The 144,179-nt window shown below is 38.8% G+C and overlaps 1 protein-coding gene across 2 annotated transcripts; it reads right to left on the minus strand.

Moving 5' to 3' along the window:
• Positions 1-3,793: 3,793 nt before the first annotated feature.
• grhl3 (grainyhead-like transcription factor 3) lies at positions 3,794-103,857 on the minus strand. 2 transcript variants are annotated; one of them, XM_039739953.1, is made up of 17 exons: positions 103,754-103,857; positions 86,940-87,027; positions 45,205-45,385; positions 44,815-44,879; positions 41,265-41,559; positions 40,840-40,919; positions 38,675-38,831; positions 31,953-32,064; positions 31,373-31,467; positions 24,955-25,113; positions 16,683-16,761; positions 15,901-16,040; positions 13,187-13,218; positions 12,787-12,878; positions 12,417-12,502; positions 11,592-11,656; positions 3,794-4,333 (listed from the first exon to the last, which is right to left on the minus strand). In XM_039739953.1, the coding sequence occupies exons 2-17, from the start codon at positions 86,945-86,947 to the stop codon at positions 4,219-4,221; spliced, it is 1,761 nt and encodes a 586-aa protein (XP_039595887.1). In that variant the 5' UTR covers positions 86,948-87,027; positions 103,754-103,857; the 3' UTR covers positions 3,794-4,218. The 2 variants fall into 2 exon arrangements, with proteins under 2 accessions (XP_039595887.1, XP_039595886.1); XM_039739952.1 differs by lacking the exons at positions 86,940-87,027; positions 103,754-103,857 and adding an exon at positions 50,590-50,722.
• Between the last annotated feature and the right edge of the window lie 40,322 nt (positions 103,858-144,179).

Raw genomic sequence — 144,179 nt, forward strand, 5'->3', positions numbered from 1 at the left:
CACTTCCGGGTCAAGGACTTTAATAAGGACAGTGGAAGATCCCAGATGGGGGAGCTGAGTTGGGAGGAAGGGAACAATGCGTCTGGGAGCGGAGGATTATTATTGTATTGATTATTAGTATTGTTTATTGTGTATGAGTATAGTGGAGCGGAGGGTGCTTTGTGCACATTTTTGTCCGAATAAAAAATATTATTGGACTTTTATCTGGTGTCTGGCGTCTGATCCGAGGGTTCAAGGAGACGACAGCTCCTCCTATCTGTCACTATATTTATATATATATATATATATATATATATATATATATATATATATATATATATATATATATATATATATATATATATATATATATATATATATATATATATATATATATATATATACTGCTCACAAAAATTAAAGGAACACTTTAAAGAAACACATTAGATACATCAGATCTCAATATGAAGTTGGATATCTATACAAATAACGACAGGGCAATGTCTTAGGAACAAAAGGATGCCAAGTCTTTTAATGGAAATAAAAGTTTTCTGCCTACAGAGGGCTCAATTGTGTAGACACCCTAAAATCAGAGTGAAATGAAGATGTGGCAGGCTAGTCCATTTTTCAAAAACTTAATTTCTGCTACTCAAAATGCTTTTCAGTATCTTGTGTGGCCCCACGAGCTTGTATGCATGCTTGACAACGTCGGGGCATGCTCCTAATGAGACGACGGATGGTGTCTTGTGGCATTTCCTCCCAGATCTGTATGAGGGCATCCCTGAGCTGTTGTACAGTCTGAGGAGCAACCTGGCGCCTAATGGACCGAAACATAATGTCCCACAGATGTTCTATTGGGTTTAAGTCAGGGGATCGTGAAGGCCATTCAATTGTTTCAATTCCTTCATCCTCCAGGTACTGCCTGCATACTCTTGCCACATGAGGCCGGGCATTGTCGTGCATTAGGAGGAAACCAGGACCTACTGCACCAGCGTAGGGTCTGACAATGGGTCCAAGGATTTCATCCTGATACCTAATGGCAGTCAAGATGCCGTTGTCTAGCCTGTAGAGGTCTGTGAGTCGCTCCATGGATATGCCTCCAAGATCATCACTGACCCACCACCAAACCAGTCATGCTAAACGATGTTACAGGCAGCATAATATTCTCCACGGCTTCTCCTGACCCTTTCACGTCTTTCACATATACTCAGGGTGAACCTGCTCTCATCTGTGAAAAGCACAGGACGCCAGTGGTGGACCTGCCAATTCTGGTATTCTATGGCAAATGCCAATTGAGCTCCCGGTGCTGTGCAGTGAGCACAGGGCGCAGTAGACATTTGGGCCCTCAGGCAACCCTCATGAAGTCTGTTTCTGATTGTTTGGTCAGAGACATTCACACCAGTGGCCTGCTGGAGGTCATTTTGTAGGGCTCTGGCAGTGCTCATCCTGTTCCTCCTTGCCCAAAGGAGCAGATACTGGTCCTGCTGATGGGTTATGGACCTTCTATGGCCCTCTCCAGCTCTCCTAGAGTAACTGCTTGTCTCCTAGAATCTCCTCCATGCCCTTGAGACTGTGCAGGGAGACACAGCAAACCTTCTGGCAATGACACGTATTGATGTGCCATCCTGGAGAAGTTGGACTACCTGTGCAACCTCTGTAGGGTCCAGGTATCGCCTCATGCTACCAGTAGTGACACTGACTGTAGCCAAATGCAAAACTAGTGAAGAAACAGTCAGAAAAGATGAGGAGGGAAAAATGTCAGTGGCCTCCACCTGTTAAACCATTCCTGTTTTGGGGGTCATCTCATTGTTGCCCCTCTAGTGCATCTGTTGTTTATTTCATTAACAGCACAGCAGCTGAAACTGATTAACAACCCCCTCTGCTACTTAACTGACCAGATTAATATCCCATAAGTTTCATTGACTTTATGCTATACTCTGATTAAAAAGTGTTCCTTTAATTCTTTTGAGCAGTATATATATATATATATATATATATATATATATACGCACTGTATATACAGTATTATATAGTCAATAATTTTTACAATAAGGAAAAAAAGATTAAATGACATGATATACTTTTCACTTGCTTAGATTTCATTTTTTGCACTGTACCCAATAGTGTTATAATTGATGCCTATTGTCTTATGAAATTTCATGGATTAAGGCAGGCAACACTGGGGTACCTGGTGCTGCCTGAGTGGGAGCAAAACCTCAGTTTCAGAATGAATCATAGCCTATGGTCTTGGCCGATATAAATGGGAAGAAATGTAGATAGACTTGCTTGAGAGCTAGGTTTAACAGTGTGGATTTGCATACTGGACAAACAAAGCCACTTTCAGCTTTATATACAGCATATACTGCAGCTACCATTCTGTGGAAATATCCTAGGGACATGTAAAAAGACATCTGTAAAGTGAGGATGCTTTCAAAAAGAACAAAATGTTTCTAAGTATCAAAAAATATATAGAAAATCTGCAAACAGTAAATAACTAAATCAAATCGGTATTTGGTGTTGTCCTGTTTAGATGAAGGTGTACAGAGAGTGTTAGTGTGGAATAATTGTGGGCAAGTGGACGAGCCAACCCACGTGGTAGTTAGGGGCACCTTGTGTATAGGTGTAGACTATTTTAGGTCTTTCATTTTTTTTACCTGTGGGTGTTCTTTGTGTTCTCCATGTTCTGTTGTCCTTCTGTCCTTCCACTTCATCCAAAGAAGTGTGTTGTCTGGCGATTCTGAATTTCTAAATACAATGTGCAGTATACTTCTATTGTGTAGATGACATATAAACATCCCAGAGATGCCTGTGTTAAGTGTATTGGTGAGTTTTTATTATCCCACTCTTCATGTGTGCCCTGTGATGGACTGGTGCCCTCATGCAGCACTTATTCCTTTCTTGGGCCTGAATCTGTTGGGATGAACTCTGGGCCAGTGTCCTATAACTGGACAAGGACAGTGGATGCATTAATGGACAGATATTATTGTTAAATGTTCATAAACTCTCAGAACCTACCTTCTCGGGGCAGCACTTCATAAAACTGAATTGAATTGCTAGGGTTTTCATTCAGCAGGGTATAAAATGTATGAACCAAGCATTCTTGCTCCAAAGTTCCCTAAAGACACCATCTCTCGTTTTGCTGACATTGAAACACTATGATTTTGGGAAATCATCAAAACTTCTTTTACTTGTAGGAATCATTTGCAGTGGTTTAGAGGCAGGGTGGTAAGCGCGGGCACCTCACCAATCCCTGCGTCACTGTAAAAGAGGCTACAGAAGATGGGTGGAAGGAATAAGGTGCCTTATAGTTCTGATTTTACTATCAAATATACTTGTAAAACATGAGTGATAATACTAAACAGTCTGTCTCAAATCAAAAATCATGAATCATTTCTTCTCATTTTTTTTTATTTTATCACAAAACATATAGTAAAAAGAAATTAATAATATTAAAGTACACTGAACACAAGGGTACACACTTGAAATGATGCCAAATACTATTAAAAATTACATCTGAATGTAAAGAATACAGCTTATAAAGGAAATGTGTGACAATTGTTTTGAAAGTTTTGGCTTTCCTGGTTTGTCCTGACAAAGCAGCAAATGGCTGCTGTTCAAAAGGCAGTGTTTGAAGTTGAAACAATGAAAAATATTTATGTGACAGAACAATTTAGTTTGAAATAGTACAAAGATATCAATAAAATGTTTAGTTTTAATACATGCACAGATAAATCAGCTTATTTTTATACCAGAAACTGTTATTTCTAAGGCACTTTTGTAGGCAGGAGTACACAGAAATGTTTTTGCAGGAAGCTCTTTCTGTACAAACAGTCTTAGAAAATGTAGGACTGTATTTAAGTGGCACGTGCCCCCCTCAATAAAAGGGCCAGATGCAGCAATCTATACAAATACACAAAAACATATACAGTACATATATTTATAAATATTTACAGGAAGTATAAATGCTATCAAAATAAATGAAACTTGAAACGCAATACAAAACACTTGAAAATGTTTTTAAAATGAAAAAATGCAGTTTCCCCTGTTCTTTAGTTCAGGCTGAGAAATGCTTCCATATTCTTGGCAACACCTTGGCAGTGTTTAGGTCCAAAATCAAAATTGCATTGCCTTGGCAAAATTTACAGTGGTGCATTTACATCTCACAAGAGTATTTGAAAATAAAAAGCCTCATCCAACACAGTGCCTTGCTGTTCTTTGCTCGTGGTTTCAACATATGGGTTAGAGCTCTCGGAGGGTGATCTGGTATCTGCCCATCATTTCTGTGATGTCCAAAAGAAAGGCTGCATGGTTGCAATAATGTTGTATGATGTTGTCATCCATGTTAACAAAAATTCTGGAGAAAGAAAAAAGGAGAAGTTGCTTTGTTAATGAACATGGCCAAAAACTGTCCTTTCAATGGCAGATGCTTTCACAAGTTAAAATCTTTTCGGCATTTACCATGTCTTCAATGTGTTTCTTAAAACATGTCGGGTTTAAAAGGATTTATCACATGAGACTTCTGAGTCAACTGTTAGTCAGGACTGCTGCCATAGTGGTGAAATGACTTTCAGATGTAGCTTCACAAGTGCAGACAATACAGCTTAAACATACTGTATAACCCACTTGAGTTGAACTCTGCACAGTACTCTGCAGGACCCTCTTATTCTTTATAATCGATTCTGTCTGCGCTCTGGCAGTCGATTAGCTCTTCGAGGACAAACTTTGGAGTTCCAAAACCTCGCTGTATAATTACAGATCTGGTGCATATTGGAGTTAATAAATCTTATCCAGAAGAATTCCTAATATTTTTATAAATGTAAACAATTATGATTATGGTTATTATTATTATTATTATTATTAAATGCTGTTACCTTTCATAATACACAATATATAAATTGACTGTTTTTTGCCATGGATTGTATGTTTTTCTTTAATGTTGTGACTTAATATTAAAATAATATCTGGTACTAGCTGTTCCCGCGGCTCCACCTACACAGTAGTGAAACAGGACAATAAAAAAAATGTAATTCTGGCCAAGCTGCAGGTAAGTACACTCCAATGTCAAACATTGGCACTGTATCTGACCGTGTTCAGCTCTGACGGGAGCGGGTCCCCCGCGCAGGGAGAAAAGTACGTGGCCGTGATATCTCTGGCAATCAGCAGGTACCCTCTAAAACACTCGTATCTCTGATCTCTCTCTCAAAAACGTCAAACGTTACTTCTTAACAATCTCTAGATGATAATGTCTGTTGAGCAAACAGGTATAGTTAGCTACGTGGAGGCAAGGTACACTCCAACACGTGGTGAGAGGTAGACTGACTCGAACGGAGGCAGGCGTGTGAGTGAGGAGCACACCACCCTCCTCCCCTCGGCCTGCAGCGTCTCTCTCGGATTTGTGCAAATAAATCAGTACCAAAAATGAACTATGATACTTAGCGTGATGAGAGAAGTCGTCAAATCAACCGGAATGTTCAATAAATTTATAGAAGAAAACAGATCTAAATCCGTTAAGTAGTTCTCTCATGAAAAGCAGACAGACAGATGTTGGATTTTATATATAGATATAAATATACCACAGGAGAGAGTAAATCACTGCTTTGGAACATGAAGGTAATTCCTTTATTTTTAAAAGTTACCTTCTTTTTACCCTGCACTAAACAAATGAAGACTTTTGTAAACGATTTTTGTAAATCTATATGCATTTAGGCTTAGGGTTAGGGTTATTTAGATGTCAATATACAAGACAAGTGCTTAGCAGAAATGCTTGGCTAGAAATGGACAAGGTTGTGAGTATACTGACTCGGTGTAAACCAGTATGTTTTATGGATGATCAGGACCAGGAGATGAATGTTATCAACAAGCCGAGGTCAATACCAAAAGCCAAACTGATCTGTCGTCAAAATCAAATTGATAACAAAAAGTCAAAGACATACAACGGAAACTAAGTCAATGATCAAGAATTCCATTTGTGTGCTACACAGGGGTTATCAGATAGTGACAGAATGTCACAAGCAACCTTTCATGCCATCGCTTTGATGACATAACACGTGTTACACATTCTGGAGAATTCTGGAAACAATCGCCTGTGAAACACTTAATACCTTTGCTCTAAAATGATGGTTCTCATAACAAAACAAAGATGACGTTGCAGCATAATGGTAAATATTTAAAACGTCTTCAATTTATTATGAAACCAAAAACTAATTTAACTAATTTTTAAAATTCTGAATCCTTGGGGCCCAAAGCCCAAAATAGACACATGTGATAAAAATGAATTCAGGAAATGTCAAAAACAAATAAGGAAAAACACCAATCATAGCAATGAGGCATTTCATAAGCTTGGCGATTATGAATTTGACAAAGAATGCTGTCTGTATGAGCAGATGAGAAGAGGGTTTCCTCTCTAAACATTGTCTCCCTTATGCTGAAGGAACATTTATCTTTTTAAACTTTTATGGAGAGGTTCAAGAGCAAAGACAGTCTAATCACAGAGTTACTGCTTAAACCAGCCAGCTGTCGGTCAGTGTGTGGTTTCTGAGTATCCTCCTCTTAACTCGATCCATCGCCACCACAGCCTCTTGGAATGAGAAGGAGGTGGTCTGATATGCCACGCAGGTTACCTACACTGGGGACCCTAAGTTTATAACAGTGCATTTCCAACTTCAATGTTTAGAAAATGGTATTGAACTTTCCACGAATCTTTAAATACTTTCTGCTACCATATACATTATACAATTAGAATCAATTTCACACATTCATTCATTCATTCATTAAATGATCCATACATCTTTAGAATTTAGATTTTATCCATTTTATTTACTCTACCAATCCTTTAATATCTTAGAAAAGAAGCACCAACATTTATTTAGCAGTAAATAGCTTTGAAGGTGAGGAAGTGGCATTTTTATCATGTTATTGCATGTATTGCTAAAATAAAGAATTTTACTAACAACATGATAACACTCAAGTCACAACAAAAAGGTGCTGAAGCACAGTTTAAGAAGTAATGTAGTAAATTACTGCACACAACTTCAGAAAACAGGAGCAAGTCATTTCAATCCCAAGCCTTCGGTTGTGCTTACGGGCAAGTGACTAATGTGAAAAAAAAGGCGTGGGCCATTTCTGTACAGAGCGACACTTCTAGCACTGTGCCTCTTTTACACACATATTCAAACTAATATAACACACATTTCTTAGCCTGCTTATGGAAAACAAGAAATGCCCCAAAACATAAGTAAATCCTCTGACGGTGAAAGAGTGATGTCTGAAAGGGTAATGAGATATATTTAATATTTCTGGACAGAGCTGCCAAAGCAACCTGATACTGAAATTAACAGTTTCTGAAATGCAATACCTGTCGCACCGGCTACTGTAACCAAAAAAAAGGAACCCGATGCCTTCAGCCTTATATAAGACACAATTCCATTGGCATTTATGACAATCCAATTGTTCCCTTCATAACAATAAATGTAAACTTTTAATCCCAATAACATCATTTATAATAGTTACTCTAATGAGCTTTGCTGAAAGAGACAATTGTCGTGGAAGATGCTTAGCTCTTAAAATAAAGTACCCTGATACTTCAGTTCTTTGATAATTGGCATTTAGGAGTCTATTGATTTGCTGCATGTAACTAAATTCAGGTCAATTCATCGTATTTTTGTGTAGAATACTTCACTGAGTGCAGGTGCAGAGCACTGAGACATGTTCTCAAGCAAAACTCAAGTGTAAATTTTGAAATGTATTAATTAAATAATGAGTACACATATTGGCTCCAGCAGACCCCCGTGACCCTGTAGTTAGGATATAGCGGGTTGGATAATGGATGGATGGATAGAGTACACGTAAAGAGAGAAAGGACAGGTTGGGAGTATAAACTGATAGCATGGGTTACTGCACCCACCACATAACGAATCACCTCAGAATCCCAATGTAGGACCCAAGACGTACACTTGACACCTCAGCACCACACTACAGTACTTCAAAAGATAGATTTATTTAAATAGACAGGAAAACAAAGTAGTTCAAAGCTGATGTAGATAAATGGAACATAACAGTATCTGTTAATTAATTAATTGCTTTAGAAACTCCATCAATCCTTTCATCTCCAGTGTAAACCTGTTTTTTCTACAACAAGGTAGCGTGGAGCCGGAGTCCTTCTTAAAATCATGGGGTGCAAGCAGGAGCCAGTCTATCACAGGGCTTACTCACCACTTACACTAACAGCCATGTCTTTTGAATATGGAGAAAGCTACAGCGTATGTCTAATAGCGAACTGTGCCAGCAGCACAGTAAACAACTATGTGAACCATTTTAGATTATTCCTCCACCAAACAAATAAACTCAAGAATCGGAGGAACAAAGAATGAAAAACTACCTAAATGTTCACAGGAGAGGAGATGCGAAATGACAGGATGGACTTGGCTGACTTTCTACAAAACTGCCGTGAACAACCTTTGGCCATTTCTGTGGTTCATTTTTACTCAAGAAAATAAACAGAACTAGCTGCATTTAGCATAAGACATGTACTAATCTCTTTTTCAATCTTAGCTGTTTCATGTAGGCTGATCATATCTGTCAAATGAAACTTAGTATATCTGTTTAACCAATAAAATAAACCCATCAACTTCCTGGAGTTCCAGTTCATCTGAATCAAAAAGGAAGAAAAATGAAGTGAGTCATCCACACAGGTCTAATTAGTGCATTCCTCAGGCGCACCCTTAGTTTAAAGCAGTGTCCTTTAGTTTCCTTAGATATTGCTGAGGAAAACCTAAGCTCTGATTCAATATAGGGTCATATTTTTTATGCATTTAAATACAAAGGGAGTGTGCTAGATACAGTTTCAATAATTAAAAAAAAAAAAATACTTTGTGTATCAATTTGATTTAGGGATCAAAGACGTAAGGAGAACACACCTGTTTCAGTGAAAGTCAGACTTACACTATGTTATTTAATAAGCATCTTAAGATCACTATGAATTTATTTAAAATAATGAGCTTAATGCTTTTCTTACTTTCTTGTATTCATCTGTACTGTAACTAGTACCTTAACATGTTCACATATTTCCTTAATTTCCCATTTTGCTCTTTTATCAGTGTAAAGAGCAGGATCATCTTTAGCAGAAAGCAGTGCTGGCCTATATCATCACTGAGAGAGACTAGCCCCTGATCCTCATAGGCCTTGGTGGTCACAGGCTGCTTTCATTTCAATCAGTTTATTAACATGGTGCCAGTCCTAATTGTTAAATGAACTTCTCTTTCAGTTAGTTGATAAGCTTTATCCCCGTGTCTTCTGAAACTAACATTATGGCTTTGACTTCTCTTTTGATATTTATTTCTACAATAGCCTTTGATGTATATTAATCAATCTAGATTCCAGTTTTTCTGTGCTTCTGTTTTTTTTCAGTACAGTAATTGAATTTTGTAAGTTTTTAACTGATTCTTTTTTATTAACATTCATGTCAGTGTGGGGCTTTCTCTCTTCACATCCCAAAGTTGAGTGTCAATTCCAAAATGGTCACGTATCAGTAAATAAATATGCCCTGCACTGGCACTGGTGCCTAGCTCCTGTTCTTGTCGTCCCAAATTAAATTAATTGTCTTTAATAAAGGATAGAATTTGCCACACTGATGAAATCTGCTCTAAGTCAGATTCTGCATAGGAAATATGTTTGTTGTCCTAAATGTCGGCATGGATTCTCTTACTGAAATTTTGTCAGGTGAGACAGTCAGTCTCTCCAAAACACATTCCTGTGATTTGAGGACACTGCACCTGCAATAGAATGGCATCCATCTTGGACACTTTAGCACTCTGTATTCTATACTGCCTATCATGGCCCTGGGTTCTTGTGGTCCAAATTTTAAAACTGATTGATAGACATAGTATCTATTTATTCCTTCATTTTCTAAACCTGCTTATCCGGAGTAGGGACATAGGAATGCTGGAGTCTTATCTAGCAAATAATGGGAACAAGGCAGGAACAATCCCTGGACAGAGCACCAACCCATCACAAGGTGAACACACACACACAGACATATCAGGGACAATTTGGCTTCACCAGTCCACCTAACCTACATGTCTTTGGACTGTGGGAAGAAACTGGACCACCTGGAAGAAACCCATGCGGACTAGTATTATATTATATTATATTATATTATATTATATTATATTATATTATATTATATTATATTATATTATATTATCCATCCATCCATTATCCAACCCGCTATATCCTACCTACAGGGTCACGTGGGTCTGCTGCAGCTAATCCCAGCCAAAACAGGGCGCAAGGCAGGAAACAAACCCCGGGCAGGGCGCCAGCCCACCACAGACATTATGTTATAATTATACTAGCTGATTACCCAGTGGCTTCGCTCACTGAGTGAAAGGGAAAAAAATAAAATGTAGTATATAAATTATTAAACAGTAAAACATTAACATTTAAGAAGTAAAGATACATTGAGCACTACTGGATTGCTTTAGGATAAAGTACATTTTAAAGGCGCTATAACACAACAGGTAACTAGTACAAACAGCAGCTTAAATGTATTTGGATCATCTCTCGGTAGGAGCTCCCTTGTGAAAGGTGCTACACAACCGCTTTGGATCCTCCAAATTTCTGCCTGACAACCTTGCACGGTGTGCCTGTGATTTAAGAGAAAAATTATTCTGAGAAATGTGGACGCTGTCGTTCCGTGCTTAACGGCCAGAAGGTCCAAACTATTCCCAAGTCCAATACTTTACATGAAGAGGTCGGTACATCTTCTTAGATGTAAACCCTACATGTTGTTAAAAGAATTCATCACAAAAGCAACCTTGAATGTTGGGTTTTAGTGACCCGAATTCAACTTAAGGGACAGTAAGTAGTCGTGCAGCGCAATTTACAAAAATAGTCTTGCTTTGATGGTGCCGATTACACTTATTCGCAAAGATTGCCAATCTCCCAGGAGCCGATGGGGCACTCGAAGTGTCACAAACAGTGCGAGAAGAGAGGACGCTGCCCGAAACTGCGAAGCTCCCGATCCAGTGGAGGAGCCTGACATTCCATGCCTTTCAGCGTCCACTTTGTTCTCACGACCCGTCGCCGCTAAAGATGGTCTTGTCTTCACATTGTTTATAGCTCAGCGCAGTTAAAAAGTAGAAAGATGCAAAGCTGTTTTCCTCATCTCTTCTACTATCAAGTACTGGCAATTAAAAAAAAAAGTTACAATGTAGCAGTTTCTGTGACAGGGATGTGGACAAATAAATAAAACTTCTCTGTCAGAACACGCCTGGAGGCAGACGGCTTAGCGCCAGAGTCCGGATCGCAGGGCTGGGAGAAGGCGATGTGGGGCACACTTCTATGGGTTTGTATTTATTTCTTTTCAATATCAGCAACATAACTCTCACACAAATAATAAAAATTCGTAAAGACAATATAAAAATGGCATCCACAAACAAAGTGTTTAGTTCCTGTATTAAAATATGTTCTGTGGTCATACGTAATTTCCGTTTCGCGCGGTCATACGTAATTTCCATTTTAAACGCAAAAAGAATTTTATATATTATATTATATTATATTATATTATATTATATTATATTATATTATATTATATTATATATTGTAACACTTACCCTCTTTTGCACTTCTTATATATTTTGCTAATAGTTTCTTCAGGAAGTCCATACTTTTCTGAAATCTACAATTAAAAAATGTTATGCTGTTAGTTAAATACATTTTTTATCAAATCTACATATTTGTATTATTTGTTACAATGTGAAAGATATTTGCAAAAACTGCATTGCAGAAGAGTTAAATTTGTTACAAAAAATGGTTCTGTAAAATCATCATGCCTCACTGAGGAAGAACAGTAGCAATTTCTCAGGCTAAACAAATGCTTCTTTAGCTCAGCAGATCAAGTCACTCATTTGTTCAATATGAACTAAATAGCACAAAGTCGCAGGTCTGAGTCCAAGACTGGGATGACTGGCATATTACAAGATGTTTAGTATAAAAAGAGTGCTGCACCAGTTATTAGAATGCACTATTATTAATCTCATCTCATCTTTCCAGCCGCTTTTCTAGGGGCAGTGAAGAATTATTAATAAACACAGAAATGGAATTTAAAAACAGTAAAATATTTTAAAAGGTCATGAGAAAATGCTGAAGAAAATCAGGGCATTCAGTGTCTATATAGTACAAAAAAGAAAAACGGCAATCCTGCTCTTAGAAATACAACTGCAGGATAAAACACATAGAAATAACAAAACCTTCACAAAGACTTTGTTTGTGTTACACACCAATATGTGACTAACCAACATGCTATAGCAAGCCCTTAAAGCTCATATTCCAAAGTAATACCATGAGGTGAAAGATTTTACAGCCACTAGGAAAACACTTGGGTAAGTTATGCAACATCTTTTTATTTTATTTGAAGATTTGTAAAAGGCATTACTTACAGCATCTCTTAGTCCTTTCATATCAGGCGTGTTCAGCATCAAGGCATCAAATACCTCTTCTGATTCAGTCCGAACATACAAGAGAACTAAAGTAATGCAATACATGATTGTCAATAAAACAAAGAAGTGGCAAGAACACAAAGTGTTAAGTATAGAAAATAACTGAAGTAACACCAAGCAGTGTGCTATAAATCAAGATTTACCTAAGAGGATTATCTGCTAACGTGTTCCTGGCTGAACAATAATTACTGTGTTGATAAAGTATCATTTATGTGCAGCTGACAGAAGGTGCATGACAATTAAGTATAGCACATACATATTTCTTATCTCTATTTATTTCAAGTTAAACTGGTCTGGACTGACTCCATACCTCTTTGCTGCCGCTCTTCGATCCTCGACTGTTTCAGTGGTGGAGAGTTACTGTTGTCTGTGTAGGACGCAGAGTTTCTTTTTAAGAGTGGCCTACAAGAAAGTTATAACTTTTACTTCAGCTCTTGAAAATTATATTTATTTATATAAAAGATGATGACAAAGATTTTAATAAAAAATGTTTTTAGCTTTAATACCTTGAATGAAATCAAAAAATCTTAAGTTACATTGGGAGTTTAGTAAGATTTAGCTTTAATAAAACTAAAAATAAATAAAAGATATATTTTAAACATAACCCTTAATGAAACTCTGTAAACATCTCATACTGAGTTGTGTAAGCCTCATATTTATAGCATTTCATTCTTCACAGCAACAAAAAAAAAAATTAATTAAATAGCTACCTGTCAATGTCCTCTGGAACAGCTGGTGGCACCTGTATAGCACAAAGGAGATTTATTTACAAATTAAACAAATTTACAAATTAATTTACCATCTGAACAGTTCCTTATTTTACTATAGTGTATATGTAGGACTCGCACCAGATGCTGCTATGATAAACTCTGGCACCTTAAAGCCCTGAATATAGGATTTTATTTTCAGAATGTAAGTTACTTTTTATTCAGAGCAGACATTTTAGGTTTTTTTCTCAAGCACCTTTAAGAATTGGGCAATTCTATTAAATAAATCAAATAAAACTTATTTCTATCTGTAAACAAAATCTGCATGGATAATATTTTGATCATGAAAAACATTATAAAGTTTTTACTTTTTTAATAAAAATGTTCTAAACATTTTTTAAATATTCTGCCAATTTTTAAACAGTGCCATTCCAATTGACAAGTCCATATTACAAATAAAATACATTTAACATAAAACACCATTTCTGAATTGTATTTATGTTTTTTATGTATACTGTACTGTGTAAATGATGTGTCACACTAGAAGTTACTCCATTTAAAATACTACTCTTAAAGCATATTGCAACTTTTCCCAAGTACAGATTACAGTATACACAGTATATTAAGCTTTCAGTTCATTTCCTTTCTGTATGGAGGTTGCATAAAAGGTTCCAGGACTTAATAATACTGCATACCTTAATTAATTATTACAAACATTAATAGAAAGGGATTTCACTTTGTACTGTATATGGTGTGGCATTATGAAGCTGTTTACCAATGAGACGTGTCCAAACCATCCACTTTCAAACACATTTAATCCAATTCTGTGGAAGCTGAAGTCTCTCTGTCTGTATGCCTATCTACTGTATGTATCTACTGCCATTTTAAAAATAAGAAGAAATATGGTGAGAAATGGACTAAATGTTTAAGGTGCTCATTCATAGCAGATTAGAGGTACAGTATCATAAACCAGATAATCAAACAAAAATACTTGAGAAATCTGGAGTGCAAATGATATTTAATGTTCTACAGGAAATGAATGTCTAGTGGTAAAATCTATTTTATTTTACTTTTAGGATTATAAAATATAACAAGCCAATGAAGAATGGATATATGGGGAGAATTGGCTACAATTGCAATTTGGCACTGTATTTTATTTATAAATTTAGTCTAAAATATTTGAACTGTACATGTGTGAACAATATGTTTGAGAAATGTTGTATGTAGATAGGCCAGAATGTACCAGTCAGGTATGGTAAAATTACAGGTTTTTTGTCATTTCAAAAGTTAAATCTAAATTTTAAACTTGTTACTGTAAAAGACTTTCACTTTACCGCACTGCCTCTAACATGGCATAAAGTCAATCGCTGTGTTTTTGTAAATTAGCTTACTGTATGTATTCATCTTCTTAACTTACACTAAAGTTCTGAGTAAAAGTTGTAAATTCTTTACTGGAGCCAATAAAATCAGATTGAGACCCTGCAGTCAGGCCACTCCCTTTGCATCACAGCCTCAGGGCCTGCCATTTAAATCCTCTGTAAGGAATTTGTAAGTACTGACCTGCTAATCTGGCCCAGCCGTTAGGAATGCAGACATTATCTGCAAGTTAATAAGATGCCACTAACAACTGCAAAGCACAAATATTGGATACTGTATTACTATTCTTGTCAAAACCCACAAACCCAAACGACTGTAGACATTTTCAGACAATACCGTTTTCTAGTGTATTTTTTTTTCTGTAGTCTTTGTTCATATCAGTCAATCTAAGCAGAATGCGTATAGGTTTTTTTTTTAATTTAAATGTTTCCTTTCCACAACCTAAAACCATTAACAGCAGTTTAACTTTCAATGCTATGTGTTCTAAAATGGACTGATATCTTATCCAGGTTTGATTTTGCCTTGTACCCTAATGCCACTGAGATGTGTTCAATTTTCAAATAATGGTATAATAGATGCATACTGTGATGGACAGCTGGGGATCTTGCCCGGACGGGACACCCTGTTTAGGAGAAGACCGGGGGAATGGGCATACTGCCAGGAATACCTAACCCGGGACACGAGAGGGCAGCCCCCTTGGGTTACATCGGGGCCACGGAACTGAAGCTTAGAAGCTCAACCCAGTGCGGGTCCGTGACCACCGCCAGGGAACACCTGGACAGCTCCAGAGTCTGGACATGCAGCACGTCCACCTCACCCGGAAGTGCTGCCAGAAGAGGAGTAGGGTTTTGGTGCAGCACTTCTGCTACGGGATGTTAATCAAGGGGCACCTGGAGCACTTCCGGGTACACTATAAAGGAGGCCGTCTCACTCCACTCGTGAGCCAGAGTCGGGAGGAGGAAGACAAAGCTTTGGGAAGGAAGCAGTAGAGGAGAGATGGGAAGAGGAGGACTGAGCACTGTTTGGAGCACTGTGTTGTATGCAGGGTGCTGGAGTGAATCAACGTGTGTGTTTTGGACTTACAGTGTCTGTCTGTCTGTGCCCGGGGCCTGATCTTCTACAATATATACTGTAGAACTATGATGTTATCTTTATTTGAACAGGAAAACAGATCTTCTCTTTATTTACCTCTCTCCACTTTTACATTGCCACCTTTGAATAAAATGAACAAGTGCTTGTGCTTGTGGACTGCTGGTTTAATAAGGCTGCTCTGATATATTTACAGATAACTTAGGAATTCTTTGAATTATTTGTTTTTCGCAAACATGCACAGTACATACCAGGCCACATCTCTGCATATTTGAGTAATGGATCTCAGGAATGAAGAGGACTGGCTGTGTAACAAGGTCATCTAGCGACTGGAAGCAGGTAAACTCCGTATGACTTGGAGAGGATGTTGCACTCTGTTTTACACTTGAACCTGTAAGAAAACAAAAATATACATATTTGTATATGTATATGCAATTATGTCTAATGCACGAGGATGGATTAAGTTTTTCATCACAATCATTTTTATACATACTCTTGTATTGTTTATTAGTGTGTCATCATCGGTGCCATATATAAGATTTACAATCATTCTCCAAGGAGCCTAATAAATCACTAGAAAATTACTTTAATCTAAATAAATTCTCAAACAACCAGATAACTTTCTGCTTTTTAATTTTTGTGATGAGGTCAAATGTTTAACAAATGTACTTTAACGGGAACATAAAGGATGTCAAGACAGAATTAGCTTCTCATGCTGCTGTGAGGTTGTATACCAAATAAAACAGAGAGAAATACAGGATAAAGGAGGGTTAGGGTTATACCAGTTCCTCGGATAAAGAAGTCTTTAGGAAGAAATCAGCGTGTGTCCGCAAAAGAAAGAGAGTGCCAAGTTTGTTATTTTTTTTTCTGAAACTGAAGGGTGGTTCTTGAACTGTAGACAGCCATAATCTGCTATTGTGTTTAGCACGCAAAACTATAATTAGTTCAATCAATTCTGTGATTAGCTGTCACTTGTGCACATAGTTTTCACTAAAGCTTTTTTTGCATTAACACCCTTGGTTTTTTTTTTTACCGTTATTACTGGAGTCTGCTCCCTTTCCTTTCCTTCTTGCTTGTTTTCTCTCCTCATCTCGCATCTTCCTCTCTGCTCCCTGCAAAATAATTAGAAAAGTTTTCTTAGTTTTTTGAGAAAAAAATTGAAAGTTATTCACTTCTTGCATGGAAAAGAAGGGAATGACAGCCTAAGAGCTCAGTACACCTCATTATTTATTTTAAAAAATAATCAAATTTCAAAAATACAAAACAAATGTAAGGCCATTGTAAATCTAAGACACTGTTATGGCAGCCTAAAACATTTTTACATCTGACGCTGTATATTGATTTCTTTTTAGGATGGAATGTCAGTATTAAATCTCTATGGTGTGCAAAATGCATTTCATGAATATGTGAAAATGTGGCCATACTGTAATTTGATTTTAAAGGACAGCATCTCTAAAACATTTTAGATGGAAAAGGGAACCCAACAGGCCAAATGCAGAGAGTCAGCAGGTGAACGTAAAGCTGTAAGATAAAAGAAGAAGCACTGCCCAGTATATAGAGTAAAGGTGCCAACTCTAAAAGACTTCATGAGCAGGCTTTAACTTAACTGAAAGTGCAGTGAACAGGGTAGCCTAGTGGTTAGAGATGCTGCCTCACGGCTGTAGAAACCTGGATTCAATTTCCAGCTTAGCCAGTGTTTTCTTTATACACACCCTGGAAGGAACCACTGTTATATCTGGGCTTGGTCACCACCTTCAGCTCTGTGGTGCAGTACTGAGTGACCGCTTCAAGTCCAGTGCCCCAGTCACCAGGCTGTAATGCCTGTCAATTGACTGATTATTTCTGCCACTTGATTGCTTATCATCTATGTGATTTATTCAATGGACAAATGGACATTTAGCCAATATTCACAACAGATAAATATTTAAATGAAATCCATGTCAGTATTTATTTTAATGTACATCCTGAATGCAATGACATATATGTGTTCATGTATATGTATTTCTAGAAATAATATTTGTTTATTTATTGAGCTTCTGGGGACAAATAAAGTGCTATCTGTCTGTCGATGCTATTATATTATCATTACACATAGAATTATATACTGTACCCCTATATATAATCACACACTTTTTTATATAAAATAAACGATGAATGATTTACTCGTAAATTTTCATTTAAATAAAATGCTAAAGGAAGTATAACAAAAATTAAAACAATTTGAATAATTAATAAAAATTCAAAAATAGAACTGCATTTGTTTTTTTTTATGATTAGACTTTGATTTTTTTAATCTTGACAAATAAATGCCATGATTCAGTGCTCTAAGAACACCCATATATTAAAATGAGCTTTTGGCTGCTTATGGCCAATGGCTGTAATTTTCATATTATTATCTTTTTTCACTCCTTTCCTAAAGGGGGTTAATTCATTTTCTTCTACAGGTAACTTCTCCCCTTAAGGCACATTCCAGAAGTATTGACGTTGCTACACCATCCCTGACTTAAAAAAAAAAAAAACACGCCTTCATGCTCCATGTAAATCTTAAGACACCTCTGACATTTGTGGTTACCCATCACAGACCTATTTTGGTTTCTTTGTTTTAAGATATATATCTTATTTTGAAGGTAATTCTTTCGATTGTTCTTTCAAACTTCTCAGAACATTCAATTAATTTCTTTTATCGTTTGCAGTTTTAAGTCTCTAAAAGACATTTTTATAAATCCTTTCACAATATTTCAATGTGTTTGACAAATAGCCGCTGATACTTCCTTAAGAATTGTTTAAATGGCGTACAGTTAAACTGTTTTTGGAAAATTCAATGAATACTGATGGGCACCTCATTTTTAAGTTCAGAATATTTACAAAATGAAGAATAAATGAAATAATTAAATATAAGAGAAGGTAATTAAAATAAGGTTGACGCCATTTTTAGGATGGCAGGACTATGAAAGTAGCATTTTTTCCTGTTGATTAGTTTGGCTGAACAGCCCTTATATACAGTCTTGTATCTAAACATACATAGTTCCGTGTCATTTCCAATATACTTTTTTATAGATGTTCTATAATGCCATTATTAATTAGATACCAAAGAAATTATGTATTCTAAACTGCAATGAGTTTCTTTAAGTGTTTGTAGCATTATGTTAAACATATGTATTCAATCAACTTGGAAAAAAAAATTCCAGACCCTTTTGCTTCATACGATTTGTTCCAAGTTAACTCTGTTCTTTAAAATACACTGTGCTGGATATAAATGGACTAACCCCTCCAGGCAAACGGACAGTGTCTGAAGGTCATCCCAGGATGCTTTCTTAAACTGATATTCTATATGTAAAACTCCACCTGCAGGTTCAATTTCCATTTTAGATTAACTGTGCTGCTATAAAACACAGACCATCTGAGCTGTTAACAATGAAGGCCCATGAAACGTTGTGCCTCTTTACCCAGTGATTGTGTGTCACATTAGTAACATCTGCCAGAGTGTGGAATAGGATTTGCATGTATTTTTCAGTCATATAACTTCCAGCTTTTATGGTTAAAAGAGTAAGAATTACTTCTATGTATTTTTATTAGACGTGAATGAACAGTTAATTGCAAACTGTGTAAAATTCATACATTTTTTATTATATTATGTTATGGTATAGTATATTACATTATCCATCCATTTACTGTACTTGCTTGATCCAACTTAAGGGTTGTGGGGAGCCACTGACTATCATGGCAGCATCAAGAAGTAACTGACCATCATTTTGGGAGTTAGTCCATTATGAAGCAAACTGGCACACATCCACATTCACTCATCTACATTGGGCTATTTTAGAGACACCAGTAAACTAAACCTTCATTTAGAATATGAAACAACTGTGTTTGGGATGTAGGAGGAAAACTGGAGCACCTGGAGAAAAACCCATGTAGACAAGGGGAGAGCATGCACATCCATCATCGTCAATGGTTTTACTCTGATTTGAACACAGTCTTCTGGAGGTAACAGCTGTACAGAGGACACTACAATATCCTTCTGCATATTATCTTATAACATACATCCTGTAACATTCTGACAGCCAATTAAGCCAACTTGGAATTGCTTTTGGCCAGGCCTGAACAGGGCAAATGTCCAAGCACAGGGCTCACTCACGTATACACCCACAATCACAATGGATCAATTTAGAATCACCTGTCAACATATTTTGAGTGTCTTGAGTGATGTGGAAGGAAAATTCACGAATGCAAGACAAGAACATACAAACTCCATACTGTCTAGGTGTGGGATCTAAATCTGGGATGATGGATTTTTGACAACGCTACATATTGTACTAACATGCCACTCTATATATTATATTATATTATATTATATTATATTATATTATATTATATTATATTATATTATATTCCTTCACTATTTTTAGGATACTGCAGAATTTAAAACTTGTTTGCCTAGCTCTGCCTCTTCAGTGTTCCAGTATCAACATATATAATTATATCACCAGATTCACTATTCCCTTTAGTCAGTACAGTTATAAAGGAAAGCAATTATTAACCTATTAAATCTTCATAAATTACAATACAATTCATGAAAGCATTACTTTATTTGATTTCCACAACATGTACCATAGCTGCTTTACAATTTTTTATTTATATATATATATATATATTTATATGTGCATGTGTGTTTATGTGATTTTTGTCTGTGTGTGTGTTTTATATATATATATATATATATATATATATATATATATATATATATATAGAGAGAGAGAGAGAGAGAGAGAGAGAGAGAGAGAGTGAGAGTGAACACATACAAATACATTCAAATACTTTTATAAGTAAAGGTATGATTTCCAGTCCCACACTTTGGCCCTTATGCCACACTGCCTATAAACATGAAGAGTCAATGACACAGCATGTTATTTTATTGCATTCATATAACTTTTAGTAGATGTTTTTTGGTAACTAGAGGACTGATTGACTACAATTCATTTCTTTATCATTTTACTTCTCAAAGTTAATCTCTATGTGGAAACAGAGGAGCAGGTAACAAAGTTTTCCTATTTATTAAATCCATTTTAGCCATTCCTAAATAATGAAAGGGTGTGTAATATATGCCTTCTTTTAAGACACAAATGTGCAGTCGTAGCCATTGAAAAAGTAAAGTTTTGGGTGGGTCAGTTGTTGTCCCTTCCTGTGTTCTTAAGGAGCACACTAAAAGAGTACTACTTATGCCTTTTCATCAACTCACATTCCTCCTTGAAATATTTTGGAAAAACCTGTTTGTCATGGTCTTCACAAGGATTTTTCTCTCCCCATGTATTGTTCTGCATCAAAAACAGATCATCAGGCTGATGAAGAAGACAGATAGGCTTGTTGATTTAAAATGCACAAGACAGGTGTACAAGGCTGTTTAAACAAACCTCAGAAACTGGGGCATCCTGCGGGCCACTGCAAATCCTTTCTTGTAAAGAAAATTAGCGGAGGTGTATAAAATGTCAATAGCACTTAAATGTGAAAATTAAACATATAATACATCTTTGCTTCTGCTGAGTTTCTCCAAAAAAATCTTTTAGTTTTTTTCTAACACTTACTGTACTGTATATATAGAAAGCTGCCTGCAATTTAAACTTACTCCTCAGCTTTTTAATGTTTGCATGTTTTAAATGCGTAATCTGTGACCTGCATCAAGCACATTTAATTAAGGATAATTCAATTTGTATTCTTGAAATGGGTTGTCATTTTTGTCTTACTTAAATGAGAACATCATTTGAAGTGTTTATCATACTGAATTATATGCAAAAGCCAAGAAGACACCTGTTCAAAGCTACTGAGGGCCTATAATTATAGGCTAAAACATAATTCCTGTGTGCTTGTATCTCCATAATTACTGAGTTAAAGATAATTACAACATGTGAATTTAAAGAGACAGCTATACTATCAGGTGGTACGGTAACGCAGTGGTTAACATTTCTGCATCACAGTTCCAGGTGACTAGGTTCAAATTCTGGTCCACTCGCTGTCTATGTGGGGTTTGCATATTATATGATATGATACTGTAATATATGCATCAGCTAAAATGTCCAGTACAGCAGCCTAGGCTTTGGGCAATTTTAATGTAATAACCATCTTACATTAAATTAAAAAAATAAACTGTTTCTATGTGCTTTTCTATTAGAAAACAGACTTCATTTGATATATTTAAAGTGTAAATAAAAAATGAGAAAATAGAGATTAGTGATGTCAAATATTTGGGAATAATATTAGATTTGCAACTCAAATTAAGGTTAGATACAGAAAAGATTAACTATGAGCCTACTAACACAGTGCAATTATCTGTGCATATTATGTTTATTTTTTGCTCACCTTTTTTATAATGGTTTCTAGTTTGGACTCAAGTTTCTTAATTTCCAATTAAGGATATTATATCTGTTTAGAATCAGACATTAAAAATAATGGATAAAAAACAATAAGATGCCATCATGGCCACATACTGTTTAGGTTTGAGACTTTCATAGATTTTTTAATATCTCAAATTGGTTTTAAAGTGTTTGAATTGTCTAATTCCAGACATTTTATGAAGATCTGTGAGTAGACACAGCACAGCAAAGGCCAGCTGCAAAGTATCACGTTGTAAGGATACACTGGAACAATCAGTTTTTCATAAAGGGGAACTCAACTTTGGATATGTTACTAATTGAAATGAAATGAATTCAAGATATTAAATATTTAACACAAAGGTTAAGTGCTTCCTAAAAGCAAATCACAAATGTACTCATTAATATTTTTGTAGCAATATAGTATTTAAAAAGCCTAACTAGGGATGCGATTTGGAAATTAGCAGTTCCTAAAGCTCTAAGTGCAGCACATCAGTTCCATGTTCTGCCTCATGGACTGTAACTATGTTAAATGACATTGTGCCTGCTAATAAAAACAAAGCAAAATAAAGTAAAATAAAATAAACGTGGTTGTGTGCAGCAGTGTGCTCCATGAGGAAATGTTGTCCCATCCAGGGATGGTTCCTGCCTCACACCCAATTATTCCAGTATAGCCAAAGGGCTCTCATAATTTAGCCAGATTTTCAGTTTGAAATTGTTTTGAATGTTCCTAATTATGGCTGGTAGTTAAAATTAAACTGTTTAAATGTATTTCAAGTTAAGTGTAAAAGAAATAAAGATGTCTTGTCTTTTTGCATCTCTTTACGGTATGTAAATAGCATGGAGATGTCTTTATCTTGAATACACCTAGTTGTGTTATTGATTAACATAACAGGTGCTATATAAGAAAACAGTAGCACCACAATGTTCAGATAATATTAATAATAATAATTCATAATATATTAACATGTTCTTAATTTGATAAATGTAATTTTACTAAATTTCAGAAATATTTAGGACTGTTTCACTGCTTAAAGGCCAAATAAACATGCAAGCATGTAAAATAAGTGTCTCATCTATACAATGGAGATATTCTTTATTTACAATTACCAGAGTCAATATACGAACTACCAGATAGTGGTTAACTAAATCCTCAAGAAGTAGAGGGAATATTATATCCATTAATTTTCTGAACACATTTTTTATATTACTGGGCTAGCAGTTTTGGAAAGGTTTATTCCATCTTTGTTCTATAGATCTTTCTTTAAAACGTTACCAGGGCAGCACAAATGATAAAAATAACAGAAACCCATTGGCCTTTACATCTGCTAACTGGCTCAATTAGTGACATGGAAAGAAAGAAAGAAAGAAAGAAAGAAAGAAAGAAAGAAAGAAAGAAAGAAAGAAAGAAAGAATGTATATATGTATATCCTTGCTACATAAGAGCTTATGGCCTCTGTATGATACCTCAATGGAAAATGAAAGGGTTTCAAGTGGGAACATTAAGTGAAATAGTACAACAACACAAAGAGGCCTACACAAGCAGTTTAGTATTGGGGCAAGTTTGGTTTCCTGGAGTTTGTGGGTCAACTTTAATTTTCACTTTAAAGCTACATATTCTTTATTATTTCATACTTCAGATGGAAAACCTCAGATTCTTTTGTTTGCCCATTTGGTGTTACTCAGCCTGGTTTCCAGATTTCTATAAACATAAATTGCAGCAACACATTTTTGCAGAACCTGTGGCACTGAGTGTATCTGACTGTATCCTTACTACATAGTGCAATAAATAACATTAAATAATCTAGAAGCCACTTCATTCAATTCAGAGATTCATTGGTTCACAGATTATTCCAGCAGCACTAGACACGAGACAAGAAGCAGTTTTGGACTGCATGCCAGTCTGGGATTACCAATAAAAATAATTCTTTACATGTATATAGATATGAAAGAATCAACTTTCACACACAATTAATGTTTATTTTATTATTAGTTCTGTAATAGGTTGCCTAACTAAAATAAGATTTAGTAAGGTATGGCACAGAAAAAGAGTAATGAAAAAGGAGCCCACACACACAGGGAATACTCCAGGGGATGGTAAGAGAATGCACCAGATAGAGACACCCCAAGGAACCAGTTTAAGTGAGAGGGGACTGTCAAAAAATTACTGGAACTCCTCCAATCCAGCAGGTGGCAGCAAAGTGGCTTTACAAGCAGTAGGCCAACAATTTATTTCATGCTATTCTTCAATAAAGAGAAATTGTGGCCCCAGGTACCACCACTGATCATGATTACCATGAAGCATTATTATTTTTAAAGGTCATTCATGAACTCAGATGGAAGTCATGTAAATCCTAAATCACAATTTAAAGTTTAAAAGTTGTTTTTTTTTTATGAAAAGCACTTTACTTAGCTATTAAAGAGTCAAACTGATGCAAAGGTTTACAGATGGGGATTAGAAAAAAGTAGGAGGAAGACCTCGGTTTATTGTGACTATGACATGATGGCATTTGGACAGACGAACTGAATTAAAATTTGGGAACCTATGCCCATTGGCACAAATGGGAATTTGCATTTTATTTTTATTGATTTTGTTCTGGGTTAAGATGGCACACTGATGGCCTTGTTGGCCCACCCATCACTCCCATTCTATACAGCATTCTGGAATTCCCTGACCACTACTCATGTGGATTGAACTGTCCACACTACACAATCATTTTTGGTAAACCACTTATCTAAGAAACACTGGAAACCATTCAAATTCATTAATTTATCCATCCATTTTAAATCAGCTTAATCTAACTTGGTGATGTTCTGGACAAACCTATGAAGCCAAAATATATTATTTATAAATAAAAAGAGAACAACCAGGCATACATAAAACAGAAAAGCCTACATTTATCCTTTGGACTGTATCAGAATAATTAAAAATATAATTACTTTATCACAGAAAACTTTGATCTGGCAGGCTGCTCTGTGAATTAATCTGTTTGTTCCGGTCCCATAGTCATAAGTGTCAATCTGCAGATTCAAGGGGAGCCCCTTCACTCCCTTTTGGGAAGAAAAGTCTGTGCTCAGGCAGTTTATTCCAATGTATACCTGCAAATAAACACATTGGCAATGTCATTTTTCTGGTTATCTAAGGTAAAAGAAGAACACAACCCAAGTCTTAATACTGTGATATGTCATGGTCCCTCCATCATCCTGGACTAGATCAAAATAGACTGTAATAAATGGATACATATATATATATATATATATATATATATATATATATATATATATATATATATACAGTATATATGATATTAAATACATAATTATATCACTTAATGTAATATCGCTTTCCAGAAACATTAATACATCTGTTTTCTAAACTCATTTAGTTCAAAATAGTGTCATAGAATAAAAACAGGAGCAAACCTTCACTCTTTAAAATAATAGTAATGGCACTTTACTGGTTTGTGTGGCTCTTTGTTGAACAATTGTGTGACAAAGAACCCTTTCATTCTGGGTAGGTTCTTCGCATATAAAATTTGTACTTTGGGGTTTAACAAGGTTGACAATATTTGGACAAAACCAAACTCTTTACTGTACAGTAGACTACCTAGACATCAAGAGAACCCCAATGTTGTCTGTTATTGTATGCAGAAAGAGTCATTTTAAAATCAGAAACCAATTAGTATTTCACAAATCTGTTATCATCTGTTCCTGGATATTTATGGAAACTGACACGGATCCAACCTTGAACCTTCATGTGGATGTGTGATTTTTTTTGGGAACCAAAATACTTAGTCAAATTTGTTTCAATTGAAGCTTAATAATTTGGAGTAATAGTTAAACAGTACCATGTAATGAAAAGAAACACTGTAAGATATGGTGATGTCCTTCTGTGCTCTGCTTCTTCAGATAATATCTTGGTTTGTTTTTACATTGTAGTTCAGGTTTGCCATTTTTCAATTAAAATGTATGTCAGTTGCGATTGTAAGATAATTATTTACACATGTTTATGTTATCACTCAGAGAGCAATAGGCATTTACCGTGGACCTCGTCTTTCAGTGACTTTACTGGATCCTTGCTTCAAAACATGACGTCTGTCGAAACTTTAGTTCCTGACGGGCACTGCTGCTTAGAACCGCTTACACTTTATTTTACTGTATAGGCTACTAACAGCAATAAAAATAGTTAACGATATCGTAATTAAACTACCATAGAGCAAATTCTACCTCCAGTAGATAAGTTTTTTTTTTTGTTTGTTTTGTTTGTTTCCCCAAACAGTAACCTTTACAGGTATATAATTCAACGAATCGAAAATAAAACTGTCAAACCTGAGTTTTCATCATTTGTTTCATAAATTTATATTTATATATTGTTTCATATATTTGAAAAGAAGAGAAGAACTTGCCTTTAAAGCAGTAAATCCACATGTTATAAATAACAGGGGAGACAATTTCAACCCGTTTGCTTAATTTTGGGTCCTATGAAGCTACAATATTTTATTTCAACACCGAGTCCAGCCAGTCTGTTGCAGGGCGCATGCGCATATCCTGCATCTTGCGCAACATTAGGACTGTCAGTCAGAAGAACGAACACAGCTTTCGAGAACTGACAGACAGGGCTCAGCCGAGACGCTTAGTAAAGATGGTGAACGCATTTAAGCTGCGATGCAGCCGCGATAAAGGCTGCGCCACCTAAATAGTTAATCCGTCCATACATTGATCTGTTTATAAATCAACCAACAATATCTAGTGTAGAGTCCCGACCAACTGATGAAAGACACGAGTTAAACCTGAATAGATAGATAGATAGATAGATAGATAGATAGATAGATAGATAGATAGATAGATAGATAGATAGATTTTTCAAAACTATATGATTACAGGGCAACATGTATAATGTGATTCCATGCACTCCTTTAACGTTTATGTATGGACTTGTTTAAGGCATGTCAGCATAATCAGTTACATATTCATGCTAGATCTGTAGTGTGATTTCAGATAAGAGCGATTTATTTAAAATAAACAGAATCTCAATGTTAAGCCTGTATTTACTTATCTGTGAGTATTTGTGTAGTCTGCCAGAACTGGGTTTTAATGGTTACAATAATCTGTACAAAAATGAGTTTTCCACAGTAAATATTTGAAATACGTGGCTAGTTTTTTTCACTCTACTTTCTTTACACACCTGTTGTAACTAAAAGGTAAATTTAAGGAAAAAAGAAGCGTTCTCTTGTATCCTATGATTAATCACTTCTGATGTGCGTAGGCTGTGCAAGGTATGAACAACTGATTGTCTCTTTAAATGTCAGATACCAATTAAAATAATTACAATAATAATAATTTAACTTAGCACATTCAAAACAGACACGAAAGGTGTGTCTAAGGAAATGAAAACGGATGAGGTCATGATCCTATGGAGACTGAAATGTAGACTATTTTCTCAACTATTAGCCTGAAATCCAACCAGGCAGCATATAACAGATACAGAGTACATGTATATAATTTCTGAGGGATAATACACATGATTTTGATTGGCACAATGGTGCAGTGGTAGTGCTGCAGCCACACACACACTCAGGAGACCTTGGTTTGCTTCCTGAGTCTTCACTATCTGGAGTTACCATGTTCTCCCTGTGTGTGTGTGGATTTCCACCAGGTCCTCTGGTTTCCTCCCACCATCCAAAGGCATGCACATTAGGTGAGTTGGCAATGCTATATTTCCCTAGTGTGTGGTGGGTGTGTGTTTGCCCTGTGATGGACTGGCACCCTGTCCAGGGTCTGTCCCTGCCTTGTGCCCTATGCTAGCTGGGATAGGCTCCAGTGTCCTCTGCAACCCTGTTCAGGACTAAGTGGGATAGAAAATGAGAATGACTTGACACTTGCTTTCAATCACATGTCATTTGAAGACAATGAGAAAATGAAATGTTACAAATTAATTAATTTGGGCAGGGGGGTTGAATCATGTAGTTCTTTTTTTCTTTATAGTTCTATTTTTCCTTTGTTTTCTCTGTATTGATTTTGACCTAAGTTGTAGTATCTTATTATTTGTTTGATCGAGTAGCATGCCACTGTAATGTTCTATTTTTGAAAGTAAAATACATTAAAAAAGGAGTAAAAATGAAGTTTAAAAATAAAGTAAAAACCCTCTCCAGCATTTGCTTTAGATGTAGCTGCATACATTCCTAATGTGACAATTAGCTATGGCGTCCAGTGCACACCGTTCTTTAGAGTCAGAGCTCAGTCAGCAGGGCTCTAGGAGGCCATCGGTCCACACCCGTTGTTGAAGGCGTCTTAAAACACCGTGAGGGGTGAGGTGTGTCCTACTGGAACATTATTAGGCTTTTAGCTTGACCTGTGCTGGCTGTTTCTGAACAATGGGCCACTTTTCTCTTGCTTCTTAATGAGTCTTCAAGCATCATTGACTGAGTAAATTGTTTAAGATGTTTTTACTACACTTGTTTTCCATAGAAACATTCAGGAAGGCAATGTAACTTGATTCCCGCAAGTGCAGTTAACTGAGAAGTCACAATGATAAACAGGCAGTGAGACAAGCTCCTAAACTGTTCAGCCTATTTGTTAATATTTTGCATTTATTTGATCTAGTGCATAATCACAGGGAGTAGCAGCATCTGGAACAACGTAGATACCCACACCAGATGGGTTGCAAGTACATTACAATGTCACTCATATACACACTAATCCATCCATCAATTTTTGGAACTCTTTTACAGGGTCATGGGAAGTTACAACACATCCTATTAGCCTTGCAAGCAGTGTAGGAGCCAATTCTGGATGGAGATTCTATGCTCTTTTTGTTCATATATGTTTTCCCACCTGGATTCTCCAGCATTTGTCCCGTTAACGGAGTCACATTTGTCCCATATCAATAAAGGCAAGTTTGTGTTTGAGCATGTCCTTTAATGAACTAGCATTTTTTCCAGGTTTGATTGCTTCTTTAGTGCCTAATATTATCTAGATAGACTCTGTTGCCTGTCCATTAAAGGGCACCACATGAACTAACCCTCATACGGTCAAACCCAGTTAGCGCTGAGTGGCCAGTTAGCCTAACTCATGTTTTTTGGAAGTCCATCCATCCATCCATTTTCCAACCCGCTGAATCCGAATACAGGGTCACGGGGGTCTGCTGGAGCCAATCCCAGCCAACACAGGGCACAAGGCAGGAACCAATCCTGGGCAGGGTGCCAACCCACCGCAGTATATATTATATTATATTATATTATATTATATTATATTATATTGCTCTGGCAGATAACTGATTGCTCACTCTCACACACAATCACAGCAGGATGACTAATGCACATCCCTCTAACAGACAGATGCCTTGGCTAATTATTTTTGTAATTAAAGTCACAGAGCTATCATGTGAGTCTTTCAAGGAAATTATCCCAGATTTACAGTATATTATTTTGTCTATAATACTGATTCACATTAATTGCCGTCATTAAAATCACATTACAAGTTAAATGTCTCTACCATACTGGTTGTCTATTAAACTCTGCTATGACCCTACACAACTGTCACATTAACACCCGAATGCCTGGCAATGTTGCATATTCAAATTAACACCTAAGAACTTTCATCTTTAGCCTTCTAATGATAATAATAATTCTTTACATTTATATAGCACTTTTGTTAGTACTGAAAGCACTCTCTATGCAGAAAGAACCTGGGACACAAACCCATGAGCTCCTTACTGCAAGGCAGCAGCACTACCACAGGTCCCAGAGACTGCCACAGCAGTCTGTTTCTTAGCCTCCTTCATAATCTGTATGTGGGGCTCCATAAAACACACCTTGTCACTTCTTTTTCCTGGAATGGGTTTATCTGCTATAAGACGAACTGTGCTGTGCTTTCATACCACCTGCACTTCAAATCAGCCCTCAGCCCTTCACCGATTAATTACTAAAGTGCAGTGAGTGAATTGTCACAGGAATGTCTGCTATTGCGTCATCCATGCATATGATGCACAATGGTGATGCTGAAATAATTCATCACTGCCTATGTAAAGTACTCGGAATAGCTAGAAACATTCTATACTGTATGTGTGTAATTAATTATTTTGTATTATTATTATTAGTGTGCTATGTCCTCAGTAGTGTTGTTCAGTTTCCCCATTTCCAAAGTGTACTGTTTGTTTTTTGTTCCTCTGAATGTCTGTCTGCACCTTGCATATCTGTGTACCTCTCCTACTGTCTTTCATTTCATTGTACTAATCCATTTGTCATATTTAAGCCTTATTTACTTGGTAAAGTTATTTGTGATGGTACATGCAATTGATGACACTATTTAACAAGATTTTAAGCAGAAGTAAGTGACCAGTGTCTGCAAGGGAATGAAAAGTGTGCTAGCCGCTTCCAAACAGCCTGGATATCAAAACCGTACATCTTTTAAAAAAGAAGTTGGTGACTGATCTTCCTTGCTTAGGCTAAAGACACTTTGGTAACATGAAGCTCTAGAAAGTGTTAGGACTTAAATGTCAGAAAGGGCTACACATTTGCACATACCCTGTATAGTATATGGCATGCACTGGTGATATATAAACTGAACATCTTCATACATACAAAACACAGTATGACAGGTGGATGGTATGGTAAACTAGGTGTCAGCCAGAGCGCTCAGTCATGTCATACATGGATCTTCTGCAGATCACCCCACTCTACAGCTCTACATTTTGCCGTCTGTTCTTTTTTTGTTGGCCCTGAGGCCAGAAGATCGGCTGGTTCACCACTTAAAGTCTATACTCCAGTAAGTTACATGAGTGGAATTTTTCAATCTACATTTCTGACCTAATGTGTTGATTAACGCCCTCCTGTTGTTGTTTTAAAGGAGGTGGGCCAAAAGACAGCAAGCTCATGCTCTACTTTTTAAAGCTACAGTAAACACTGCATTTATTATATAGTCAATCACCCTGGATTTATTGGCCATTCACAAGGCTATGAGTGAGCGTGTTGACTGAGGCAAACCCATTCATCATCAGGCAAAGGCCACTATTTAATAAAGCACATGCATTTTATTTCTTAGAAATGCAGACTGGATCTCGTGAAAGGCAGCCTGAGTGAATGCGACTTGCACAAGCCGGCCTTTTGTTTACCTTATTCACCTTCAATTCTAAAAGGAAGGCTTAGCCCTGGAATGACAAAGTGCCTCGGGAAGGGAGCGTTGGCGACCAAAGTCTATATTCAATTGACCCCCATTCTATTTTTTTCAGCTTGTGTCTCTATAGGTGAGAGGCTTGTGCTAACATAAAACCACTTTGCCACTAGGCCTTGACAGGCAAAACAAGCTTCTCTACACACAGGGATTTTCTTTCCCTTTTTTATTGGGCCCTTTCCCATACCTTGGCTTCGTCGTTGGTGTTCCAGGTGAATGACAAGGCATTGAATGCGACCTCTTCTATGTTGCTGACTGTGCTATAGACCTCTTTGTAATCAGCTGGAAGAGAAAGCAAGACACAGTGAGGTGCAAAATCTACTCTGCCGTTCGTCAAGACTGCCATCATGTTTTTGAACAACTAAATCTCAACACATATTAAGACAGGTTTTACAGGAATGTTGCTTGAGCAGCTGTGCCAGCTTCGGGGGAAAGAGAAATGTGGTAGCCAGCCAAACTTTGTCAAAACTTCACGGTGGCGGGCGCATAAAGGGAAGGGTGGCACACTGTGGGACACAATGATAGCACACACTTATTTTAAAGGCCCTTTGTATGTCTTTTAAATGTAAGCAAACCTTATTTTTTAAGTTAACCAGAGTGACCAATTGGTGTGGCCAAACATGAAGTGGCAGTGTGACTGCACTCGATTAAAGAGCCTCATGTGTATAGTTCTTAACCTCTGGACGTCTCCTCACAGAAGAGTATCATATAAAGAAAACTTAAAATGAATGTTTTATCTCCTTTGTTAAAGGCCTGCTGACACTTACCAATGTCAATGACTCTTTGCTTTGCAGTAGGTTGTCGGGAATGCCAGTGATTCCAACATTTCAATTGGGTTTCTGCATTTTTCTCATTTTCAAACACTGCCATAACCACTGTCTATTGGTAGAAAAAACAAACATAGTCATGGTTACTTAACAGTCATAACAAAAAAAAAAAGAACTTTTAATATTCTACAGAACATCGTCTATTTCCTCATAACAAAAGTTCTAGGCATTGTAGCTCCAACCATTTGCTTTGTAATGACCGCAGTGGCAGCACTGCAGCATTCTGATGTAACTCAGTTGATTGAAACCACCAAGAATGGGCAGACCTAGTTGGTCATTTTTGTGTGCTGTCAGTTCTACAGCTATTGAATTTATCAGTTTATGAATTTGTAGGTTAGATAGTGTGGGAACATAATGGTTAATGCAGCTGCCTCTCAGCCAGGGCCATCTTACCAGCATCATAGGTCCTGGGGCAAAGTAGTGTGCTGGGGCCCCTGTTTTGACAGCAAAACAGAAACATACATAGGCATCAGAAACATCATGGGTACCTGGCCAGCGCCCATTGTGGCCATATATTAAGACGGCCAATGACCTGCCATTATTTCCTGGTTTAGATGTTTAGTTTCCATGCTCTCTCATGCTTGAGTGGGTGTTTCTTCAGTTTCCTCCCACATACCAAACACAGGCAGTACACATTGTATAGGGCCTCTAGACTGGCAGGAATACCTTCTAGTAGGTTAATGAGAGTCATTACTTGTCATTGAATGATTGATAGCAATCTTCATTAGCATTAAAAATGAATACATATCAACAGGAGTAAAAACAACACCCCTATTGAGTAACCTTGAAATAAATAATATAGACTAATCATAACCAACAAAATATATAGAAATTCTTATAGATGAACATAACCCAGCACTAACCCTAAAATAAGACCATAAGAGTCTGACAAACAAGAGGAGACCATTTAGTTACCAAGTTTGTTTGCTCAGCTACAAGCTAAGAGATTGCAGTGACAAGATTTCTACATTACACTACAAGACGTTTCAGTCATAATCTTCATTTACATAATCTTAAGGAAATCACCACGAATCGCAGTTGCAGTACAAGTCTGCTACTTTCCATTGTGTAGTGTGACATCCTCAGAGATTCAGTCATAAAACTAAGTGATTTGCTATGACAAAACCCAACTGGATTATTTTATCGGAACAGGTCACAAGTTATAAAATTGACTTTTACGCCATTGACAGCTCAACCAGAAATAAAATGCATAACATATCCATCGACAATGAGGAACCTTATTGAATGCAAGGACAGAAAGAAAGAAAGCAAGTATATCAGACAGCATAAATGGAGAAGAGTTTTGTTGAACTTTGGAGTCACTGAAGATGTCTGTTCAATGTTTTGTATTTGCTGTACCATAACAGACTGAGAAAAAAAGAGATAAGCCAAGACTGAGACTCATTTCAGTTTGACTGGCTGTCAAAATGAGACATTATAGTACTTTGGGTCTAAGTACAAGATTTGGAACTGTGAAGAAAAGCAGAGGGAGAATTATGGAATCAGTCACCTCGTACAATTCCTGTTCATATAATCTGACACCTTCAGACTCAACAAAATATAGCAAATGCAATCATTAAATATGACATGCTCTCTGACTGGATATCATGTTGAGTCTAGTAGTCTGGTGTTGGCCTTACATGACTCAGTAAACTGTTACACATTTCTAAGAACTTTTATGGTAAAGGAGTGCTTCCTGGTGTTCATCTTATGTGCAGTTCCCCTTGAGTTCCACTGGCGTCCTCTAATGTGTGTTTAAATGAAAGAATTCTTGAGGATTACAACTTTTGAAAGCATAATGGAATAGTGAGTTTGAAAAATTGATGGATGTTTCTGGAGACACAGGAATCTTTTGACTGTATTTGTGTGGTATCTGATTCTTCATCATTGAATGAACACTTCAACCCATATGAGTTGCAGCAATTAATGCTCTTTACTATGGTAGCATTTGTTATTTATTATTAAATCTCTTATAATAATCTTTCTAAACCATTTTAAAGATGGGTACTGATTTAGTCCAGTTCTTTAGAGCTGATGAACTCTGCAATGTTTATTCTATGAAATTTCAACAATCTGAATGGGTTTCTGATCTTAGAGGTGGATGGACATACAGTGGTTTGTTTGATCGTAATGACAGGAGAAAAATGAGAAATTGTGGTATCATGAAAGTTGTCAGTTATCAAAAGGGCTCTAGGACTGGATCATCAAAAATAACAACATGACCTACCAATTCCAATTTATTGTCATGAGGGACCAGGGCAAAGAAGCAGAACAGACTTGGACATGGAACTAGTCCATTGCAGTGCTCACTCACACAACTACACTCAGGCCTTTTCAGAATCACCAATTGCATGTCTTTGAGAATGTGATGGGAAAAGTGACAAAGACGTGCAAACTCCACACAGACAACAGAATTTCAAAATAAAGATGCAGGGCTACCATGCCGTGCTTGAATAAAAAGTTCAAAATATAGCCCACATATTTCACTTATATAAGTATTTTTGGCTTATGATATTAAATTAAATCTGAAAAATTTGACAGAAAAAATGTTCATAGAATAATATTATGCAGAGTACGAGGGTCACTTGAAAATGAAGGATCGACACTGACTCATGCAGGTCTTTTGGTCTGTCATAATTATTAGTAAAAATAAATTGCAACTTTCAAGGAAAGCCAAGTTCATGTTCACAGTACGTAAAATGTATGGCAACACTGAACAAAGCTGAAAATACACTTTTAGTGCCAGTTTTCATTCACAGTTCAGAATAAGTGCTTGTCATTGCCCTGGTGAGCCACACCCCTTTATTATTTACAATTTGTAAGTTAGTCATAAAGACAAAATTGTAAGTCAAAAATTGGCTCACGGCATGCAAAGATTTGTTTCTCTTATGATAAAATGATAAAAAGCTCCTTGGCAACTGTTCAAGTTTACCTTAGACGTGTCTTAGACGGAGGGAATGGGGCCGAGTCACCCAACCTTCCATCATCAAATCCCATCCAGTTGAACGCCATAAATAAAAGAGAAAATCTTGCTATTTTAGGAGCTGTCTATAAAAGGTCAACACAAAGGGCGTTACTTATGTAAAAACAAAGAAGAGCTTCCCCTCTCAGGCTCTGACAAGTGCGTGCGTCAACCTTCATAATAGACTTTAATGCATCATATTTAACTAAAGCAACAGAAATAAAGTTGCCAAATCCATTGAGTCTGATTGCACGCATGTTTGAAGAGGTAAATCTTAAAATATGGCTCTGCTACATCATTATTTTTATTACAGATCTGTCAGTGGTGTCACAATGTGATTGATAAACTGAATTTCAACAAAATAACTGAGTTGCTGCATTAATGAACACTTAATGTGTGCTGTATAACAGGATCCAGAAAGTTAACACTGGTAGGGAAGCTGTACACATTCTAAAATTAGCTAAGATGACTGACTTTAACATTTATCTGGTGGAAGCAATTGTGTTGCTCTAGTCTGCTATTCAAAATGTCAATGGATTACAATGAAGGAAAAGTATGACATAGTGTTAGGCTGCTTAACGTGTACAGGTTTGTGGCACACAAAGTCCCTAAATATAATTCTACTAGGAACACCAATAAAAAAACAGGAGTGACACCTTTGAAAATACATCTGAAAATCAAACTTCCAACTATAAATTCAAGCCTTGCACTTACCCAACACCTATTCCATTTCCCCCAATCCATCACTCTCACATTATAAACATGCTGTGGTTTAACTGCTGCTTCAAAAACTACATCTGGATCTGTCAATCTTAAGTAATTTCAGGTCTGTTTGTTTCAAAAGTACCTTTCCTAGCTAAGGTCCTATTGATGGAGGTGTATCAGCTCTCTCTGGTTACCTTGATAATAACTAGTAATTGATAAATTTCAGTCAGCATGCAGTCTGCTCTTGTGAGAGCGAGCAATGATTCACTCCTTACCAGTCAGTGTGTTTACATGCACATACATAAACAGGATAAGGTGAGTAACCCGGTTAAGGTAGAAACCTGGTTTACATGTGTACGTAATCTTCTTGAGTTCTCCTTTGGCAAAAACTCTCCAACCTCGTTAAATTATGGAAGAAGAGTTAAACGTCATTATCGGCCACCAAGAATCAAAAACAAGCATGTAGACTGTTATAAGTCAGAACAGGTCATCCACCTGAAGCTAAGCTATATGCCTCAGTATGTGTGCTTCTTACCTTACACCCAATGCTGCTGGGGTAATAATAACACAGGTATTATTACTTCAATGAAATAAGTATTGTGTTGGGTTACTCGTTAGTTTAAAAAAAGTAATCAGACTGCATAATGCATGTAACTTTTTATACATTACCCTAATGCTCTTGAGATTGTGCTACTGAGCTCAACAATGTACATTCAACTCAACAACATGCATTTAGTGATTTCTGTAATATTGAGATAGATTAACTCAGTCAGAATAATTATATAACTGCCCAAGCATTTGCCTCAAGAAATGTATTTTGTGGTCTCATCACCCTGTTGAAAGCATGCGTGCAGGCTAAAAGAGTGCAATGGACATGCACAGACTTAACTGTAACCCGGTTAAGGGTTTATCTGGCTGCATCACTCGTGGAGAAATCTGCATCTCTCAACCAGGTTTGTCAGAGACCAATAAACCGGTTTCTCTATATGTCATTGTAGAAACCAGGTTTCTGTGAATAATCAAGTTATTAAAATGCATGTAAACATACTGACTCTCTCTGGGAAATGTTGTGTTTTACTTCTTCTGGAGCTCAGCTTTGGATACAGTTGATTATTTCTTTTTGTTAAGAGTTATGGCTAGCATTCAGGGGACAGCCTTGGAGTGGTTAACATCGTATCTCAGGGATGCCTTCTTCTCTATTAAAATTGGTGAGTGCTTTTCTTCCTCTGCTCCATTGGCATGCGGGGTTCCTTTGGGATTGCTCTATTGTTCTCACTTTATATGCTTCCCTTGGAAAATACCTTGAAGACGCACAATATTATGTATCACTGCTAAGCAGACAATACTCAAAATCTAATTATCTCTGATTTCTGAATGGCTTTGAGATAGTCATTCATCCTCTTATTACCTTGCAATTAGATTACTGCAATGTACTGTTAATCAGTCTACGTTCTCAGCTACAATAGCGCAGAATGCAACTGCTAGGATGCTCACTGGTACTAAGAAGAGGCATTGAATTTCACCAATTTTAGTCGCACTCCATTGGCTTCCTGTGAGGTTCAGAATTCAGTTGAGCTACTTTGTCCAGCATGAGCCACAGAATCTTTAAGGTCTTCAGTTTTGACTATTCCCTGTTCTCATTTGAAATCAAACAGAGTCCATGCCTTTTCAGTAGCTATCCTGTGACTTTTATTATGACTGCTTCTTCTGGTTAGTATCTTGAAGGCCCAGCTTAAGACTTGTTTGTTTTCCAAAGCTTTTCTGGGTTGATGAAGCCTTCCCTTCCTGTTTCTACTAATGTAGATGTTTTGTTTGTATGCATTTGGATTATTTTACTTTTATTTGTTTTTAATTTGTATTTTTGGATTATTATGCTGTACAGTAGGGCAGCACGGTGGCGCAGTGGTAGTGCTGCTGCCTCGCAGTTAGGAGACCCGGATTCGCTTCCCGGGTCCTCCCTGCGTGGAGTTGGCATGTTCTCCCCGTGTCTGTGTGGGTTTCCTCAGGGCGCTCCGGTTTCCTCCCACAGTCCAAAGACATGCCGGTTAGGTGAATTGGCGATTCTAAATTGGCCCTAGTGTGTGTTTGTGTGTATCCTGCGCAGGATTGGTTCCTGCCTTGTGCCCTGTGTTGGCTGGGATTGGCTCCAGCAGACCCCCGTGACCCAGTGTTCGGATTCAGTGGGTTGGAAAATGGATGGATGGATGCTGTACAGCAGTACTTTGGTTATTTAAAAGTGCTATAAAAATAATATGACATTGAGAGAAACAAAAACCATAGAAAATTAAGCTAGACACATTTAAATAACAAAATATCCAATAAGAAGCTAGCACAAATGTTAGTACTGCTGCTTCTCCACTTTAGGAACATAAGAGAAATTCCAGGCCAGACTACTATTTATGCGGATGATTACTCCTTGCACTACAATTTCCTTCCATTTTCTAAATATGTCTCTATAGCTTTAACTTGGCCCACAAATGGGTGAGTATTTCCATTGATACCCTGGTATCCCATTCAGATTTGGTCCCTTCCTTGCTCCTGATGCTCGAAGGATAAACTCTGACACCATATGACTCTTTATTGAATTCACTGAGTTAAGAAAAATAAATGGACCCTAACCCCCAAAAGAGTGAAATAAAAAACTGCATTCCTCTTTGGTCATTCAGGCTCCAGCATCCTTCAACTTGGCCTGTTAAGAAGTGAAATGAATTGATGCTCTATAATGGTTTAACTTAAGAGCAAATCACAACATGATTACACAAGCTTTAATATTAAGCAACCTAAAAGTAACATTTTGAAACATGACCCACACAAAAGTGACATTTTAACCTGCTGACATGATTTGTTCCCCTAAAGACTAAATCTGAAATTCAGGAACAGAATAGTTGGTGGGTACGTTTTGAAGTTTTCCCTAAGATCTGCTGAGCAGCAGTAGTAGCAATACAGTGTTACTTTCCTTCGGGATAAGTTCTGTTAGAAGATAAAACAGACTTGCCTTGACTTTAGTGGATGAAAGTCCCAGACCTTTACTTCCTCCAGTTGCTTTCAGGAAGATGGGGTAGAACTGACCCTTATTGAGGTACGCCATGGGAATCTCCCCAGATTTAGCCAAGGACGCTCTTGGGCAGCCTAACAAGTACTCAAAGTCACTTCTAACATGAAAACACACACAAAAACAAGAAATATACAACAAGCAGTTAGTCATGTTCTCTGACATAGCTATGTAAACAGCAGCAACCAATGAATCTGACCAATCAAAATGCTACCCACTCCCCAGATTTACCCACTTGCTTGTGAAAGAGGAAGAGGGATGATAGGAGGAGGGCTCTCCCAGAAGGCTAATTGTTTCAGTGTTCTAGGTAAACTCCTGTACCATCATAACATCAGCATTCGTAACATTTCTAAAGACTAAATTTGTTTACATGATCCCCCTTTTGCTTCAATTACTGATAGGGAAGCTTTTTGCACACAGATAAAAGCAAGGAGACTTTTCAGCTTTAAATAATCAGAGTGCAGCATCTGAATTTAAAGCTCATTCTGCAATTCAATGAGTCACTGAGTTTGGGTTCTAACTGCCAACCAAAACACCTAAAACACAAATGTGAATCAGGTTCAGAGAATGCCATGATTTCAGTCACCATGCAGAATGCTGCTTGTAATAAGAAACAGAATTGTTTCATCTCACTGAAACTGAAATTAAATGTCATTGTCATGTCTACCTCTGGCACCATACAATCCATGCTAGAGTGTGCTTTGACATTAATAGAAAATGAAGATAATATCTGGGGAGGTACACTACATTTTCTCAAAGTATTCCAGTGTTCCTCCTACATCCTAAAGACAGATTTGGATCAATATGCGTGAGGGTGGATGTGTGGCTCACTGCATCCAGTAGTAGAGTGGCACCCTGTTTAGGGTTGGTTCATATGTTGTGCTGGCAGAATAGGCTCCAAACCTCCATGGCCACATATATTGGAAAAAATGAATTCAGAAACTGAATGAATTAAAAAATAATGTCTGTAGAATACAAAAACCTGTACTACGGGATGCCTCCCTATTATGACAAAGGATCTTAATAAATAAACGTCTTAGGTGGTACAAGCACCAGGTTGTCAGTTCACACACATACTTTGGTAGAGTATTTGCCAGCACAGACAAGAAAATTCAACTACATGGCACATGTAACTAATAATGAATGGCACATGTAACTAATTAGGATAGTCTTCCTCTACATATTTACGGATTAATGGTGTTACTGCTGCAGTGGCATGCATCCAGTTATGTGCCTGGTCACTCTCTGCATTCAGACATAAAATAAAATAGTCTAATCCTGAATGGGCACAGTTGTCTGTGTGGGTGTGCTATTAGAAGGACTGGCATCTTATTTAGGGTTCATTGCTGCCTTATGTTTTATGTTGCCAACAAAGGCTCCAAATTTCCCATTCCTGTATTGAAATGGATGGAGTCACAAACTGAAGGAATACATGTCTGCCTGTGAGCTGTGCAACCTGCTCTATAGTGTGCCAGTTTAAGTTCATTTTTGGGGCAGCTCCAATCCATAGTTCAATCATTAATTGGCTATATGCATACATGGGTGACTGATATCTGTCCATATATGATACTTTCACTGAGTGAAGACCAGGTATATTAAATAAGCTTTACACTCTGTAAATGTAATTTAATACATTCTTGTTTACTACGTTAATGAAGAGACTTGAAATTTTGCATGTTGGTTAGACATGCAAGTAAGAATTTCACATAATAGTGCTACTTATATTTCTACTACTAATCATCATGATGTGGTAGAATGAGTGATAGCATACAGTAGTGGCTAATACTGCTACTTCATAGCTCAAGTGTCATGGGTTCTGTTTCTTACCAGGTCATAATCTGTGTGATGTTTGCACATTTTACCCACATCCATTTTTTTTAACGATGATGTCATCTTCTTGACACCTCCCAACATACCCAAGCTATGAAAACTGATGAGTCTGAGCTAGTCCGATATGCATTTGTATAGCCTTTGAAGAATTAGGGCCTCTGTAATGTTTTGTTTCTGTCTTACTCCCAATACTGTGGGGTGTTCAAGTTTGTCTACGATCCTGTAATGGAAGAAGTAGTTTCATGATAGAGGTAGATGAAAGGAAGTCATTGCTTTACCTGGCTGGAAGAGAACGTGGATAGCTGTCGGAGTAGGCTGGCTCTGTCTGGTCAGTGAAAGGGTCATCACAGGACACATGCTGTACGAGAAAGAAGAGATCGACAATGAAGGTGAAGACAGAAGACATCATTATCAAAGTGCCAAAGGAGACCTTGTGGGATTATCTTACTAAATATATAAAGCACAAGACATTTACACTATATAAGGCTGTGTTGAAATGGTTTATGAATATATATGATTTAAAGCCATTTCTTAAAATAAATGCTTTAATTATTTTTATCATTAAATACTATTGTTATTTAGAAAAAGGAATACTTTCAAAGTGAGGTTATTACGGATTCAAGAATGGGGGGTTAGGGTGTCCATTGCCAATTTACTAAACACAGTTGATCATTTCAGTGGAAAGCTTTGTATGATCACTCACCTCATGTGAGCCTTTGAAAGTGCTGTCTAATGTCCATTTGTGAGGCTGTGGAAGCAAGATGGAATCGAAGATAGAACTCAACATGTTTTTGTCATAGGTTTCAGTTGCAGGAGGCAGAAAATCCTCATTATCCTGTTTAATAGGAAATGCTGTCCCACATGGTCTATCAGGTTTGTGTACAGTTAGTACAGAGTCCAGGCCATTTAAATTTGATGAAATGTTTTCTGCTAAAAATTTCATTTCATAGGTTGTGGGTGTTAGCTCAGGAATGTTGTTTCCCAGTCCATTGCAGCCCCTGTAGAGACCAACAATAGTCCATGATCAGTTATTCGCCTTTGTAATAAACCATTCATCACTGAACTGACTTAATCCAGCAGTATTGAACATAAACACAGCAATTAGTACAGTCAATTGCACAGCACACACACATACCCACCCATAATGAACAAGTTTAGAGCCACCAATTAACATAACAAGCTATGCTTTTGGAAATGGGAGAAAAACTGCAAGACAAAAACTGCTCAGACAATGGGAGAATGTGCTCACTCTAAATGCTTGCTGTAAGTTTTGCATGTATGTGGTGTGAATTTATTAAAATGAGATAACATAACATGATCTTCTCACGTCTGCTTAATCCCAATCAGTGAGGTGGTGGGGGATGAAGGTCTAGAGATCATTCCAACAACGTCATTCACAGAGCAGGGACTACTCTTGGATGGATGGTTGGACCATTGCAGAACTCATTTATTCACATCCACTGTAATTAAAGGTTTAGTGTCTGTGTGTCTGACCAGATGCTAAGTCTCTGTCATTTTAAAAGATGGCACACACAAACATGTTTAGGTATAAAATGCATTGCATTTGTCATTCCAATAGATGGCACATCACAAACATTAACACTGCTTTTACGAATCCCATACCCAACGGCATCAAACAAAGACATATGCACTGTGCTGTGCGCTGCAAACATTAACAGTGAAGCCTATGCTGATTACTTAGATTTCAACCAGATCAGACAAGTAGCACAGCTAATACATACATATTGGGCCAAATTATAATTGCCAGTTAACATACACAACTCTTCATAAGGGAACAACCAGAATACCCAGTTAAAAACCCAGACAGACATGGGGAGAATGTACAGTACAAAGGTAAGACACCTAGCAGCCATGAGTCAGCAGTGCTAACCTCTACACACCACTATTAACAAGCGCCTATTTAATGCCAAAGTAAATTCTACTATGAACACATTACTTAGCTTCAGAAGACTATTTGAAGTAATGCCACAAAGGTGCCTATGAGCACTATGGTGACAATACGCTTTTATAACTCATTTGTACGTTTAAAGTAAATAAAATCAGAGCACTAGCCGTGGCTCACTCATTTGAGTCCAACAAAAGGCTGGGTTTTACATTAGGTTTACATTGCAAATGGAGCATGAGCAGGTTAAAAGAACTGCTTGGAGTTAAATATCGAGTCAAAGCTAGGAATTAAATCAGCAACCTTGTGCTTTACAGTCTGCTGCCTTAACCACTAGGCCACACTCTCCGCCATGCATAATATTGAAACAACTGCAATGAATGCATCTGGTATAGTGACTCTTTGATAATTTAAAATTGTAAATTAAAATTCATTAATAAAATGTATACATTTATAAAATATTTTATTAATTTTGGGTATGCATATTATATGTACTTGTAGTAAAATACAAATTAATGAATTCATGTGCTTTTTCCCACTGATCTTTTTTGTCTTGTGCCCAGTGTGGCCTGAATAGGCCCTGGCCCCCTGCAATCCTGAGTGGGTTTGAGAATGTCATGTTATATTATATTCTATATACAGGTTTACAAATATTACTGATTTTTGGGGATACACAATATGTTTTTAAGTGTTTAATGGCTTTTATGAGAGTGAGCTTGATGTTAATTCCCTGTTACAACTCAATTAGTTGGTCAGCTCCATTTGGACAGAATGTTATTGGTATTTGTTATTGGCAAAGAAATTGACCTGTTGGTACTTATTAAGCTTGCTGATCGAACAAGCCGGTTAATTATCAAAATGTCCAAGTTCCTGAACTAGATTTGAAAAGTAATAGATAACTGAGCAAAGAGTAATCAGTCACACATATACACACACACACTAAACCTGTGAGAGAGACCCCACTAAAGAGTCCGTGGAAAATCAAAAGGGACAGAGCCATAAGAAAAAGTAATCTATTAAAGGATCTTGGCCTGCGCATGGGACACAAAATGAGAACTAATCTGTCAAACGGATATGTCAAGACTCTCCTCCCCTAAAATCCATTAACCCTGGCCTTCTTGGTAGAGTCTCTAGAGCCATCCTGCTATGGATTGATGCACAGACTCCATGAGATCAAAATGAGACTCTTAATCGGCGCAGTTGGTGGATGAAGAACAAGAGAACAAGGTCTGATTGGAGAGACAGTCTCATGAGACAAGTTGAATAAGATGGAGGCACACAGCTGAGGAAAGAGACACTGATATGGCCATTGTGTAACAAGTGGCCCTTCTGACCTTTCAAATAGCAGTCCACTCATTATCTATACATCCAATCAAATTATTTATTCAACCATCCTAAATGTCTAGGAGACAGTCAACTAATGAACACATAACAACAATCAGCTCCGCCACAGCATGCCAGTGGTAATGAAACGTAGCTCTAAATATAAAATATATTAAGCTAAAAACAGCTGACAATGAAGGAGATAAAACCAATTAACCTCTGATTATTAATTATTTTTTATACTCACACAGAGCTTTTCATTATGAGTATCATCTCAAAGTAAGTTCTAAGCACCAATAATAGTATGTAATGAAAATCTGCACTGAACTTCACGTCAACTAGCTTTCCAATAATCAAAATGATTACAGCAAAGGAAAGTGGATTCAATTTGTTCAAGATACACAATTGACTTCTACAGCCACATAAGTGCAGAATCACATGAATAAAGGGGAAAAGGAAGGAAGCTAATCTTTTTGTAAAAGGTCAAGACTGGCGATGAACATTGAAAGGTTACCTTGAAATAAGTGAAGCGTTTCTTTGCTTTTAAACGATATTGGGCGAGAAACGCACATTGCATTCCAAGCAAAGAATGTTATGCTTACAAAATCTTTTGTTACGCAAAATATTTCCCTTCTGTAGAAAATTCTCCTTAACGTAACTGCGCTAAGGCTGAAAGGGTATAAATGCACAGTGCTAGTGAAACCAAGCGAAAAGAAAAGAAAAGAATACAAAAGAAACATCCTTTCTTGGACTTTTATCACCTTTAACACTAACTGAAATAATTTTGTCTAACCACAATTTTTGTAAACTATACATATTTGGTATGTATTTGCACAGATACTAGCTTTCTTTTGCTTTCTTTTTCTTCTAGCGAAAGGTAATTTTTGGAATGATGAAGTATTTTACCCCTTTATCTCTTTATTTTGTTATGTTTGTTTTGTTATTCTGTGTCAAAATGTTATTTCTGAACTGACTAAATATTTCTTCCCTTAATCTTTCACAATTCTAACCCAAAGCGCTGGTTTACCTTTTATTCTGTTCATAGACGCCAACTGTCCGGCTTGATGCAGTTATTTTCAAGTCTTTTGGACCCTTAAAAAATGAAAAGTGTGTTATTTTAAGAAGTAAACAAGATGCACATCTACTTGTATTATTTTTGATGAAAGTCCTTCCCAATCATGCAGGTTTGATCTGTGCCAAAGTCAAATGGGCACTCAAAGCCACAAGGCAAGTGAAGGAGGTCAAACAATTAATCTAAAATGGCAAAATGAGAGAGGACCATTCTATACAGAGAGACTTTGTAGACTTGCAAAAATTATACATTTTGCAATGTATTCATTATCATTAATCAAGTGAACGAAATGTTAGATTTTGCTTATATGAACAGAATGAGTATGAAAGCTCTACAATCCAATACCTTGCTGTAGTGATCACAGAAGAAGCTCAGTACTGCCTCGTCATCACTGTTCAGTTTCATCCTGGGTTTGCTTGTGATCGGCATTGGGTTTTCATGGTAGGATTTCCAGGGATCCTCATGGGTAGTGTAGGCGTATCTGTGGTTTGTGTTTTCTGTATGGGGGACGATCCCAGATCTCAGGCTAGAAGATAAATGTATTGCAAAAGAGAGGTCATGAAAGGGAACAGAAGAGATATTTTCTGATGGCTGCTAGTGACACACACTCTTATTGGCCTGTCTCATGTTTGCTATTGTCTCAGAGCACCTCAGACTTACTCATGTGTCACTGGATACCTGTTTTGAGTTGTCACTAACACAACAAATCCGTGCCTAAAATGCACCCTGTGATTAATCTGCGTCTGTTGCCCTCAGAAAGGTGATATGTTTCTTACCTGGCTCTTGTTTTTGAATGAACATCCTGTAAAACATCGGTGAAGTTGTCTTCTAACATTCTTTGCGGCTGCACAGAACTTTTAGAACATTTTTAATAAATAAATGACATCTGTCTCTTATAGACTGTACCCCCATAATGCTATTTTGTTAATTTAAATACCAGACTGATCACAGAGAGGTATGAATTACAGTACAGCACCAAATTATCTAAGCTAATGCACAATGCTCCAAGGGTATTGTTTTGTTAGAGCGATAAAACACGATTTGAAACTTGACATTTGACGGAGAGCATTCACGCCTTCTTGTGTGCGACAATGTAAGGCTAGAGACGCTAAAGCCTCATGCCCATTTGGTTAAAGGCCAATTAAGTGGTAAAAATAATACATTCCTCTCATTGCCTGAAGACTAAAACACTTATTTTGGTAAATGTGAAACGCTTTGATTGTTAAAAAAAATTAAATGGTGAGGCTATGAGACAGTTCAAACATAAGAGTTTGCTTTTCACCAAAGCAGGAAGTCATACTTTTTGAACAACAATCCATTCACTTAGAAATATTAAGTTGAAGAATAGTTTTATCAAATCCACATAAACCAATTTATAATCACCAGCATAAAGCACGAACCAGCCCTGGACTGGGTGCATTTCTATCGGAAGACCCACTTATGCACATATTACGCTCACATTGGAACCACCAGTCAGCCTAACTGGCATGTCGTGAGCAATGTGGGAGGAAAAATTGGACTCCCTTTAGGAAAAGCCACATAGGCATGGTGAAAACATGCAGACTATAGGTGAACTTTATGGGCTTCAAACTCAGGGTGCTGGATCTGTGAGGCAGCAGTGATTACTAGCTCAATATTTGGAAAATGCAGAAGGTATATATATTATGCCACAAGTTACATATGTCACCAAATATATACATACATACCTACATCAATTAATAATCCAACATTACTCAGATCTAAATGTAAACAATATGGTCTTTTCATTCCTTAGAACATGCAACAAATACAGTACTAAGTTATTTATTAGCCATGATCAGATACTCTTAGTTGTTATTAAGGGTGGCATGGTGGAGCAGTGGTTAGCTTTGTTGCTTCAAAATGACAAGGAGCTGGCTTCTAGTCCCAGGTTTAACCACATTCTGCTTACATTCTTGTTCACTTTTTCTGATATTCTACATAGGTGCATATAAACTGACTTTGCAAGAGCGACTGTAAAAATATCATTGTACCCATTCTCACTCTCCAGAACCTTGCACTGAAATAAGATGATCCAGAGTATTAAAGATGATTAATGGCAGATGATAGTATATATAAATACTAAGCTGTTAGTCTCAGTTTTGACAGTTCAATGCATTCTTCCATTTATTAAATGGCAAAAAAAGCCACATTCTTATTTTCCATAATCATGACCTCAGTGATCAGGGAAAAGCCAAGATGTGCATCATTAAAGTATCTTCGACTCAAAGCCTGGTCTGCTGTGCAAGTTTCATAGTGATCTCATATCACTCAGGGTTTATTCGTTATTTGGCCCTACCTTTTATTTTTGCAGTAAGAGAATAGAGTAATCTATCCTTCAAATCAATCTTTTAGTATTCATTTTCAGAGCTTGTCTGATAACCCTGGCATTGTAATAGACATGAAGTTTTAATAACATACCATGAGCATGACAGAAATTTGCTTCTGGCAAAGTAGGTTTCGGTTGCAAAACCTCTCAGTTGGTAAGTCATAAATCTTTTTTTTTTCTTTTGTATCAAGGCAGTGGGTGGTTTTGCACCACGCTATTTCAACTGTTGAAAGTGACTGTGATTTAAAAACAGTGCTTGGCAGAGATCAAATCATGGCAAAAGAAAAGAAAATGAATCTGAAAAACAGCTGCTGACCAAAGTGACATTCATGTAGTTTGTGTCAGCTAAGCTTTTGTGAAATAAAACACACATACAAACACACAATGTAGTACATGGCATGTAGCTACTAAAAACGACAGTATTTTCGACTTAAAATACTACATATATGAATATTTGAATTTCAACAGCCAATTTGAAAAATGCGATGCCTGTGTTCTGTTATAAGTGTGATCAAGTTACTGCCCTGTAAATGGACCTTTGTAAGTGAAATGATTATGATGTGCTTTAATTGATGCCACTTATACTAACAATGGTGGCTAACATTAAGAAGCTGGGACCTTATTTGTGACCGGCAGACAACATTAAGGTGGACTGCACTGAAGCAATGCATGAGTGAGATCCTTTAAAGTCTATTACATGAACTCAGCAACAGCTTAAGTCTTCAGTAGTCTCGAAAACAGTATACATATTTTAAAGTATCAGAAAAATGTATTTCTTATGTTAGGAGACTATGAGAAGTACTACAAATTAAAAGTTGCAACGTGTGTGATAAGTAGCTACAAAGAAAAGGAAAACAGCAAACTAGGTTTTAGGCAGAATTACCCAAAATACAAATATTTTTACTGCATCCATCTAAAAAAAAAAATTCATAATATCATCTCTATATTACATTGGAAAAGTGATTAAAGTGAATGAAGGCACTTCATGATGTGAGTTGAACTGGACAACTATGTGACAGATGAATCTGTCCACTTCTGGACTACTGTATCACTTTCCATTTAAACACCCACTCATTTTAGGAGCCTGCACCACCCTTAGTGGATTGTGGGGTTCAATGTAACATCAAAGGTTTAAACTATCCAGTAAAAGTGAAATGTGAAAATGTATAAAATCCAAAAAATAAAAACTCCCATTCCTCTTTATTGCATGATTATAGAGCTGCTGCTCCTACTTTCTGATTAAAGATCTGCTTTGTTCAAATTAAATATAGCTGACAGTAAGCTTGTGGATATTTTTTTTTTCCCGCAGCCTTTCTGTCTGCAGAATTTATTGCTCGCCCACAGGTAAATTGGCTAAGCATTGATTAGCCTTTTCAATGACAGTGGTCTCACACGGCTGCCGGCTATTTGCTGATCCTTAACAGAAGCATCAGTGACCACACCTCGGTAAAGTGTTGCCAATGGTGCTATCAATTAGAGGCTCCGAGAAACTCGGCCAAAGCACCTTTATTCTAAAACGCCTCTGTTTTAGCCAATAGGCATATTGAAGGAAAACATCTTCAGTTGAGTAAGAATGAAAAAAGTGAAGGGGCTTAATTAATTGTTAGTGTTTTGATTTAACTTTTTTTTGGGTAAAGGGGCTAATTACTGCAAAAGCATCTTTACTAATAATCATATCTGTGCATGTGATGTACAATAAAGAATGTCTGAAGACATTAAATCACATCTTGACTTATAATGCAGTCTTAGCCTACAAAGAATGTACATATAAATGCCGTTAGGATTCATTTATGTATTAAATATAACTGAATAACTCTGCACTCTAACAAAATACTCTAGTAAAGCTGACAAAATTAATGTTTTGATTCAAATGCTGAAAGAAGATAACTCTTCAAAACTGTTTTGACACTGGTGTACTCCATCTGTCGTGAATTTCAACTAGACGTTAAGCAGTATTTTAATGAATAAAAAAAATAGTAATGTGATAAAGACACTGGGTTGGTAGGGTGCTGGCACATGGAGTTTTAAATTCATTTTATAATTAAACCTTTAGCTTGACGGAGCTCGACTTGATACGTCTGGTAATCCAGAGACAACAAGCACTTCCTCGTAGAACAGATACATGCTGTCAACTGAGCAGACTGGAGGAAGACACAAGATTTTTAGGCACAAACAATCCAGATGGTTTTTCAGAATTTCAAAACTTCCTTTTATTGCAACTAAGAAAGAGTTTGTGGAACCTTTGAGATTTATTTATCAACAAAAGGAATCGGACCAGCAAATTATTATTAGCTCTAGAAACAACACAAAGATATAGACTGGACTATTTTTCATGATAGAGGGTGCAAGTGTGAAAAAAAATCTGAAATACAAATTATATTTCTTGCCAGAAGGTATACACACATAGAAAAATATGTAAAAAATTATTACTACATATGAAAGGTTTATTTTCCACTTGAGTAATTGTTTAATTTTATAGAGATATACTATTGCATTTATTGATGTCTTTCCATGTTTGCTGAAAATTGTATTATAAAGTTCAATTTATTATATTATATTATATTATATTATATTATATTATATTATATTATATTATATTATATTATATTATATTATATTATAAAGAGAAAACTCAGGACCAAAAAGTAGTGGATGGATACATATTTCTAAAATAAAAATAAAAAACACAATAAGAAGTACAATAGTAAAAACTGTGATAAGTAGATAGCCAAATATGCATAACACATCTTCACTAAATGTCAGTTTACTTGGAATGCACCAGCACTAAAATTTCAAAACTGAAACAAATCCTCAAAACACAAATTCCCTTCACATATTGTATTTCACCTAAATGTCTGCATTTTTTTTATTAATTCTAAGAGTGAGTACAGAATGATTTTACTGAAGCGACATTAAAATAAGTGCATAAACACACCTTAATGAACAGAATTCTATTTTTCCTTTCCAACAAGTCCCACACCATTTTTAATTTGGCAGATTAAACTGGAATTCTAAACAATTTCTGCTTAAGAAGCCCGCAAAGATTTCCTTTTAAATGCAGTTTTCAACATATATATGAAAACAGTACAGGTTGTACTTAACGTATTTGTATCCTTTTGCGCCAACAATTTAAAGTGTTTAAACAGTAAGAGAAAAGATGACAGATTAAAATATTAGTACAGATTATGGTTTTAAATTTCTTTTAAAATAAAACACTAGGATTTAACAAGCAGACATTTGCTCAAACATTCCAGAACTTAGATTTCTCTAGAGATAAACAGCCTAGCACGTTAAAGCCCCCAGTTTGTGATTACCGTAAACAAAAACATTTGCAGTTAATATTGACCATTGCAAAACTAATGAGGAATGACCACTCTACTTACTCCATCTCCTTAGTCATTTTTCTTCCGAGTGTTCCCGCTTGCTTTATTAGTAAAACCTGTGCTTCTAGGATTTGCTTTCAGCAGAGTGAAGGAAGCATGTCCTACGGAGTGAAATGTTTGATTTATGCTCCGCTTGGTGTTGAGGTATTTCTGCTGACAGGTAGATTGCCACCCCCTCCCCCTCCCCCTTCCACCCACCTACTACCCGCCTCTGATTGGTGCGCAGATCAGGACAGGTGCCTGCAGACAGGTTCATGACAAGGCAGGTGCAGTACATTTAAATCTTCCTGTGTAAGACTGCCAATCCTCACTGAACAATTGTGGGTTGTGTCAAGGAGGATACTCAGCCAAGGAATGATCAAGTTGAGACTGTGCTGAGAAAAAAGGGAACTAAGTGTATCGACTACTAACATAAAAGTTATATCAGATGCAGAAGAAACTGGAGATGAAGCTCTCTGCATCTCTTTCAAGTGTGTGCATCAAGGCTGCATAATCATAAGACTGTTAATTTGTATTAAATAGAATGATAAACCAGAAGGAAAGAAGACTGACTGATAACAGAATCTCTAAGAAAGTGGTTGGTTATTAGACATACGTCATTGTTTAAACTTGACCGACCAAACCACAGCCTGCTGTTAGTGTTAATGATTTCAGTACTTTTGTACCTTGCTTATTTCTCTTCAGGGTGTTTTCTGTCAGAGAATTGATGCAAGATGAGTTATAAGTAAACAGCCATGCATTCACTGTGATCCCATATTTACAGATGTCTTCTTAGAGACCGTAGGCCAGACATTTTAGCAATGTTCAGTCTCATCACTGTGCAAATAGTTCGGTTATCCCAAAATCTAATCAACAATAGATTGATGCTGCATGGATGTTCAAAATTAACATATCTGCTGCTATTTTATCATATTATAAAACTGTACTGAAAGGTACACACTTACGTATTTCCATTTTTATTTTTTATGTGCTTTACATTAAATCTGTGTGTTTGTTATATCACTTTGTATTTGTATTTAACTCTACTGTTTCTCCAACAGTGGATTTTGTGCCATGCCTGTCTATTAGTGGAAGAGCACCTAATAAGAATAAACCGAACTGCAACAGCATCACCAAATTCTGACAAAATAGAAATAATAAAGAAAAGTATAAACAAATTCTTTTTATATTGCATGACATTTTGCACTCACAATACTTCACTCACATTTGTTTCGTACTCTGTTTTGATTGTGTGGTTTCTTCAGACATGCCTGACTTAAAATGAAACAAAAAAGCATTTCATAAGCTGACATGGTGTGCTTTACTAAGGAGCAAATCCTCACACTGTCTAACATAAACACGCCATTGATCATATTTCTATTTCAACTGCTCTGCTCTTTTCTTACAGTTTTTGATTGTCATTTCAGCTTCTCTTCATGAATGACATTTTTTCGGTCATCATTTTTTTATGGCACATTAACTATCTATAAACTATAAATGCCATAGGAAAAAAGATAACAATAATGTCAAAATCTGCACGTCAACATGTCATTTGTTTTTTTTTTTAACTTAAAATATGTCATCTGGCTCACATACCTTTTGTGCAGCTTATGTGCTATTTCTCATCCACACATATGAACTCCTATTTGTATTCTTTCAAAGATACTGCAGCTACATGTCTAAAATAAAAATAAGTAATGTGAAGATAGAAAAGAAATTTTAATTCTCAGCCATTCTGAAAAATGTAGTGCAAAATAACCTTACCCTCTCAAACCCACTTAATCCAATTCTGGGTCGGAGGGGATCAGAGCCTATCCTGGCAGTTTTGGATACAAGGCAGGAACTACCCATCGATGGAGTGGGCCCTGGGCCCACACACACCCACTCTCTGACTCATATGGGACAGAAGAATTACCAATTAACTGAAGACATGGCTTGTATTTTTAGATTCAGTAACAGGGTTAAATTCAATCTATTAATTTTCCAACTTGCTAATTAAGTTCAGTGTCATAGGGACAGAAGCCTACCCTAGCAGCATCAGATGTCAGGAGGGAGCATGTCCTGGCAGGGGTGCGCAGTCAAATGCAGGGTACACTTATACTAGCACAACCACATTACTGGAAGAAAAACCTACAAAGAAACAGTAAGAATATGATTCAAATTCAGGCATTGGCCTCTGGACCTGTGAGGAAGCAACACCATTCCAACCTAAAGTAAAACTATCTTTTATAAACTGTGGGAAACATTCAGCCACTAAGAGCTCAATTTAATATCAGAATAAAGGACAACTCCACGTAAATAAGACAAAGACAGTGTTTTACATTTAACAGACCCTCTGAAGTACAATCTTTAAAATAAAGGTGCCAAAGCAGTTCTTCAGAGGGATGCCATGCAGGAAATGTTTTTGGATCCAAAAAGAACCTTGCACATGAAGATACCAGAAAGAACCTTTAATGTAGATGTGTAACAGAATGCATAAGTAATAATGAATAAATGGCAAAAGATTTGTAGAATACCAATGGGTTCCTGATTTTAAGAGGACAATAACATGGGCTTGATTAGCCTACCATACACTCTTAAAAATAAAGGTGAAGGAGTGGTCCTTCAGAGGGGAACCATTTTTGGCTCCTAAAAGATCCATCAACATGAAGGTTCCAGAAAGAACATTTATTTATTTAAATCCATAACAGGCATCATACGGTAAGTAACCAAGAATAGGTGGTAACATATCTATGAATTCCAATGGCTCATGATTTTAAAAGGAGTCTTGCTGCATATGCCCAGCAACAAGGACTATGTCCAGGTTTTCTTAATCTCTTAGTGTCCTGCTACTGTTGGTAGCCCAAAATACATTCAAGATTTCAGTTTATTCCACATGTTAGAAAGTTTTTCAAAGCACAAAAAAACAACTTCACATGCAAAGAACCCATCGCAGAATGAAGGGCTGCTTGGTCAAGCAGTAGTTCTACAAGGAACCAGATGACCCAGTAAAGAACCATAAAATGCCTTTAAAGAACCATTGTTGTTAAGAGTGTACATTAAAGATTTCTGTTTTGTTCATCAATTTGGAATATTTTCCAAGCCCAAAGAACCAATTTCACATGCAAGGAACCCTTCACAGCCTCCAAGTGTTCTTTGTCAAATAAATAGTTCTACAAGGCACCATACAAACCAGTAAAGGGCCATTACAGAACCAATGTGCACTTTACACTCTTTATGAATTATTATATAAATTACTGAATGTTTCAGCAGTAGCTTAGTACTGCTGCTTCACGTTTTCCACGTCACAAGGTTTGAATTCCAGCCTGGTTGCTCTCAGTGTGGAGCTGGCATGTTTCTCCTGTTATCTCTGGGCGATCAAACACCCTCCCTAAGATGGGCTGGTTAGATTATTTGAAAGTTTGATGATTTAGAGGTGGTGCACCCTCTGATGGGCTGGGGTCATGTCCATCTTTCCTTCCTTCCAGTCATGCAGTACTGCTTGGATCAACTCCAACTCCTAATGATCCTCTAACGGAGAGGGGGAAATCAGAAACCTGTTGACTGCTTTACTTTCATGAAACTATTATTTCATGTTTTAAAAAATAACTGACAGGTCATTATGCATTAATGAAACATTTTCTGGTAGTACAATCAATAGAATAATAATAAACCTGCTACAAAAAGTAAACATTTCTGCAATGAGAATTTTATTAGGTTTTATATCATAGCACAATATAATATAAAGCAACTGTATATTTGTGAAACACGTGACTGTCTTGAATCACAGAAGACTTGAAGTTTGCTTGGGCACAGCATGCAGCAGGCCATAAGCACATTCAGTTAATCCGAAGACGGCCAGCAAACTGTGTGAGTTGGAAGAAAGAGTGACGGTTCTTCACAGACAAAATTAGCAGCTTTCATTGTTGGATTTTTACTCTCGTCTCTAAATAGCTCATTTTTCCCCTTAACTAAAGAAAAATGTATATTTCTTAATACCTTCATGGTAGGCATCCATATGAAAAACATATTCAATTCACAAACACAGTTAATTTGTAATAATTGAAGAGATTTTAAATTCCTTTGGTTGCCTGGCTGTGCCTTGGAGATAATAAAAGAAGAAACATGATATCTGTTGGGATACGCTTAAAAAAGCCCCAGGAGGCAAAGGAATTTTAGGGTGTATAACGACACACAAACAAACACACACACGCGCGCGCGCGCACACACACACACACACTCTCTTAAAAAGTATACCTGAACTGCAACAGGTGTTTGAACTCTAATGTTAACCGTCTCTTAGACCCTGAGGCACTCAGTTTGGTTTAGCAAGCAATTTTCCGAGAAACTAAGGCATCTACCCCACCCTTTCTGCCAGGAGAATGGTTAAATTGGGAGGTGCTGCTCACAATTTACTGGGACATCAAAAGGGTTCATTCAACAGGATTGCTTCTAAAAAGCTTTACAATAAAGATTTACATCTATCTACTTTCCATCAGCTTTAAACTATTCTCATTAAAAAAGAAAATCCCAGAAATTGAATACAATACCAATTAAAAGGATCTCTCATTACAATAAGAGATTTAAGGGCAAAATGAACGTCACCTAAAGTAAATGAAGTCATTATGCAATCAAAGTTCAGTGCTCATTTTATATATCAGATATCTCTTCACCTACACGGTTAATAATTTGGCATCATTACACTAATAATAGTGTATCATAAAACTACAGCATGTGTGCAGATGTTTCCATTCTTGCTTTTATGAAAAGCCAAAACATTATGCTCTTGTTTATATATACACTATATGTATATATAAGAGTCATCAACTCACCTACCACACAACTGGCATATAACACAAACAGCATGACATTTTATTACCTGCATAGTGGATTGAAATACAATGGATTGACAAAGTATTCAGACCCCATCACTTTCTGCACACTCTGTTAGATTTAATTTGTGCATTTATACTTTTGCCATTTTTGTCCATCAGTTTTACACTTAATAACTCATAATGATAATGTAAAAACAAGTTTTCAGAAAGGTCTGTAAAGTTCTTACAAATTGAAAACTGACATCTCTTGTTCATATTCCGACCTTTTGCTGTGGTGGTCCAGACTGTGGTCAGGTGTCTCCTGTTGACTTTAAATCTCCTTGAGATGTGTCTAGGACTTGAGCGGAGTCCGCCTGTGGCAAACTGAATTGATTGAAAATTGTTTTGAAAAGGACACACACACCTGTGTATCGAAGATCCACAATTCACTCTGCATGTCATGAAAAAAACCAAGCCATCAAGTCCAAGGAACTCTCTGTAGAGCGTCATAATAAAAATTGTATTGAGGAATAGATCACGGCAAGGGTATAAAATCAAGTCTAACGCTCTGAATGTTCGCAGAAGTAGAGAGCCTCATGATTGTGAAATGTAATAAGTTTGGAGTCAATATGGCTGTCCGGCTAAACTGAGTAACCAAGCAAGAACAGTATTGGTCAGAGAGGTGACCAAGAACACTAATAGTCAATCTAGCAGTACTCCATCAATCAAGCAATAATGGCAGGATGGCTGGACAAAAGTCACTTTGTTTTAGAAAAAAAGCATATGACAGCCAGCATGGAGTTTGACAAATAACATTTAAAGGACTCTAAGAGCAGAAGAAAAAGATTCTCTGGTTAGATGAGACTAAAGACTGTTTGGGCAGAACTTTAAGCACAATACCTGGAGAAGATAAGACTCTGCTCATCACCTGCCTAGTACCATCCATGCAGTGAAGCAGGATGATGAAAGCATCATACTATGGGGGTGCTTCTCAGTGACAGGTCAGAAATGAGGAAAGATGAATGCAGCCATATACAGAGAGGACAATGAAGAAAGCCTGCTTTAGAGCACACACATGCTCAGACTGTGGCAGTACTTCACCTTTTAGCACAACAACACCCTGAAGTGTGCAGCCAAAACCATGTTGAAGTGGTTTTGGGATGAGTTTGAGAATGTCCTTGAGCGGCCCAGCAAAGTCCAGACCTAAGTCCCACAGAGCATCTTTGTAGAGACTTGAAGGTGGCACTTTACAAACTTTATGTCCTATCCAATCTAGCAGAGTCTGAGAGGATCTGCCAGAAAGAATGGGATAAGCTGCCCACATCCATGTGTGCAAAGCTTGTAGAGACTTACCCATGAAGACTCAAAGTCGTAATTGCTGTCAAAGAGTTATGCTTCTGCATACTAATTGTATATGAATGAGAGATTGCACTTTTTAAATTTTTGTAATAAAATTGCAAATCTTGTTTTCACTTTGTCACTATGGGTTACTGACTGTAATCTGATCAGCAAAAACAGCAAATGTATCCATTTAAAGTTAAATCTGCACCACAATAATAGTGTGCAGAACTTTGAGGTCTGATACTTTTTCAAATATAAATAGACAGAGCCATTGTGTGAATATATGTTGGCCATGATAATGGAGAAAGTTGTTACCCTATTATATTTAAACCAGTCTTCTCAGGTCAGTTCATGGAGGACCATGGTGGGTTAAGAGTTTTATTTCCAACCTATTATTTAGTCCACTATCTTAATTAAAATGATGCTAGTATCTCCCAAGGTCTACCTTTATTGAGTCTTAATTGAGGACACTGGCACTAATGTATGATGACTTATATTGAAGTATGGTATAATCTGCTTTCTAAGTGGCCATGATTTACATACAAATCACTTTCTGTTGCTTGCAAATTGTTAATGGTAAGCTGCTTCTCACTTAATTTACAATGAGGCTATAATAATACAATCAGAGGTTAAATCAGACTATACAGCTGTTATTTTAATATAATAGTGCTTAAACAGCTCAGCATATGCAGTAAAGAAGACAAACGAAGAAACTTATCACCTTTTCGTGAATGACTCCTTTAGAAACACTTTCACAAATCATTTCTGTGCTAACTAAAATTACATTCACCTTATTGCATAGTTTCACTTTTAGCAAACCAAGGATAAAATGTTTCAGATTCCATTTGGTCTTATTAATAACCCACCAAATGCCAAAACCTGTATTAGAACATATCACTATCTGAATGAGAATATCTTTAAGTTGTAGATCTCCTCGTACTGACGCAGTAGGTGTGACCAAACTGTGCAGATCTTAAGGGCTGACTTGTGTGGACTACTTGTGATCAGCCTCAGTCTGAGTGACAGTCAGTCCACAGGCGACCGATGTCTCTACTGATCTGCCAGGTTGGACAGAATGTATCAGAGTGAAATGAGCACACTAAGTGAGTGGGGCTTTCTAGTCTTGGCCATGACGTCCTAATTTAACCATAATTGTGAATATTAGTCAGAAGAAGTAAATTGAACCCTTAGAAGTGTACTGATGCAGATATTTAAGAATAAGGGGGATGTGCAGGACTGTAGTAACTACAGGGGAATAAAATTGATGAGCCAATGCATGAAGTTATGGGAAAGAGTAGTGGAAGCTCGGTTAATAAGTGAGGTGATGATTAGTGAGCAGCAGTCTGGTTTCATGGCAAGAAAGAGCACCACAGATGTGATGTTTGCTCTGAGGGTGGAGTTGCATTATGTCTTTGTGGACCTGGAGAAAGCATATGACAGGGTGTATTGAGAAAAGCTGTGGTATTGTATGAAGAAGTCAGGAGTGACAGAGAAGTATGTAAGAGTTGTACAGGATATGTACAAGGGAAGTGTGACAGTGGTAAGGTTCATGGTAGGAGTGACGGATGCATTCAAGGTGGAGGTGGGATTACATCAGGGATCGGCTCTAAACCCTTTCTTATTTTCAATGGTGATGGACAGGTTGACAGATGAGATTAGACAGGAGACCCTGTGGACTATGATGTTTGCTGATGACATTGTGATCTGTAGTGATAGTAGGGAGCAGGTTGAGGAGACCCTGAAGAGGTGGAGATATGCTCTAGAGAGGAGAAGAATGAATGTCAGTAGGAACAAGACAGAATACATGTGTGTAAATGAGAGGGAGGTCAGTGTAATGGTGAGGATGCAAGGAGTAAAGTTGATGAAGGTGGATGAGTTTAAATACTTGGGATCAACAGTGCAGAGTAATAGGGATTATGGAAGAGAGGTGAAAAAGAGAGTGCAAGCAGAATGGAATGGGTGGAGAAGAGTGTCAGGAGTGATCTGTGACAGACGGATATCAGCAAGAGTGAAAGGGAAGGTCTACAGTACGGTAGTGAGACCAGCCATATGGGTTGGAGACGGTGGCACTGACCAGAAAGCAGGAGACAGAGCTGGAGGTGGCAGAGTTAAAGATGTTAAGATTTGCATTGGGTGTGATAATGGGTGAACAGGATTAAAAATGAGTACATTAGAGGGTCCGCTCAAGTTGGGAGACAAAGTCAGAGAGGCGAGATTACGTTGGTTTGGACATGTGCAGAGGAGAAATGCTGGGTATATTGGGAGAAGGATGTTAAGGATAGAGCTGCCAGGGAAGAGGAAAAGAGGAAGGCCTAAGAGAAGGTTTATGGGTTTATGGATGTGGTGAGAGAGGACATGCAGGTGATGGGTGTAACAGAACAAGATGCAGAGGACAGGAAGATATGGAAACAGATGATCTGCTGTGGTAACCACTAACAGGAGTAGCCAAAAGAAGAAGAAGTTAAGTGACAAACTCACAGGCCGAAGATTCATTGCTGGCTCACTGTAAGTATTCATAATGTGTCACTGATAAAAGAAGATGTTTAAACAGTCATCCATCCAATGGCATTCCTGCTGTTACAGGTTTGCTGGGAAATGGCACCAGTCCTAGCATCATCAGGTAGTAAACCAGCAGGAGAGGCCAATTAATCACGGGGACACCAATGGACAGTCTAAAGTAGCCAGATAAACAGAGAAGCACATGGAAGAAACTGAGGCTACCCAAGAAAACCCACACCAAAAAATAACAGCACACACATACACACATACAGAGTGACCAAGCTGCAAGACTGAAGAGTTAACCGCTATGCCACCATGCCACACAAAATCCAAAGTGTAACATTTAGGCAAATCTTTTGATCTCAGTCTAAAATGCTATTTTTTGTTCAATTCAATTTAAATTATTTTCAATTAAAAACTTGGTTCATTGCCATCCATTTAAGCTTCGAGTATTCTGTTTATGAATTTACTGAATTTAGGGAGAAAAGAACCATAGACTACCTGGGGAACAAGAGTGGGGTGTCATAGCGATAAGGCAGACTCATTTATTATAGATACTGTTTATATTTGTTATATAATGCTCTATAGAAATAATCACTGTTAGTACTTAAAAATATATCTTCAGGGCAAAGCTGTTATTTCCATTTGTCTACAGTGCCCTCCTATTAGTTTATTAAATAGGACTACAACATAATTTTCCATCTCTCGTAGTTTACATAAAACTTAACGTCTTTCACTTATCATTAACATGCTGTAAGTTTAAGAATGCATTTATGGTGCTGATCGTGTTTAGTAAACGTTAAAGGTGCCCGCAGTATTTTGGTTTGGAGAAAAAAAAAAACATGATGGCTCTGTAAATCCATCCAGTGTCTAGTTTTCTTTATGTTTAATGATTTGAAGTGACATATCAGCATGTGTTTAACAGCTGAAAACATATGTTTATGGAGGGCATGTTAAGAATAATGCTTACATTTTAAACCAGTTTCAGTGTGGCAGAATCTAATATACATTATTTGTCTATAAGAATAAAATCTAGACAGTTCTTACCTAGTTTTAATCACTGAATTGTTTACTACATAATACGTGATTTCAGTATCAGGTCTCAGATTAATATGGTAGACCAGGGGTGTCAAAATCAGATCCTGGAGGCCCTCAGAGGCTGCAGGTTTTCATTTTAGCCACTTTCTTAATTAGTAATGAGTAACTGCTGTTTATTTAACATAATGCATATGCCTTAATTAGAATTGACTTGCTTAATTGTTTTTTTTTTTTTAATCGTACAGCCAAACAATAAAGAGATACAAAGCAAGCCAACAGATGATCAGCTAACACACAGCGGTCTCAAACAGAGTTGAGGGCCACCATTTTCACACCAACCAATTTCCCATTTAGCTGTTAATGAAGCCCATTATTTCATTCTATGGCTCATTAGTATTCTCACTATTCTCACAGCAGTCATTTTTAAAATGGATTTTCTTTTTTTCATCATTTAAATGTTTTGTGGATCAGAATTTCTCACACCTTCATTTTCTTTTCTTTTCATATATTTTATTGAGATGCATACAGTGCTGTATGAAAAGACACAGCTGCAAGTAAGACCCAAGTAAGCCTGGTCATCGCATTATTGTTTGGCTGCTCAGTAAAGAAGAAATGGAGCAATTAAATTGGAAGCCAATTAAAATCAAGGCAACAGCGTATGCTGTTCTATTATTATTGGTAAATAGTTCATTACGGAGAAAGTGGCTGAAATGTGAACCTGCAGACCTTGTGGCTCCCCAGGACCTACGTTTGACATCCCTGCTGTAGTCTCAGAGTTCCAGGAGACTGGGTTTCAGTTGTAGCCTGGCCACTGCCTGTGTGAATATTTGTACACTTCTCCTGTGTCTGTGTGGGGTTTTCTCCACATACTCCAGTCTACATCCCAAATCACCAAAGACATACAGATTAGGCTGACCCACTCTGTATGTGTGTGTCCCTGTTCCATAGAACCAGGCGCCTCTTCATCTAGTGACTACAGACCAGTGGCACTCACGTCTCACATAATGAAGACCTTTGAGAGGTAGGTCCTGGACTATGTGAGTCCTCTTTTGGCTGGACCCACTGCAGTTTGATTGGAGGATGCAATTATCTGTCTGCTCCACAACGCTTAGTCTCACCTGGACAAAGCTGGCCGCACTGTGATGATTATGTTTTTTGAGTTCTCCAGTGCCTTTAATACCATCCAGCCATCCTACAGGTGGATGAGTCTATGGTGTCCTGGATAATGGACTATCTCTCGGGCAGATCACAGTTTGTGAGACTCGAGGACCGTGTTTCTTATGTGGATGTGGGCAAGACTGGAGCAGCAGAGGGAACAGTCCTATTTCCTTTTCTCTTCACTCTGTACAACTCAGACTATAAATATAACACCAGGTCATGTCAGTGACAAAAATTCTCAGATGATTCTGCATTAAGGTGATGTACTGATAAAGGGACGTTTGTTTTGTGAGAATTGTCTGCATCTTAACAACAGCAAAACTAGGGAACTGGCACTAAAAAGCCTCTATGTCCAGTCACTATTCAGTGAGTGGATGTAGAGATGGTCTACTCTTACAAGTACAGTATATGGGGGATCCACATTAATGACAGGTTGGACTGCTCTCAGAATACAGAGGAACTATACATGAAAGGGTAGGGCAGATTTCATTTCCTTAGGAGACTGCGTTCCTTTAATGTGAGAAGTGGTATCTTTTACATCTTCTACAACTCTGTGATGGGCAGTGTGATTTTCTACACTGTGGTGTGCTGAGCTGGTAACATCACTTCAAGAAAGGCCCACTGAATCAACAAGCTAATTTAAAGTGTAAGCTCAGTTATGCAACACAATCTGAACATCCTGGTGGTCGTGGCAAAGGAGAGAATTAAAACAAAACTGAGTGCCATTATGAACAATGCTGCACACCCTCTCTGTGACACACTAACACTGAGGACTGTCAGGAAACGAATCATTCAGCAGAAATGTGTCAAAAAAGACTAAGGAGGCTCCTTTATATCAACAGAAATATGCAAGACTTAGATTGTGACCGCCAAGTCAGATGATACCTTTCTTATTAAATGTTCATGTTTCTTAGTCGTTCTGATATGTGCACATCATAGTGTGGATGTGTATATTAATTTATCTATCTATTTATGAATTTATTTATGCATTTAAAAAGCCTCTGTAAAAAGCCATATTTCCCTCTGGGGCCAAAGAGATCTATCTATCTATCTATCTATCTATCTATCTATCTATCTATCTATCTATCTATCTATCTATCTATCTATCTATCTATCTATCTATCTATCTATCTATCTATCTATCATATAGTGCCTTTCATTATCTATCTATCATTCTATCTTGCACACAGGAATGTGAGAATATGCTGTTATCCATGCAACTAAGAATGTTATATGTTACAACTCAATGTTTTATTTCTTTAATGAACTTTTGTATAATGTTAGGAAAACTGTATTGTGCTGTCCAGAGTTGGTTCATGTCTTGCTCCAGCTCCTCCAGACCCTTACGTTGGATTAATCAATTTCAGTGGATAGACAGACTCTTAGGCTTTGTTTCTGTTGGCAGAATGATGCCTCCAAAGTTAGCACAAATTGTCTTTCCACTCCCAACACCAGGGTTCAGCTCTCATTACTCTCACTGGGAGCAGTTTGTCAATGGCCAGTATGTTTTTTTTTTCCACATCCCGAAGCTGCCTTTCTTGAATTAAAACTAATGACTCTGAGCTGCCCCAGAATGAACAAGTCTAAGTGCATGAGAAGCTCTGCAAAATCCTGGCATCTCATCTGGGGCCGACTCCTGCCTTGTGTGTAATGCTACCAGACTCTGCCTCACTGTAATCCCATAATGAAAAAGGCAGGATCAGAAATGAATGGGAGGCCTCTCTGTTTCATTGTACTTCTTTTTAGGAGAATAATGCTCCATATTTTCAGTTAATAATATATACTTAGATATTGGCTTCTTTAGATTTTGCAATTAGGGTGGTATCAAAGCAGCTTTCACAAAAGGACCATAAATCAAGGAAAGTACAAGATAATCTGGTGAGGCCAGCCTTCATGTAAAATAATACAATACAAAGTGAACTTTTAGGCTAATAGGCTTCACCACCAAACAACTCCAAGATGAATTTAATAGTCCCACGGAGTGAGAGCGCATTGTACTCCTGACAAACAATAATTTCACGTTTGATCTCCATGGCAGCTGAGGAGCTGTGGTTACACTAGGGTCTCCAAGAACATCGCTTGGATACTGTTATTGCAAGCTCTGCAGGTAAAACAATGGGCAGCGTTTGGGCCTTGGGTAATCTCCCCTATTCTTCAGGAAGTCATGTCTTACAAACAAGCTTACGATCAGTGATTCATTTTAAAACACCTCCTCTGTTACCAAAAACCTAAAAGAGAAGCTTAGATGATAGAGTCTTGATCTGTCCACCTGTGCTTCATATTCAAATTTCTGTTGAGCCTGAGTGTGGCACATTGATATCAGTTATTTCCTACCTGCCTTACATTGTGATTGTAAACATTCATGTATGTGTTTATATAAATCTTAGGGACACAACTGGAAACAACAAATTTAAGAAAACTTAGGGAAAAAAGTACAACAATTGGAATCACTATTATTAAATCGGTAATAAAGGATTTACTGTGTATGTCCCTGTTGATAAGGAACTGAAGATGTTTGCTCTAGAATTTCATTCAAGAGGTGAGAAGTGAAGCAAAATGACACCTTATATTGGCCAACTAAAAGATTACAACATGCAAGCTTTTGAGGCACTTCAGGCCCCATCTTCAGGCATGATGCAAGGGATAAAGATAAGCTCCTTCCTGTGCCCCCCTTCTGAAATCCTCCAAACCAGTCTGAATGTTCCTGAAGCTGAAACGCAAAACAAACACCAGCATGCTGGCTGCTGCTCTACTTACTGGATGTTCACGAGGAACACAACTCAGCTTCTTCTTAGTGGCTCTGGTGTTCTTTTTGGGTATATACAGTATATAAGATTGTACCAGATGTGAAGAACAGGGCACGTACAGCCTCCCTAACCCTGAAACAGACATGCAGAACACGACTTTGGCACACATGGCACACAGATTATTAACACAGTTCAGCACACAGTACACAAGGCATGGAGCACAACCAGTCCCTTGCCTCCACTACTCTGTCCTCTTCCTCCTGACTCTGGACTTCTTTTATATAGGGCATCTAGAAGGACTCCAGATGCCCAATGAGCTTTTTCTGGCTGTACTTCTGGGTGTGGTGGAAATGTGGGCAAATAGGGTCCTGAAAATGTCCATGCACCCCCTGGCAGTGGCCATGGGCCCCAGAAGGGTTCAGCTCCCATGCTCATGACTCGTGGCCCCACTGGAAACCAAGGGGACTGCCCTGTTGGTCCAGGGGAGAAACAGTTTTAAAAATACACTCTCCCACAGTCATTCCATATTCAGGGCGTCCCAGGTGGGTAAGGGCTCCAGCCGGCTGCCACAAAGAGTAAAAAAAGCAATGTAATAGAAGCACCATTTAAATATACAAAGATTCAAACACCAAAACATTTTTCATTAATTGACTAGAAGTCATTGAATTCTTCATATTTTCAAATAATGCCTTCAAATAATATAATAAAGTGTGCTAAAGTGTTTTCAGAAACTTTTATAAACATGACTGAAAACTGGTAAGAGATAAAAGCTAGTGCTGGAATTGTAAAATACATTTCTCAAAAAAAATGAAAGGAACACTTTGAGAACACATCAAATCTCAATGGGAAAAAGTCCTGCTGAATATCTATACTGATATGGGCTGGGTAATGTGTTAGGTATGAAAAGGATATCACATCATTTGATGGAAATGAAAATTATCAACCTACAAAGGACTACATTCAAAGACACCCTGAAAATCAAAGTGAAAAAATGATGCAGCAGGCCAGTCCACTTTGCAGAAATTTCATTGCAGCAACTCCAGATCGTACTCAGTAGTTTGTATGGCCCCCACGTGCTTGTATGCATGCCTGACAATGTCTGGGGAGGGGGGCATGCTTGTAATGAGACGACAGATGGTGAACTGGGGGATCTCCTCCCAGATCTGAACCGGTGCACCACTGAGCTCCTGGAAAGTCTGAGGTGCAACCTGATGGCATCGGATGGACCGAAACATAATTTCCCAGAGGTATTCCATTGGATTTAGGTCAGGCGAGCGTGACGGCCAGTCAATGGTATCATATCCTTCATCCTCCAGGAACTGCCTGCATACTCTCGCCACATGAGGCCAGGCATTGTTGTGCACCAGGAGGACGTCTGTGTGTCCCTTCATGGATATTCCTCCCCAGACCATCACTGACCCACCACCAAACAGGTCATGTTGAACGGTGTTACAGGCAGCATAACGCTCTCCACAGCTCCTCCAGGCCCTTTCACGTCTGTCACACGTACTCAGGGTGAACCTGCTCTCATATGTAAAAAGCACAGGGTGCCAGTGGTAGACCTATCAATTCTGGTATTCTATGGTTAATGCCAATCAAGCTCCACGGTGCCAGGTAGTGAGCACAGGGCCCATTAGAGGATGTCAGGTCCTCAGGCCACCCTCATGAAATCTGTTTCTGATTGTCTGGTCAGAGACATTCACACCAGTGGCCTGCTGGAGGTCATTTTGTAGAGCTCTGGAAGTTCTCATTCTGTTCCTCCTTGCCCTCCTTACTGGTCCAGCTGATGAGTTAAGGACCTTCTACGGCCCTGTCCAGCTCTCCTAGAGTAACTGCCTGTCTCCTAGAATCTCCTCTATGCCCTTGAGACTGTGCAGGGAGACACAGCAAACCTTCTGGCAATGACACATATTGATGTTGGACTACCTGTGCATCCTCTGTAGGGTCCAGGTGTCACCTCATGCTACCAGTAGTGACTCTGACCATAACCAAATGCAAAACCAGTGAAAAAACAGTCAGTAAAGATGAGGAGGGAAAAATGTCTGTGGCCTCTCCCTCTTAAACCATTCCTGTTTTGGGGGTTGTCTCATTGTTGCCCCACTTGTGCACCTGTTGTTAATTTTGTTAACACCAAAGCAGCTGAAACTGATTAACAGCCCCCTCTGCTATATAACTGACCAGATCAATAGCCCAGAAATTTCATTGACTTGATGCTATACTCTCATTAAAAAGTGTTCCTTTAATTCTTTTGAGCAGTTTATCAAATAAAACCCAGGTCTGTCTTCCAAAAGATGCAGATTGATTATTAGTCCTTGGACTACAAGTCCTGAGTGAACTGTCTGACAGCTCCTATAAGTGCAAAACTGTCATAGAATGGGTACAACTGATGGCATCAAAAGGTAGCACCACAGCTGCCAATCCCGATGGTGGCATGTGGCCAACAGTGCTTTGGCAGTTTTGGTTGACAGCACGGTAAGTGTGGTCAGGTCCATAGAGAGAAGGGTTAGACCACAAAGGTGGTATCTGTCTGTCAGGGTTTCCAGATTATCCTTTACCCCTTTATAGTACACTTAGAATCTCTCTTTGTTCAGACCTTTACCCCTTCGCACCTCAACCCCTTTTTTAATTTCCCTTTGGGAGAGATGAATGTGGGGAATTCCCGTTAGACACACAACCGTGCACTCCTCCTTAGAAAATGGGTGTGGTCCTGTCCTCGCCCTGTAAAAAGTGGGGGAGGAGGGTCTCTTTGCAACGTAGACCTGACATTTAATTGAGCTGGCAGAATGTAAATGAGGCATTCCTTTGAGCAATTTAGGGGTGTGGTGTGCTAATCCAAACACACCACATTTCCCACAAATGCACCTTTCAAATTATATTTCCCCCCAAACAGACATCCATGAGTTTTCCTCCATCTCATTTTCATTTCCCCCAGTAAATGCAGGGAAGGGAAAAGGAAGCAAAATCTCTCTAATTTGCTCCCCCTGCTTCTGGCATTAGCATGAAATCCCATTCTGCATCTTCAATGCTGCATCTTCAACCAGCAGCAATTCTGCTTTACGAACCACGTATATTACATGTCACCACACAATGATTACCAATCAACTGGAGGAAAAGCTTAGCACTGATTATTGAAGGTGGGGCACTACTTAGCCATCGCCAAACCCAAATGATGACCAGAACAATCAAAGTATTCAAAGAAATGGAACTTAAAATGCAACAAGTGAACCATAAAAGCAAGGAAAGTAAAAGACCAAAGCTTTCGGGCCTGACACCCCAAGCCCCAAACACACACATGGTATATCTGATAGTTAAATGGGGTGACTGATCCACTTGCCCACTGCCGCTTTCCTCTGTTCACCTTACAGGTTTACACACCTCACTCTCCATACCTCTGGCCTTCATTCCAAGCTTCAACCAATGGAGCCCTCATCACCTGGCAAATCCCAACTCCAAGCTCACAAGGTACCCTTAGGAAAGGTCTTTTAAGCCTTCAGTTTCAGGAACGCTTCTGGGTATTGGTTCCTAATTACTTCTGGGTTAACTGGCCACCATTCAAAGATCTGTTGGTGCCCCTGAGGTACTCTGCCTAGTGGCGCCAGAGCTCTCCCCATACTATAGATTGTGGCAAACTGGTTGTTCTCCCCAGTATACTTCTGAGTCCCACCTCTATGTCCTTTATGAAGGTAACAAACCTATTGTTAGAGGTCCAGCTTTTACTATATTGTTCTGGTAAGGATGGAAAAAAACAGAGAGAAATACAGTGGTGTGAAAAACTATCTGCCCCCTTCCTGATTTCTTATTCTTTTGCATGTTAGTCACACAAAATGTTTCTGATCATCAAACACATTTAACCATTAGTCAAATATAACACAAGTAAACACAAAATGCAGTTTTAAATGATGGTTTTATTATTTAGGGAGAAAAAATCCAAACCTACATGGCCCTGTGTGAAAAAGTAATTGCCCCTTGTTAAAAAATAACCTAACTGTGGTGTATCACACCTGAGTTTAATTTCCGTAGCCACCCCCAGGCCTGATTACTGCCACACCTGTTTCAATCAAGAAATCACTTAAATAGGAGCTGCCTGACACAGAGAAGTAGACCAAAAGCACCTCAAAAGCTAGACATCATGCCAAGATCCAAAGAAATTCAGGAACAAATGAGAACAGAAGTAACTGAGATCTATCAGTCTGGTAAAGGTTATAAAGCCATTTCTAAAGCTTTGGGACTCCAGCGAACCACAGTGAGAGCCATTATCCATAAATGGCAAAAACATGGAACAGTGGTGAACCTTCCCAGGAGTGGCCGGCCGACCAAAATTACCCCAAGAGCGCAGAGACGACTCATCCGAGAGGTCACAAAGACCCCAGGACAACGTCTAAAGAACTGCAGGCCTCACTTGCCTCAATTAAGGTCAGTGTTCACGACTCCACCATAAGAAAGAGACTGGGCAAAACGGCCTGCATGGCAGATTTCCAAGACGCAAACCACTGTTAAGCAAAAAGAACATTAGGGCTTGTCTCAATTTTGCTAAGAAACATCTCAATGATTGCCAAGACTTTTGGGAAAATACCTTGTGGACTGATGAGACAAAAGTTGAACTTTTTGGAAGGCAAATGTCCCGTTACATCTGGCGTAAAAGGAACACAGCATTTCAGGAAAAGAACATCATACCAATAGTAAAATATGGTGGTGGTAGTGTGATGGTCTGGGGTTGTTTTGCTGCTTCAGGACCTGGAAGGCTTGCTGTGATAGATGGAACCATGAATTCTACTGTCTACCAAAAATCCTGAAGGAGAATGTCCGGCCATCTGTTCGTCAACTCAAGCTGAAGCGATCTTGGGTGCTGCAACAGGACAATGACCCAAAACACACCAGCAAATCCACCTCTGAATGGCTGAAGAAAAACAAAATGAAGACTTTGGAGTGGCCTAGTCAAAGTCCTGACCTGAATCCAATTGAGATGCTATGGCATGACCTTAAAAAGGCGGTTCATGCTAGAAAACCCTCAAATAAAGCTGAATTACAACAATTCTGCAAAGATGAGTGGGCCAGAATTCCTCCAGAGCGCTGTAAAAGACTCATTGAAGTTATCGCAAACGCTTGATTGCAGTTATTGCTGCTAAAGGTGGCCCAACCAGTTATTAGGTTCAGGGGGCAATTACTTTTTCACACAACGCCATGTAGGTTTGGATTTTTTTTTCTCCCTAAACAATAAAAACCATCATTTAAAAACTGCATTTTGTGTTTACTTGTGTTATATTTGACTAATGGTTAAATGTGTTTGATGATCAGAAACATTTTGTGTGACAAACATGCAAAAGAATAAGAAATCAGGAAGGGGGCAAATAGTTTTTCACACCACTGTATACTTTATAAAGAACCAGGAAATGGAAGAGACATTATTTGCAGTTGGGGACAAAAAAAAAAAAAGAATTGCAAAAACTACCAAAGATCAAAATGAAACCAATAGTAAAAAACCCAAAATGTTAGTGAAAACCTGAAGTTGAAATAACAAACCAAAGTCTTTTGTTCTGAATCATTCTTTTTAACCCTCCTTCTAGCACCTTGAATGTTTTGTTTTTAAGAAAGAATCTATAGTCATGGACACCAGAAAAAAGTGCCATCATCTGATATACTTCCTGGAATTTACATAATGACATACATCTGTGTTATTGTATGTGAGGGCAAGAAAACAGGATTATATGCACAGGACAGCAGTAGAGGCGAACCCTATTAAAGTGAAAAATCAAAAAAGAGATCTTAATAGACAACAATGAGATCAGAAAGAAATAAAATGGAGACATCTTTCTTTGTCTTATGCTCCTCAGATTTTTTACAAATGTCTCCACTTGAGTTTCAGCAGAGATCTCAGTAAAGTCACACACTGGGCTCTGATTTTCCAAGTAGTGTCCTGACATTTTTTTTGGCAGTTTGAAAGTATTTGCATTGTGTGCTCAGTAATACATGGAGTAATGTATGGACAGTTGTTTGTGGTAATAAAACACTTTGCTGTGCTTTCAAAACTGTAGTCCTTGTTTCTGAATAATTCTATTTGATCTAATTTTCTTATTGCTGGGCTCCAGTTAGATCAGACTCATACTGGAAGGAATGGCAGGCAGTGTGGCATAGCAGTTAAGACTTTAGATGTCAAGCCCTGAGGTTGTGGGTTCAAACCCTGCTAACTGACACTGTGTGGCCATCAGCACGTCACTTCATTTGACTGTGCTCCAATTGGAAAAACACAACAAATGTAACTAATCATATCTGAAATGTTGTAAATCACCTTGTGTGAAGGCCCCAGTCCAATAAGTTCAAAATATGAAGTCTTGGAAGAGATTAAAACAAGACTAGAATATGGTCTACAAAATATACCCTGCTTCTTCAAACCAAATTCCCAATTTTGTCTCCATTTTCCTCAGTTGTATCTCATGTCTCCTTTTTGTCTAAACCTGCTCTACAGTCACGACCAAAGGTTTTGAGAATGACACAACTATTGGTTTTCACAAAGTTTGCTGCTCTAGTGTTTTTAGATCTTTTTATCAGATGTTTCTATGGTATACTGAACTATTAATTACAAGCATTTCATAAGTTTTGAAGGCATGTATTAACAATTACATTAAGTTTATGAAAAGAGTCAATATTTGCAGGATGACCCTTGTTTTTCAAGACCTCTGAATTCACCCCGGCATGCTGTCAATCAACTTCTGGGCCAGATCCCGACTGATGGCCGCGCATTCCTGCATAATCAATGCCTGGAGTTTGCCAGAATTTGCAGGTTTTTGTTTGTCCACCTGCCTCTTGATGATTGACCACAAGTTCCCAATTGGATTAAGGTCTGGGGAGCATGGACCTAAAATTTCGATGTTTTGTTCCCCGTGCCACTTAGTTATCACTTTTGCCTTATGGCACGGTGCTCCATCATGCTGGAAAAGGCATTGTTCCTCACCAATCTGTTCTTAGATGGTTGGGATAAGTTGCTTTCGGAGGATGTTTTGGTCCCATTCTTCATTCATGGCTGTTCTCTTAGAAAAAATTGCGAGTGAGCCCACTGCCTTGGCTGAGAAGCAACCCCACACAAGAATGGTCTCAGGATGCTTGACTGTTGGCATGACACAGGACTAATGGTAGCGCCGCTCACCTTTTCTTCTTTTTTTCCGGATGCCCCAAACAATCGGAAAAGGGGATTCATCAGAGAAAATGACTTTACCCCAGTCCTCAGCAGTCCAATCCCCTGTACCTTTTGCAGAATGTCAGTCTGTCCCCGATGTTTTTCCTGGAGAGAAGTGGCTTCTTTGCTGCCCTTCTTGACACCAGGATATTCTCCAAAAGTCTTCACCTCACTGTGAGGGCAGTTCCTGATCAAGCTCTGCACTGGTGGTGCTCCGATCGAGAGCCATGAATCAACTTTAGGAGACGTTCCTGGAGCTTGCTGGACTTTCTTGAGCACCCTATAGCCTTCTTAACAACTGCAGTGGAACTTGGTTTTTTGGGATTAAGTTCATTTTCATGGCAAAGAGGGACTTTGCAATTAATTGCAATTAATTGCAATTCATCTGATCACTCTTCATAACATTCTGGAGCATATGCAAATTGCCATCTTAAAAACTGAGGCAGCAAATGTGAAAATTAATATTTGTGTCATTCTCAAAATTTTTGGCCATGACTGTACTTACTGGGCATGGACAGATTTTTTGTGAAGAACTTAACTCAGCCTCTTCCAAGTAGTGTCTTGCCATTTTTTGGCAGTTTGAAAGTATTTGCATTGTGTACTCAGTAATACATGATGTAATATATGGATAGTCACTTGTGATAATAAAACACTTTGCTATGACTACAAAACTGTAGTCCTTGCCTCTGAGTAATTCTATTACTTGCTCTAATTTTCATTTTGCTGTGCTCCTGTTAGATCATACTCATTCTGGAAGTAACGGCAGGCAGTGTGGCATAGCGGTTAAGATTTCAGTTACAAAACAAGCCCATTACAAGGCGTGGTACACTGTCTGTTGTTAGCTCAGTTTATGACCCCCTCAGATTTCTTGCTCCAGCTATACTCCCAGCAAAGAGACTTGTGCAAAAACAAACATGGGTGGGATGAAGAAGTGGAAGTCAAACACATTCAGAAATGGGAAAATGGACGGATGACTTACAGCTATTAGCAGAGCACAATGTGAACAGGTGCATCAAGCCCTGAGGTTGTGGGTTCAAATCCTGCTACTGGCACTGTGTGACTATCAGCAAGTCAATTCCTCTGACTGTGCTTCGATTAGAAAAACACAAGAAATGTAACTAATCATATCTGAAATGTTGTAAGTCACCTTGTGTAAAGGCATCAGTCCAATAAGTGCAAAATAAGAAGTCTTGAAAGAGATAAAAACAAATTTCCAATTTTGTCTCTATTTTCCTCAGTTGTATCTCATGCCAGCAGTGGGCTGGTGCCGTGCTCGGGGTTTGTTTCCTGCCTTGCGCCCTGTGTTGGCTGGGATTGGCTCCAGCACACCCCTTGACCCTGTAGTTAGGATATAGCGGGTTGGATAATGGATGGATGGATATATCTCATGCCTCCTTTTTGCCTAAAGTTATTTTTCCTAAGGAATTTTAGGAAAACCATCTGTAACAAAGTTGATTCTAAACTAAAACATAAATGACAATCTTTTTTAAGTCTCACGAGCTATTAAGGATCCACCTTTGAGCATTAACATTTATATATACACTCACATAAAGGATTATTAGGAACACCATACTAATACGGTGTTTGACCCCCTTTCACCTTCAGAACTGCCTTAATTCTACGTGGCATTGATTCAACAAGGTGCTGAAGGCATTCTTTAGAAATGTTGGCCCATATTGATAGGATAGCATCTTGCAGTTGATGGAGATTTGTGGGATGCACATCCAGGGCACAAAGCTCCCGTTCCACCACATCCCAAAGATGCTCTATTGGGTTGAGATCTGGTGACTGTGGGGGCCATTTTAGTACAGTGAACTCATTGTCATGTTCAAGAAACCAATTTGAAATGATTCGAGCTTTGTGACATGGTGCATTATCCTGCTGGAAGTAGCCATCAGAGGATGGGTACATGGTGGTCATGAAGGGATGGACATGGTCAGAAACAATGCTCAGGTAGCCCGTGGCATTTAAACGATGCCCAATTGGCACTAAGGGGCCTAAAGTGTGCCAAGAAAACATCCCCCACACCATTACACCACCACCACCAGCCTGTACAGTGGTAACAAGGTATGATGGATCCATGTTCTCATTCTGTTTACGCCAAATTCTGACTCTACCATTTGAATGTCTCAACAGAAATCGAGACTCATCAGACCAGGCAACATTTTTCCAGTCTTCAACTGTCCAATTTTGGTGAGCTTGTGCAAATTGTAGCCTCTTTTTCCTATTTGTAGTGGAGATGAGTGGTACTCGGTGGGGTCTTCTGCTGTTGTAGCCCATCCGCCTCAAGGTTGTGCGTGTTGAGGCTTCACAAATGCTTTGCTGCATACCTCGGTTGTAACGAGTGGTTATTTCCGTCAAAGTCGCTCTTCTATCAGCTTGAATCAGTCTGCCTATTCTCCTCTGACCTCTAGCATCAACAAGGCATTTTCGCCCACAGGACTGCCGCATACTGGATGTTTTTCCCTTTTCACACCATTCTTTGTAAACCCTAGAAATGGTTGTGCGTGAAAATCCCAGTAACTGAGCAGATTGTGAAATACTCAGACCGGTCCGTCTGGCACCAACAACCATGCCACGCTCAAAATTGCTTAAATCACCTTTCTTTCCCATTCTGACATTCAGTTTGGAGTTCAGGAGATTGTCTTGACCAGGACCACACCCCTAAATGCATTGAAGCAACTGCCATGTGATTGGTTGATTAGATAATTGCATTAATGAGAAATTGAACAGGTGTTCCTAATAATCCTTTAGGTGAGTGTATATACAGTATATAAAACTAAACAACAGAGAAACATAAAATGGCAGCCAAAATTCATAACAAAATAATAAGACTAACCAAAATAATGCTAATCATAAGTCTGTTATGAATACAAATAAAAAATAAACCACAAAACTCCTCAATATCAAAACATGTATAAATAAATAGGGACTCACAGGGTATGTGTGAACGGTGGACAGAATGTGAAGGAGCCAGGAAAAATAGTTACATCTAATCCATTAAAATGAAGGCTTCTAGCCAAAGAAACAAACAAACCAAAAAAGGGTTTCATCAGCAGGAGCTCCACGTCTGTTACTGGCAAGCTCCAAAATAAGTCACCATCTTCCATGGACAGGCCACTTTAATATATTGATTATATATACAGTGCATCCGGAAAGTATTCACAGCGCATCACTTTTTCCACATTTTATGTTACAGCCTTATTCCAAAATGGATCAAATTCATTTTTTTCCTCAGAATTTTACACACAACACCCCATAATGACAACGTGAAAAAAGTTTACTTGAGATTTTTGCAAATTTATTAAAAATAAAAAAATTGAGAAAGCACATGTACATAAGTATTTACAGCCTGTGCCATGAACCTCAAAATTGAGCTCAGGTGCATCCTGTTTCCCCTGATCATCCTTGAGATGTTTCTGCAGCTTAATTGGAGTCCACCTGTGGTAAATTCAGTTGATTGGACATAATTTGGAAAGGCACACCCCTGTCTATATAAGGTCCCACAGTTGACAGTTCATGTCAGAGCACAAACCAAGCATGAAGTCAAAGGAATTGTCTCGAGGCACAAATCTGGGGAAGGTTACAGAAAAATGTCTGCTGCTTTGAAGGTCCCAATGAGCACAGTGGCCTCCGACATCCGTAAGTGGAAGAAGTTCGAAACCACCAGGACTCTTCCTAGAGATGGCCGGCCATCTAAACTGAGCGATCAGGAGAGAAGGGCCTTAGTCAGGGAGGTGACCAAGAACCCAATGGTCACTCTGTCAGAGCTCCAGAGGTCCTCTGTGGAGAGAGGAGAACCTTCCAGAAGGACAACCATCTCTGCAGCAATCCACCAATCAGACCTGTATGGTAGAGTGGCCAGACGGAAGCCACTCCTTAGTAAAAGGCACATGGCAGCCCACCTGGAGTTTGCCAAAAGGAACCTGAAGGACTCTCAGACCATGAGAAACAAAATTCTCTGTCTGATGAGACAAAGATTGAACTCTTTGGTGTGAATGCCAGGTGTCACGTTTGGAGGAAACCAGGCACCGCTCATCACCAGGCCAATACCATCCCTACAGTGAAGCATGGTGGTGGCAGCATCATGCTGTGGGGATGTTTGTCAGCGGCAGGAACTGGGAGACTAGTCAGGATAAAGGGAAAGATGACTGCAGCAATGTACAGAGACATCCTGGATGAAAACCTGCTCCAGAGCGCTCTTGACCTCAGACTGGGGAGACGGTTCATCTTTCAGCAGTACAACGACCCTAAGCACACAGCCAAGATATCAAAGGAGTGGCTTCAGGACAACTCTGTGAATGTCCTTGAGTGGCCCAGCCAGAGCCCAGACTTGAATCCGATTGAACATCTCTAGAGAGATCTTAAAATGGCTGTGCACCGACGCTTCCCATCCAACCTGATGGAGCTTGAGAGGTGCTGCAAAGAGGAATGGGCGAAACTGGCCAAGGATAGGTGTGCCAAGTTTGTGGCATCATATTCAAAAAAACTTGAAGCTGTAATTGCTGCCAAAGGTGCACCAACAAAGTATTGAGCAAAGGCTGTGAATACTTATGTACATGTGATTTCGCAGTTTTTTTTATTTTTAATAAATTTGCAAAAACCTCAAGTAAACTTTTTTCATGTTGTCATTATGGGGTGTTGTGTGTAGAATTCTGAGGAAAAAAATGAATTTGATCCATTCAAAGCAGCAGAAATTTTTCTGTAACCTTCCCCAGATTTGTCCCTCAAGACAATCCTGTCGCGGAGGTCTACAGACAATTCCTTTGACTTCATGCTTGGTTTGTGCTCTGACATGAACTGTCAACTGTGGGACCTTATATAGACAGGTGTGTGCCTTTCCAAATCATGTCCAATCAACTGAATTTACCACAGGTGGACTCCAATTAAGCTGCAGAAACATCTCAAGGATGATCAGGGGAAACAGGATGCACCTGAGCTCAATTTTGAGCTTCATGGCAAAGGCTGTGAATACTTATGTACATGTGCTTTCTCGATTTTTTTTATTTTTAATAAATTTGCAAAAACCTCAAGTAAACTTTTTTCACGTTGTCATTATGGGATGTTGTGTGTAGAATTCTGAGGAAAAAAATGAATTTGATCCATTTTGGAATAAGGCTGTAACATAACAAAATGTGGAAAAAGTGATGCGCTGTGAATACTTTCCGGATGCACTGTATATATTGACTGCCCAGTTTATATATTGATGTCAAACCAATAGATTATTTTTTGCTGGCATCACTGGTCTCAATGGAGAAAACTCAGATTGTTGGAAATTTCTGACAACACATAACTGACACATGTAACCACCTGATCAAGGCACCATGCAGCCCCTGTGATGATGGAATGAAGGCTGGTGTCCCAGCTGTCCACGAGACCAACTTCATCAAATCCTCTCATGTGAAGCCTGGAAACACAGAGGAATGACTTAAGAACATTTATGTTAGGTGAAATGCCCGGTGGGGGCTGGGTGGTCTATTGGCGTTGGAACCCCTACAGATTTTGTTTTTTTGTTTTTCTCTAGAGTTTTTCTGTCCTTCCAGCAATTTGTCCTTATTTGTCCTTACAGACTTACATTATGACACTGTATATAAGGATGTTACTATTCTTCTTGATACTTATCTGTTTTTTTCTTGGTTGCTTATTTGTTAATTGTATTGCCTTATCTTGTTTTTCTTTTCTTGTAACTTTCTCTTTGTTACCTTGTAAAGTACTTTAAACCACAGGGTTGTATGAAAATGTGCTGTATAAATTAATGTTGTTGTTGTAATACCATTCCTCCTGACCTCATTCGCCTTGTGCTTACTGACTGAGTATTTCACCTACATTGGTGATAAGGAACAATGCTTAAAATATTCAGTAAACTTAACTGCTTGAATTGCCATTTTTAGATGGATACCTGACATCCTGTATATAAACTGCCCAAAAAAATTAAAGGAACACTTTTTAATCAGAGTATAGCATCAAGTCTATGAAACTTCTGGGCTATTAATCTGGTCAGTAAAGTATCAGAGGGGATTGTTAATCAGTTTCAGCTGCTTTAGTGTTAATGAAATTAACAACAGGTGCACTAGAGGGGCAACAATGAGATGACCCCCAAACTGTTTTTTCACCAGTTTTGAATTTGACTACAGTCAGTGTCACTACTGGTAGCATGAGGTGATACCTGGGCCCTACAGAGGTTGCACAGGTAGTCCAGCTTCTCCAGGATGGCACATCAATACGTACATAAAGGCATGGAGGAGATTCCAGGAGACAGGCAGTTATTCTAGGAGAGCTGGATAGGGCCGTAGAAGGTCCTTAACCTGTCAGCAGGACCCACTAGTGGGCCCTGTGCTTACTGTCCGTCACCGTGGAACTCGATTGGCATTTGCTATAGAATACCAGAGTTGGCAGGTTCACCTCTGGCGCCCTATGCTTTTCACATGTGACAGACGTGAAAGGGTCTGGATAAGCCGTGGAGAACATTATGCTGCAGCATGACCAGTATGGTGGTGGATCAGTGATGGTCTGGGGATGGCTTAGGTATCGGGACGAAAACCTTGGATCCATTGTCAGACCCTATGCTGGTATAGTGGATCCTGGGTTCCTCCTGGTGCATGACATTGCCCAGCCTCATGTGTTTTGGTACATCCAACACCGCCAAGTTGCACCTCAGACTGTCCAGGAGCTCACTGATGCCCTGGTCCAGATCTGGTAGGAGATCCCCCAGGACCATCACCTCTTTAGGACACTGTCAGACATGCATACAAGCACATGGGGGACATACAAACTACTGAGTACGATTTGGAGTTCCATCCATCCATCCATCCATTTTCTAACCCGCTGAATCCGAATACAGGATCACGGGGGTCAGCTGGAGCCAATCCCATCCAACACAGGGCACAAGGCAGGAACCAATCCTGGGCTGGGTGCCAACCCACCGCAGGACACACACAAACACCAAGCACACACTAGGGCCAATTTAGAATCGCCAATCCACCTAACCTGCATGTCTTTGGATTGTGGGAGGAAACCGGGCCGGAGGAAACCCACGCGACACGGGGAGAACATGCAAACTCCACGCAGGGAGGACTCGGGAAGCGAATCCGGGTCTCCTAACTGCGAGTCAGCAGCGCTACCACTGCGCCACCGTGCCGCCCGATTTGGAGTTCCTGCAATGAAATTTCGACAAAATGGACTAGCCTGCCATATCATTCTTTCACTTTGATTTTCAGGAGTCTTTGAATTCAGCCCTCTGTAGGTTGATGATTTTCATTTCCATCCAACGATGTGGTATCCTTTCATTCCTAACACATTACCCAATCCATAGCAGTATAGATATCCAGTAGGATTTTTTCCCCATTGAGATCTGATATGTTTTCAAAGTGTTCCTTTAATTTTTTTGAGCAGAATAGATACATACAATTGGTTCAGAAAGCATTCCGACCCCTTCACTTTCTGCACATTATTGTGTTGTAGATTTCATTTTAAATGAATACGTTTGCTATTTTTGCCCATCAATCTACACTTAATAACACATAAATACGAAGGAAAAAATTAGGTTTTCAGAAAGGTTTTCAAATTTATTACAAATTACAAAGTAACATCTCTCATTCATATACATATTCAGACCCTTTACTGTGTCATTCCAAATTGTGGTCAGACACATCATCTTTTCTTTAATTCTCCTTGAGATGTGTCGAGAACTTGATTGGACTCCAGCAGTAGCAAACAGACATGGTTTAGAAAGACCCACACCTGTGTACAGAAGGTCCCACAATTCACATGGCATGTCAGGACAAAGACCAACCCATGACGTCCAAGGAACTCTCTGTAGACCTCCGTGATAAAAACTGGGTAAGGCAGAGATCACAGCAAGATTTTAAAACCATTTCAAAGATTTGAGTGTTCTCAGAAGCACAGTGGCCTCAATAAACGTAAAATGGAAGAGGTTTGGACCTACCAGGACACTTCCAAGAGGTGGCCGTCTGTCCAAACTGAGTAACCAAGGAAGAATGACCTTGGTCAAAGTGATGAGCAAGATCCCTAATGGTCACTCTAACAGATCTTCAGAATTTCTATGCTGAGATGGAAGAAAATGTCAAGAAACCGACAATCTTAGCAGAACTCCATCAACTAGGCCTCTACAGCACAGTGGCTAACTCCCACATGAAGTTTGTTAAACAGGATTTAAAGGAGTCTGACAACATGAGGGAAAAGGTTCTCTGGTCTGATGAGACTAAAATTAAAATCTCTGGACAGAACTCCAAGCACTGTCCCTAATTCCTGCTTCATACCATCCCTACAGTGAAGCATGGTGGAGGCAGCATCATGGTATGGGGTCCTCTTCAGGGACAGGGACAGTGAGACTGGTCAGAATGAAGGGATGGATGAAAGTAGCCAAATACAGAGAGGTCCTTGAAGAAAACTTGTTGTAGAAGGCTTGCAATCTCAGACATGGGTGACAGTTCACCTTTCACCATGACTGTGACTTCTGGACAAGTCTCTGACTGTCTTACATGGCTCAGCCGAAGCCCACACTTGATCCCCACAGAACATCTGTGGAGACAACTGAAGATGGCAGTTTACAGACGCATCTCATCCAATCTAAGGGAACTTGAGAGGATCTGCCAAGAAGAATGAGATAAACAGCCCAAATCCAAGCGTGCAAAGCTTGTCATGACACACCCAAGAAGATTCAATGGTGTAATTGTTGCTAGAGGGGCTTGTACAAAGTACTGAATTAAGGGTCTGAATACTTATACAAATGCAAGATTTCAGTTTTTAATTTTTAATAAATGTGCAAAGTTTTCACTTTGTCATTATGGATTACTCATTGCAGACTGATGGGGAAAAATGACAAATTGATCCATTTAAAATGAAATCTACAACACAGGTGCAGAAAGTGAAGGGGTCTTGAATACTTGTTTGGATCCACTGTACTTTTATGGTTCAAGCAGGTTTAGTTACTTCATCAGGATCACACAGTGGATCAGAGGCAGGAACTGAGCTAACAGTCTTGGGGTCCAATGTCCATTTCTTTAGCCATTAGAGCATATTGTCTGTCTGTGTTTTTGTGGACCATTACATTATGTGTACACAGAAACAGAATGTTCAGTTAAGGTTCATCACCCATCACAGACACAAATAGAAAAAAGTCTAACAAACTGTTTGACATGAAAATAATCAATCACTGGAGCTCTGGGAATCCCTGCTGTAGTTTACGGCGAGACATGACTTCATTGGAAATAATCGAGTTATGAAGTTAATTGATACCAAGAAAGTCTACAAGAAAGAAAGCACGACAGCCCGTGACAAGTGGAATGGAAACACCTCACAGCTCCTTTTACAAATAATCCAACTTTTCTGTTATACAATTACCATAATTATACCTTTTCACTTTCCAAATATTAGTGTGTGCAATGTTAAAGTAAGAGAAGAAACAAATGAGAGCCATGCAAAGCCGTGCACTAGATTTTTGTTTCATCTTAACTTTCTTTTAACTTGTACACCACGAGACACATTTTTTTTCAAGCATAGTTTGAGGGCCAGGAGGTTACTTAAGTGACCTACTCGGGGTCACACAGTGAGCCTTTGACAAGATTTAAACACAACTACTCTGTCAGCCTGCCTTAGGGTAGCTTGCAGAATATTCTGTGTGTCTGCTTATGGCATTCACAAATGACTTCCATTATATGGTGGGAAAAGGATTGGGTTTTTAATGACAAAAAGCACCTCTGAAAAGACAGCAGTGGATTTTCAGTGAAAGCTCCGTTTATAGAATTGAATGTATCTTTTAAGCTCTAATCTCTAACATCCTCTAAAGCCAACTGGTGGTTCAATTGTTGCTCCATTCTGTAATTGTAAGGAGATGTTTTGTCCAGGAGGCGGGAGTTGGCAAAACAACCTTCCGCTGAAGACACCGACCATTCCCATACAATGCTGTAATTATAGTTATTACCTTGCCTTTTCCTCCAGCGATATGCTTCTAATTTTAAGGGCAGGTACACAATACAGTTTGAAAAAGAAGACAAATAAAAAAAGCCTGTCAAATTCTCTTCACAATGCGGTTTACGCTTGTAGTTCTAGAAAAAAAAAACACCACATCTTTCCTAAAAGATGTCACTTGGAAAACTTGAATAGATAAATATATAGATGACTAGGCAAATAAACACAAGCAGCAGGGCATTTTACTAAGAAAGAGTTCTGTCTTTAAAGGAACATGATTTCCATTTCTAAACAATGGACTTCTCCTGATGCAACTGATACAAGTCTGCAGATTGTTTTAAACATTAACAGGAAACATGTCCATCAAATTAGCCAAATGTATAGGTGGGCTGACTGAACTGGGGGTATAGCTTAGTGAAATAATGCAAATATAAATCCCAAGCCAATTTTTTTTTGTTCTTTTTGCTATATAGATTTAAGCAGCTCTCAAATTATCAACAAACCTTGCATTTATACAATGTCCTTAAATTGTGTGCATCGCAAAGCACTTAACAGCTGAAGTAGTTTTTGAAAGCACAATATTTATCTACATTCTCAATCGTATGTCTCCATGACAGTCTCACAGGCAACTATAACCTATCCCAGCAGCTCTGTTTGCAACACTTGATGGGACCCTAGACCTTACAAAAGTAAGTTTTATTCATCAAGCTGCACATTTTGGGCATTAAGGAGGAACTACAAACACAAGGAGAATGGGTAACCTGCATTTAGATATTAAATGGACTAGGATTTGAATTGAGGTCCCTAGAGTTGCATGAAATCAGCACTCAACCCATATGACTGTGCCACCTTCCATTTCCAGAACCCAGTTAGTTCAGGGATGTAGCATATCCTGGCCGTATCAGGCTCAATGCAGGAAAGGACGCCAAGCATTCTGTTTGAATTCTAATTTATACAAAAGAAAATTAAAAAGTAAAGGCAATTTGAAAATTACATGGTAACCATAAAGGTCAGAAGCTAACATAATACAACATGTTCGTGATGGCTTATGGGTAATTTGAACACACACAGTGCAGTACTCTGTCATTAGTCTAGTTGAAACCAATGTCAAAAGAACATGGACACTGTGTGAGATGGCATCACTGTTGAAGAATGCTTCACAATGCTCCAAGTGAAAAACAGCACAGACAGACAGACAGGCAGACAGACAGATAGATAGATAGATAGATAGATAGATAGATAGATAGATAGATAGATAGATAGATAGATAGATAGATAGATAGATAGATAGATAGATAGATAGATAGATAGATAGATAGATATTTATTTGTCCCCAGGGGGAAATTTGGCATTTTACAGAAGCTCTTTAAATAAATAAATACATAAATAAGTAGATAACTTTGGTCTGAATGAAGAAGAATTATAAAGAAAGAAAACTTCTGATTTGACAGTCACAGTCACAGTGAGGCATTATGCATACATATTGCTGTTGGTTCTGCAGAATAATTCATTGGCTGAAAGCCCTCAGTATCAGGTTCTCAGAGAGAGGATGTCCACCATTGTTCATAATGACACTCAGTTTTGTTTTAATTCTCTCCTTTTCTACAACCTCCAGGGGGTCCAGAGTGTGTCCTATAACTGAGTTTGCCCTTTTAATTACCATATATACTTGTGTTTATCTTCTCCCGCAGATAAATCGGGGCTTGATTTTGCCATATAATTTCCAGTATTTTATAATGTCGGTCGTATAAGTCGAATGTGGAAAACTCACACTAATTGGTCCAAGAGATTATGATATGCTAACTCCCACCAGAGAGAGTAACCACGGAGCACACTGCCTTTTTGTTCTATGTATTGTGCCTATGTGACCACACGGTAAAACCCAAACTATTCCAAAGCAACGTTTGTACTGTTTTTTGTATCTCACACCATCATACACCTTTATCGTAAGAGCATCCCTTATCTACGATGGAGCATTCAATCAGAAGAAAAAATGAAGCTGGTTTTAAATTAATAGTCATTGAAGTAGCAAAACTGCACTGCTGCAATAATATTCGATGTGTCTGAGAAACTGGTGTGAGATTGGAGGAAGCTGAAGATGTAAAAAAAAATCTAAGTGTCATATTTTTGAACAGGCGTACAAGTCGGGTCTAATTTTATGATCGATTTTTTGGGTTTCAAGACCAGACTTATGCGCAAATATATACGGTAGCTTGTTGATTCAGTGGGCCTTTCTTGAAGTGATGTTATCAGCCCACCACACCACAGTGTAGAAAATCACACATCATAGAGTTACAGAATATATGAAGGATGTAACTTCTTACACTAAAGGAATGCTGTCTCCTGAGGAAAAACAGCCTGTTCTGTCCTTTCTTATGTAGTTCCTCTGTCCAGCCTGTCATTAATGTGGCCCACCAAGTTTTTGTAGGAATGGACTACCATTATATCCACTCCTTGCATAGTGATGACCCAACTAAAAGTCCATGAATGGGTAGAAAGGTTTAAAGTGGGAAGATCAAATGTAACCAACAAAGCTCAATATAGCTGACCATCAACATAGTGCATACAAGCGGAGATCAACATGGTGAATGCCTTCATCAGAGAAGACCTATGGATTACCTTGTCCGCTGTTGATGGATATCATTTGAATATCAGCTATTGATCTGCACAAGCCATAGTGCATGATGACCTGGAGTACCATAAAGTTTGCACAAGATGGGTTTGATGTTTTCCATTATGTCACGGAAATTGCAATTAAAGAGATCTTTATGCTTCCTTGTAGTTTTAGTCCCCTGGCATTTAATCTGTTCTGATGCAGTCAGTAAAAAGGTATCCATTCTGATTTGACATGACAAAGAACTTCCTAGGAAATGCATGCTTTTATTCAAATTAATTTTGAATTCAGAGATCTTGTGAAATTCCCCTAGTAGGCTGAACACTAGTGGCATTAATTAATATGAATCTAAGATATGAAGCACCGTATCCTTAGCGTAGACAGTGATTTTTAAGCCTTTCCCTTATAATCACTTTTATCTCAGCTTTCAGATATGAGCAGCTAGTGGCTCATTCGAAACTGCAAACAGCATTGATTGCAAAACGTCACTGATTTCAAGTTTTGGTAGACAGGGTGGGACAAGGGGGACTGAATTGGATGCAAGACCTGCTGCTTGCTGCATACATTCAGCCCATCTCTCCTTCTGGCGATCTTGGCAGTAGAACAGTAATTTTAACTGTGTGGCGCATCTGTTTTTGAACTGCAATGCAGGTGATATCAGTGATAAAAGCTTGTGGATTGTGTTTTAATGCTTAGCGGTGAGCCAGCACCCGTTGCTGCACAGGGGTCTCCAATCCCCTAAACCCCTCTATTGTTTAGGGTGTGCCATTTCCTTGTACCACTTAATGCTTTATCATTTCTTGGCAAATTAAACAACCTGTCATAACAAATATGACATACTTATCATTCTTGGTTTTCGTATATTTTGGGAAGCCATGGAAGCACTACTGCCTCACAGCTCCATCATCCTGGCCTGGACACTATTTGTGTTGATTTGTGAACGTTTTTTAGCTGTGAATTGGGATGAGTTACTGGGTTAACCAGTAACTCAACTAGCCAATTTTTCCTGTAATAATTTGCTGTCTCGCTGGCTTGAAGAATCCCCTCCCCAACACCAAGGGCGTTTTTAAAAATTGATGGTATCAGGGTCTTTAGCCCCCTGTATGGGTGTCTAGGTAGAAATAAAAGCAGGGAGTGAGGGGATGTCCCCTTGAGGTGTTGTGCGCATTGATATTCATAGACAAAAATTGAAGAGTGGGCCCGCCCCCATTTTGGGTTTCACGTCTGTTGATATACATATATAACAACAGGAGATTGAGTAGCAGGAGAGCCCCCTTGGAGTATTAAACATGTTGATATACATATATAACATGAAAAGCAATTGAGCTGGGGTCTCCCATTGGGGTTTTGAGCATGCTGAAATGTGTATGTAACACTGAGGAACTGAGGGGGGCGGGTGGCACATTGTTGTGTCCAGTGCATTTATATACCGTCACACACATGTGCATGGGAGACAGTTGATAGGATTGAATAAATGTCTTTCTCCACCGGACATGGTGATGGCACGGCACTCTAACTATTTCTCCTCTTTCCGTCAGCAGACCAACAGATGAACCCACCTCATAAAAACATCACTTCCGCCTCCAGTCCTTCAGAACCTGCCTACTACAAACATCATTTCTACATCCGATCCCTCAGAACGTGCCTCCCTATGATGTCACTTCCACCTCCAGTCCCTCAGAACCTGCATCCCTATGACATCATTTCCACTTCCAAACCCGCCACTTCCTGTCAGTCAGCTATAAATCAGCCATCTTTTCCAATGTACCTCAGTTCTGTTTTGAACTCAAGTCCGTAAACACCTATTGTTGTTGTTTTTGCCTTTTCATCGACCAACTTTCAAGTATATGGGGTGGCCACGCCAAACCTTTTTCTGTCTCCTCTTATTTATTTTACAATACATAAACAACATAAAAGAGCAGAGGGGTTTCAAGTTTGCTGATATACATTAATTCTTATAGGGGTAAATAAAATACAGACAAAAAAATCTGAGACTTCTCACAATATATCACGGGCTAAGCCTCTAGAGCTCTTCCCTCCCAACAGCACCACGCAGCACCCCATGTTGCCTTATGATGCCAACGTGACATCACAGGGCTGTAGTCGCCATGCTGGATGGGAATGCCACTACTTTGTCTCCACTCCATGCCTGATTTCCATTGCACATGCACAGAACTTGCACGTGTGCATACTGTAAGTGTACACATTCTTGACACTTTATGGTGCTACCCAATCTGCTTCAGACATCCCTGAGTAATTTACAGCATATACAGGCTTGTGTGATGTTACTAATCGATCAGAGGTCCAGCTGGACTTGTACCCTACAAGCATTAAAAACAACAAAAACAAAAGACTTGTGTCACACACATGTGCATGGGATTAACTTGGGGTAAAACGCCTCAAACCAGGTTCCAGACCATGCCATCCTATTGACCTCACTTCTGCCTGTTCCCCGTTGGACCCCCATCCTCCTTCCCACTGCCTATAAAGCCAGCCACTTGCCTTTCCCAATCAATCCCATCTTGGACTCATTCATTTGAGACTACTCTTTACTTCTCTTGTTTTTGAGACATTGCAAATAATATACGAGGTGGAACCCCACACCTTCCCCTTGTCTGTTGTATTCATGTACACTTGCAATATTTTAAGGGGTGCATTAGCTGACCATAATGTAAATATTATGAAAATTTTTTTACTCCAACATATTTCGTTGGACACATATATTACTGAAATATTAAAGCAAATGACAGGCTAGGCAAAAAGGTGTAATGTTTTTGAAATGTGCAACATTGGCGTAACACCCATACATCTACAATTCCAAATACACCTTGCTGCATCCCAAAGTATGGAGTGGGCTGCGTGATGGTGATATGCAATCTCAGTCTCAGTTATTTCCACAATTAATGTTGACTCTTTCAGTCCTCACAGCAGTCTGTTGGGAACGAGCCTGGATGTCTGAAACGGGGCTTGACTTTGGTGACGTGTAATCCCAGTCTCATTTTTTTCAGTAGTTGATGCTGCTGTGTTCAGACTCTGAGCTCAATGTGGACCTGCATGATCACGTGCTGCGGTTCACTCACCTTGTCATGTGTGTTGATCATGTCTCCTCGCATTATCCCAGGCATTATAGCTCCAAAACAGATCATGAACGAGTTAGAAAAGCCCAGCCTGAAAAACCAAAAGACCATTCCTTTGAATGTGAAACTAGTGATAAAGTCTAGTTAAAGTGCTTTATTAAACATTAAAAGTGTTTGTTTTTATGACTAATGTTATTAAACTAACATTGTCAATTTTCATTTAGTCTGGCATTATTTTAACAAAAATTAGGGGCATTACCGGGGCTAGAGAATTCTGAAAAATGGTTTCCATTTAAATTAATTGTGATTAGGCATTTGCATTATGAAAATTAACTTTAAAAGGAGCTTTCAGAGTTCGGATTTATACAACTTAGATACGCACAAAACGAGGCCCAAAATGTGCAACTTTCCATGCAAAAGTTGGAAATTATAAAAGAAAACTGGTTGGGAGAACGTGCATATATATGGCAACTCTGACCCATGTGTACACACCATTTCAGAGAAATTAAAAGATGATGACAACCTTGATCAAGTAGGGAAACCTGCTAATGCTGCTAAGTGACAACTCACGCATATGATAATTCATATCATTGAGCTGTTGTTAGAATGTTTGATGAAGTGACAAACATATTCAAAATCTCAAAAATGATGAAAATGATGTACAGACTCTTTTTTAGTTCCCTTTTAAGAGGGCGCATGCGCTATTTGACCCCAATATTTTTTGCAGTCGCCATTGAGCCACTGGCAGTTCACTGTAGAAATGCTTATGAGATAAAGGGGATTATGAGAGATGGACTTCAACAGAATATTTTTCTATATGCAGATGATATGGTACTGTATATATCAGACCCACAAAATACTGTGCCTGCAGTCTTACCAGCGTTTACAGAATTTCAAAAGATCTCTGGTCTCAGAATTAATTTGAATAAAAGTGTGCTCTTTCTGGTGAATTCTCAAGCACACAATATTAGATTGGACACCTTCCCTTTTATAATTGCAGATCAGTTTAAATATCAAGCGGTAAACATCACAAATAGACATCAAGCTCTCTATCAACAAAATTTTGCTGTCTGTATGGAAAAAATTAAGCAAGACTTGCATAGATGGCCAACCCTTCATCTCAGTTTAGATGGAAGAATTAACATTGTCAAGATGAATATCCTTTCTAAGCTTCTCTTTTTATTTCAAAACATTCTAATATACATCAATAAATCATTTTTAAGCAATTAGATTCAACCATAACCTCATTCATTTGGAATTCAAAACATCCACGTATCCAAAGAGCGAACCTACAAAGGCCTAAGGCAGAAGGTGACATGGCTCTACCTAACTTTCAATTTTATTACTGGACAGCAAACATACAAACTATAAAAACCTGGACACAAATAGATGAACATACACAGGCTTGGTCTGAATCAGAAATAAAATCCTGCAGTACTTCTTTATATTCCTTGCTTTGTACCCCAATAAATGCAAGTTATCATCAATATACTAACAACCCAATTGTGCTTCACTCACTCAGAATATGGAACCAGTGTAGGAAGCATTTTAAGATAAAGAAGTTTTTATCTGTGGCACCTCTGCACGAGAACTGCCTTTTTCCACCCACTCAAACATATGCAGTTTTTAATGTCTGAAAAACATTTGGGATTAAATCACTTAGAGATCTGTAAATAGACAACGTCTTTGCATCCTACGAACAATTGCATTCTAAATTTATCATCCCAGCAAGACATTTCTTTCACTACCTTCAAATTGGAAACTTTGTTAAACAGAACCTGCCCAGTTTTCCTCACCTCCCACCTACCTCTATGCCTCTAGACCTCTATTGATCAGTCTTGAGGACTCAGACAGCATTTCTGTAATTTACAAAACCATTTTACAGTCCCTCCCCTTCAAAGATCCAAGGGGAAAATAGGAAAAGGATCTCTCACTCAATATTTCAGAAAAGGAGTGGAAAGTAGCAATGCAGAGAATCCACTCAAGCTCCATATGCACAAAGCATACAATTATTCAACTCAAAATTATATATCGAGCACCTCTGTTTCATTTCAAATTGTCCAAAATGTTTACAGGGTAAGATCCAACCTGTGAACGTTGCAATCAAGTTTCAGCCTCACTGGGTCACATGTTTTGGGCCTGCACCAAATTAACGTCATTCTGGACCAAACTTTTTAAATGCCTTTCAGACAGCCTTGGTGTCACAATCCCTCCTAACCCATTAACAGCTGTGTTTGGTGGACTCCCAGATGGGCTTAAAGTGGAGAAGAAAAACAAACTGTGATTGCCTTTACTACACTATTGGCACATAGACTTATCTTGCTCAACTGGAAGAATCCTAACTTATTCTAAGTTGGTGGGTAACTGATGTTTTATACTATTTGAAATTGGAAAAGATCAAATTCTCACTTAGAGGATCTGTGCAGAACTTTTTCAAAACCTGGCAGGATCTAATCAATAACATTTTAGAATAAGCTTTTAAAGCACTGAGGAAGCAGATTCTCTCCCTTTTTTACTTTTGGATCATCTGCAGTGGCTTGATAGCACATGCTGATTCTCCTGCCCTAAGCGAGTTGCAGTAATCAAGATGGAACAAAACCAAAGCCTGAACCAGAAGTGTTGTGCTGCATGCTTTGTCAAAAAAACTCTGATCTTGCAGATGTTGTACAGCGTGAACCTGCATGGATGAGAAACAGTAGAAATTTGGTCAGAAATAGATAGCTGCTCATCAATCACCAACCCAAGGTTGCGTATTGACAGGTATTAGCGACAGTGAAACAAGCTCTACAGAGAAAAAGAGGTGAACAGACTGGCTGGCTAAGATCACAAGAAGCTCGGCTTTTACTAGGTTGAGCTGTAGATGGTGGTCCTTCATCCATTTTGTGATAACAGTAAGACATGCAGAGATTCCTCCTGTTGGAACAACAGGTTTAGCTGTGATTCATCTGCATAGCACTGATAAGAAAAGAACAAAGAACTGAACAAAGTACAGAAAGAAAAGTAGAGGATTTTTTTTTTTTGTAGTATGAATAATTTCACACATAAAGCCATACATAATTTTGCAAATGAGACCGCAGGAACAGTTTAGCTCTTACTTAAAGTTGGGGGAAGCTGTGGTTGAAATTTAACATCTAATTAAAGAATCTTTTAATGACTCCTCAGCCAAATGCCTCTTCAAAAGCTCTCTGTTATAGCATGGTCAGAATGATCAGAATGGTTAGGGACTACAAAGAATAGAGGTTCATTTTATAAACTGTTGAATTCACATATAGAGTCATTCAATGCATACATTTTACTCTGGTTGGTTCGTTGATTTACACCCAAATGATTTATATAAAATAAAAGTCTGGTATATTCTGGTTCTTCTTATACCTTTGAGCTGAATCACCACCCTTGACATTTCTGTGCATATAACAACTGTCCATTCCCGTTGCTTATAGTACATCTGCTGGTTTCTTAGTCATCCTTCAGTACATTTTATATATTACATCAACCTTTCTTCTGGTATATTCTTTATTTACCTGACCATCTCAGTATTTTTCCTAAACCAAATCTTGTATTTCAGTGTACATTTTGTTGTGCAGATGAGCTTTATTTGGTGTCCCACATTTATTAACTCTTCATGCTATTTCTTTAAGATGAATGTTATGTTACCCTAAAATTATTCTTCCACAAAGCCTGTAAACCTCTGCTATTAGCACCTACCTCAGTGAATTAAGGTACATTTTTATTAAGATGTTTTCTCGTGTGTGTGTGTGTGTGTGTTCTTCCTGCGATAAGATGGAATGCTGCCCAGAGATTATTCCTAATTCACACACAATGCTTGCTGGGATTGGGTCTAGCTTCAAACACGACCATGCTCTGGATAAACAGGTTTCAAAAATGGATATAAAATGGGGAGAAATTCTACATTAACTTCTACCAGAAACTTTAAAACTTCTGCTTGAGTAGTTTACTCACAGGTAACTTTTATTTTTACGTGAATAATCACTTTGCAAAAACATATTTACACTTTTACTCAAATATGGCTGTTGAGTACTTTTTATAATACTGCATAGGCTCCGTCCATGTGTTGAAATGTGGAAAGTGATCATCTGAGAATACTTCATCCTGACTGGCAGACCACCACAGCCAGGACACCAAAAATCCTTCAGTGCTTGTACACATAACATATTTCAATTGAGAAACTGTACTCCTTAACAACTGAGATAAAAGCACAGGCTGTAAAGAAGTTAGGCTGTCCTCCTCATTCCCCTGCAGTTACTTTGTCTGTTGGTGTCTCACAAACTACTCTGTGTTGTTCTGCAGTGGTTGCGCATAGCGGGACCTTGATAAAACACTAAGAATGTCATAGTATTTAGTCGTAACTAAGAGTCACTACTTGCTAACTAATGTTGACTCCACTCATAATGTGTTTAAACCTTGGCACCCTTGTAAAAAGCAGGAGATGATTCAGATCTTTGCCCACACTAACCTAGAGGAAATAACATCAAAGAGATGTCTATGCGCCAAGGATGTCACAATTCAATTCAGAGCAAGACTGTAAATGTGACCAATGTCACCAAGTGCCTGTGTCACAAGCTTCCAGGAAAGTCCCCAAGTAAACCATTTGTAACCAACATTTTGTATATCTCTCAGATTGTTTTGGGTTATAAATTACTCCTAATGCCTTAACAGTAATATCTACAGTTATACCACATGGGTGTGCTATGAAACATTGTGTGTAACATCCGACACCACATTACTTGCACAAGGACTTATTTTATGCAATTCACTTTATATAACTCAGCAGGTAAGCGATGTTCTCTATTATCTCACATTGGTGGAAATCAAATTCCCTTTATGAGGATCCGTTTTGAATTTTTTTCAGAACGTAGCAAGAACTTCTTATTGTAATCGAAAAATAAACATTCCAAGCCCGTGCTTAACTCTTTTTATTCTACTTGCTGTTTTATCATATACAAAGAACTACTATAGATGGGGCTCTTTATTTGCATTGCTCTTTTTGAAGGGCCAGGGTTGAAGGTGGAGCTCTTTTTGGATTGCTTACAAAGCATATGCTATCCTCATTTGTTTGTTTGAGTTGTGTTTTGTTTTTAATGTTTGGTTTCCAAATAATAAAAAAGCTGTGCTGATGACTGCCTATCCATCCCCAGCTCATATTATGCTAAAAGCTCTTTATGAGAAAGGAACTATTTGGAGAATCTGTTTCAGTTTCCATCAGCATTTCAGGTTGAAGGACTCTTATATTTTGATTTTCCATTTCACCAACTCAAATGCTTCTCGAACGACTAGTTTCTGCAGCCGCGCTCAGTGTGAGCTTCTTACAAGTGCTGTCATGACATCATCCTCCCCAGAGTTAAGAGCAACGGAAGTCTCCTCATCTAAATGAGTGTCCCTTGCGCACAGCAGGCTGGTTTCTGATTTGTGCTCCTTACAGATAAAGAGTTGGAGAGCATGTGGTCGCGTGTCCGCATCCTGGAGGGAGAAACATGCTGCAGCACGACCCTGTTACACTTGCATAATATGTTGTTGAACAGGTTCGTTCATCATCAGCCCACGCTTCTTCAAAAGCTTATTCTAAATCGGCATTGTCTGTCACTTTTATTACCTCGAAATACTCTAGCAGGAGTCCTCATATTCCGCATTTGTTTGTACTGAAAAAAAAAGATTAAACAGTCGCTCTGCTAATATCACATGTCCAGCCAGTTGCTGTTTGTCCTGCTTCTTTGGATGCACAATATGAAGTCTAGACATACTAGACAGTGAACCCACCACTCTTGCTGTCTGGTTTCTACTCTCATCTTAGCAGTCCATTTCATTCATACCAAATCTTTATAATCATTCTTCCCATTTCTGCTTTGCCAGTGTCTGACATTTAATGCAACTCTCACATCTCGCATTACAAAGCACGTTTAACTGCTGGATTAAATTAACTTCAGGTACCCAAAATAACACCTAAGTCTACAACCCTGGAGTCCATTAACTTACATAACAAGTCTAATTCCAGTAACATTTAAGGTCTTGGATTTCAACACATCAGAATTGTAAACTAATCTTTTGGTTGAGAATTAGTGCAAAGTTTTATCCATCAAGATTGCCATTCGCTGATCTAATGCCCTTGGTTTACAGGCCAAGTGTTCAAATGGTGCATCACATAGATTTCTCTGGGTGTCTGTTGCCTGTGATCAATAAGTCTTATCAGATGAGACACTGCATTCCAAAGAGAAGCCCTGTGATTAGAACTGACACTTTAGCTGAAATTAAAAGGGCAAAGCAAAGCAAAATGGGTAATGCCAGTCTGCCCTACGTTTCCTAATCTTGTGCAGGTGTTCTTTTAGGCAGTCCAGTTTCCTCACACATTTCAAAGTTGTTTTTTTGTCATCTGAGATTGGAGTCTAGGAGTAAACGTTAGTGTCTCTTGCATTGGGCTTGTGTCGCATCAATGGTGGCTGCCTAGCATGAGGCCAGAGCGTTTGGGATTGCTTCGACTTCTTTGCACACTTGTAAAGAATAAATTGTAGTTTTGAAAATTCCTTTTAATTCACTTTGACTTGATTTCTTTTGAACTTCTCTAGGAGCTTTGCCAAAGGATTGTTTTAACCTCTGTCCACCTCGGATGTATCTCCTCTTCATAGGGTTTTTGAGACAGCTGTACAGCCATACAGATTTGTTACTTTGAACTGGCAAACATTCCTGTGGAAATCATTGAAACACTAAAGCACTCTGGCCAATGTACTTTCATCCTAAAGACACACATTTTGAAATTTTCAAAGAGGACCTCCTCTTGAGATGTACCACTAAAACTATATGAAATGACAGCTACAATAAAATTCAAGGTCACCGCCACTTCCTCTATTGAATATGCCACACTTACTAGATATTCTCTGTGTTTCACAAGTTCACCTTTCCTAATATAAATACCTACATTGTCAAATTTGCTACCTAAGACTATCCACAGTCAATCTGAAGTGCAAATGTTCAATATTATTGGTCTCAGGTCTCACATATAAACAAACCATTCACTGTACACCACATTACCTGTCAAAGAAAGATAACAGAATAAATTTTAAAACATATGATATCTGTTGCCCTATGTGTACCTTCATCACCTTTTTCATGGCCTCATATATCTGCTCTCTTTCTTGGGAATGTTACCATAAAGCCAGCTTCTCAGACTCTGTCATTTCAAGGCGTCTTACTTGCCTCCTGTCCACTTTTATACTATCCATTCTTGAAGGTGACTCTCAGCATGCCTTCTAAGCCTTTACTCCTCCTCACATATCTGGCATTCGCACTTCATCTTTCAATCATGTCACAAAAGCCAAACTGACCAATTACATCAAAGCCAAACTGACCAATCAGATGGCTCAGATGGGACACACACACAGCCCTTAGCATTTTATTATATAATACAAGATTGGATATACAATTCATTAATTGATGTAGGTGTCTGCTATGCTCACTGGCACACCAGCACCACGATGAAGCAAATATGGTGAACATTAATTCTTGCAATTAATTGATATCACTTTGCAGAAATTTGTTTTCACTTTGTTATTAAAGAGCCCTTTTCTGCTCAACAGTGTCATAACAGACATACTGTATTAAATCCACTGTGACTCAATGTTATATAATAATGTGAAAACATCTATGGGGTGTCTGTCATGGAAGTACAGGGTGGAGAAGCTTGAGGGGTGTTTTGGATCATGATGAGTTGATTGTAATTCAACTATTCAAAAAAAAATGTGCCATGTCTGCATGACCTCACCCAGAAAGATGGATCACCCCGTAGGTACAATGCTCCAGGGAAGAATCTGGAAAGAAGCCAAGCCTCAACGGCAAAGACAGAGAAAGTGTGCCATCACACCCAGCCAGTTGTACAAGTCGAATGAATAAGCTGAATCAGTTTGATATCTGAGGTAAAGCTTGAAAAGAATCCTTATTAACATAGAAAATAAATGTGCCTTATTGGCCATAGTCAGAAAGTAAAGTCAAGTTTGGAAAGATAGCTTAAACCACAGGCACGCAATTCAAATGCATCAAGGCAGTGACACACAAACTAAGGCTAACAGCTTTTGAGGCACAGTGCTCAAGTGAATCCTGACTGCTGCTCATCCTTTTCAAAGCTCACCCTTCACAACACATGACTGTCCAGACACACGCCTGGAAGTTCTGACTAACTAAAAGAGGGAGGAGCCACAAGAGTGGCCCAGGACAAAACGTTAAAACGGAGGAGAGGGCCTCCAAGGGTTTTAAGGACTCTACTAATACAAGTATAGTATATATGCTGTATATACTGTATGTATATATATATATATATATATATATATATATATATATATATATATATATATATATATATATATATACAGCAAAATACCACGCTTACGGCGAAGTACTGCATTAAAATTTTTATTAAGAAGAAAATTAAACCTTTTTAAACTGAAGGAAAATATGCCAAAAATTATTTGTTAAGGATCTCTTTGTGTGCCACGTTGTCAGTTCAGCCCTCCGGTTGTAACATGACCAAGCTGTGCGCTGAGCTTACTCTTGAGCATGCAACGTACAGTTGGCCATGTGAACAGTAATCTTGTCTCAAATCTCATAGCTTGGATTGCTGCTGTCATAATCGGTTTGAGTTTCATGGTTTGTTTCAATTACGACAGTATTTGCAGGATTTGTTGTGTTGAAGTGACATTCGGCATCTGTCAAGCGTTGTAAGCACACAACCAGTTTCATCGATAAAATCACATCCAGCTTTTGAGAGTTTAAACATTCATAAACATCAAAGTGTCCACTACTGAAATCGTCACCTGTGAATCTAAGATGTTTAAGAGGCATTGGCGGTTGTCGAAAGGTGTAAAATATTTGGCCATTTCGGTACACTTGAAAGCGACAACCGAACAATTCAGCGGCAGCCATCAACTCACATGCAGAACCATAGGTGAAGGGCTTAAGCATTTCACTCTTCTAGTGCTCCTGTGTAGTATAATTATCTCCTGTACTGTCATCAGTCCACACCTTGAACCTGTCCCAGTCATTCAATACATAAGACACAATGTTCCTCTGGATATCAAGAGTGAGCCTGATATGGGCGTGCAATATGTAACAAAGAGAATGGAAAAGGTAGATGGTATCTCCGGGCATGGAAACCACTCGGTAAGTGACAGTTCTTTGATCGATAGAATTTCTTGAAGATGGGCCCATAAGTAACAAAGACTGTTGAAAAGTTCAATACGGCGGCCGACAGTGGGATCATACCACCGAAATAAGTACGTACATCGGTTTCGGTTAGTGCAGGGAAGCCGCCTACCAAATTTCGAGAAGATGGGGCCATAAATAAGAAAGTTCAACATGGCGGACGTTGTTGACCGTTATCGACCGTTATGACCGTTACGTGTAGAATTTCCAAATGAAACCTGCTTAACTTTTGTAAGGAAGCTGTAAGGAATGAGCCTGCCAATTTCAGCCTTCTACCTACACGGGAAGTTGGAGAATTAGTGATGAGTCAGTGAGTCAGTCAGTCAGTCAGTGAGTCAGTGAGGGCTTTGCCTTTTATTGTATATATATATATATATATATATATATATATATATATATATATATATATATATATATATATATATATATATATATATATATATATATATATATATATATTTAACAACTGTATATTAGCTAATTGCTTTAAATATTTAATCAACAAAATTTTGATATTCTGTTATGGAAGAGGTAATAATAAACAAAAATGTAAAAATGCTTTGACTTCTAGAGCAGTTAAGGAAGGATCTGAATGCACCTCAATGTTACACACTGCATACATTTTCTTATTTTCTATATTATATATGTGTATATATTTTTAATTTTTGCACATATGTAGTAATTTGTACTTTGGTTTTAGTGTATTGAACTATAACTTTATATACTATACTGCTTCTGGAGCTAATGAATTTCAGTCTATAGATCAATAAAGTACTCTGTTTACTTATCTATTTAATATTGTGCCTTTAATATCTAGATTGAGTAGATATCTTCATGAATTAAGTTATTTTTATCTTCTGAATTCTTTCTTTTTTTAAATACCCACAGCATCTCATAAAAAATGAATTACACTTTACTCTGTGAAGGTTTAATTACCAGAGACACACCATTTGAAAACAGCACTGTTCAAACACAATAAATAATAAGTATGTTAGCTGACTGAAAAATTAAAGGAAAGTACATCAAAGAATGCTTTTGATACTGCTAGCAGGTTAGTACATTAAGGAACAAAAATAAAGTGGACAATCTTTTAAAAATAGCCTTTGAGACATATTTGTCATTAATGAGAATTACCAAGGGTTCAAAAAAATTCTGTTCTCCTCATTGGTGGACAAAGTTACAGTAGAGTGGATTTGGAAAGTTTTCAGACCCCTTCCCTTTCTGCACTCTTTATTGTGTTGTAGATTTTATTTTAAATTAATATATTTGCCATTTTGCCAGTCACTCTACACTCAATAACCCAAAATGACAAAGTGAAAACATGATTTCAGAAAGGTTTGTACATTTATTAAAAATTAAACACTGAAATCTCTCATTTATATAAGTATTTAGGCCCTTTGCTGTGGCACACCAAATTGTGATTGGGCGAGTCCTGTTACTTTATCTATTCTTGAGATGTGTCTAGAACTTGATTGGAGACCACCTCTGGCAAACTGAAATGACTGGAAGTCACTTCAAAAGGCCCCACCATTGACACCACACGTCGACATAAACCAAGCCATGATGTCCAAGGAACTCTTTAGACATCTGTGATAAAGTTATGATGAGGCATATATCAGGACAAGGAAATAAAGCCATTTCTAAAGCTTTCAGTGTTCCCAGGAGCACAGGGATCTCAGTAATTGTGAAACTGAAGAAATTTGAAACCACCAGGAATCTTTCTGGTGTTTGCCATCTAACCAAACTGAGTAAACAGACAAGAAAGGCCATGGTTAGGGAGTTGACCGATGACTCTATGGTCACTCTAATAGACCTTCAGAAGCCCTCTGCTGAGATAGCAGAACCTGTTGGAAGGTCGACCATCTCAACAGCACTTCATCACTCAAACGTGAATGGTAGACTAGTTAGACAGGAGTCATTCTTGAGTAAAAGGTCTATGACAATTTAAAGATCTTTGAGCTCGTGAGGAGAAAATTCTCTGATATGATTAGACAAAACATTAACTTTTTGGGCAGAACTATAAGTATTACATCTGCTGAAGGCCAGGAACTGCTCATCACCTACCTAATACCATCCCTTTGGTGAAAACTTACATGAATTTAAAGGTTTCAGTTTATGATTTTTTATATAATGTATTTGAAAACCTTTATGAAAATCTGATTTTACTTTGTAATTACAGGATATTGAGTGTAGATTGATGAGCAAAATGGGCACATTTATCCATTTAAAATGAAAACTACAATACAAGAAAGTGTGCCGAGAGTGAAAGGTATCAAATACTCTGAATCCTCTGCCTATAAGGACCCTTAATTAGTGCTCTTAAAGAATGGCTTGTGGCTAGTGTGGCTGATGCCACTACCTCTCTTTGGAGATTTGCCCAGGCACTCAAGTTCCTTGCCACATCCTTAAGACAATTAAGTTGACCACACACAGTCACCAGCATTTATGAAGAAAATAAACTTCTAGTGGATCCACGGTCCGTTACAGCAGACAGCATCCCAGTGCTAACGGCCTGGGCTGGGCCAACTGCATAACCACCCCATTCAGGGTATTCTACATTGTACATTAAGTATATGCTGTCATGTTTCAGTCAGGGTTCTCCCCATGCCTGGGGTTCAAAACTCTCATTTACTTTTGTTTGTTGATTATTTTATTTCTGAATGTCAAAATATGTTCTGTTATGTTCCTTGTGTTTTGAGGGTGGTACACCCCCACCCAACGTGGGCATCTTTGGAGATATTTTGGGACTTTATGTTTTGACGCTCTCTTGTTCACAACGCATGCCAGTCAGTGTAAAGTTAAGTTTAAACCCTTTTGTCTTTCTGGGTACATTCTGAAGCAATAGCTTGGCAATATAGTGGTTGCCCCAAGTGCCACAGCTGGATACCAAACAGAGAAGAATAGCGAAACAGAGGAAAATTAATGAAGGCCTCCAGTTTTGAAGAATACTTCACCCTCATCTTGAAGTTGTAAATATGATCAAGTCCAGGACAGCAGCAATGGAGACACACATTGGGGCAACAGTGAACCCACCAGCACCCTTTATAGAGTTGGCAGCCAGGTGAGGGGACGTATTACATCTTGTGGCCCATATATTAGAAATTATGCTGTGGAACTTTTGTATTTTTCCATGAAAGTTTTAAAGCTATATTTTCCTATAAGGAGCACAGTTGTGTCTTACTGTGGGGTAATATTTAATTAAAAATTTTATTAACTAAACACAATTTGATGCTTTAAATTAATTAACATTTTGGACAAAAGTCCTACATATGGTGAATTACCATAGACTAGGCACCTTGCAACTCCATCCATCCATCTATCCATTTATTTTCCAATTTTCCAACCCTGAGCAGTGTCATGGGATCCTACCCTAGCAAGCGCAGAAGGCAAGGCAGGGATAATCCCTGGATGGGGCGCCAGTCACCTAGAAGCTTGAAAGGATTAAACAGGCAAGGTAAAGTAGGCATTTGGCGACTTGCTTACTTGGCACAATTTAAGTTTTAGCAGACTCAAAACAGGCTTCTTTATCTATGATTTTGTCATTTTGTTATGAGTACAAGCACAGACGTATGGACAGAAACCTACATAAGAATCTGACTAAATAAAAATGTTAACATGTATGAGATTTTGTCAAAGAACTAGCTCTTGACTAACTGTCTTACCTGCAAGTTTAAGCCAATATGACTTAGAAATGACAATGGTGCAGCAAGATCTATGTTTCTGGTAGTAGGTTTAGTGATTTGGTAAGTGGAGGAGCTCGCCCCACTCAACTGTGTTTCACTATACTGCCTCTGACACTAGGCCAGGCTGCCAGTAGCTACCATGTCGTACCATGGCTTAACACAAAAGTATCAAATTTAAATTAAATATACCTTTCAGTCTCTCTTGATTTTATAGCCATTTTCTGAGTTCACCTATGTTGCCCAACTGCCCCCTCAAAGGAGGGTATTGAAGAAGAAGCTTTTCTATCCAGATACCCCACTTGACAACAGACTCCTTAAGTTGCCTTTCATGAGACACAAGAGAAAAAGTAACATTATTCTAACCATGGGCAACATGGGTAAAGCTAAATATGAATAGGCTAATGAAGTGACAGCAGACAACAAATACCACCTTCACATTACGTGAAATGTTATGGCACCCATCCATCCATTTTTCAGGATATTAGTACTATTATTTCTGGGTAGTGAGGCTATGGCCGTGGTAACAGATGTGAGTCATGAACCAATTCTGAATGGGATGTCAGCAAACACAGCTCATTCTGTCTTGCCAAAAATAAAAAACTGACTAACTAACATCTCTGGAATGTGGAAGTAAACAGGAGAAGCAGGAGAAAACTCACATGAAGGTAGAAAAAAATGGGCAAACTCCACCAAAACTTATCAACCTGAGGCAGCAGTGCTAAGAAATATGTTGATATCCCAAGTGACTTGTATAAAATGTTAACAATATATTTAAATTCCAAGTCATGTTACCTTAGGGTGGCACGGTGGCGCAGTGATAGTACTGCTGCCTTGCAGTTAGGAGACCCGGGTTCACTTCCCAGGTCCTCCCTGCCTGGAGTTTGCATGTTCTCCCCGTGTCTGCATGGGTTTCCTCCCACAGTCCAAAGACATGGTGGATTGGTGATTCTAAATTGGCCCTAGTGTGTGTTTGTGTGTGTCCTGCGGTGGGTTGGCACCCTCCCTAGGACTGGTTCCTGCCTTGTGCCCTGTGTTGGCTGGGATTGGCTCCAGCAGACCCCCGTGACCCAGTGTTTGGATTCAGCGGGTTGGAAAATGGATGGATGGGTGGATGTTACCTTACACACATCATATTAATGGGGGTAAATTGTAAAGCAATCAATTATATTATGTTTTTTATTAATTATTCATTTAGATGACTCTGTGGAGATCCATCTTCACGTTAGCATTAAAAAGTCTTTTTTTGTTGATTGGTGTCCAAAAAGCCCAGTGAAATCCACTGTGATTCAAATTTGTATAACAATAAAATGAGACAACATCCTAGGAGATTAATACTTTTTTAGGCTCTGTATATATTTACACACTTTATGTAAAAAAATATACTTTTTCATAAAAGTTTATCCTATTTAATAACGACAGTAATAGAGAGCCAATTATGCTACTATTGCCTAACATCCTGAAAATATTGGGCTATGTTTACCAGAATGCTACAGTAATGTTATGAACAGTTTGTTATCATATTATGTGGTAAAAAAGCATGCTTTTTGGTGTGTGCATATTTTATTACCAAGAATTGTTTTTTTTATTTCTTTTAAGTATTTTAGGGTATCCTGTCATATTCCTCAGAACAACAGTTACCTTAAAATGTGACCTCCTTCAGCCTGTCATGACTGAAAAGACTGGCTGCTACCAGTCTGGGTCTTGTCGCCTCCTTTGCTGTCAAAGGGGGTGTGGCACTTTGTGGGCGTGGCCCTTTGTGGTTGGCTGTGGCTGCACAAAGGATCCCAATAACAACGAAGTGTTCCCTTTTGGAGCAGGCAGTCTGCACAATCATTAAATGTTCATTACTGCTTACCCTCAATTATTCATGTTCCAACTTGCTTTTTAAATCAATGCGGAAACAACCAATTTTTAAAAGTATTTGCATAATCGTATAGGCCTACAGCATGTTTTCAGTTCAACTCCTGTATTATATTATCCTGTACTTGTCACCATGAAATTGTTCTGGAATGTAGTGAGGGTATCAATACTCGGATCACAATTGCACATCATACATTTTTAAAATGTCCCTTTCATTGTGCGCTTTTAGTGGAAGCTTCTGGCACCAGGACTAGTGAATGATGGATGACCTCATTCAGGACAGATTTGTTGAATTGTGCTTCATGCTCTCGGGCTGGAACAAAGCGACCTAGTGGAATTTGATGTTCTTGAAATGGATAGCTAAATCTCTGCTTTAAATTTTTCATTTCACTGATTTACATTTGCCTCAGTTCTAAAATGAAATCATCCGATGAGCAGACTATCACTCTGCACAGATTTGTCTGTGGTCGTCTACATAGAAGAGGTTTTTTTTTAAAGTGATAGCCTTGCTGTCAAACAATAAAGTCAAACTGTATCAGCCCTCTGTTGGACTTGCACCTATGACTTTGTACTGATCTGCCCAGTTTCAGGGTAAAAAAAAAAGTGACTTGGCAAAAAATCTGTAGGCACCTTATTTGGGTTACATTCAGGGTGTAATCCAAAAAGAGAACCATCATTGACAATCTGAAGTGAAAATGGGCATATGGCTTGAATTAAAGTGGGGTAACGTAATTTTCAGAAATTCAGCCTTATAGTATTACTGGGTCTCTAAAACAAACTAAACAGATTAAGCTAATGCTGTTATTACTGCATTAGTATTTTATGAGTGTGTACTGCCTCACTCCTATGGAGTTCTGGGTCCAGTACCAGCAGCATTTTGGGCAGAGTTTATGGATGTTCATTGTGTGTGCAATGGTTTTCCTTCAAGATCCCAAAGATGTGCAAATTATGTTCATTTGTGATTCTATTTGTGCCCAGTTGGGGATGTTCAAGTGTGTCTCCTATGCTGTGTTCCATCTGAAGTGGGAAGTCGGAATTTCCGAGTTCCTAGTTAGAATTTTCAACTGGATTGCCCCCTACATGTTGTTATTCAATATACCGCGTAATGCATTGCTATAAACCGGCATGTATTCCAATGGAGAAAGCACAACAAAGGTTTTCCTGGATCCATCCGTCCATATTGGCTTTATTAGAACGCTGTCAATTCTGTCTTCCCAGCTCTGACATCTGACTTGGAGCACAGCACAGCACAGAAACAAGTTGAACAGTACTGTGTGTTGACTGATTTAATGAGGCACAAATAGACAGAAGTGCTAATAAACAGTACAATATGACAACTCTCACTAAAGTTTGGGGAGTTATGTTGCCGTTTTGGATTGATGTCATGATCTGAAGTCCGACTTAAGGGGGCATTCCAGTTGAAAATTCTATCCAGGAACTTGGAAATTCCGATTTTCCACTTAAAACATAACGCAGCATAATTCCCACCTTGTGATACCCAGACAGGCACTAACTCTTTGTTGTATGCAAAGGAGACCAGGGTTATAAAACGGTAAAAATGATAATATTTTTACTTGTGTGAGAGATTGCAAAGCAACAACATGAATGATACTTCCTTGATATCATTGCTGCCTTTTGTGTTCCGCATTGTCAAAGATAACAAAACATGACCATCATCCAACACAGAAACGATCGCCATGATTGCTTGATTTTTATGACAGGAATTTGCTTTGGTGGCAGTAAGCTGTATAAGCAAATGTCGCGCGTTTGGCAAGTCCTTGAGTAGGAGGTGATGAGGAGGGAGGGTCGCAGCCGCACAGCTGGAGACCGCTGTAGTGAGGCGGCACATCGCGCCGGGGCGCCGGCTTGTTTACACTAATAATTATTGACTCGATAATTGCCCTCCAAGCGAGGAGGGTCGGCGGCAGGCGCACATCCATAGCATTCATTAAAGCACATCGAGACACCTCGAGAAGACGCGTTTTTTTGTTATTAACATACGCCCTGAAAAGATAACCGCAAGCCAGTGTTTGTCACAGAGAGCAAGCGAAGAGCGCATGCGGCACTCACCTGCACAACTGACGCAAACGCTTTGTTATCCATCGGGTGAGGAGACCTTATCAGAGTTTATCGGTGCCGTGACAGTCCACCTGGAGGGTGTATTTGTGACGATCTAAGGACTCAAAACAGTGCCTTCATGTCTGGACTCACACCGAGGGGAATGCCGGGAATTCATTAATGAAAACTGGCTCATTTAATTCAATGCCTGGATTTTTATCGACTTGTACATACATCGAATTTTAAAATTTAATTATGGAAATACTTACAGTACCGTGTTAGCCTTTATGGATGAAATGAGAACTCAAGCAAAATTACACCTTTTATTGTATAACTAAAAAGATTACAATATGCAAGCTTTCGCTCTCTCTCTGTCTTTCTCAGTATAGGGCTGCTTTCTGCAGTGCGGATATTTCGTTCTGTCATCATAACTACAGCATAGGAACAGGAATTCATACAATATTAAAAATATATTTATGAAATCTAATGATCATTTTAAACTATTTGTGCAGGGGGAAGTCAGAATTGAAAGAGAATAAATCAGGATAGATAGAGACGGTTCTGATTCCCTAAGGGGATGTCGGTAATGTAATTAGTTTAAATTATAGCATACAGAAGACAGCAATCTAGAATGAAACGATGTTTCGCTTTCAGATAATAAAATATTATAAAATACTTTACATGCACATCTTAAAACATAAGAAGCAGATTATTCTGGGCATTGTATATACTGTTAAGTTTCAATATTTTAGGATTTTTGTAGAAATACTGTAGTGGTTAAGACTAACCATCAAGCTCTGAGGTTGTGGATTCCAATCCAGCTCCTGACACTGTGTGACCCTGAGTGTGTCACTTCACCTGCCTGCACGACAACTGGAAAAACAAACAAAACGTAACCAATTACATCTTACATGTTGCATGTAGCCTTGGATAAAGGGGTCCAACAAATAAGGGACAATAATAAAAAATAACTTTTTTTAAAACTATTTTTCAAATTCGAATACTGTATAATCGAAAATTCAAAGGATTTTTTATCAAGGAACAGATTAGTAAGGAAGTTTTATTTAATACATACTGTACCTTTAATTTCATATTGTCAGAGATGTGTAATTCTGAAAACATACTTTAATTCTTTGAATACAATATTAACTGCATGGGGTGGAGGAACCACCAATTCTGTTTTAATATTTTTGTTTACAAAAAATAAACAAGGTCAATGCAAGAAAAGAGGAATACTGGTGGGACTTGAACCACAATACTACACTCTTAAAAATAAAGCTGCCAGAGTGGATATTCAGAGCAATGTCAGAGGGGAACCATTTTTGGTTCCCAAAAAACCCATCTACATGAAGGTTCCAGAATGAACGTTTATTAATTTAGATCAGTAGCAGTCTACATACATTAAACAACCGTGCATAGATGGTAACAGATTTGTGAAATACCAATAAAATCGTAATTTGAAAAGGACTCTTGTCTACAGTAACACAGGCTAGCTAAGTCTAGGATTTCTGTTTTTATTAGTGTCCTGCTAGGTAGCCTACTATACACTAAAAATTTCAGTTTTTTTTTTTTACTTTTTCTAGTATCCTTGGCCTGGAGAGGAAGCCCAGATCAACACAGAACACACTCTCATACACACTCATCCATATTGGGTTAATTCAGAGTTGTTAATGAGCCTCAACAAAAACATCTTCGGATTCTGGGGAGAATTCTAAACATACATTGTTAGAACATGCAAACTCCACACAGACATTAAATGTACACAGCTTTAAATCTAGGTCCCAAGAGCTTTCAAGTGGCAAAACTAACCATTGTGCATCCATGTCACATTTTTCTTCATAAACACGTTCTTCTTACATATGCTGCATTTTCAAACGTGGTCAATGCCCTTAAAGTTATAATGTTCTTATCTCATTGTAAGCATAAACCTACTCAATCTCCTCCCTACCTCACTGATCTCCTCCAGACTGACGCTCCTCTCGCTCACTCAGATCCTCATCTGCAGCTCTACTTTCTGTACCAAACATCAAACTCTGTTCTATGGGAGCTCGAGCGTCCTCTCATAGTGCTCCTCAACTCTGGAATTCACTTCCCTCTCATATACATCAGCTCGATTCAATAACACATTTTTAAACTGACCTCAAAACTTATCTTTTCAAACTGGCATACCAATTGTGAATTTTGCACTGTTACTGCCAGTTATCTTTGTTTATTTGCTAATTATTGCCTTTTGATTTATCATTCTCTTATTTTTATTTAACTAATGTTGTTTAATTTTATTGTAAGGTGACCTTGAGTGCTAAGAAAGGCTCCTATTTAATAAAATGTACTATTATTATTATTATTATTAATTCAATCGAGGGCCAAAGAGATGTTGGAGCTTATCTCCTGAACATGGTACAGAGCAGGAACCAGCCCTGGACAGTCCGCTTTGGGGCCTACTCGTTCACATACTGACACTTACAAAGGGAAGGGGCAGTTTGGAATTACAAAGAGATATAGAAAAGCAGAGCAACCACAAGTAAATTCGCAAACACATTAGGAGAGCATGCAAACTCCATACAGAGATTTACGAGGACTACACACTGGACCACTATGCCACTATGTGGAATGTTTCATTAAGTCTTTAAATCACTACTAATAATCCTCTTAACCAAATTACTGTAGCAGTCTCAGTTAGGACCTATTGTTCCTTTTATTTTCTTTGATTACATCTTGCCTGAAGAAGGGGCCTGAACTGCCTTGAAAGCTTGCATATTGTAATCTGGTCAGTTAGCCAATAAAAGGTGTCATTTTGCTTGACTTCTCATTGCATCCATAATGGGTAACATGGTACAACACCCTAATACTAATGGTGAGGCTGATAACACTCTTTCTGTCATTTGTAACAAATAGATGACTTGCTATAAAAGGCTGAGCTCACATCCATGCTGTAAGGCAACATCACTAACAACTCAACTTACGGTAGGTGTTGAGCATTCACAAAAAGCAATAAATGCCCACAAAGAGTTCAAGAGCTCTCTGCCACTTCTGTCTCATATTTAGTGTCAACACTAGACTCTGTAAATGAAGACATCTTTTGAGCAAATGATTGGTCCTGAACAAACAATCTTTTTGGAAAGCTCTCAAAGCTGAGTCTCCTACATGACACTATAATTACATTGTTTTTGCAGGTCACAGTTATATCAATAGCAAGATAATACTGACAGCTCTCAATTCAAGACAATTATATTTCAGTATGACAATTTAACAAGAATATAACATTTAGTCATGGAATTTTGACACTATTTAAAACAGTGTTCACATAAGGTTGATCGGATAGAGAGGACACCCAAACTACGCTCATCACTCTGAGGTTATTAGATTAGAGGGTTTGATCATTGGACGCCCTGAACACAGTTATTCTTTTCTCACAACCTTTTCATGTGGTTTGATTGACCTGATAGCAAGTGAATTTACACTTTTTTTTAAATAGTCAACCACTTCCCAATCGTGAAAGAGCTAGAGAGGCTCTTAGCCTGATTCAAGGGTGCAAGGGTTGTTCTGATTAACTGGTACTTGTGCAAACTGTTTTAGGTGTTTTGTGTTGCATTTGTGTATTTAACTTTATACTGAGATTATTTTATTACCGGCAGCAATGGTGTGGTGTGACTTTCATAGCATGCACAGATATTGCCCATAATTTACAGTATTTCCTGTAGTGAGACTGGTGTCATGGTGGATTATATTCATGCCTCATGCGAACCACTCAATGGTGTGCTTGATACAGAATCGACACCACCATTTATAATCACACATGTAAAGTATTAAATGTTGGAAGTAAATAGGTTTGAATACACAATGGGATGTCTGAAAATCGAGAGTACACCTTATGAGAAGAATTTAGGAGTTATAGTGGACTCCATGCTATCAACTGCAGACATTGTTCAGAAGCCATTAAGAAGATTAACAGAATGTTAGGTTATATAGCACCCTGATATGTGCAGAGTACATGTCCAAGGAGGTTCTGCTCAAGCTTTATAACACACTGGTGAGACCTCATCTGGAGTACTGTGTGCAGGTTTGGTCTACATGCCACAAAAAGGACATAGCAGCACTAGAAAAAGTCCAACTAGGCTCATTCCAGGGCTACAGTGGATGAATTATGAGGAAAGGTTACAAAAGCTGAGCCTTTTCAGTTTAAGCAAAAGGAGGAAACATGATTTAAGTGTTTTAAATAATGAAAGGAATTAACACAGTGGATCAAGACTGTTACTTTAAAATGTGTTCATCAAGAAGATGGGGACACAGTTGGGAGCTGGTTAAGGGTAAAGTTCGCACAAATATTAGGAAGTTTTTCTTCACGCAAAGAACCAGAGATACATGGAATAAGCTACCAAGTAGTGTGGTAGACAGTAGGACTTTAGGGTTTCCAAGACTCAACTTAATGTTATTTTGTAAGAATTAAATGGATAGGACAGGTGAGTTTTGTCAGACTTAATGGCATGTTTTCATCTAGATTTGTCAAATTTTCTTGGTCTCAGGTCTCGGGTCTCGGTCAGGTTGTTATGATCTGCACCAGACTTGAACTGGAATGTTTGATATTTAAAGCAGCTGCCATTAGAAACTAAGTGTTAAAAAAACTTAAAATTGTTGTAGAATGTAGAGCCTTTAACTAAATCTCCTCTAAACTCAAGAATGATCTACTAAATCTGATCAAGAAGTCCAATTAAGTGAAATACTTGTAAAATCAAATAGGTTTTATTTTTTCAACATAACCTCTATTAACACTAATACACCTATTATAATGAAGCTTTTTAATGCCAATCAGATACAATGTTTTGTATTGCTTGAACAACACCTTTAATGTATCTGACTTGATGTTTTCATTATCGTCCAATAGTGCCTCTTAGTGAAGTATCCCTTCAGATTCACATGGTTTCTTATAGAAGCCTTTGCAACCCGTGTTGAGTAAGGTTTGGGTATTGTCATGAAACAGAATATAGATTTCTATTAACAGACCTCTAAAAACTCCAAAGCAAACCATTACAGTATTGACTGGTTATGAAAGCTTCTGGAGACATTTAATCAATATGGACTGCACTTCAGTCACATAGAATTATGCCCTTGATCTTGGCAGCACTGACTTGGTCCTTTTTTTGGTGTTGTAGAATCTGCATTGATCTATTCTTGTTTAGATCCTACGTCAAATGATATACAGTATTAGATTTTCATCTCCAGGCTTGAAACACTTTTTAAAAATTTCACCAGTCCAAATTAATCAGTTTAAGATTCTCATTGAAACATTGGAAGCAGTGATACTTCATTTCAGGAGTCAGTATTCAACAGGTTTGATTGTTCTTGACCCACAACTCACCCCAACAGTTTTTGCTGTTTCATGCACCATTACTTTTGATTCTGTTTTATAATTTACAACACTTTGGCATTTTTTTAAGGCCATGGGGTAATCTTTCAGAGAAATTGTTCCACAGCAAAAATTCTCCAGTCCACCTCTTGACTATGGCATGTGAAGGTGGCTGGTCCTGGTATGTATTGTCTAGGCAAGGGTGATTCTTAAAGGTGTATTGCTCTCTAACGTTAAAAATACAAAAATGATACTTGATTTTGTGGTTTTGACCATCCACTGATTTGACACCCCAATATCATAAAAAAAGCATCTCTGACTTAAGGAACTGCTCAATTTACTCAAATTAAACTCAAACAAAACTAAATCTTGTTAATTGCCCTCACATCAACGGCTCGTATGGTATTGAAATTTTATTATATTATTGATGGTGTGATTGTTAATCCTTCACAAATACTAATCGTGGTGTATTATTTGACTCATTCCTTAGTTGTCACATAAGCTCACTTACTAATACAGCATTTTTTCATCTCAGCTTTCACAAAAGTTAAAACTGAAAGTTACCATACTTGTTTTTTTCCATTTTGAACATATCTATTAGTATATGAAGATTCGAAAATGATAGCTGGCACTCATTTAAGCTATCATTTTTAAAAATGCTAGTGAATGTTGATGAAGATGAAAAAAAAATTAAGTTTTTGAAAAACCATTAACAAAGGTTTCCATTTGTGCCATGTCTATTAGGCATAACTGCGACACAAGTCATTAACTAGACAATTCGGTAGGAGTCTTGTCCTACTGTTATGGTACATGGGACCATCAATTCATAACACTCAGAAAGGACCTCTAAAGAGGCTCTCCAATTAGGTGATGGTATTTTTTGAAGACGTTTTGCTCCTTCCCCAATATGGACCATGATATACTTCCTCTAGAACAGGGGTCTCCAACTCCAGTCCTGGAGTTCTAATGTGGCTACATGTTTTCATTCTAACTCTTTTCTTAAGTAGTGATGTGAAACAAGAAATGCACATTTTAAACCAAAATTCTAGAAACATGTAATTAACATAATTGAATTACCAGGAGCTAATCTTTCGACACTCACAAAATCAGCATCTTAAAAGACCACATTCAAGTTCATGTTTAAAATGTTTTCATCGACTCTTGTCACTACCTATCTTATAACAGTGCTGTAAGTCTCTGCTAATGAGTTATACCAGGACATACGTTATCTATCTATCTATCTATCTATCTATCTATCTATCTATCTATCTATCTATCTATCTATCTATCTATCTATCTATCTATCTATCATATAGTGCCTTTCATTATCTATCTATCATTCTATCTTGCACATATCTATCTATCTATCTATCTATCTATCTATCTATCTATCTATCTATCTATCTATCTATCTATCTATCTATCATTTCTGTTTTTGTCCTGTTATCACTATCCTAGGAGACTTTAATGTACACAAGGACATTAACACTTTTGTTAAACTGTTTCTGTCTGTTCTTGAAAGCTTTAACTAAACCCAGAATGTTAATTTTCACACTCATATTCATGGTCACACAAAACTCTTGATTTGCTCCTCTGATCTTCATAATATTATTGTTTCTGGTTCTTTAATTGGTATGTCTGATCACAAACTGAATGTTATCTTTATTTTCCCTTTTCTGAACCTGATATTGTGGTGGGCTGGCACCCTACCCGGGGTTTGTTTCCTGCCTTGCACCCTGTGTTGGCTGGGATTGGCTCCAGCAGACCCTATGACCCTGTAGTTAGGATATGGCAGGTTGACTAATGGATGGATGGATGAACCTGATATGAAAACTATTATATTGTTCTGTAATGCTGTCATTTGAACTTTTCTATTTTTGACAGTCTTATCAGGCCACATCTGTCTTGGACATGTTTAAGCCTTATGGCCCTGATGACGTGGTTTTTCATTTTAACTGTGTTATTTCAAACACACTCAACAGTTATGTCAGGTCCAGCTCATCCATGATTTTCCTACAAGTTTAGGATGATGAAAACAAAGGAAAAACAATTGGAAGAGGACTGTCCTTGCTGTCCACTCTGTAGGAAACACTAAGTGTATTCTCAAATATGGAGAAGCTCTAAATTATTCCTATTCTTCTTACTATTCATCCACTATAAATGAGTGTAGACACGGTTACCAGCCATGAGATTTTTTAGAGCATTAAATAAACTTATAGCCCACCACTCCAACTGTTTCCACCTCTGTGGAACAATGTCAGTTTTTCTACACATCTCTAAGGGTGAAACCAGTAAAATCTGCTATCAGGTCTCTCCAGATACTTCCTCTCTTCTCTCCATGAAGTCCTACCAAAAGCTATTGAGCATTTCTTATGTAGCTTCTCCCCAATTATTATTTCTCTCTTTTTTCCTCATGACTTCATTCTGACCCCACCTTCTTCCTTAAAAGCTGTATATAAGTCATCTCTAGCTTTACTTCCTATCTGATGTATGTATCTTTAACCTCTGTCTCTGTTCTACATGTTCCTAAAACTGTTTCAGTTACTTGATTCATTCATTTTGATAACTGCACCACTGTTTTCAGCTTTCTCTTCCTAGAAAAGGAATGGGAGAGGGTGGTTGCCAGAACTTAACATTTCTGATCTGGTTTTCTCACTCTGCACAGTGCTGAGAGTGCTGCCCTAAAGTTGTTAAGGATTTCCTTCTGTCTGCTGAAGATGGTACCCTCAACATTCTCCTTCTCTTTGACCTGAGTGGTACTTCTGATACTGTGAATCATTCTGTATTTCTTTATCGTCTCTCCTTGACATGCACAGCTCTTTTCTGGTGTTAACATCATACCTCATTTATAAAGCACAAATGCTCATCCATCACTTTTACTCAAGGGATCGGTTCTTGCCCCCTTTCTTAATACATGTAACCTTTTTGGCTAGATCATCTGCCACCATGGTCTGTTATTTCCCTGACATGCTGCTACGCTGTGCGGATTTATCTTAGTGCTACGTTTACCACTGATTTGACACCCCAATATCATAAAAAAAGCATCTCTGACTTAAGGAACTGCTCAATTTACTCAAATTAAACTAAATCTTGTTAATTGCCCTCACATCAACGGCTCGTATGGTATTGAAATTTTATTATATTATTGATGGTGTGATTGTTAATCCTTCACAAATACTAATCGTGGTGTATTATTTGACTCATTCCTTAGTTGTCACATAAGCTCACTTACTAATACAGCATTTTTTCATCTCAGCTTTCACAAAAGTTAAAACTGAAAGTTACCATACTTGTTTTTTTCCATTTTGAACATATCTATTAGTATATGAAGATTTGAAAATGATAGCTGGCACTCATTTAAGCTATCATTTTTAAAAATGCTAGTGAATGTTGATGAAGATGAAAAAAAAATTACGTTTTTGAAAAACCATTAACAAAAGTTTCCATTTGTGCCATGTCTATTAGGCGTAACTGCGACACAAGTCATTAACTAGACAATTTGGTAGGAGTCTTGTCCTACTGTTATGATACATGGGACCATCAATTCATAACACTCAGAAAGGTGATGGTATTTTTTAAAGACTTTTTGCTCCTTTCCCAATATGGACCATGATATACTTCCTGTAGAACAGGGGTCTCCAACTCCAGTCCTGGAGATCTAATGTGGCTGCATGTTTTCATTCTAACTCTTTTCTTAAGTAGTGACCGGTTTTCAGTGCTAATTAACTATTTCCCTTTATTTTAATTGTCTTTTCTTGAGATTCTGACCGCTGAATTGATTACATTTTCTTTAAATGGCACCTAAACATAAATTTGATGTGGAGTGAACCAACAGATGACCACCTAAGTTGGGGCCTCAAACTCCAACCAACTTCACTTCATTCAGTTTCTTAATTTGAAGCCGAATTCTCGTTGCTAATTACACCCGTTATTTAATTCCATGGCGCTCATTCTGCCATGGCAGACATTTCCAAAACTGTCGATTTTCTTTTTTAAGAGAGCTGGCTGTCAAAATGTTTTGTGGACCTGAGCAGATCAACATTACTGAGGCCTTCACCTTTCTTTATTTTCAGTTATTGTGTGATGGATGCAGGTTGCTGTTTATGTGTTGGTTCATTTTGTATCTTAATATTGTTTGGTTGGGCGACAAAGTGGCGCAGTGGGTAGCGCTGCTGCCTCGCAGTTAGAAGACCCGGGTTCGCTTTCTGGGTCTTCCCTGTGTGGAGTATGCATGTTCTCCCTGTGTCTGTGTGGGTTTCCTCCCACAGCCCAAAGACATGCAGGTTAGGTGTATTGGCGATCCTAAATTGTCCCTAGGGTGTGCTTGGTGTGTGTGTGTGTGTGCCCTGCAGTGGGCTGGCACCCTGCCCAGTGTTTGTTTCCTGTGTTGGCTGGGATTGGCTCTAACAGACCCCTGTAGTTAGGATATAGCGGTTTGGATAATGGATGGATGGGTGGAAATTGTTTGGCTGCAAATTAAGAAAAAAAAATAATTAAGGTGCCTGAGTCTTAAGTTGTGCATCAATTAAAATTAAGGGAAAGTGTTAATTAGCAGCAATAGCTGGTCACTAATTAAGAAAAAGGTTAGAATGAAAACCTACAACCACAGTAGCTCTCCAGGGGCCTCAGGCATAATGCCGTACGTGGAATTCACACTATAACATGGCGTGTGGACAAAAGTGGAAATGTGCTTACGCACAAAAAAATCCTGATGCATAAATCTGTGCGTTCGTCAACTTCCACGTTCTTCCACTCCATGAATCCCGGTCAGAATGAAAAGTAACGCACGTGCACAAGCCTGCTGCCCCACCCAAACTCCTCCCAGAATTATGCCTTTTTGAATATGCAAATAAATATAAATAGTCCTTAAGCTCAGCGTTCTGTGAAAAGGCAATGGCAAAAGCACAAGGGAAAATAGAAGAAATTCAGTGAATATGATGTGGAGACAAGGAAAAACTTACTATTTGTTGGTTTAAATAGTAATATAAACAACAAAAGGAATTTAATTGAGTAACATAGAGTGTCGGAGAAACTCGAAAGCTCAAGTTCACAAAGTCGCACAGTGCCTGAAATAAAAAAGAAGTCAGATATAAAAGTTGCTGTGAAAAGGCAAGTCGTAGCCCACCATCTGAGTGTCATATGAAAGCTTATTATGGTACAGAGAAAAAAAAGCACACAGTGTGAAAGAAGCATGAAATGTCAAGTTTAATCTCTAAATGTCCACTTCAATCACATAGTTTATTTTGTCATTAAAGTAGAACATCATAAACTTCATCTTAAAATTGTTTAATTTACCAGTTTCTCAAATCCCCTCGTAACTAAAGTAGCACATTAAATGCTTTGTTTTGTATTTGATCTTCCATGTGTTCTATGTGTGTGAATCATTCCGGGCTTTCTCTTCCTCTGACAAAACACAGAATCCATTACATTCGTGATAGTACAGCTCTCTGAATAATTAAAATATTGGGATGTATACATGATATCATTTTCATAATGATAGGATTTAAAGCATGTTATTAAACATGGGAACACGGTGGCGCAGTGATTGTTCCTGTCTCAAGCAAGATGCTTGCTGTGCTGTGTGCGACCTTCAATGAAATAAATTATTGCAGCAGTACTGTCTCTTTCAAACGTACGAATCCCCAAATTTCTGTCCTTCCTTTTCTTTCTCCAAATACGCAATCGCTACACAATCAGCTCTGTAATAAACGTTAAGCCATCTGTAAGCTTAGAACAACGATTCTTCAAAACATTTAAAGTACATTGACATATCTTCATAGTACGTGTTTAATTATTTTATCCGTCTATCCTTCCAGTGTCGCGCCAGCACCAGGAAGAATACAGTGAGAGGCAGGAACGGTGAACGGTGCGCCAGCTCCTCGCTAGCGCTGCAGGACCGTGTCCTCACATGTTTAATTATTAACAATATAGATTATTTAAATGAAGTTAAATATTTATCTGTATAATATAATAAACATATTTTGCTACATTTCATCTTAAAAATTATATTGTCATCATATGTAAATACGCTCTTTATAAAGTGAAAGAAGAAGAAGAAGGTGCAGCGAGAGTAGCAACGCTAAAGCAGCTATGGTATTTAGAATAGTTTGATCAATCTGTGGACCATTATATTGTTACAAGTTAATTACAATCAGATGCATTAAACTAATAAACAATATGCGGTTAATTTCAGTGTATTTATAAAGCTGCATCAGGGATGTGGATCTAAAAAAGAAAGGGTAACCACACTGGAACAGTAGCATTGCTTTGATGCTGGGATGCAAAACCGAGCGCAGAAGTTGCATAAGCCAGGGTATGAGCTACCGTGGAAATGCGTGTGGCTTTACGGCAAGTTTAGGTTTTATACATCGTGATCTGAACATGCAAATGTTCTTACGCAACATTTTTCTGCGTACGCACCATTTATACATGAGGCCCCAGGACAGGAGTTGGAGACCCCAGCTCAAGAATATCAGGTAGTTGCCTTGGTGCTTTGAAAAGGGGGGTTAAGGGAAAAGTGGAAGTTGACACTCAGTATAGACTGTTAAGACTGTGAAATGGGTCTAGTTGGCAGAAACACAAGGAGGTACAGGAAGGAAATGAAAAGAAAAAAAAAACCTGTTGGAGCCTGGGAGCAAATGAGCAAGCCAGGAAATCAGAGGAATCCCAGCTTCTGTTTAGATTGGCCAAGAGAAGACAGCCAAATATGGTATTCTTATTTTACATGGCGTGTTTATGTCCTCCTCCCTGAGTGAGAAAACACATTCAACTTGGCAATCAAAACAAAATAAGCACATTTTTTATTTAACCTGGTGTGGTGCCAGTTCTGCAGGGAGTGCGCTTCACTTTTCTCTTTCCGTCTCTCTCATTGTACTCATTAAATGTACCCATTAAATGGAAATGACCTCATATCCTCATTGCTATGTATACCTCATCAGCAGACAGTATGGTGTAGTGGTTAAGGCTTTGGACTTCAAACCCTGAGGTTGTGGGTCCATATCCTGCTACTGAGACTGTGTGACCATTAGCAAGTCACTTGACCAGCCTGTGTTCCAACAGGAAAACCAAAAGTAATGCAACCAATTATATTATACATGTTGTAAGTTGCCTTAATAAAGAAGAAAAGATACCATAACAAGATATCTCATCTGCACCTCTTGACATTGCGACACCCACAAGTAAAACACAAGGTAATCGTAAGCTTTTGGCTGATCGTCCATTTTCTGAGACATTCCTCCCCAATCCTGTTTATTACTTTTATGGGTAGTGAGGCACTCAAGGTCTTTCTGAAAGCATTTAGCAAAAACTGGACGATGCAACAGTCCATCAAGAGGAATGCTCTTTCACACCCCACTCTGGGTCACTAATTATTCGATCACTTAAATATTTAAGGAAAATCCACATGGCCTCTGGCAGGAACATGTGAACTCTACACAGGCAATGGGAGTTAAATTCAGTCTCCAGAATCAAAGAGATAGGAGCACAAAACAAGTTGTCATTGGACTAGGAGTTTCCAAGTCAAATCAATTGAGTTCAATTTATTCTTATAATCCAAATTTCTTATTACAATTATAGCATACATAAGGAAAGACACAAAACCATAAGTAGGAAAAGACAGAATGTGCATTTAAAGTTATATACTGTAAATGAAAATCGAATCTACATACTCCCGTGCATGCACATCAGAAGAGCACCTCCTGGGCTCATCAGAGGTATATAGTACCCCTCTGGTAAAAAAAGAGAGCACTGCTGCTAATGTTGCTAATCATCCCTTTTCTCATCCACAGGGTGAAGAACCTGCCCAAGGACAAGTGACAGAGTCCTGATCTGTGCTGGCCAAAGGATACGGTTTCTGTAAGACTGAAACACGTTAATGAGCAGCATTATTTTGAGAAGCCAACCTAAGGCAAAATGTGCTTGTATTTTATGTTATTTGAGCGCCATCATCACCCATTTATTTTAGTACCAGCAACATCATATTAAACAGAGCATCCTAAACAATTCTCTGGACTCCTCTAGTGTCTTCCCTTTACTACTATATATATATATATATACTAGCAACTTGGCGCACGCAACGCTGTGCGTTGGATGACCACAGTTGAAGGACTCAATCGTAAGGACCTCTCGTCGGGTGTCTCATTGGCACGCTTTTGCCTCTTTCTGTCGCGATCACGGCGTAATCTGTGTTCTCTCTCTGTAGGGGTTTCAGTTGCCTTTTGTTGTGTGGCAGAGACGCGTTGTTGAGCTAATCTGTGTGAATGCTGAGTGTCCGTTTCTTGCGAGCGACTGTCACGCCTTTGCCTCTTTGCTTCGTGATCACGCTGTAATGTGTCCTCTCTTGGAGCAGCAGGTTTAGTTGCGTTTCGTTTCGGCATTGTTCCGTAAGGTCTCCTCCGTACAAGTGCACAAGGGTTGCTGAAGACGGAAAGGGATAGTGGGCATAGTGAAACACACAAATTGGTGACCAGGGGAACCATCCGACTCAGACGCGGAGCTCGAAATACTCAAGTGCACATGTTATTTATAATTTAATTTTTTTTTGTTATGAACTTCCCCAAAAGAGTTGATCCCTGTAAATAGTTAATAGTATATGAACAATATAATCTGTTGTAGTACATGCGTTAATTAGCGTCACACCTCATAACCTGCATACACCACGTGTTTGGCTGTAACGCCAGAAGCACGGTGGACGCTGTAAGGGTAGGTTGTGGTTTCTGTTTCTTTCGTGATTTTTTTTTATTTCATTTTATTGGTTATTTAATAGGCAGAGGGGAGAAGACGTTAATGTGATGCTGTGTCTACTTGTTTACTTTTGTTTTGAAAAGATTTTCGGGAAAAGGAAAAATAAAAGCAAAGTGGAAAGAACGGAGGGGGGTAAGCAGGAATTCTGAGAGGAGACGGACTGGGGCTTTTCTACGGGGCGGCTATACAGCCAAAAGGAACGCGGACACGGACACCGCGCTGGGCTTTTATTATATAGATTATGGAAGCCAGCCCAGACACATCAATGTCACCCACAACACGTTTATTTATAAGTGCCATTATGTACAAGGTGCACAAACCCCACAAAAGTCCCCAAAGTCCTGGCCACTACACAGTGTCTTCTTTCCTTCTTCAGGCCGCCTCCTTGTCTCTCCTCCAAAACCTTGTCTTTCTCCTTCCGACTCCAGCCATCATATGAAGGGAGCCGGCCCCTTTATATATGCACCAGGATGTGCTCCAGGTGTCCTCCCGCAACCTTCTGCCGACACGCCCATGTGTGGCGGAAGCACCGGCTGTGTACCCAGAAGCGCTCCTGGTGTCCCCGATCCTCTTCCCCCCAGCACTTCCTGGTGTGGCAGAAGTGCTGAGGTCCAGGACTCTTTAGGCACAGGGTTGCCCCCTGGCGGTGACCACGGGCCCCTACAGAGTTGAGCTTTAAAGCTCTGTACCTGTGGCCCCCAAAGGAACACGGGTGGTTGCCCCCACGTGATCTGGGGAGGATGTAAGCCCTCTTCTGGTCTTCCTGAGCATCCCGGCTGTGTCGCCACCCCAGTCACCTCTGATAATATATACACATATATATATTGTCAGGGATGCCAGGGGCAACGACCCGACCGGGACGCCTTGAGGGACCGGAAGAGGGTCTACGCCCTCCCTGGATCACATGGGGGCCGCCATCCTGGTTGCTTTGGGGCCACGGGTAGAGGGCTTGGAAGCCCAACCCTGTAGGGACCGTGGTCACCGCCAGGGGCGCTCCAATGCCTTGGGGACCCTGGACCTCAGCACTTCCGCCACACCAGGAAGTGCTGGGGAAGAAGAGAGGGACACCCGGGAGCTTCGGGAGAACAGCCGGCATTTCCGCCACACTGGGGCGTGTCCAGGGAGGAATGCCGGGAAACACCTGGAGCTCATCCGGGATGAGATAAAAGGGGCCATCTCCCTTCATTCGAGGCTGGAGTCGGGTGGAAGCAGGACAAAGCAGGAGAGAGAGTGGAGGCGGCCAGCAGAGAAGGAATTGTGTGGCCAGGACTGTGTTTGGGGTTTGTGTGCACTTGAGTATTGTAAATAGTACTTTGTAAATAAATGTGTGGTGGTGGATTACAACATGTCTGCCTGTCTGTGTCCGGGCCACGTCCACTATATATATATATATATATATATATATATATATATATATATATATATATATATATATATATATATATACAGTGGAACCTTGGGTCACAAACGTCTCAGACCATATACAAATCGGGTTACGACCAAAAAGTTCACCAAACTTTTGCATCTGTTCATGACCACACACTCGGGTGACAAACAAGCCAGTTTCCCTTCTGGTTCGTACGCACCGATGATTTCCGCACATGTTCAATCTCTCCCTGTGTATTCCCTGTGCAGCTAACGAGCGAGTGAGAGCGCGCAAGAGAGTGAGCGAGCGAGAGAGAGAGAGAGCAAGAGAGCAGGCAGTAAAAGACGGCAGTAAAAGAATGCACCGGGCTTGTTTTTAAAGAGACTGCAAGGTTAGTTTTCTCAGTGTTATTCAATGTTTTTACATTTAGTTTACTATTACACTGTGCATTCTGTGGTATAATTAGCTATTTTTGTGTTTAAAAATATTTAAAAAAATATATTTACATACAGCTCGTACGGTCCGTATTTACATACAATCCTATGGGGGACTTTACTTTGGGTCACGACCAAATTGGGTTGCGAACATAGTTTTGGAACAAATTACAGTCGTGAACCGAGGTTCCACTGTATATATATATATATATATATATATATATATGCTGTATGTATATAAATTGTCAAGCATGTGAACTTAGCAGAAGTCTTCAGGGCTCCTTACAGAGAAATTGCTTTCACAATCTCCTTTTACACCTGCAGTTCAGAGAGAAGCTGGCCAGAAAATGGGTGACTTCACTTCTGCACCAGTCAAGAAAACCCCGCCCCTTCGTGGAGAATTCTATAAAATTTTAAAGGCCATACAGAAACAGTCATTAATTTTAAACCCATGACTGTGGAAAGAAGAGCGCCAACTGAGATGAAAACATCTCTTTGAGAACCCTTGTGTTCATAAAATGTCGTCATTTGCACACTGGTTTATTTTCACCACCAGGATTTAATTTAATCATTAAATTGGGTTTACCAAGATGGTACCCCAACTATTTGTGCTGATATTTTCTCCTTATTTTACGCTATCTCTATCTTAAAGCATTCAGATAACAATAGAGAAGAGAAAAACAGAATTCTAACCCTAAATGCCCTAAGTTATCTGAACTTAACCTCACTTTGGGAACTCCATAATGTGCCATGGTAAAGTAGACATTGGCGATCTCATCAGAACACAACAAAAGTCTTTCACTGTTAATTACCCATCCACTGCACTGTCCCTTTCTAAGATCAGGAGAAATTACCTAATCAAAATGGCAGTGATGGAAAGTGCTGCTGCAGAGCACTGAAGATAGACGTGTTTACTGTAGATCAGGGGTTCTGTTTACTGTAGATCAGTGGTCCACCAGGGCTGAGTTTGAGAAAGAAGTTACAATATTTCAGCTTCTTTCACAGCACTATGTTTGTTTTGACACACGCACCTTCATGATGGCATTGTACCCCAAAGTTGCTATGCCCAGATGTCCAGAAGCATGTCGTGTGTGATATCACAGATCCACGCCATTCACTTACTGGTTATCCAAGATTGCGGATCAACCTTCAAAATGCTGATTTACATCTTTGTGGTTGCAATTTTCTGATCGAAATTTTTGTGCTTTGTAAATTTGACTATGTAATGATTAAGACATTTATGTAGTAAGGTTATTGCTATTTGTTGTATGTTTTTTGATTTTGTAAACTTTGTAGGGTTTTTGGATCATTTTGATTTACTTTAAGAACACTTATTTTTTATTTTCATCTTGTGCTTTGTTCAGGATGTGTCTCATGACCGCAATCATCACTTCAATTACATCAACAGATTTGTCACTATAAGTATGGCAGTGATCCCGTGACACTTTATCCTTTGATTGGATGAAATCTTTGAACTTGTTATTAGCAACAATGATTGTGATTCTGACGATGATAGTGATATGATAGTTACTTTCAAATCAAGCAAACACCTAGTGTTCAGTTTCATTTTGGTTTATTAAACTCTTTTCCACCTTCCACTTTTGATTCTCCTTTTCCTTTGTAATTTGGTTGCCTTCGGTTTCTCTCTTTTGGTTACGTCCTTGGATTTTTCTCTTACAATTTCTCTTATTTTGTGTTAATCATCTGCTGGTTAGTATTTCTTTTCGCACAATAAACTTTGGGCTTTGAGACTTTTATTATTATTTTAAAAAGTTAAGGTTCTGGTTTTGGTCTTGAAAAAAGACAGATTTGACTTTTTGGGTTTTAATTATAGCTTTGCTTGTAGTCCCATTATTTATACACTGCCTCTCACTTCACCCCGGACATTCAGTATTTTATCATTAAACCAAAACGGTAAGATGATAATCAAATTTGAAACAAATGTAACAAAATGAACGAAGGGGAAACACTTTCTGGGCTTGTGAATTACTGTTTAAAAAATGGCCACCATAACCACGTGACCACACCAATGATGTCTCATGTAGACTGCACCCCATTGATGCACAGAACCATAGCAACTAGTTCCAAAATGGCAGACATTGTAGATGTAGCAAAAAAATAACAAAAGAAATGCTGAAAAACTAAAATAAAAAAGAATTAAAAGAAAATCAAAATATTAAAAATGTTAATTTTTGTACTGAATTGTGACAAGATGGTCCTCTGTTTGATTTTAACCATTACTTTATCTTTTGTCTGCTTGAAAATAAAACATATAAGTGTCCTAAGGTCCTTTGTATTAAATTTGTCGATTTTTTGACATTCTGGTTGTTTTTAACCTCCTTACAAGCAGTGAGGTGTTGTGGCTCAGGTGTTGAAGCTGAAGCCCTCATTTTTGCAGGGTTACATTCTCGTGACTCCTGGTGCAGCCCTGACTAAGTCGTCTAATCCATCTCTGTTCAAAGCGGATGAATGTGTGTGTCAGGAAGTCGGGTCGGATTAAGTATTCAAGAAGCTTAAGTATGGTGTTCACAATGAGGAATGCTGATGTTTTGAGTAAGATGCTGATTCTTGACCCCTAACAAGGCAACTTTAGGATAAACAGGCAGAAATAAAGCGGGCAATAAAGTTGCCCAAGCACTTGGACAAATTGACTTTAGTTTCTTGGCAAAGACGACAGAGAAATGTGGTGTCATCAAATCTCGGAGATGGGAGATGCAAAGATAGGCAGATGGCTTGTATGTGTGAACAAAAATAACAGAATCAAACAGGGCTGGAATATGCCAGGGAGTAACTCCAAATCCCAATTTTGACTGGAATATTAACTAATCAATTATAAAAAACAAAATACCAAGTTAGAAACCCCTGCTGTTAGAATATACTGCATGATGAGCACAATGTCACAAGGGCTGCAACTATGCGGCTTGACTAATCCACATCTTCTTCTGAAGTGACTTTCAAATTATGAACCTGTCTTTTCCACTCTAAAAACAACATTAATTTATTAAGCACAGATTCATACAAAAAGTGTCGCTTCTGAGTGCTTCAAAAAAGTAAAAGAAAAAAGACAGCTACAAAGGTAAAAGTACAAATAAAAAATACATTTAAAAAATGGACACCTCACTAACTGAATTAAGTATAATTTTAAGAAATAGTATTCAGCATAGGAAGTTTTTAAGTCACTAATAATTATAATCGCAAAAATCAGTATCGAATTTGACCACATATGATGTGGTCAGATGGCAAGAGAAAAGAAGGCAAAAAAAACTCCCGCCAACTCGATGCTGGAGAAAATAAGCCTCCATGGCTTCCAAGGGCCAAAGATTGTGCAGCTCTCACTGTGCATGAAAGCAACAAAGTTACTTCATGAATGTTAGGATGCATCGTCCTAGAAGATCTGATGAAGCAGGTCCCATCCATAGTTATAGCACTAATATCCATCACAGCATCAAAGCAGCTATGGAGGGTTTTGCCCAACTGGCAGTGTGGCAGAGCAACACTACAGGATTGATATAAGGAAGATTTAGTGTTGCACTTCCAAGGTTATAGGGAGAAAAACGTCTTCTGGCAGCACTCTCTCTTTGCAACACCCATGTTAAGGCACCAACTAGCTGAAAATGCACATCGTTGGATATTAGAGTAAACTTTTGTTTCCAAAGGAAACCCGCACCATCTGTGTCGGATCTACCATCAGGGTGACTTAGGTATGCATCCTAGGGTCCTGCTTGCAAAGGGCCTTAGCATATGCAAGAGAAAAAATGCCTAATAATTAAAAAAGTCCAAGCTTTCAGTGACAGGCACTCACAGCAACCCGCTATCCATCACCCAGCACTTACATCTTCAAGATTATAAACCAATCCAACCTTTATAGAAAGGTTTTAAAAGATAAACATGTGGGTTGGGACTGATCAGAGTTGGTGTCTAATAGATCACTTTTATGAGATCATACATTTAAAGAACAAAAAACCCAGCCATAGGACATGCACAAACCAGTGTGTTTCTGTGTGCCGGTCCCAAGTCCGGATAAATGTGGAGTGTTACGTCAGGAAGGGCATCTGGTGTAAAATTTTGCCAAATCAATATGTGGACAACAATACAAACTTCTATACAGGATCGATCGAGCCCCGGGTTAACAATGACCGCCACCAGTACTGTTAGCCAACAGGGTGCTGGCGGAAATTGGGCTATTGTTGGCCAAAGGAGAAGAAGAGGGGGGAGATGTGTCCAGAGGCAGGAGGAGAGGAGGAAAGTAATGAGAGTGGAACTGAGGGTAGGAATTTTGAATGTTGGCAGTATGACTGGTAACGGGAGAGAGTTAGTAGATATGATGGAGAGAAGGAAGGTTGATATATCGTGCGTGCAAGAGACTAAATGGAAGGGGAGTAAGACCAGGTGGATCGGAGGTGGCTTCAAATTGTTCTATCATGGTGTGGATGGGAGGAGAAATGGAGTAGGGTTTATTCTGAAGGAACAGTATGTCAAAAGTGTTCTGGAGATGAAAAGAGTGTCAGACAGAGTAATGATTATGAAGTTGGAAATTGGAGGTGTGATGATGAATGTTGTTAGTGCATAAGCCATGCAAGTTGGGTGTGCGAGGGATGAGAAAGAAGATTTTTGGAGTGAGATGGATGAAGTAATGAACAGTGCACCTAAGAGACAGAAAGTGGTGATTGGAGCGGATTTCAATGGGTATGTTGGTGAAGGGAACAGTGGAGACGAGGAGGTGATGGGAAGGTATGGTGTCAGGGAGAGGAATGAAGAAGGTCAGAGGACAGTTGATGTTGCCAAAAGGATGGACATGGCTGTGGTGAATACATATTTTAAGAAGAGGAGGAACATAGGGTTATGTACAAGAGTGGAGGAAGATGCACACAGGTAGATTACATCCTATGCAGAAAAGATAATCTGAAGGAGATTGAAGACTGCAAAGTGGTGGCAGGGGAAAGTATAGTTAAGCAGCATAGGATGGTGGTCTGTAGGATGACGTTGGAGATCAAGAAGAGGAAGAGAGTGAGGGCAGAGCCAAGGATCAAATGATGGAAGTTGAAAAAGGAAGACTGCAAGGTTGATTTTAGGGAAGAGGTGAGACAGGCACTGGGTGACAGTGAAGAGTTACCAGACAGCTGGGAAACTACAGCAGATGTAGTAAGGGTGACAGCAAGAAGGGTGCTTGGCATGACATCTGGAAAGAGGAAGGAGGAAAAGGAAACCTGGTGAAGGAATGAGGAAATACAGGAGAGTATGCAGAGAAAGGATGGCAAAGAAGAAGTGTGATAGTCAGAGAGATGCAGAAAGTAGATAAGAGTACAAGGAGATAAGGCGCAAGGTGAAGAGAGGGGTGGCGAAGGCTAAAGAAAAGGCGTATAATGAGTTGTATGAGAGGTTGGACACTAAGGAGGGAGAAAAGGACCTGTTCCGATTGGCTAGACAGAGGGACTGAGCTGGGAAAGATGTGCAGCAGGTTAGGGTTATAAAGGATAAAGATGGAAACGTACACACAAGCGAGGAGAGTGTGTTCAACAAATGGAAAGAGTACTTTGAGAGGCTGATGAATGAAGAGAACGAGAGAGAGAAGAGGTTGGATGATGTGGAGATGGTGAATCAGGAAGTGCAACAGATTAGCAAGGAGGAAGTATGGACAGCTATGAAGAGGATAAAGAATGGAAAGGCCGTTGGTCTAGATGACATACCTATTGAAGCATGGAGGTGTTTAGGAGAGATGGCAGTGGCGTTTTTAACCATATTGTTTAATGGAACCTTGGAAAGTGAGAGGATGCCTGAGGAGTGGAGAAGAAGTGGAATAAGGGAGATGTGCAGGACTGCAGTAACTACAGGGAATAAAATTGATGAGCCACAGCATGAAGTTATGGGAAAGAGTAGTGGAAGCTAGGTTAAGAAGTGAGGTGATGATTAGTGAGCAGCAGTATGGTTTCATGCCAAGAAAGAGCACCACAGATGCAATGTTTGCTCTGAGGATGTTGATGGAGAAGTTTAGAGAAGGCCAGAAGGAGTTGCATTGCGTCTTTGTGGACCTGGAGAAAGCATATGACAGGGTGCCTCAAGAGGAGCTGTGGTATTGTATGAGGAAGTCGGGAGTGTCAGAGAAGTACGTAACAGTTGTACAGGATATGTACGAGGGAAGTGTGACAGTGGTGAGGTCTGCGGTGACGAATGCATTCAAGTTGGAGGTGGGATTACATCAGGGATCAACTCTGAGCCCTTTCTTATTTGCAATGGTGATGGACAGGTTGACAGACGAGATTAGACAGGAGTCCCCGTGGACTATGATGTTTGCTGATGACATTGTGATCTGTAGCGATAGTAGGGAGCAGGTTGAGGAGACCCTGGAGAGGTGGAGATATGCTCTAGAGAGGAGAGGAATGAAGGTCAGTAGGAACAAGACAGAATACATGTGTGTAAATGAGAGGGAGGTCAGTGGAATGGTGAGGATGCAGGGAGTAGAGTTGATGAAGGTGAATGAGTTCAAATACTTGGGATCAATAGTACAGAGTAATGGGGATTGTGGAAGAGAGGTGAAAAAGAGAGTGCAAGCAGGATGGAATGGGTGAAGAAGAGTGTCAGGAGTAATTTGTGACAGACGAGTATCAGCAAGAGTGAAAGGGAAGGTCTACAGGACGGTAGTGAGACCAGCTATGTTATATGGGTTAGAGACGGTGGCACTGACCAGAAAGCAGGAGACAGAGCTGGAGGTGGCAGAGTTAAAGATGCTAAGATTTGCACTGGGTGTGACGAGGATGGATAGGATTAGAAATGAGGACATTAGAGGGTCAGCTCAAGTTGGGAGACAAAGTCAGAGAGGCGAGATTGTGTTGCTTTGGACATGTGCAGAGGAGAGATGCTGGGTATATTGGGAGAAGGATGCTAAGGATAGAGCTGCCAGGGAAGAGGAAAAGTGGAAGGCCTAAGCAAAGGTTAATCAATGTAGTGAGAGAGGACATGCAGGTGATGGGTGTAACAGAACAAGATGCAGAGGACAGATAAGATATGGAAGAAGATGATCCGTTGTGGCGACCCCTAACGGGAGCAGCCGAAAGAAGAAGAAGACATTTAAAGAGCAAAAGACATTGGATGGTCATTAGAAAACAAAAGCCCAGTAGTGCAGCAAAAGGAAAAAAACTCAAGAGAGAGAAATAAAAGCTATACCTAACACTTTCAGCTTCAGAAGAAACAAATAAATGTGTGAATATTGCGTTTGAGATTAATGAGGCAGACCTTACAGGTTGTCAGGATACTGCTAATATGGTGGCTTCTAAGAACTTTAACAGCAATTTTCAGGGTGATAGCTCTGACACAGATGTGAACAACATCATGGGAGACAAGAAGTCCACTAGAGGAGATAAGATGCACCTAGTGATGGGAACCCTAATTATAAAAGGAGCCCTCTAAACCAGGGGTACTCCATTATGGTCCTGAAGGTCCTCAGTGCCTGCAGGTTTTCATTCTAACCAGTTTTGTAATTCGGAGTCAGGCCTAACAGAAAATAATAATATGACTTGTTAATGCTTTCATTCTGCTAAGATAAAAATTCTATGTTTTTGTTATAAGTTTTGGGGTTCTTCTCTTCTCTCTCTTTTATTTCTAAACATTTTATTAACACAGAGATTTCGTGTTGCATGTACACAGGTTTAAATGATAACACTTTTGCTGGAGAGCTGGCAGCTCCTTTGTCAGTTGCACCTCATGAATGAAAACCTTAATGCAGCTCTTTAAAACATTTTTAATTTGTAATAAGCAAGTTAACAAAAACTAAGGCCAAAAAAATGTTGTTTTACTAGTAAACAAACAAGCTCTAATTAAGACGATGGTTAAAGCTCAAACTTCAGCTATTGTGGACCGCCAGATCTGTAATTGAGACCCCCTGCTCTAAACAATGTTTAATTTGGTTCAAGTATGTGACCCCAAAGCACTTAGTGACATGTCTCAAGGTGGCATAGGCCTTTCAAAAATGTTTACTTGATGTTGGCTAAATGTGCTATCAGAAGAAAGCTGTTTTCCCGCAGAAGTTCCATTAATTTGTTACATTCATTGAAATACACAAATGAATAAAAAAGGAAGGTGAAGCTGACCTGATATAAAGTTTTGTAGGTTTCTTTTCTACTTCAGTACCTGATTTATTTTTGACTTGTGTCATGTTCATAATGTGTGTGCTGGGGGGATAGTGCAGTGGTAGGGACACCCTGAGGACTATGAGGTTCTTAATACAGCCTGAGCTAGCCATTCTGCCACCATGCCATCCACTACTACAGATGCAGTTCATATTTAGGTCCTCTCTTTGGCCTCAAGGACTATAAAAAAGTTATGGAAAGGAGTGGATGTGGAAGATTCTTAAAAAACAACCAATATAAGATGGACAGTGCCCTCACTGAGAAGCCATCACACTGACTTAAATTTAAGTCTTTTGTGGATGTTAGTTTCCTACAAGCCACCTGTTCTGGCTGTGCGTGCCTGTGTCTGAGACAAACCGTGAGATTGCAACACTTACGAGCCTCCAGATTGAGAACAGTTGAGTCACCCTGACTGCCGCCTTGTATTGGTATGCATTTGAAAGAGAGGCACCCAGGATTTCCACACCTAATCTCCAGCATAAACGCTGTGCCTTGCCTCTGAGGATTGACTGGATAGGAAAGTCAGCAGGAGAACAATTAAGCAAGGTGGCAACGAGATTTCACTTCGCATATGACAGGTTTATTACAAATAATGCCATATGGAAATGTAAGAGCGTGTAGGCTTAAGGGTCCCTGAGTCAGATCCACACTATATTTACATCTTATGATTACTTAAAATTGAAAAATGTACACAGCAAAGTATTGTACAGAAAGAAATCTTTATATAAACTGTACAGGTGCACTCAAGAAAAACTAAACGAATTTCTGTCGCAGGCCTGGGCTTGTTCAGCAAAACTCTGCGGTTCCATGATTCATCAACCATTAGGGTTTCATCTAACTCTGGTGGTTACATGTTGCTGAGCCCATATCGTAATTTGAGTTAGGAAAATCTTTTCTTATTTGCTGCTGCCCTTAAAGGAAGCATTTAACCACAGACTCACAAAAGAGCTTTGTTATTTGTAATGTTAGTACAACCGACCGTCTCACTCCCCATGTCACCACCACCACCACCATCATAACACATGAAATGCAACGTTTCAAGGGGTGAAATTCAGTTTCTACTGGAAACTGTCTACACGTTTTATTGTTCTTTTAACAAAAGAAACCCAAAAAAAAAAGGGTAAATTACACATTCTAAAAAACGACAAACTCCTTGGCTTGTATCAAATTGCAGGGATGTCAAGACAGGGGCTAAAACACCATCATTATCCATCTGTAAACCAGGTTTCAGCCTTGGGCAAACTGAGCTTTTCACTTCTGACTTGGGAAAAAAAAAGGAGTGCTAAAAACTGACAATGTTTGCAATATACAATGAGGGGTCAAGAGATCAGGTCAGCGCCGCTGCTGCGCGGCATACCTAAACTTACAAACAAATTAATGGCGTATATCAGGACTCAACCCCAAAAGAAAGAGTTCAGCGCGGGCTTGGTCACCAGGAGAAAGGGGCTTTCAGAGCAGCAAGAAGCTGCTTTAGGTTTTTGTATATACCAGAAAATTTCAATTAATCAAAGTGCTTATTTAATGGACTTAAAATTAACACTGCTAAGGGTAAGATTTTTAACTAGTGTTGAACTGGAAAGGATATCCCTGTGGGTAATAATAACTCTGAATTTACCCATGGGATTCATGAAATTGATCTAATCTAATCTAATAACAATAATAATAATAATAATAATAAGGGTATCACAGGAATTAGTACACAGAGAGAATGTCCATCCATCCATCCATTATCCAACCCGCTATATCCTTACAAGATCACAGGGGTCTGCTGGAGCCAATCCCAGCCAACACAGGGTGCAAGGCAGGAAACAAACCCCGGGCAGGTTGCCAGCCCACCACAACAGAGCGAATGTGCAAGCTGCAAATAATCAATGATTTGAACGCATGCAGCTAAAACCACAAAGGATTCCAAATTTGAGGTAATGTTACAGAACTTATAATATAGCATTGTGTGTAAATGGATGACATTCCTGAAACAATTTGGATTTTAAGTTAATAGAACCGCCGCCTCATAAATCCAAAGTCCGGGGTTTGACTCCCATGCCTAATTATTGTCTCTGTGAATTTACATGTTCTCCCAATGTCTGCTTGCCGGATTATTCTTTGCGTACTGAAGTCCCATTCCATGTTCTCAAAGATGTGTTGCTTAGGTTAGTTAGGCATTCTAAATGACCCTGTGTTTGTGTGTGTGTGTGTGTGAGGCCTTGTCCATTGCTGGATTCTACCTTATCCCCCATGCTGCCAGGGGAGGCTCATAATAATAATAATAATTCTTTACATTTATATAGAGCTTTTTTCACTACTCAAAGCGCTCACCATGCAGGAAGGACCCGAGAAGCAAACCCACAATCTCCTTACTGCAAAGCATTAGCGCTACCACTAGTTCCCCATGACTGAATCAAATTAAGTGAGTTTGAGAACGCTATGTTATGTTATGCTATGTTATACAATTTTTGCAAGGATTAAGTTAAGGTATTACATTTTCTGCATAGAGTATGAACATACAGTATCTTCAGGTGTTGAAGTACATCTCATGCCATTATTTCTCTTTATTCTACAAACAGATTCACTTTCCTTTAAAGAATGTAACAAATGTGTTTGATGGGAATAGACCTATTAGCACAAACATGTCTTCTCAACTTCTATTTAAATCAAAATGTGAAGCGCATAAGGTACTACTTTCAAACTACCTACAGGTAACTTACTACATGTTTAGTGGTGATCAGTGTGAAAAAAAAAACACTTTAAGACACCTCTGTGAAATAAATTGTGGTGGACGGCTGGGGATCCTGCCCAGCCGGGATGCCTGGAGGATGGAAGGACCAGGAGAGGGACAATACCTCCCCCAGGACATGAGAGGGCAGCCGCCCAAGTTTGCATCGGGGCCACAGGGTCAGAGTTTTGAAGCTCAACCCTGTTGGGGCCTGTGGCCACCACCAGGGGGCACCCGGGTCATTACAGAGCTATGGACTGCAGCACTTCTGCCACACCAGGAAGTGCTGCAGGAAGGTCATCATGGAGCACCTGGAGCACATTATAAAAGTGGCCACCTCACTCCATTCGGGGAGCTGGAGTCGGGTGGAAGGTGGATGAAGCTTGCTGAGGAAGAGTGGAAGGAGAAGAAAGAGAGGGAGAAGGAAAGAGGAATATTGTGCTTGTGCTTCTGCTTGGGACTGTGTCTTGTACTTGTCGGAACGGGGAAGGTGTTGCCGATGAGAGAATAAGAAACAAAATAAAATGTATGCTTTTTATAATTGTGCCTCCTGCTTCTGTCTGTGTCAAGTTGGGTGGCTGGCACACCCCCTAGTGGTTCTGTCCCAAAATATATTATTCATATCCAAATGTTCTTGATGAATGATTTATTTTAAAATTACAGCTGGTATGCACCTTATTTATATCCTTGTGAATTTTAAATACTTTAATTATTTGTTAAGTGATTCATTTATTTTCAAAACCCATCTATCCAGTTTTCCATTTACTGAACCCACTGTCAAGGGTGTGATATTCATGGAGAAACTTTTAAAGGGGACTCCACAGCTGAAAAGCCACATTCAGCAACCCCATTAATCATTGGACTTTATGGATCCCCAGAAACATCCCATTTGCTAAACTGCTCCATACATTCTAAACCTTTAGTGCTGTGTATTAAGGAAAACATCTCATTTTCTTGTTACGTTGAGAAGAACACCTACACCACCAAGCACCTGTTCATCTGGCTTTAAAAGAAGTTTGCAATCACATCATCCTCTCTAAATGCTGCCTCCAATTACAAGAAGTGAAAAATTGGGAATGTTTGGAAATCCATGGACGAGTTATGCTGCCAGTGCCCAAAGTATACGCCATTCTCAATTGGTTGCATATTGTCCAAGTCAGGTGTCTGTTTGAACTGCCCCTCTTATGGAGTTATTTAACAAAATGTGTCACAAACAATGTGGTGAGGAATTCTTCCACTAAAACTTGTATAGGCCCCCATTTTGGTTACACGTGTCACGCATGCTCATCGGTGTTTCACTCTCCAGACTCATCTGAGGTATGTACTACCACCTCAGGTCGAGAAGGGTTGCTGGTGTTGACTTTGTCCTCTTCTGTTCCCTGGGAGGACATTTGACTCCACCAGCTATAAATCCCATGACCACCTGAGCTCATTGCAGGATGGATCTCCTATGTGATGACTTAAATGAGACATTTCATTGAGTTCTCAAAGCTTTTTGCTCCATTGTCCCCTGCAGAGCACATATTTTTGTTCATAGTTTTCCTTATGATTAAATGGGGATGACTGGGTTGGCGCCCCAACATCTCTTCTTCATGCAGTTCCTAATTCGACCACACACCTGACTTCCTCTGACTTTTATTCTCTGAACAGATGCATGTGGCACAAATCTGGATATTGAGAAGAAAACTCTGTCACGTACCTAACCCATACTTTGTTAGACTATGAACCACACTGTGCTGCCACAGAGAACAGGAGAGACAGAAACAGGCCGTGACATGGTTGCAACACTCTCTCCTTGGTTGGGGCTCTATGCTGGGAATTCATGCAGTATCACCGGGGATGGTTCTTACTACGTCCCCTGCAGTGCTTGACACCTCACAGGTCATTCTTTGATTTGTAACAAGTCCCCTTCAGGGATAAACATTTAAAAGGCTCCCAAATTGGCAATGCTGTCACCCTGCCCGGTATTTACAGACCTCACGGCAGAATCTCTTCTGAATGAGATGTAGAGCTTCTTTGGTGGAGGGAAGGGGGTGTAATTGTCTAAAGTATGTGAACTACCTTTTTGTGGAAATATTTAAAGTGAACCAAAGATAGAGGAAGCGAGGAGCTCATGCTATAGAAGCAGCATGTTTGTCTGCTGTATTTATAAAATGTTGTCACAGAAGCAGAAATGGACTGACATCACATCTTCACTCCATGCAATGATGAACAGAAATGTTGCTGTTCCAATCACAGTCTATTCATCTGCTGTGCAGGGGTGTCTCTGAGGGAGAGAGAAGAAGAATTTGAAAGAGAAAACAACGTCTTACTGTGGCATCTTAATGCGTGATTGTAGACGTTTTAGACAGCAGCAGTAACAACAAAAAATCATGATAATGATATCTCTACCATTGCCTTAACTGCTGTGTTTTGGGCTGAAGTAATACATTTTATTTATATAGCACCTTTTCCATGCTCAAGGCACTTATCCTTCAATGTTTTAACGGTGTCACTTCTAATCTTTAAGCTCCTTTCAATTTTCCACACAGTTCACACATTGCGGTTCTTCTCTGGACTTTGCATAGGGCTTGTAACATAAAGGCTAAAACAAGGAACAGTAATCCAGGTGTGAGTTCACAAGTGCATTATGAATTAAGGAATATCCTCCCATAATTTGTACTTAGCAAAGGATGGGCGCTATACATTACCCAGCATTCCACTGGCCTTTTTATTAGCCACTTAAACTACCTGCTTGTGGGCAGTAGTGAATACAATGGCACACCCAAATCATATAAGGCATACTTTCCAGCCCCAGGTCCCCAATGTATGATTTGTCTTACTTTTTTATTAAACATGCTTTTATTGATGTCCGAGTGTATTTTTATATTTATTTGCTCAAACTGAATATTGCTTATGTCTGTCTGTAGGCCTTTACCAGTGAGATTGATATTTTCTAAGATACCATGCCATACCATACCATTTTCTAAGCCCACTTAATCCTGAACAAGGTCACAATAGTGTCCATAATTTAATGGCATCTAAATTATCTGTTTAAACCATTCTTTATCCAACCACTCATTACTGAATCCAGCCAGGGCCAGCACATTAGTAACGCTGCCTGAGGCATGGCACATTATTGCAGCCTGCCCATATCCTGACTAGGTGTGTGTGGAGATACTTAATTCAAGTACACTACCTGAATGACACAGACTTAATAATACAGCATATCTACCGAAGAATGACACTCAATAAATAAATAAATAAATAAATAAATAATGCTATTTTTGGAAGAAGAAAAAATGAATTAGCTTGAAAATCAATAAAACACAAAAAAAAACAAAAAAAAAAACCAAAAAGAATGTAAAAACCTGTTTGACCCAGATATATATTTTTATACATTTGATGATGAATATTTTTCATATTTAGTTTTGCGATTGTGAAATTGAATGGGAAACAAAACGCACTCCTCCGACACACTTCTCTAAATACTGGAGTAATTTCAGACTCCTGAAAGCTAAAAGGCATCTTCCGTTTTCAACTAAACACATGGGGTGCAAACTTAAGCACTAATAGACGTAGTGATTATGACTGCCACTTGACTACTATTTGAGAAATTTATTACATTTTACAAAATTATAATCAATACAAACACAGTGTAATATGTATGTCAGTAACTGAATTGAAATGAACAAGACCAGGATGAGAACAGGCCATTCAGTTCAACAAAGCTTGCCATTCCTATCAGCTTAATTGATCCAAAATCACATTAAGTTGAGCTTTGAAGGCCCCTAAAGTCCTACTGCCTACCACATTCCTTGGGAACTTATTCCATTTGTTTGTGAATAAACATGTCTTAAGTTTTGTGCAAAATTTACCTTTAACAAGTTTCCAACTGTGTCTCTGTGTTTTTGTGGAACTCCTTTTAAAATAACAGTCTCGAGCCACTGTACTAATGCCCTTCATAATTTTAAACACTTCAGTGAAGTCTGCTCTTAATCTTCTTTTGCTTAAACTGAAAAGGCCCTTAATCTTTCCTCAAATCATTTTAATATACGTAAGGTTGCTCTATGGCGAAGCAATGCGAATTTCAGTCCTGCAACATTTGAAACTTTTAAATGAAAATATTTCCAACACTTTTTAAAGGTAGTATATATCTGAAGCATTTTCATATGTATGGAATTCTTACAATTCATACCCAACTTTCATTATTTGTATCATTACTTCAGAATTAAAAAGAAAAACACCCTCATATTAAAATGCTGTCATGACCAAAGTTTCACTGGAGGCAATCGCCTCATTGCGTCACCCAATGCACTGACTCTGAATCCAGCATTAGGCGAAAACTGGAAACAAACCCTGGATGTTGTGCATGTCGTATTACACATTCACTTGTGCAATGTTACTTTAGATTCACCAATCATCTAACCCTGCACATCTCTGGGATGTAGGAGAAAAAGTTAGAGTACCTTTTTGCAAGCTAAATTAAACAGATTAGTGACCTTAACACTGAATTCTGAATGGACTTATTTTGACACCTAATACCTTTTAGATTCCCACAGTTGTTTACTGTGGTGAAGCCAATTCAGTTGCCACTTCCACTTCATGTCCTAAACGCCTTTTCTCGTAGTATAATAATTATTCATTCATGAATGAAGTGTTGGATGCCTTAATAAACTCACGGTAGGTAAAATTGCATTCTCTACTGCTGGTAAATGATTTGGGGTTACTAATGTAAGTTGTTATTTTCTGAATCATAATATAGTGAATTGTAAGGGCACTGGCAAGTTACTTCAACCAGGGATGAGTCACCCAAAGTACAAGCTGGCATTACATCACCAGTGACAGGGTTTGCCCTTTAAAAATAGCAAACCTCCAAAGCTGCAAGCTTTTCTAACTAGTGCTGCAAAAGGTAAGCAATCCTTTTAAGGACTGTAAGCCATCCATTGTTGCACTAAGTGCTAGCATTAGATTGGTGTCAGAAGTTGGACTTAGAAACGTAGGCAGTCCAACTAAAACAGACCTGCTTGTCTCTTCCGAGGAGTTACTGGAGAGTCTCGAGGCTCAGATCCATCATCTGGAGCGCTGTATGCAGCAGTAGTAGAGAGAAGAAGACAGCTGAGACACTACCACCTTTGCTGCTCCACCATTGCTTCTCTGTCTACTAAGGTCCATTTGCCTGGATGCATGGATGCTGATGGAGCTTCAGGCTCACAGAGCTGGGGAAATTGTGGCAGATTGAGTTGCCATTGACCCCAAGTGTGCTGTGAAAAACAGGTCTGGTAGTAAAACCATACAAGAAAAGGACAAGGTAGATTGTAGAAGTGTTGTGGAACACAGGTGAAGGGAGAGTCTCAAAGCAGAGATCCAGACCTGATATGCAGTTTGCAGCACCAGTTCAGTAAAGAAAACAGCCAACAGATCAGAACATCAAGGGGGTTCTCCTACTCGCTTACAACAGACCAGCATTGAACACAGTGCTCAACATCCCATCTGTACCATTTGATAACACAGCACTCATGATCCTTGTTGATGTGCCCTCAAAGAGAAGACCACACCACTGTTTGAACAAGTCTGTGCCTCATTACAAAGAGTTGGAAGTGATCGCTGGGGACAGTGACTTTGACATGATGGCTATGTAATTGCGTTGACAAGTTACGTCAGCCAGGAATGAGTCACCCAAAAGTATCAGCTGGCATTACATTATCAGAGGTAGAAGCGCCTATATAAATGGTAAGCTGCAAAGCTTCATGCTTTTCCAACTAGTGCAGCAAAAGGTGAGCAGTCCTTTTAAGGATAGCGAGCCACCTCAAAGAGCCATGTAAAGACCAAAGAATCCATCCATTGTGATGCACGGGGGCCAACGCTACAGCATTATACAAAGAAATCTTAACTTTGAGCTTGGAGATGTAAAAAGTACTATTTAACTTTCTCAAACATAATTAATCCAATTTATGATTATACGGGGCCACAGCCAATGAGGACAGCACTGGATGAAACGCAGAAAACAGACCTGGACAGGATGTCAGTTCACACACATTTGCACGTACACTCAAACAGCACCAATTTCTAATGGCCAGATGACCTAACTAACACACCCTTGGGGATGGGAGAAGGAAAACCAGGGTACACAGTGAACAGCCCACTCAGACACAGAGGAAACATGCAAAGGTCACAGCAGCAATGACACTGGATCCGTGAGGCAGCAGTGCTAGCCCTTATGCTGCCCTGACATCCTATTAATTGTAAGTGCCATTGACGAAATGCTTGTTGGATATTAAGTTTGGTCTTCTGAAACATATACCCAAAGGAACACAATTTCTTTAAATGTTCTCTTTTAATACAGTACATGAATAAGGGCATGTTAATATTATGCTTGTATGTCACAGGCCAATGTAGTTCCCTTTTTCAAAAAAAATGGAAACAAATCAAAACATGTTGTATTTTCTTAGGTCTGTTCAAATTACATTGCTTTTCAAAAATAACACAAATATTTTTTAATCCTAATAATAAGATGTAGATACTGAAATTTTTGGCTACCATCCAGCTAAAAAAAAACTTGCTGAAATATTTTGTCTGCAGAAATCACAGAGACATAACAACATATTTGTATTAGATTAGTGCTGCCATCTCACAGAAATAAGAGAATAAATCCAAATTAACTTTTGGTCACCGTCTGTGAGCAGTTTGCATGTATCTGACTGGGAACTCAGATGATCTCACACATGCTGAATACACGCATGTTTGAATTATTGATGTATCTTAATGGCCCCAGTATGGCTTTGTGAAACAGTGGCTAGGAAGAGGCATTATATCCTGTGTTGGTTCTTATTATTGTCTGATACATTCCATGTGGCCCAGACTTAAAATCAAAAAATGAAGGAAAAGGCTGAATTTGGTATTTCCTAAAATGTATATTTGAAGAGGGTGGTACGGTGGCGCAGTGGGTAGCACTGCTGCCTCGCAGTTAGGAGACCTGGGTTCGTTTCCGTGTCCTCCCTCTGCGGGGTGTGTATGTTCTCCCCGTGTCTGGATTTCCTCCAGGTACTCCGGTTTCCTCCCACATTCCAAAGATATGCAGGTTAGGTGCATTAGCGATTCTAAATTGTCCCTAGTGTGTGCTTGGTGTGTGGGTGTGTGTGCCCTGCGGTGGGCTGGCACCCTGCCCAAGGTTTGTTTCCTGCCTTACACCATGTGTTGGCTGGGATTGGCTCCAGCAGACCCCCATGACCCTGTAGTTGGGATATAGCGGGTTGGATAATGGATGGATGGATGCATATATTTGAAGACTGAGAATTGCCAACTCACTACTTTCTGAGATAAGAATTCTGGTTTCAAAGGGGTTAAACACAGTTCAGCGCTCCAAGGAAAATGAAATATCTTCATTAAAATGTGTGCAGTGTTGCTGCATGGAATTCATTCTTGTCCCTGAGAGCACAGATAAGGGAGATTTCTACCGTGTGCATTTATCATGTTACGCAGACTCATTGGACAGTGAAAGAGAATGTTCAGTCAGTGACACGAATAAAAACATCTTGCAGGCATGTTCGCATTCTTCATTCTTTTCTCAAAAATTCATCTGTAACATGCAGCCTTTGCCAGTAATGTTATATCCTACCCATGTGAAGTGGTATATGTTAACAGAAAAATGGAGACAGTCCAGGTAAGCTCTCTTCCACAAACATGACGCACAACTCCAAATTCCCAGACTGTCAGTGTCGGCCTATGGAGAGGTAACCAAAAACTGGATTTTCCAGTCTGGGAAAGCAGTTTGCCCAGGAAGGGAAGCTCACTTGAAAAATCCAAATCTCTTTGGGGCCTCCTCTCCAAATAGCAAATGATGACAACATAAACAAAAAGGAGGAAAAAAAAACCCTTCTGCTTTTTCAAGTAATATTGTTTAAATCCTAGGCTCAGCACCTCTGAAGACAGAGAGGTGTATCATTTTCCCCCTGGGGCTATAGAGGCCATTTGTGAGTGAGATATAATTTGACTTCTAGGTGTCAGAGCTGAAGCCAAGCAAATCTTACACAGGGTCAAAGCAAATGCTGAAAGCTCATTTGCAAAGATTCCCAGAATGCTTCCTTTGCTTACATTTCATTATACGTGATGTGAGGCAAGCAGATTCTTTTTATATGCTTTTTAGTTTTTTATTCATTGGTTCTCATAGGGTGGGGTGGTGCTGCTATTTCATAGCACCTGTGTTGAAATCCCATCTTGATCAATGTCCTTGTGTAATCTGCATGTTCTCCCTGTGTCCACTTCTCAGCTGCTCTCTTCAGCTAAAGTGACTTTATTGCCATACCATTCATACATGGCACTGAAGCATACAGTGGTATGATATAACGCAGTGCAACATAGACATAAACTCAGAACAAGTACAAGACAAGTAACAGACTGTACTATACTATACTATACTATACTATACTATACTATACTATACTATAATAAATAACAGATACATAAATAAATATTAGGTAATGAACAGATAAGTAATAAGTAAATAAATGAATAATAATAAAAACAACAGTAGTACTGGAGGTCCTGTATATAGATAGACTACTAGGAGCAGATATAAAGGCAGAGGGGCAGCACAGAGTTCAGAGTCCATGGACTAGAAGCTATTTCAGAACTTGGCAGAACTGGTTCAGATAATAGAGAACCTACTCCTAGAGCAAAGTGGGAGCCCATGGGAAAAAGTGGAAGTGGTCCTCCAAAATGCTGTAGGCTTGTAACACTTAAAAAAAGATGCCCTTAATGGAGGGTAGAGAGGTCTCAGTGATCTTTTCTGTTGTGTGCAATATCCATTGCAGGATCAGGCATTAAGAGACATTGTATTTCCCAAGCCAGATGTTGTTGCAGTTGGTCAGTATGCTCTCAATGGTGCACCTGTGGAATGTGGTGAGAATGGGGGGAGGTAGGTTTGCCTTCTTCAGATGCCAAAGGCACTGTATACACCGCTATGCCCTCTTGGCTGTTAATTGACCAAGTAGGGCCAGGTGCACACCAAGGAATCTGGTGCTCTTGACCAATTAGCCCTCAATGTGTGGTGGGGTGTGGCAGTATGGGCCTTTCTGAAGTCAACAATCATCTCTTTCATCTTGTCCTCACTAAAAGACAGATTGTTGCACTTGCACCTGGCCAACAATCATCGTACCTAAATCCTGTATGTTGACTGATCTCCATTGCAGATGAGACCCACCACTGTTATGTCATCCGCAAACTTAATGATGGTGTTAGAGTTGTAGTCCAGTTGTGTGTATGCAGTGTGAACGGAAGTGGGCCTACACAGTCCTAAGGGGCTGCAGTGCTCAGTGTGCTAGTGCAGGAGATGGTGTTTCTGATGCACACTGTCAGGGGTCTCACAAGAGCAGATTAGGCTAAGCATAACCTGCAATGTCTCAAGAGGATTCTTGCCCACAATGCCAACTGAATACAATATGATTTCCTAAAACCCTACATTAGTTTAAGAGAGTGTATTTATTCATGTGGTCTGTTGGGTGCTTTAGCTTTAATGAAGAAACAATCACTTAATAATAATAATAATAATAATAATACATTTTATTTACAGTATATAGCAGCTTTGCCATGCTCAAAGCAATTCACATAAGTTCTAAATGGACAATATGGAAAAAACACTGATTTCAAATAAGAGAAAATAAAAACAAAAATACAACATGCTACAAGAAAACTCTGAATAAATAATATACAAATGCTTATAGACTTGAGCAACTGGACAGAAAGAGTCAACTGAGAGAAAGATTCAGGATGTCAGGGTAAGTTAAGTGCCCCACTGAACAGAGGAGTTTGAAGTTGCCATTTAAAAACATAGAATTGAGCCGACCGATCTCATTAATTTAGGGAAGTTGTTCCAAAGCAGAAGAGCTGAAGGTGCTGTCGCCCACAAAGCACAGATTTGCTGGGGACACAACAAGATTGCCTGAATCGGTGGACCTTAGTGGGTGGCCAGGAGCATAGTGATGGAGGAGGTTACAGATGCAGTCCAACGCAAGGCCATTTAAAGCTTCATAGGTCAGTAACAGAATTTTACATTCAATCCTGCAGGACAGGATTTCCCAACCTAGGGTTCACAGCCACCTTAGGGTTCCCAGGGGGCCTTCAGTAAAATATGGAAGGCAAAACGCATATTTTATGTGATAAAATTATTGTACAAAGGGGGTCCTCGGGTTACGACACAGTTCTGTTCCTACAACAGTGATGTAATTCGAATTTTGGTGTTAGTCGAAACACACCCTAGCCTAAGTCACTTACCTATCCTAACACATTTGCAAAATCATAATCTAGAACATAAATACACAACTAAGCCACAGAAAAAGGAAATGGACATAAATATACTGTACTGTACACTGTACTGTAGTAACAGAAAAAATTACAAAAAATTAGTGTAAGCAAAATTCCTTCCCTTTATTCCTGCTGATCTCCTTACAATGTCTAATTTCACTTCCATCGTGATGGCTTTCCTCTTCTTTGAAGCACTACCATTTGAAGACTCTAACTTTCGTTTAGGAGCCATGATAAAGGCCACAAATTCGCCAAACAAAATCACACAAATGGAACACTTCCTCTGCACGAAACAAAACTAGTTCGCCAACTCCCTCACTCATACGCTGCGTTACTGTGTATTCTTCTGCTGCACGTAACTAAACTAGTTCGCCCATGTAGTCTGTAAGTACGATGCTAATGGCGTAAGCCAAAACACTCATGTCTCAATTTTTTTAAGTTTTTATGGGAGCGAGCGTTGTAAACTCGAAACGTTGTAGGTCAAAAAATTGTAACCCGAGGACTCCCTGTATTTGTAAATATGAAATCAGGGCAGTGATCACAGCATACTTTTCATGATAAAGTAATCTACAAAAAATTTGACTTTTTGGAGAGAAAGCTAAATAAAGAAAATACAGGAAAATTCCCACTCCTTCATCAGGAATTTGGAATGTCCAGTGTCACTACAGACAGCATCTGGTCTCTAATATTATGCTCACTCCTACCACAGGAACCTTCTTCACAAACTAGAAAATTTTTAGCAAACTCAGGAACTTCTGCAGCATTCTCACTGCAGGACACAGGCCATGTGTGGCTCCTGGTAGGTACTTTCTGACACTTTTTTAGCTCCTACTCCAGAGTTGGTACTTTTAATCCAACCATGAATTATCATGGGTTGGGCTCGGGTGATGAATTGTGCTAATTGGTAGACCAAAAGCACTGGAGCCATCTTACAAAAATCTGTTAGTAGTTTGGACTTTGAAGAGTTATCAGTAACAATGCAGCACTGCATTTTGCAATTTATCACTCCGTATAGTCGCCTTTATTTAGCACCTCGCCATGCACCTCAGCACCTCATGAAAGCAATAAGGCAAGAGGGGGGGTGGGTGGTGTCCCTGTGAACTCTTTATTGCACTGCACTTCACACTAATTCACTCTTCATAGCCAACACCATGGTGCGCTGTGCTATACGCCACAGCAATTCAATAAGGAGGAAGAAATCCCCCAAGAAGTCCTGAATGCACCTCACGTCGCACCACTTCTTTGCATGTCACATGTTTTTCATGAAGGTTGCAGTTCCTGTTGTGTGATGGGAATGCAACACACAAAAGTAGACGAGGACTACAAATGGCTCAGGGCCTACATCATACAAACAAAACAGCTCAACAAAGTTCCTTCAGTGGGAAAGCATCTCTTGTCATATCTGACATGTGTGAAGGAATAGTAGGTCTGCTTGATTTGTATAAGGTGCGTTGTTTCTTTATATTTAGACTAGTTACATTTCCTTAAACATGTAGGAAACCTACATAGCTATTAATTGTAGGAATGCTGGGTATATGTCATATGTCTTTTTTCAGATTGGTGTTGCCTCAGCAGCCCAAGGCTGACTCTGTTAGGGGTACCTTGGCATGAAAAAGGTTGTGAACCCCCTGCTGTAGGACACAGGGAGCCAGTGAAGGTGGAGCAGGATGGGTGTTATGTGCTTACTGTTGCACGTCTGTGTAAGGACATGTTTCAAACCAGATGGAATTGTGATAAAAGATCTGAAGTGGCACCTGGCAGTAAGGAGTTACATTTGTCAATTTGGGATGTAATAAAGACATGGACACATTTCTCAGCATCACCAAGGAGTTCAATTTTTGCCTCCAGAGGCAAACCAGAGAATCTGATTCATGCTCTCAGAGTCCATTAAATACCATCATATGGCTTTTACTCAAGAGAGGCTTCAGTTTACACACACTACCATGAACTCCTTATTGATGGAGTGCTGCTGAGATGGTTGTCCTTTAGACAGGTTCTCCTATCTCAGCAGAGGATTTCTGCAACTCTGTCAGAGTGGCCATTGGGTTCTTGGGCACCTCTCTGGCCAGGGTCCTTCTTGTTTAGTTGAATGTCCAACTCTAGGAAGTTTGCTGGTGGTTCCAAACTTTTTCAGTTCCACAATTATTGAGGCCACTGTGCTCCATGGAGAACTCAGAACTTTACAAATGGTTGATAGCCTTGCCCTGATGTACACAGTAAAAAAAATATTAAATTTACATAAACTACTGGCAGCTGTGGTTGTCACAACTTTACTGTAAAAATGGTGACAATATTTTTAGGTCTATGGTACACTTTAAAAAAAATATTATATTTATGGTAAAAAACTGGCAGCTGTGCCAGAATTTTAATGTAAAAAATAAGTTGACAATATTTTTAGGTCTATGGTATTACTTTGTAGTAAATAACTGATTTTTCTTTACAACACATTTCAATAGAAGTGACTGTTTAGCCATAACCTAATATCCACACACTGTAATAAATAAGCCAATCAATAAACCATTAGAAAACACTGTCAGAGTTAAACACTAGTACACACTTTGCATCAGTAAAGAAACAACAACCAATAGCAAACGTGTATCATTTAATTATATACATTGAAAAGAATTCAATGTTTAAAGACGTTACGGCACATTGTCTGGTGGAGAAGTAAAGTTTGCTTTTGTGGTGTATGGTGTCCTACACGTGTGCCAGCCTATCGAATACAACCCACCAAAAATCAACTTCTATACGTCAAAAAACCTTCAGCACGCAAGGAAAAATACACCTGCTAGCGATGTTTACGTTTTTTTCCTTACTGTTCAAAGGTATGCGGTTCATTAGGAACGATATGGCAAAAGGGGGCGTGTCCTTATGCAAATATCGTAACTTCTGTGTTACTGAAACAGCATTTTATCGTTTTACATTTTACAGTTGTTTACCTTCACTATTTAACACTGTAAAATAAACAGCAATTTTTTTCAGTCTAACTGTATTGTATCAGTAAACATTATGTAGCATATTTTGATGGTAGAAAAATATTGATTTTACAGAACTTGGCTGTAATAAATGTATTGTTTAAGATATACAGGTATTTTTAGTAGAACATAAGGTAACATTCCTTCATTTTAGAAAAGGTATTTTACTTTCACCATTTTCAGTATTTTTACCGTTAAATTTACTGACATTTTTTACAGTGTATGCCTCATTCCAATTTTATCACAGAGGTTTACAACGAGTTCCTTGGATTTTATGACTCAGTTTTTGTCCTGATATGCAGTGTGAATTATGGGATTTTATATACACAGGTGGGTGTGCCTTTCTAAACGACATCCAATTATATCTACAGGTGGACTCCAGTCAGTCCAATCAGGTGGTCACATCACAGAAAGAATTAAAGCAATCAGGATGCACCTGACCAGAATTTGGGGTGTCGCA

This window comes from Polypterus senegalus, chromosome 17 (genome assembly GCF_016835505.1).
Source record: "Polypterus senegalus isolate Bchr_013 chromosome 17, ASM1683550v1, whole genome shotgun sequence".
NCBI lineage: Eukaryota > Metazoa > Chordata > Cladistia > Polypteriformes > Polypteridae > Polypterus > Polypterus senegalus.

Excerpts from the sequence above, each read along its gene's own strand:
- grhl3 (XM_039739952.1), bottom strand. Across the intron at positions 40,920-41,264 it reads CTTTCAAAGGCTCACATGAG|CATGTGTCCTGTGATGACCC; the intron begins GTGAGTGATCAT and ends TTTCTCGTACAG. Across the intron at positions 13,219-15,900 it reads ATATGCAGAGATGTGGCCTG|GTGCCACCAGCTGTTCCAGA; the intron begins GTATGTACTGTG and ends TGTGCTATACAG.